Below are 141235 nucleotides of genomic sequence, written 5' to 3' on the forward strand. Positions count from 1 at the left end.
TGGGCAGCCTGGGCCAGGCTCTGCCACCCTCACCGGGAACAAGTTTCTTCTCAAATTTAAGTGGAACCTTTTGTGTTCCAGTTTGTACCCATTACCCCTTGTCCTACCATTGGTTGTCAACGAGAAGAGCCTGGCTCCATCCTCCTGACACTCACCCTTTATATGTTTATAACCATTAATGAGTCCCCCCTCATTCTCCTCCAAGCTCCAGAGCCCCAGCTCCCTCAGCCTTTCCTCACACAGGAGATGCTCCACTCCCTCCAGCATCTTGGTGCCTGCGCTGGACTCTCTCCAGCAGTTCCCTGTCCTGCTGGAACTCAGGGGCCACAACTGGACACAATATTCCAGGTGTGGTCTCTGTCCCCTCACATGTCCCCATGCCATCCCCTCAGACACCCACGGCCCCCACAGACACCTCACATGTCCCCATGCTGTCCACTCACAGCCCCACAGCCCCACGCCATTCCTTCACATGTCCCCACACCGCTCCCTCACACATCCTGATGCCATCCCTTCATAGACCCACAGCCCCAGTGTCCCCTCACATGTCCCCATGCTCTACCCTCACATGTCCCCACGCCATCCCCTCACAGCCCCATGGCCCCACACCATCCCCTCACAGACAGGTGGCCCCACGCCATTCCCTCATGTCTCCACGCTGTCCCTTCACATGTCCCCACATTGTCCCCTCACACATCCTCACACCATCCCCTCACAGATCTCTGCCTCCATGCCATCCTCTCACATGTCCCCATGGTCTCCTGTCACAGACCCACAGCCCCATGCTGTCCCCTCACATGTCCCCACACCAGCCTGTCACAGACCCATGTCCCCACACTGGACCCTCACAGACCACTGCTGCCATGTATGTCCTCGTGTTCTCCTCTCACCCACAGCCCCATGCCATCCCTCAAATGTCCCTACACCATTCCCCCACAGCCCCATGTCCCCACACTGTCCCATCACACATCCTCACGCCAATCCCACAGACTAATGGCCTCATGCCACCCTCTTAAATGTCTCCATGCCCTTCTCTCACAGCCCCGCAGCTCCAAGCTGTTCCCTCACATGCCCCCATGTTCTACCTTCACATGTCTCCATGCTGTCCCCTCACAGGCCCGTGTCCCCACGCTCTGCTCTCACTGACTCACAGCCCCATGCCATTCCCTCACATGTCCCCACATCATCCCCTCACGTCTCCACACTGTCCCTTCACATTCCCCCGCATTGTCCCCTCACATGTCCCCATGTTCTACCCTCACATGTCCCCATGCTGTCCCCTCACAGATCGCTGCCCCCATGCCATCCCCTCACTCGTCCCCATGCTCCTCTCACTGACCCACGGCCCCACGCCATTCCCTCACGTGTCCCCACATCATCCCCTCACAGACCCATGTCCCCATGCCCTCCTCTCATACATCTTCACCTTCATGCTGTTCCCTCACAGCCCCATATCCCCACACTGTCCCCTCACATGTCCCCATGCTGTCCCTTCACAGACCCACAGCCTTCCCTCCAATCCTTAATTCCAAATCCTTAATTCCCAATCCCATCCCATTTGCATCGTTTTTCTAATGCAGCTGAGGACTCCATTGATATATCTATATTGTTTTCTAATTACTTTTCCTCTATAAAGTTAATTTAAAATCTATTAGGTGTTTTTGAGAGTGATTTTTTTTCTTGTTTTCCTTCCAGTGTGGATTACACTAAATTTTATCTGCCATGTTTCTCATTTACCTGTCCTGGCTGGGTCCTTGCTGGGAATGGGATGTTGAGCATCTCCCACCCTTCCCAGACCTCATCAACCCAAATCCCTCTGTCTCCGGATGACTCGCTCCATTCTACTGGCAGTTAGGTAAAAGCAACACAAAATAAATACATTTTCTACATCTAACCCTGCCACAAAATCCGTTTCTGTAGGAGAGAACTGGTGCGTGTTTCCTCTGCTCTCTTCATTTTCAGGTGGGCTGCAGCGCTGAGCTGAAAAATGCTCTTGTAGGGTCAGAAGTGGGTTCCTCTGATGAAGAGATCACTGAAACATTACGTTTATGAGCGTATAGGTGTGTTCCCAATTTATGTATTGTCTCCAGGAGCAATGGCTTTGGGAAACTGAGATGTCCGTAAGCAGGGGCTGAACAACCTGTCAGGAGAATTTAAAGTGAAATTTGGGTGTATGAGATGAATGTGTTCACATATTGGTCCTGTAATGGAGAAGTGGAGAGACAGATTTTGCTGGTTTGCAAGGAAAGATCACAAAATGAGCTTTAATATCTCAAGGGATTGATCTTCTGGGTACCCAAGGTCATGACACCAGCCTTAACGTTAATGATACTGCGAATTACACATTTAATTAGCACGAGCCTTTCACTCCCTGAAGTCAGAGACGTTCTTTCTGGTTTCAAAAGGAGCAGAAGAAAGGTCAAAATCATTATCTGCATACCGCAATGATTCTTTTGCAGATTCTGGGACTTGCTGGTTGTTCTTGACGTCTCCGGTTCTACCTGCAGCTGGTGAAGAGTTGTCATGCAATTTCATCTTTGTGAAGCAAGTCCTTGGGCAAAACACGTTCCTGTCCAGCAGCACTTGAAATATAGTGGCTGATAAGTGAAAGAAATGAAAAATCAGCAGGAAAAAAAGGTGTATAATTATCCCTCCACCCCCGTGTGTCACTCCGGGCTAATTGCAAAATTAGAGTCTGGGGTCTCCCCATTCTTCATCCATCTCTTAATTTTCATCAGGTGGGCCACCAATTAAAGCTCTGACCTCCCGTCGCTGTTTTGCGCCTGCAACTGGAGAAAATAAGTTCTCGGCAAACAAAAATACCCCATTCTTGTTGGAGGCCGTTCTGTTCCTTTCCTTATCTCCAGGGATACAGCTCCCGTTATCTCCCAGCCTGAAGACTCTGAGGCCTTTTTCACTTAACAAAGTACTTACTTCACTTAACTTTATCTTAAAGAAGCAGAAAGTTCGAAGGTTCACAGCTTGCAGAAGTTACCCCAAGCAAACATTATTCTATACAAGCAGTTTCCAACCAAGTTCTATAAGAAGCAGGACACAACAAGCTCAGGCAGCCTATTCCCTGACACCTTCTCAGCAAGAATACGGACGTTTTAAATTAAATTTGAATAGAAGGAAAAACAGGAACAAGAGAAATAATCTCATTGTAATGCAGCAAACTGACAGACGCTGAAAAATACACATCTGGGATTTCTCTTGCACAACTGGAGATGTTTGAAGCGCTTCCAGGGGGCAGCTCTTTAAACCCATCTAGGACACCTCTTTTGATATGAATATTAACCCCTGGAGAAGCCTGTTTTTCTTCAATACCTAGAAAATTAGTGTAGCGCAATTATCTCAGATTTTTAGACATCTAACCTTGTACTTGCTTAAGGTACGGTATATGAATCTTAACACAGCAACTGAAAATACTGTGAGACAATTCCCTTAAAAGGTCTTATAATTCTCTTTCTTTTAGGATGTGCAGTACTCTCATATGTAGCTCTGAGAAACAGGACATTAAACCTCTGTTCCCCTTTGAAGAAGTAGAGAAATTATGTGATTTGTCCAAGAACCTTTCAATACTCCCAGGTGTAAAGCCCAAGTATCCTGACTCCAAAATGTTAATTTTTTTCAAAGCACTATAAAGGATTCGCTTGTTAGTGACAAAATGTCTTGCATTTAGAGCTGCCCGCAGCCAAAACCATCAGGACCAGCAGAAACTGAGCCAGAGCACTCATAATAATCACAGAATCCCAGAATGTCAGGGATTGGAAGGGACCTGGAAAGCTCATCCAGTGCAATCCCCCCATGGAGCAGGAACACCCAGATGAGGTTACACAGGAAGGTGTCCAGGCGGGTTGGAATGTCTGCAGAGAAGGAGACTCCACAACCTCCCTGGGCAGCCTGGGCCAGGCTCTGCCACCCTCACCCCCAACAAGTTTCTTCTCAAATTTAAGTGGAACCTCCTGTGTTCCAGTTTGAACCCATTACCCCTTGTCCTACCATTGGTTGTCACCAAGAAGAGCCTGGCTTCATCCTCCTGACACTCACCCTTTAGATATCTGTAAATATTAATGAGACCCCCCTCAGTGTCCTCTTGTCCAGCTCCAGAGCCCCAGCTCCCTCAGCCTTTCCTCACACGGGAGATGCTCCACTCCCTTCAGCATCTTGGTGGCTGCGCTGGACTCTCTCCAGCAGTTCCCTGTCCTGCTGGAACTCAGGGGCCACAACTGGACACAATATTCCAGGTGTGGTCTCCCCAGGGCAGAGCAGAGGGGCAGGAGAACCTCTCTGACCTACTGACCACCCCCTTCTCATCCACCCCAGGTACCATTGGCTTCCTGGCCACAAGGGCCCAGTGCTGGCTCATGGTCACCCTGCTGTCCCCAGGACCCCCAGGTCCCTTTCCCCTACTCTGCTCTCCAACAGGTCATTCCCCAACTTACACTGGAACCTGGGGTTGTTCCTGCCCAGATCCAAGACTCTACACTTGGCCCTTGTTCTAGTTCATTACATTTCTCCCCGCCCAGCTCTCCAGCCTGTCCAGGTCTCTGATGGCAGCACAGCCTCTGGCGTGTCAGCCACTCCTCCCAGCTTGGTGTCACCAGCAAACTTGCTGACAGTCACTCTATACCCTCGTCCAAATCACTGATGAATATATTGAATAACACCGGCCCAGCACTGCCCCCTGAGGCACTGCACTAGATCCAGGCCTCAACTGGACTCTGCCCCATTGACCACGACTCTCTGGCTTCTTCCCTTCAGCCAGTTCACAGTCACCTCACTACCCGATCGTCCAGCCCGCACTCCCTCAGTTCAGCTGTGAGGATGCTGTGGACACTGTGTCAAATGCCTCACTCAAGCCAAGGGAGATCACGTCCACCGCTCTGCCATCATCCATCCACCTCGTTATGTCCTCATAAAAGGCGATGAGGTTGGTGAAGCCACGTCAACTGCAATTCTGAATATCCAGGTTTTGAGCAGAAATGAATCCTGTCTGGGCAGAAGTGGAGGATTTCAGTTATGAAATGAAAGTCGTAAGACAGATATATAGATATAGATAGATATATATATATATATATATATATATATGGAGATACAGAGCCTCCCTCTTTGCCTTTCTGCCACCAAGACGAATTACAAATAACAAGGTGGAATTAGCGGCGTCTTTTCAGTAGGAAACTTGTCAAGGCAATGACTCCTTCCTTAATTATAGAAAATTAAAAAGCATAGCTGGAAGACCAAACACCATCAGAAAAACAGCGGGAATTAGAATAAGAGAATCATAGAATCATTTATGTTGGAAAAGCCCTTTAAAATCACTGAGGAAAGCTAAGAAGATAAATTTCCTTATAGGCTTGCAAGGGTCACACTCAGTACAAAGTCCATAAATTGTTATCATCCAGACAGCTGCATTTGAGACAGATGCATGTTTTTGCGTGGCTTAATTGGCTTTTCTATTATATTTTCTACGCGTGTTCACAATAAAAATATCTTGAGATGCTCAAGGAATGAGGCAGCAATAATGGCAACAAGGGAGAAGCATTTAAGAAACTACTAAGACAAGTTTCAGTTGGAAGAAGGATATATGAGCAGGAACACGTCTCCGCTTGACAACCAGTGTAGAACAGCAGCGTGACTGTTGACAGCCCGTTGCTGTTGGTTTTAATCACCCAAATCACCCCCGGCACTGCTGGTTGTGTCTCCACTGTGGACACAGAGAGTTTTAGACACCCAGCAAATGTGGAGACACCTGAATTTAATGTCTTGATGTGGAGCTGGTTCCCAGTCCGCTCACGTGGTTTGTGGTGTGTCACAGTGCAACGTGTCTTCATGACGGGAAATCATCGAACAGAATCATAGAATTAGTTTGGTTGGAAGAGACCCTCAAGATCATTGAGTCCAACCCACCCCTGGCACTACCCCCTGTATGGAACTTCATCTATGTGTATTTTCAACCCTCCAGGGATGGTGTCTCCAGCACTGCCCTGGGCAGCCTGTTCCAATGCCCCACAGCCCTTTGGGGAAGAAATTGTTCCCCACATCCAACCTCAACCTCCCCTGGCGCAACTTGAGGCCGTTTCCTCTGCTCCTGGCGCTTGTTCCTGGGGAGCAGAGCCCGACCCCCCCTGGCTCCAAGCTCCTTTCAGGCAGTTCAGAGATCAGAAGGTCTCCCCTCAGCTCCTGTTCTCCAGCTGAACCCCCCAGGTCCCTCAGCCGCTCCATCACACTTGTGCTCCAGCCCCTCACCAGCTCAGTTCCCTTCTCTCAACTCAGATAGATTCACTTTTATACCTTGCACGGTCCTTTCTGCCAAGATTCCTTGTACTTTTGTATCAAGAATCCATTCTCAAAAACAAAAATGCCAGGTTTAAGCAGTGTGTAATAATAGAAAAAGGCATGTGTAGCCATCTGGGAATGCAACAAGCCAGAAGAATTTAATCTCTGCTGCTCCCAATTACATGTTATCACATCCAAACAAAGATAACTGGCATGAACATCTTTGAAAGCGTCATGACAAATTTCCCGCATTGAGTCACTCTAGTTACTGACATTCCTGACTTCAGCTTATTAACTAACACCCACATCTCATATTCCGAGCATGTTCTCGGGGCTGTTTGCAGGGGGAGATTGATGGCATAATTCCCCTATGGACTCCTGTTCTTGATATCTTTTATTTCGCGATAATTAGTGTGCCTCAGTGTGGAGTATTTGACATTTATTCAACAGCAGGACGGGTACAGAAGGAGCTGAGGCAGAACAGCTTGTTTTCTAGCAGCTCTGTGGATCTGTTTCCACAAGCAGATGGGCTATTAAAGAAGATAAACAAGAGTAACCGCTAGGAAATAATGAAAATCCTCTGAAGAACGGCTACTGACAAAGTAGAGATGGGAATGTGCAGGAAAGCATCTCCCCAAAATCCAGGGCAGTGCAAGACTACAGCATCCCGGAAGCAAGACGGGAAGGAGATATTGGGAGCAAAATCCTCAGTGTCAGCTCAACCATGTTACATAGAGAGCCCAGGGGGAGAAAACGGGCCCGGAGGAGTGGCTGACACTGGAAGCTGTGCTGCCATCAGAGATCTGGACAGGCTGGAGAGTTGGGCAGGGAGAAATGTAATGAACTAGAACAAGGGCAAGTGTGGAGTCTTGAATCTGGGCAGGAACAACCCCAGGATCCAGTGTAAGTTGGGGAATGACCTGTTGGAGAGCAGTGTAGGGGAAAGGGACCTGGGGGTCCTGGGGAGAGCAGGGTGACCATGAGCCAGCACTGGGCCCTTGTGGCCAGGAAGCCAATGGTGCCTGGGGTGGGTTAGAAGGGGGTGGTCAGTAGGTCAGAGAGGTTCTCCTGCCCCTCTGCTCTGCCCTGGGGAGACCACACCTGGAATATTGTGTCCAGTTGTGGCCCCTCAGTTCCAGCAGGACAGGGAACTGCTGGAGAGAGTCCAGCGCAGCCACCAAGATGCTGAAGGGAGTGGAGCATCTCCCGTGTGAGGAAAGGCTGAGGGAGCTGGGGCTCTGGAGCTGGACAAGAGGACACTGAGGGGTAACTCACTCATGGGGATCAATATGGAAAGGGTGAGTGTCAGGAGGATGGAGCCAGGCTCTTCTCGGTGACAACCAGTGACAGGACAAGGGGTAATGGGTACAAATTGGAACACAGGAGGTTCCACTTAAATATGAGAAGAAACTTCTTCCTGGTGAAGGTGACAGAACAATGGACCAGGCTGCCCAGGGGGGTTGTGGAGTCTCCTTCTGTGCAGACATTCCAACCCGCCTGGACACCTTCCTGTGTAACCTCATCTGGGTGTTCCTGCTCCATGGGGGGATTGCACTGGATGAGCTTTCCAGGTCTCTTCCAATCCCTGACATTCTGGGATTCTGTGATTCTGTTCCTTCCCTCCTCCAAATCTTATAAAACGGTTGACAAATAATAAGGAAAGTCAAGCTATCTCTTGCACTACATGATCTGAGCTCTGGGAACAGGCTGAAGACGGGTTCTTTGATGTCTCCATACTCCTTTACTCAGCTGCTACTGAGATTCACCTTCCAAAAAAGGTTGGTTAGTAGATTTGGGGGAAAAAACCCATAACAGAGTTGAAAAAGAAACAGCAATTCTGAAAAAAAACCCATGACACTCGTGAGAGGGGTGATGTACGCCGACAGAGCTTGCAAATGGCCAAATATCGAGAGCCGATGCGGCTTGTGAGCATAACGACCGCCTATGGAGACGTGGGCACCGTATTGCCAAAATCCCCTTTTCTCATGCAATTCCCCGTCCGCGTCAGCAGGTGACAGTTGGGCACCGCGCTTGCCTGGCAGCCCTGGAGCTGCACAGCAAAACAAACCAGGTTCTGTTCCAGCCTGTGTCCCACTGCCCACCGACTCCTCCTCGCCGTCAGCGCCACCATTGGGGCAGCCACGCTGTGAACTGCATCCGGAAAACCAAACCACAGAATCATTTTGGTTGGAAAAGACCATCAAGATCATCGAGTTCAGCTGTTCCCCCACCCCTGTCCCTGCCCCATGTCCTGAGAACCTCATGTCCGTCTGTCCAGCCCTCCAGGGATGGTGACTCCAGCACTGCCCTGGGCAGCCTGTTCCAATGCCCCACAGCCCTTTGGGGAAGAAATTGTTCCCCACATCCAACCTCAGCCTCCCCTGGCGCAACTCGAGGCCGTTTCCTCTGCTCCTGGCGCTTGTTCCTGGGGAGCAGAGCCCGACCCCCCTGGCTCCAAGCTCCTTTCAGGCAGTTCAGAGATCAGAAGGTCTCCCCTCAGCTCCTGTTCTCCAGCTGAACCCCCCAGGTCCCTCAGCCGCTCCCATCACACTTGTGCTCCAGCCCCTCACCAGCTCCGTTCCCTTCTCTCAGCTCGCTCCAGCACCTCAAGGCCTTTCTTGTGAGGTGATCCCACCACCCCTCTGGCCGCCATTTTGTGTTTTGAGGTGATTTTGGTGCCCCTGGGGCTGCTGTTTTGAGTCTTGGATGAGGGTCCCAAAACTGCCCCCAGGATTGGTGGTTTGGCCTCCCCAGGTCCCAGCACAGGGACGGTCACTGCCCTGGTCCCGCTGGCCACCCCAGTGCTGGTACCAGCCAGGATGCTGGTGGCCTCTTGGCCACCTGGGCACACGCTGGCTCATGTTCAGCCGCTGGCACCAACACCCCCAGCTCCTTTTCCGCCGGGCACTTTCCAGCCGCTCTTCCCCGAGCCTGTAGCGCTGCCTGGGGTTGCTGTGACCCCAGGGCAGGACCCGGCACTTGGCCTTCGTGAACCTCAGACAGTTGAGCTGAGCAAGCTAAAAAATAACCAGTTGTGAAGAAATACCTGAGTTTTGGGTGGACAGATCTGTGTGATCCCAGAAGCAATTGCGCCCTTGCACAGCTCCAACAGGCGTAAAATCCCAAAGCAGAACTGCAGGCTGGGGAGGTCACACAGCGATGCCACCCAACAACAACCACATTTATCAGTTCACCTTCCTCCGGGCGAAATCACTCGCTGCATGAGAACTCCATGAGGATACAGATCCTCACTTAAATGCAACAGCTTTTTACCTGGCAAAGGTTGGGGAAGGAAACAAGTGTTAAAACAACTGCAGGTGACGCACGTGGCCGCGCGGGCTGCCGGAGTGTTCCCCACGCTCACAACAACGCGTCACTCAGCTAGCATGGGCTTTGTTTTGCTGGTAACAAAATCATACACATCCTCTTCCTCCTGCAGTTCCACACACTCTCTTGTCCTCTCTTTTTCTTCCTTTCACTGTAGCTGTTCTCACTCTGCCACTTTTTGCTCTCCCGGATTGACATTTGTGTTGGTTTTATGGAAGGAGTGTGTAGGTCTTAATCCATCACTCATAATTTTAAATTATTTTGAAAGGCTCTTTTCATCTTTTGTTTCTTCCTCCTTCAAGTTTCCTGCTTTGAGATTTCTGAATGATTTCCTGACCTGGTTTAACACGCCTGGTAACTGTAAAATTACACTTTCCACATTCAGGGTACAGTGTTTGTTTTGGTATCACAGATTGGCTTGAGGGTAAAAAAGAGATTATTGAAGTTCTTAGCCAAGGATTTATTTTCTGCTTATGAAAATGCCATGGGATCCGGTTCTGATCTCACCCAAACCTGCTTCGTATTCTGAGGGAACTAGATGGGCATAAATTAGAACAAGAGAGGTTTAGATGGGACATAAGGAGAAGCTTTTTGTCCATGTGGATGGTTGAGCAGCGGGAGGGAACCCCGGGCAGGTTGAGCATCGATGTTCTTGGAGGTTTCACAGAATCCCAGAATGTCAGGGGTTGGAAGGGACCTGGAAAGCTCATCCAGTGCAATCCCCCCATGGAGCAGGAACACCCAGATGAGGTTACACAGGAAGGTGTCCAGGCGGGTTGGAATGTCTGCAGAGAAGGAGACTCCACAACCTCCCTGGGCAGCCTGGGCCAGGCTCTGCCACCCTCACCAGGAACAAGTTTCTTCTCAAATTTAAGTGGAACCTCCTGTGTTCCGGTTTGAACCCATTACCCCTTGTCCTATCATTGGTTGTCACCAGAAGAGCCTGGCTCCATCCTCCTGACACTCACCCTTTAGATATCTGTAAACATGAATGAGGTCACCCCTCAGTCTCCTCTTGTCCAGCTCCAGAGCCCCAGCTCCCTCAGCCTTTCCTCACACGGGAGATGCTCCACTCCCTTCAGCATCTTGGTGGCTGCGCTGGACTCTCTCCAGCAGTTCCCTGTCCTGCTGGAACTCAGGGGCCACAACTGGACACAATATTCCAGGTGTGGTCTCCCCAGGGCAGAGTAGAGGGGCAGGAGAACCTCTCTGACCTACTGACCACCCCCTTCTAACCCACCCCAGGTACCATTGGCCTCCCTGGCCACAAGGGCCCAGTGCTGGCTCATGGTCACCCTGCTGTCCCCAGGACCCCCAGGTCCCTTTCCCCTACACTGCTCTCTATGCTGACCTCAGAGCTGCTGCTGCTTTGAGCAGGAGGTTGGACCCGAATCCTCCCAGTGTCCTTTCTAACCTGAATTATGACCCTACGAACCTCCGTGGTACTCGCTTTGCAGCACGGAAATGAGAGAAGCAGCAGGTCTCCGATATGGAAGAAAAGGATAGGACCCTCGTTAATGCCTGGACATTAATGCTTTTGAGTTTAAAAAGGCTTTAAAGATACCAAGCACTGATAAACAACGTTATTTCTGTTCGGAATCTAAAAGCATTTAACAAATAAACACAAGCACAATCATTCCCACCTCACACATGAATAAAGGAGACGCACAAAGCTTAATTAACGCCCAAAATCTGTGCAGCAAACGATGTGTAGGTCTAAGAAAATGACTCCTGCCTAATCTGGGTCTCAGATTGCCACAGCTCATACCTCTCCTGGCTACAACTGTCACAAACCAATGTGTGGCATTAAAAAAGGAGCGGATGTCTGAGATGTCATCTCAAACCGGGTTCCCTTATTGCGGCTGCAGCTCCTGGATGGACACATAACGGGTTCATCTCCTTGTCACCAAAAGCAAAAGCACCAGGTCTCATCCCTGACAGCGGGAATTAAAGATTTTCCCACTCTGGTGTCTGCAATAAGCCCTTTTAAAAGACATAATGGGTTCAAAGTAGAAATAGCTTCTCTTTGGAGATTAATCACTGAGAAACATTCTGAACTGGCAGGTTTTTGGCAGCAGAAAGAGAAGACAGAAGGAATAGCGATTTTTACCATCCCAACTGTCACTTTTCACATTTCTTTGCACAGAGCACGAAGAGAACAGGATCAAACCAAAGGCAGCTCAAAATTCATGTTGGATAAAGATAAAAATGAAGATGCTGGGAGTGGGGTGAGAAGAACTTCACCCATCAGGATGGAGGCACCGAGCTCTTCTGGGTGAGCCATGAGCACACTCTGTTTTCATAACTTCCATCCCTGTCCAGTTTGTGCTCATTTTCACACAATCACAGAATAGTTTGGGTTGGAAGGACCTTCCCAGCTCCCCCAGCGCCACCCCTGCCATGAGCAGGGACATCTTCACCAGCTCAGGTTGCTCAGAGCCCCGTCCAGCCTGGCCTGGGATGTCTCCAGGGATGGTTCATCCACCACCTCTCTGGCCAACCTGGGACAGGCTCTCACCACCCTCAGGGCCAACAATTTCTTCCTCACGTCCGGCCTGAATCTCCCTCCTTTAGTTTAAAACCATCACCCCTTGTCCTATCACAACAGGCCCTGCTCTAAAGTCTGTCCCCATCTTTCTTCTCGGCGCCTTTAAAGGCCGCACTAAGGTCTCCCCGGAGCTTCTGTTCTCCAGCTGAACACCCCAGCTCTCTCAGCCTGTCCCCCAGCAGAGCTGTTCCAGCCTTGGATCATTCCTGGGGCTCCTCTGGCCCCTCTCCAGCAGGTCCATGTGTGTCCTGTGCTGAGGGACCCCAGGATCCTTCTTAAAAACAAGCTGAGATGAGTGTTTAACCCAACCAGGATGGTTTTGGCAGGTCTGTGAATTTGGGCTGGTTGACCAGAGGACAGGGTGACCTCTGGCAGGGTGACTGGCCAGCAGTTGAGGACAAACCAGATACAAGAGCATCTTCAACACGGCCAGTGAAAGCCAAACGATGCACCCAAGCTTTGTGAGTGGAAACACCAGCTCCCAGCATCACAGGAAGCTCAGAGAAGCGGAGTTGCCCTCTACATCAACTCCGAGATGGGTCAAAAGATGACGACCAGCACCAAGAGAAGCAGAAACTCACACCAGCTCTGACCCCATGGCCTCACACGTGTGTCTCTTTGTTTTTCTTCGCCTTTGTCACAGACTTGGGAGGGTGTTTCTTGGGGTTGATGAAGAGATCAGGGGAGTCAGGAGCAGTTCTGGCTCTGGGTCTGAGATCCTGCCTGAATGAACTGGCGATCTCAACCCAACTCGTTCCCTCCCAGCGTCATCAGGGAAAGATTTATTATGGAATACGATGTCATGGAGATGTTTGCCCTTCCGAACAACTGCAGGACTGGCAGCTGCTGCTTGGACTGGGGGTCCTGGTGGACAACAGGATGACCATGAGCCAGCACTGGGCCCTTGTGGCCAGGAAGGCCAATGGTACCTGGGGTGGGTTAGAAGGGGGTGGTCAGTAGGTCAGAGAGGTTCTCCTGCCCCTCTGCTCTGCCCTGGGGAGACCACACCTGGAATATTGTGTCCAGTTGTGGCCCCTGAGTTCCAGCAGGACAGGGAACTGCTGGAGAGAGTCCAGCGTAGGACAACACAGATGCTGAAGGGAGTGGAGCATCTCCCTTATGAAGAAAGGCTGAGGGAGCTGGGTCTCTTTAGTTTGGAGAAGAGGAGACTGAGGGGTGACCTTATTAATGTTTATAAATATATAAAGGGTGAGTGCCACCAGAATGGAGCCAGGCTCTTCTCGGTGGCAAACAATGATAGGACAAGAGGTAATGGGATCAAGCTGGAACACAAGAGGTTCCACTTAGATTTTAGAAAAAACTTCTTCTCAGTGAGGGTGGCAGAGCCTGGCCCAGGCTGCCCAGGGAGGTTGTGGAGTCTCCTTCTCTGGAGACATTCAAAACCCACCTGGACATGTTCCTGTGCGACCTCACCTGGGCGTTCCTGCTCCAGCAGGGGGATTGGACCAGATGATCTTTTGAGGTTCCTTCCAATCCCAAACATACTGTGATACTGTGACACTGTGGCTTGGGCGATGCCGGTGTCTTGTGTGAAGAGGTTGGTTGCCCATTCCAAGGCATCGCACAGGAACCTGCAGAAAAAAATAACCAAGGAAAAATGAATCAATAACTTAAGGCTTTCCAGCACCACCCCCAGGGAAACCCACAGTACAGTTTGCTTGAATAAAAGAGAAATTACTTTGTCACCTCTCTGTGACACCCCAACCTTGCCAAAACCAACAGGAATTTTGTCCCGGACTTCCCTGCAGCCAAGATATTGCCCTTGGCATCCGTTTGTGGCTCTCTGAGAGCTGTGATGGTCCCTCTTGCCAGGCACCTGTTCCACGGCCGCCACCTTTGTCCTCCCCTCCCCTTCCTGCTATTAAAGCCCTGACTTGCTTCAGCTCTAAAGTTCCCCGAGGGAGCCTCTCGTGCCAGAAAAATGAGGTTTGCAATCAAAGGAATTGGTGAGAATTCAAGAAACTCAGCTAACGTTGAAGGTACCGAAAGGAAAAGGTACGAGCGAACAGCAAATTATCCTACCACGCAGAAAAATAACAACAAAAAGGATATTTAAACACCAACAGAAGGATAAAACATGAGCCATCCGTGGCTTCCGTCCATACAAATTTCCTCCCTGCTTCAAAAGCAGGATATCGACAGTAAATACCCCGACGACGCAACCGCGCTGGTCTCTGCCGTCTTATTGACGAGGATCCCGGGCCTGTTACACACAGCTCTCCCCATCTTACGCAGGCAGCGCCGCCGCCAGCCAAAAAGGAAGAGCGTTTGGCTTTGATCTCCAGCAAGAAGTTGATGTTTAATCATAAAAAAAAAGAAAGGAAATAACTTGATATACATACAAAATGTTGGTGCAAAATATAAGTCTCTCCTGCCAAGGGCAGAGACCCCGAGCAGCTTTTCTGGAATGGGTGGTCGAGGTGATGATCGCACCCAAAGTGAGATGGTCCTGCTCCAAATACACCATGACCTGGTGAAGTTTAGGGTGGTTTTTCCCCATTTGTTTTTTTCCCAGGTTGTTATTAATTTTATAAACCATCACAGTACTCGTTCCTGTATATCAAGAAAATCAGTAAACACAGGGAAGCACTTCCCCTCCTTGCAAATACCCGCACAGAGGTCCAAGCCATTGAACGACAGCGGAATGACCTGCAGCGACCGAGGGTAGATTACCAGCGAGCCGTATTTTGGCTAAAAACAAGTTTATTAACACAGTCGATTGCCCTATAAAATCAAAACCTACTTTCACACGCTTAATCCGGTCGCTAAGTCGGAAGGACCGCGGGTTGGGAACGGTTTGCTGCGGTTTTAATGGTTGACTCATTACTGGTGCGACCAGACTGGCGTATTTTTGACATTTGTAATAAAATGTTAAGGTGGGAATGTCTTATCGCTTTCAAAGCCGCAGGGTGACTAATTGCAGCACAGATCAGCGGTACAATAACTCTATTTACAATCCACGACCTTGAGGTGACACCCTGTGCCTTGCACCCCTCTCCAGGCCCTGTCCCCTATCTCTAACCTCTGTCCCCAGGCATGATCCCTTGTCCCCAACCTCCTGTCCCCTGTCTTTTATCTCCCACCACAGACCCCATCCCCGATACCCTGTCTCAGGCCATGTCCCATGTCCCCAGGCACTGTCCCCCATTCCCCGGCCACAAACAACCATCCCCTGTCCCCCTGTTCTCCATCTCTGTCCCCATCCCCTGTCCTCCATCTCTGTCCCCACTGTCCTCCAACCTCTGTATCTGTCACCTCTCCCCCTGTCCTCCATCTCTGTCCCTATCCCCTGTGCCTGTCCGTTGTTCTCAATCTCTGTCCCCTGCCCTCTACCCTCTGTCCCCATTCCCTATCCCCCCATCTCTGTCCCCTGTCCTCCACCCTCTGTCCCTATCCCTCATCCCTGTCCCCTATCCTCCATCTGTCCTTTGTCCCCATCCCTGTCCCCTCCATCCCTGTCCCCTCTCCCCCAACTCTGTCCCCATCCCCTCATCCCCATCCTGTCCTCCATCTCTGTCCCTTCTCCCCTAACCCTCATCCCTGTCCCCTGTCTGACATCCACCTGTCTCCTATGCCCCTATCCCTGTCTCCATCCCCTTGTCCCCATCCCCTATCCCCCCATCCATGTCCCCTGTTCTCCATCTGTCCCCTTTCCCCTGTCCCCATCCCGTCCTCCATCTCTGTCCCCTCTGTCTTCCATCCTCTGTTCCTGTCCCCTATCCTCAATCTCTGTCCCCTTTCCCCTGTCTCCTATCCCCATCCCCCAGCCCTGTCCCTTCTCCTCCATCTGGCCTGTCCCCTCTCCTCCATCTCTGTCCCCATCCCCACGCCTGTCCCCAGCCCCCCATCCCTGTCCCCTCTCTTCCATCTCTGTCCCCATCCCGTGCCTGTCCTGTCCTCCATGTCTGTCCCTTCTCCTCTATCCACATCCCCCCATCCCTGTCCCCTGTCCTCCAGCCCCCTGTCCCCATCCACCGTGCCTGCCCCTATCCCTCATCTCTGTCCCCACTACCCTGTCCCCTATCTCTATCCTCTGTCCCCCTCTCCCCATTCCTTATCCCCCACATCCCTGTCTCCTGTCCTACATCTCTGTCTCCATCCCCCTCTCCCCATCCTGTCTCCTCCATCCCTGTCCCTTGTCCCCCGTCTATGTGCCCAACCCATTTGTGTCCCCATTCCACATCCCTGTCCCCATCTCTGCCCCCATCCTTGTCCTCCATCTCTATCCTCTGTCCCCTATCTCTGTCTCCATCCCCCTCTCCCGATCCTCTGTCCCCATCCCTGTGCCTTGTCCCAATCTCTGTCCCCATCCCTGCCCCTTGTCCCCACCTCTGTCCCCTGTACCCCATCTCTGTCTCCATCCCCCTCTCCCCGTCCTCTGTCCCCTCCATCCCTGTCCCTTGTCCCCCATCTCTGTCCCAATTCCACATCCCTGTCCCCATCCTTGTCCCAATTCCACATCCCTGTCCCCTGTCCTGCATCTCTGTCCCAATTCCACATCCCTGTCCCCCATCTCTGTCCCCATTCCACATCCCTGTCCCCCATCTCTGTCCCCATTCCACATCCCTGTCCCCATCCCTGTCCCAATTCCACATCCCTGTCCCCATCTCTGTCCCCATCCCTGTCCCCTGTCCCCATCCCTGTCCCCTGTCCCCATCCCTGTCCCCTGTCCCCAGTCCCCATCTCTGTCCCATTCCACATCCCTGTCCCCATCCCTGTCCCCCATCCCTGCACCCTGTTCCCATCCCTGTCCCCTGTCCCCGTCTCTGTCCCCTGTCCCCATCTCTGTCCCATTCCACATCCCTGTCCCCATTCCTGTCCCCATCTCTGTCCCCTGTCCCCATCTCTGTCCCATTCCCCATCCCTGTCCCCCATCCCTGTACCCTGTCCCCATCCCTGTCCCCTGTCCCCGTCTCTGTCCCCAGTCCCCATCTCTGTCCCATTCCACATCCCTGTCCCCATTCCTGTCCCCATCTCTGTCCCCTGTCCCCATCTCTGTCCCATTCCCCATCCCTGTCCCCCATCCCTGTACCCTGTCCCCATCCCTGTCCCCTGTCCCCATCCCTGTCCCCTGTCCCCATCTCTGTCCCATTCCCCATCCCTGTCCCCATCCCTGTCCCCCATCCCTGTACCCTGTCCCCATCCCTGTCCCCTGTCCCCGTCTCTGTCCCCTGTCCCCAGTCCCCATCTCTGTCCCATTCCACATCCCTGTCCCCTGTCCCCTCTCCTCCATCCTGTCTCCCCGTACGCGTCCCCTTTTCCCCGTTCCCGCCGCCCCCCCCGCGCCGATCTCCGCCCCGCCCGCTCCCTCCCGGCGGCCCCGGCGGCCGCGGCCTAACCCGCTCCCTTCCCCCTCGTCCCGGTCCCGGCGCCCCGTTCCCCGCCGCCATGTCCCGGGCCCCGGTGCGGGTGCTGCGCCTGGGGCTGTGTCCGTACCCCGAGGCGCTGCGGGTGCAGGAGCGCTGCGTGGCGGCGGCGCGGGCGGCGCGGCCCGGGCCCGTCCCCGCTCCCACCCCCGCTCCCACCGCCGGGGAGAGCGTGGTGCTGAGCGAACCGGCGGCGCCCGTGTACGTGTGGGGGCTGCGGGGCGCCCCGGAGGCGGAGGCGGCGGCGCGGCTGCGGGCGCGGGGCGCGGGGCTGCTGGCGGCGCGGCGGGGCGGCCACATCACGTTCCACGGGCCCGGGCAGCTCCTCGCCTTCCCGGTTCTCGACCTGCGGCGCCGCCGCCTCCCGTTGCGGGGCTACGTGGCGGCGCTGGAGGCGCTGGTGGTGCGGATGTGCCGCCGCTTCGGCCTGGCCGCCGCCCGCGCCCTCCCGCCGCCCTTCACCGGCGTCTGGATGGGCGACAGCAAAGTGTGCGCCATCGGTGAGCGGGCGGGGGGACGCGCACCGGGGGGACGCGCACCGGGGGGACGCGCACCGGGGGGACGCGCACCGGGGGGACGCGCACCGGGGGGACGCGCACCGGGGGGACGCGCACCGGGGGGACGCGCACCGGGGGGACGCGCACCGGGGGGACGCGCACCGGGGGGACGCGCACCGGGTGGGTGACATGAACCGGCGGGACATGGACCGGGTGGGTGACATGGACCGGGGGGACACGCACCGGGTGTGTGACATGGACCGGGGGGACACGCACCGGACGGGGGGCACATGCACCAGGGGTGTGCACTGGGGGGTGATACACCGCGTGGGTCACATGGACCGGGTGGGCATGCACCGGGTGGGTGACATGGACCGGCGGGAACATGCACCGAACGCGGTGGGGGGGGACATGCACCAGGGGTGTGCACTGGGGGGTCGTGCACCGGGTGGGAGGGGTGCACCGGGGGGAACATGCACCGGAGGGGGCAATGCACGGGGCGGCATGGATGGGGGGATGTACCGGGGGAGGGACATGCACTAGGGGTGTGCACTGGGGGTCATGCACTGGGGGGGTGACATGTACCAGGGGTGTGCACTGGGGGTCATGCACTGGGGGGGAGTGACATTTACCAGGGGTGTGCACTGGGGGTCATGCACTGGGGGGGGTGACATGTACCAGGGGTGTGCACTGGGGGTCATGCACTGGGGGGGTGACATGTACCAGGGTGGGGGGCATGCACTGGGGGGAGGACACACACCGGGGATGTGCACTGGGGGGGTCATGCACTGGGGGGGTGACATGTACCAGGGGTGTGCACTGGGGGTCATGCACTGGGGGGGTGACATGTACCAGGGTGGGGGGCATGCACTGGGGGGAGGACACACACCGGGGATGTGCACTGGGGGTCATGCGCTGGGGGGGTGACATGTACCAGGGTGGGGGGCATGCACTGGGGGGAGGACACACACCGGGGATGTGCACTGGGGGGGTCATGCACCATGGAGGTGACATGTACCAGAGTGGGGGGCATGCATTGGGGAAGGAATGCAGTGGGGGGACATGCACCAGGGGTGTGCACTGGGGGTCATGCACTGCAGGGTGACGTGTACCAGGGGGAGAGGGAGACATGCACAGGGGGAAATGCAAGTGGGTGGGAGGGGGGTGCACGGGGGTAACATGCAGCGGAGGGGGGTGACATGCAGCAGCGATATGCACTGGGGGTCATGCACTGGGGTGATATGCACCAGGGGTGACATTCATGGGAGGGACATGCACCGGAGTGGGAATAGCATGCAGCGGGGGGGCATGCAGTGAGGGAGGGCATGCACCGGGGGAAAAGCACCAGGGGATGCTGTGCGCTGGGGGGGGCCATGCACTGGGAAAGGTGACACAGTGGTAAGGGGCATGCAGCAGGGGTAGCATGGCATGCATGAGGGGGACATGCACTGGGGACACATGCACTGGGGGAGAGCACGCACCGGGGGGGAAAATGCACTGAGGAAGGATGCACCAGCTGGGGAGATGCACTGGGACACGTGCAGCATGGGGAAGATGGGCACCGGGGTGGGTACACACGTCAGGGGGTGTGCAGGGAGGAGTATGAGGGCCAGCACAATTTTGGACCCTCGCACCCCAAACCAGGGCACTGCACCTTCTGCAGCTTGGCCCTTGCACCCAGAACTCGGTGCCTGCAACCTGGTCCTCAGCGCTGTCCCCTGCCCCCTTGTCCCCAGTCTTGTCCCCAGCCCCTGAGCTGTTCCCCTGTACCACAGCCCCACATCCTGCACCCCATCCTGGATCCCAGCACCCCCAGTTGGGCTCTGTTGCCTCGTCTCGGGGCCCTGCAGCCCAGACTCCCCTTTTCAACACAGCCCCCTGTCCAAGCCCACCCGAAACCCCGACAGTGGGATGCGGGGATGGGGTGGAGTGAGCCATCACTAAATATAATAAACTAATAAAACAAACTGGCGCTGCCGGGTGGGTGCTTGGGCCCCCGCAGGGGTGCACTGCGGGAACCACATCACCTCGCACGGGCTGGCGCTGAACTGCTGCACCGACCTCACCTGGTTCGACCACATCGTCCCCTGCGGGCTGGAGGGAAAAGGCGTCACGTCGCTGAGCCGCGAGCTGGGCCGGCCCGTCACCGTCGACCACGTCCTCCAGCCTTTCCTCGACTCCTTCCAGGAGGTGTTCGACTGCACCTTGGTGTTTTCAGATCCTGGGGAGCGGGAGAACCGCGGCGCCGCGGCTGAGTGTTCCGGCAAACCCTCGGTGCAGCCGCCTGGTGCTTGATTGCAGGACAAGTTCTGGTGCCTTCACCTGCAGACAGCACGTGAACGGCGACACAGAGGTCCAGGTTGTCGCTTAAACAGCCAAAACTCCATCAGGGCTGCTCTCTCCAGCTCCACGGGTCTCTGTCCCTCAGCTCAGACCTCCGAGGGTGTCACGTCCCCGTCGCCCGCTGGGGAAATGCCCAAACAAGCACTTTTGTGTGTTTTTTCTGCCTGTCTCCCCACAAAATTCCAAAATTTGGGTGAACGCTCACGAGCCCTTTGGACAAGAGGAGGAGGGACTGGTTGACTGAGCATTTTTCCCTCGCTGCTGCATAAAAAGAGGGAGATTTTCTATGAGAAGACTTGCTGGGAACTTCGGCTGCTGATCCTTTGTTTATTTACCCCAAGATAGAATAACGACCTTTTTCTTGCACTGTGCCCAGAGAAATCCTCACTGGGGGGTTGGGGCGGGTGGAAAAGTCACTGATAAGACGCTGTAAATGGTTAATTATGGAGTGATGCTGATGTGATGGGAGAGCGGGAGGAGGATCTAGGAGAGGGTCTGCGGCCGTTCTGGATCATGTGGGGCCACACAGTGTGGGATCGAGTGCTGGGGATGTCACTGTGGTCCGTGCAGGTGGTGTTGGCTCCTCCGAAATCGCCGCCCCGGCTGCAGGATCCGCGTGTGCTCGCAGGAGCCGTCCCAGCGAAGCGGTGCAGCCACCCTGAGGTCCTGCCTATGGATGCAAACCTATAGGTAGACACAGATAAAACTGATTTTAATAACTTTTCGTTCAGGAGAAATGGAAAATGGTTAATAAAGTTCCCGCACGCCGCTCAGAGAGGGAGCTGAGCCCCCCCTGCAGCCCCTCACCGCTGCTCCAGGCCTTTGTTCTGCCCCATGAGCTTTGGGGTTTCTCTGCCCCCACCCTGCAGCCCCCCCGGGATTTTGGGTGGGCAAAAGGGACCAGTGGGGCTGGGAGGCGCAAGGGGGAGGAAAACCCCATTTTATGGAGGCAGAGGATGGTGAGCGGGGATGAACGTGCCCCGGGCAGGCTCGGTGCCCAGTGCGAGGGCTTGGGGACGGCGATGACACACAGAGGAGGGACAGGAAAGCGTGACCGGCAGCGTGTGCCGGGAGGGAAACGCAGGGTCTGGCTCTCCCAGCCCTATAAAAGCCTCCGGTATCCGGCTGGGGTGAGAGGGCCGTGGCGGGACCTGCGGGTTGGGGACAGGCTGGTGGCCCGCTGGGGCTGGGTGGCTTTGGCAGGTGGCTCTGCCCCGGGAAGGGGAGGAGGCTGCGCGGCACTCCCAGCCTGGCCGGCATCCCTGCCCGCGATGCTCCAGTCCCGGCGCAGCCTGGCAGCAGCGAGGGCACCGCGGGTGAGTGCGAACCCCCTTCCCACCCCTCCGGTCCCCCCTTTGTCCCCCCAGCCCCTACATCCCTCCCTAATATGGGGTCCCCCCATGCTGCGCCTCCCCTCCTGGGATAAACCCCAATATTGCCCTAAATCTCCCAAATTCAGCCTTGAAGACACTTGGGGCTGAGCCCATCCCTGTGGGCTCGTGGCTGCTCGGCCCCTTCCTCCTCCTCACTGCCTGCAAGCTGCACCCTGAGTTTTGGGGTGACCCTTTATTTTGGGGGGGGGTTAATCTGCCTGTGCACGGGGCAGAGCTGCTGGGGTGCTCGGGAGTTTGGGGGAAAGACTCTGGGTGTGCTGTGCCCCAGGGGACAATGGCAGTTTGTGGGGCTGGTGGGTCCCGAAGGATGGCACACATGGGAGAAAGAGCCTGTGTCCCCAAGTCCCTTCCCGTGCGCCCCAACTCAGAGGCTCCAGCCAGGTGTGAAGGTGCATGAGGACACAGAGGGCACATGGGGCTCCAGGGTGGGCTGGCAGTGGGGACCCTGGGGGGTCAATGGGGGTCTGGGACCTACGGGAAGTCCCCGGGGGGGTTTGGGGCAGCGACCCCTTGGGATGGGTCCACTGGGGCACGTGGGGAGCTGTGTCCCCCTGCCGGGGCGATTGTCATTCCTGGCCCTGGGTGGGGACCAATGGGGAAAAAATGGGGGTCTCTGCTCACCCTGGGGGTGAGTGGGGTCAATGCATGGCAGGATCGGTTATTTAGGATTGGGGACCCCAGACATCACGCCCCCGGGGTCACTTGGGTGCCAGCTCTGCACCCTGCAAGCCCACTGTCCCCCCACTTCTCTGGGGGACGCAGGCTTTGAACTCAACCATCCCCTAGGACAGCTGTGTCCCTGACTGTCCCCAGCTCTGGGGAGGAGAGGGGGGCAGGCAAGCGCCCCAAAGCTCTTGGTGGAAGGAGTGAAATGTGGGGAGGGAACTGCTGCAAATACAAAGCCCCCAGTCCTACTGTTGCTGTGTGGCAGAGAATGTGCTTCAAGGACCATTTGGGGGTCATTGTTGGGTCCAGCAGGACATCCCTGCTATTGTCCCAGGGTCACTGACACCACAGGGACAGCCCTGGCTGAGCCTCCCTGTCCTTCCCCGCAGCCTGGAGGAGGACATGGAGGAGAACAACCAGACGGAGACCTGGCACCAAAGCCTCCAGATGGTGCTTGATGCCTTGAACCAGACGCTGCAAGGGGTTGTCCTCTGTCCCACCGACCGCCCGGCCACCACCGCCGCTGCCGCACGCAACGCCAGCACCCGCGCCGCCCGCCCGGGCCGCAACGACAACGCCTACATGTACATCCTCTTCGTCATGACGCTCTTCGCCGCCACGGTGGGGAGTCTCATCCTGGGCTACACCCGCTCCCGCAAAGTGGACAAGCGCAGCGACCCGTACCACATCTACATCAAGAACAGGGTCTCCATGATCTGAGCCCGGCCCTGACGCCTTGTCCCCTGCGAGCTGGTGGCTTCGAGGGTCACGTCGCTGCTGCGATGGGGCAGCGCTGCCGGCCAGCCTGGCCCCAAAGCTGCTGGAAACCCCCCCCGGTGTCCCCATGGAGTTGCTGAGCCCTGGTGTGAGCAGCGTGGGGACATCCTGGCCAGGCTACGGCTCCTGTCTGGCAGGAGGTGACAGGGTATGACCCACGGGCAGGTCCCGGTCCCGCAGACCCACCTCGGCTGAGCCCCGTGGGGACGGGGAGGGCAGGAGCAGCTCCTTTCTCATCGTGGCCCGCTGAGGCTCGCAGTGTCTTCAAAGAGAAAATTTTACCATTTCCCCACTTGGATCAGCCAATGTTGACCTCCGTGGGTGGCTAGCAGCTTCGTGACATGGGCTAGTGGGTTTTTCTGGTGCTAAAACCCTGTAATTTTTGAGTCGGGCTGGGTGCTGCTTTTCTGGTGGGGAATTAAAGGAGGTGGCGGTTTCCAACGCGGTTGCGTTTGCTTTTTCTCCGAGTGAAGTCGGTGTCGGGGGGATCTGTGGGACACCTCTCCATGCTGGTGCGTTGCCCTGGCTGCCCAGGGGGTGCTGTATGGGCTAAACCTGCTCCCTGTGTGCTGCCGAGGGGACACCAAGGTCAAACCCTTGGTGGCATCGAAGCCCCAGGACATGAGATGCTTCCTCCCCGCCGCGGAGCATCGCTGGAACTGCGGGCACACGTTGCGGTCGTGGCCCGAGCCCGGCCAGAGGCATCCGGCTTCACACGTTCCCGAAAGTCTCCCCGGGCTCCGGACAGTGATGCTGAAGTTTTTCCTGCTTCCTTCCTGCTGTCGGCTGTAGCTTTGGCCTTTTGTACCGCAGGTCCCAAATGTGTTTTCCACAGGGCGAGGGCGCAGCGGTGGATGGGAAGGGGATGTTCTTGGGTCCTGCTGGGCTCCTTGGCTTTGTCTCTGCTTTTTAAACTGGCCAGGTTTGGGACTGGCCTGTGGAGTGGCCAGTGGCCAGGACGGTAAATGTCCTCATCCTTCAAAACAGGCTGTGGTGCAGCACAGGTGACCCGGTCTCTTGCATGTCTTAACCTGTTAATAATGGCATAATTAATGTCTTTAATTGCAGCGAGATTAGCTGGCCCAAAGGGGCCTTTCTGCATTCAGAGGTTAAACACGGCTGCGATGCCTGAGCCCAGACAGTGACGCCAAGCCCCAATCCCCAAAATAAAGCTTGGGGTAGAGCTGGAAATCTTGGCACTGGCAGCACTGGGACGGCAGCGGCTCCACGACCAATTCCTGATCTCCCACACCCTCGTTTTGTGCACAAAACCCAAGGCAGAGGGTTTGGGGGAGCCCTGGGGGGGCTGCTGGCTTTGGGGCTGAGCCCACTGTGAATTCTGAGCCGGGTCTGTGGTGCCGATGGGGTTTTCCAGGGGCGCAGGGACAAATGCCACCAACGCCCCCCGGCACCTGGCCCGAGCGGGAAGTAGCTCAAGAGGCTTTGCTGTGTTTGTCTTGCGGTTGCAGTGCTGGGAAAGGAAAATAAACCCTTTATCTGCAAATAAATCAAGGGAATCGGGCCAGGCGGGGACAGCCGAGACAACAAACCCTCCGCTGGGTTGGTTTGTGCCACACACACTGCGTGGGGGTTTTCTCCACCTCCATGGAGGTCCCTGTGCTGGGACTGATGACAAAACCCCCAGTGATGTGGTCTGCTTGCCTCTCCTGGTGGCCACTGGCCCTCCTGGGCGAAGGGGGTGGCTGGGATGGATCTGGTGACCGCAGAGTCCCTTCTGCTGCTGTACCTGTGGGGGACAACCCTGTTACAGGGTGGCATGTCATAAAAAATGGAAAAAAAAAGCTGCTTTTCCCTCGTCCAGAAGATCCTAAGGGAGAAAAGCCTTCCTGCAAGAGGGCTCATGTGGTGATCATTATTCACCCGATTTCTGGTCCTCCCTTCCATCCCCGCAATTAAATTCAGACCAGAGCCTGCAGCAGGGCTGGGGGATGCCCTGGGTGTCCCCATTCAGGCCTGGGGCTGGAGGCCAGCGGGCTGGGTGACAAGGTGCCAGTGCCACCTTGTGGCAGCTGCTTCAGGGTCCCTGCGCCACGGGCACCTGCTCCTTCCCAGAGAACCCTGTGGACTCCATGGGGCTAGAGCAGCAGGGCTAGTCCTCATGGGCCCCATGGCTCTGGGTTGGCTGGTGTCCCCATGGGACCCACCAGGCTGACTGGTGTCCCCATGGGACCCACTGCTCTGGGTTGGCTGGTGTCTCCTTGAGACCCACAGCTCCAGGCTGGCTGGTATCCCCATGGGACCCACAGCTCTGGGCTGGCTGGTGTCTCCTTGAGACCCACAGCTCCAGGCTGGCTGGTATCCCCATGGGACCCACAGCTCTGGGCTGGCTGGTGTCTCCTTGAGACCCACAGCTCCAGGCTGGCTGGTATCCCCATGGGACCCACAGCTCTGGGCTGGCTGGTGTCTCCTTGGGACCCACAGCTTCGAATTGGGTGGTGTCCCATTGGGACCCATGGCTCTGGGTTGGTTGGTGTCCCCATGGGACCCACTGCTTTGGGTTGGCTGGTGTCTCCTTGAGACCCACAGCTCCAGGCTGGCTGGTATCCCCATGGGACCCACAGCTCTGGGCTGGCTGGTGTCTCCTTGGGACCCACAGCTTCGGACTGGCTGGTGTCCCCTTGGGACCCATGGCTCTGGGTTGGCTGGTGTCCCCATGGAACCCACGGCTGTGCTGTCCCTTGGGACCCACAGCTCCAGGCTGGCTGGTGTCCCCTTGGGACCCACCAGGCTGGGTGGTGTCCCCATGAGACCCACAGCTCCAGGCTGGCTGGTGTCCCCATGGGATGCTCAGAGGGGTACAGAAACATGAGGATACAGGGGGTGTGGATGGATTTAGGAGCCTCATGAAATGGGTTTGCTTCAGCTGGCGGAGGAAGGATTTTGGGACTAATTAGGTGCTCAACCCAAAGCTCAAGAGATTCCTCGTCAAAGCCAATTGGGCTCTGGCCTCACTCCCTGTGCTGCAGCCCCAGGAGCAGATTTCGGGGTAACACTCATGCAGTTTGTTTTAACAGCACGGAGATGCACTCAGGTGCACAGAGGGGAGAGCTGGGGCAGCGCTGGCCTTGCCTGAATCACTAAATCCAACCATACAAATCCTAGCTGCCTACATTTTAAGCAATGCAGCTAGGAAAAAAAATAATAGGGCTCATGGGAGGCCAATTTATTTAAGATTTTTTCCCTCAGCACACAGCAATGAATCACGGATGAGGCGATGTCTGTAGTGGTTTGCCAGGTACTTAGAAAAGGATATCGAAATGTTGTGTGTCTGGGAAATTCAGGCTGACCTTGCATTAGCGAAGCGATGGTGGGATTGTTGGAGCGCCGGGAATTGCAGAGGCCTGTTCCTGGGACTGCTTTGATGCTGGGCATTTCGATAAGAAGAGTGTAAGGTGAAATGATAGCGGCGCAGGGGCTGATAGCGATGGTATCACCAAGCGGCGGCAGCGGGTATCGGTGAACGATTAGCTAACAGCACAAGGTGCCTCCAGCAGTTTGTGTTACACTGGTTTTGGCTGGTGAATACATGGCACAGAGGCACTGAGGTGTGGGAAACATTAAAGAAAATAAAGGGAGGGAAAGGAAAAGTGCTTCATGGAAAACAGTTTGTGTTGAAGGGACCTTCCCAGCTCCCCCAGTGCCCCCCCTGCCATGAGCAGGGACATCTTCACCAGCTCAGGTTGCTCAGAGCCCCGTCCAGCCTGGCCTGGGATGTCTCCAGGGATGGTTCAGCCACCACCTCTCTGGCCAACCTGGGCCAGGCTCTCACCACCCTCAGGGCAACAATTTCTTCCTCATGTGCAGCCTGAATCTCCCTCCTTTAGTTTCAAACCATCACCCCTTGTCCTATCACAACAGGCCCTGCTCTAAAGTCTGTCCCCATCTTTCTTCTCGGCCCCTTTAAGTATGGAAAGGCTGCAATAAGGTGATGTTTATCTGCTAATTCAATAAGTGCTCGCTACTAAGGAGTCCTAACGAGCTCTGTTTGTCCCATGCAACGGGCTACAATTAAATGCTAAGAAGTAGGGATGGAAAAGCTGAGGAGGGGACTAATGGCCATTCATACATCAGTGGCAATCACTGCCCATGCAAAATGGGACATGAAGCTTTAATGGTGTCCTGGCCACACAGGTACAATGACATGGGGCTCAGTGCTGCAGGTGTCGGGTGAAAGCCCCGCGGCACAGCTCCGTCTCCTATGGAAACATGAGTGGTTTCAAGCAGTGACATTAACTATTCATTATCTGCTACCTTCCTCTGGAGGGACAGCAGAGGTGATGTCCTCCCACAAGGTAACTCCACCAGCCCTGCTCCGAGATGAGGGTGACCATTGCCTGTGGTGCCTTAAAAGGATTTTCTGGGAGGTGACAAGGTCATTATAATGGGAAAGGGGCTGCTTCCAGACACACAGGCTCTTCCTTCATGTCAGAAACCCTCAGTACCCAAAACACATCCATTTCTTCTAAAGATATCATTTCCTCTCACCAAAGACATAGCCTGTTCCTTGCTGACAGCCCTGTAGCATCACAGCTGGAGTGACACCCTTGTTCATAGAATCCCAGAATGTGAGGGGTTGGAAGGGACCTGGAAAGCTCATCCAGTGCAATCCCCCCATGGAGCAGGAACACCCAGATGAGGTTACACAGGAAGGTGTCCAGGCGGGTTGGAATGTCTGCACAGAAGGAGACTCCACAACCCCCCTGGGCAGCCTGGGCCAGGCTCTGACACCCTCACCAGGAACAAGTTTCTTCTCATATTTAAGTGGAACCTTTTGTGTTCCAGTTTGTACCCATTGCCCCTTGTCGTGTCACTGGTTGTCACCAAGAAGAGCCTGGCTCCATCCTCCTGACACTCACCCTTTCCATATTGATCCCCGTGAATGAGTCCCCCCTCAGTATCATTTTCTCCAGCTCCAGAGCCCCAGCTCCCTCAGCCTTTCCTCACACGGGAGATGCTCCACTCCCTTCAGCATCTTGGTGGCTGCGCTGGACTCTCTCCAGCAGTTCCCTGTCCTGCTGGAACTCAGGGGCCACAACTGGACAAAATATTCCAGGTGTGGTCTCCCCAGGGCAGAGTAGAGGGGCAGGAGAACCTCTCTGACCTACTGACCACCCCCTTCTAACCCACCCCAGGTCCCATTGGCTTCCTGGCCACAAGGGCCCAGTGCTGGCTCATGGTCACCCTGCTGTCCCCAGGACCCCCGGGTCCCTTTCCCCTACACTGCTCTCTAATAGGTCGTTCCCCAACTTACACTGGAACCTGGGGTTGTTCCTGCCCAGATTCAAGACTCTACTCTTGCCCTTGTTATATTTCATTAAATTCTTCCCTGCCCAACTCTCAGCCTGTCCAGGTCTCTGACATGTCCCTAAAGCAGCTCTGACGTTCGCTCATGCAGCGTTTTTCACTCACAGCCCTTCACTGAGCGGTGCTGGGTGCAGCATCCTCTCTCGCCTAAGCCAGATAAGTCATTTTACAATCATTTTTTTTTATTTATTAAAGCACACGATGGAAAAATGCAGCATTCAGGAGACTTTGGCTCTCTGAACCTCTGGGTACCATCTCCCTTCCCCGGCATCTGGTACCGCGGTGGCCCAGCTGCCTGTGTGCGCTCCCAAATTGACTCTGAGAGGTACTAAATTAATTAGTGGAGGAGCCCTCAGCAGGCAGAGCCAGAATGTGCAGGCTACATCGGGCCCTCTCTACATGACATGTTGCACTCAGATCCTGTCCTCCTTTGCACTGTGGCTGTTCCAACAGCGCAGGTCTGTCTCTCTCCCCTTTCTCTGCTCTTTTTTTTCCCCTTTTCCTCCTCTGTTCTCATGCAGGAGAGGGGAAAGGGAGACCTGGGGTCAGACCAGCTGAAGGATGATATATAGCAGTGTTATCAAAAGTCTGGTCATAAAACTAACTGCTGGGATTGTGCAATAACGGGGCAGTTCAGTTCAGCTTGGCTGCCCTATGGGTACCTATAAAACCTGCACCACATGGTAAGAAAAAGCAGAATTTCTTAATAAAGATCAAGGCATCACTTATTTTATTGACAATCAGGAAATCCCAGACACTCAGGATCTCATGTAGAATGTTTTCGGCGCAAATTTTCACATTTCTACGCAACTTACCCTGTGCTTTGGGACTGAGAGGATAAATTTGGATGAAAAGCCTGATCCATTCTCCTTTCTTGTTCTCTCCAACAAGCCCATCCCGTCTCCTTCCTGCACATGGATGCGGCTGGTGGACAACTGCTCAGCAGAGCACGCGCCGCGGCTATTAATACCTAGAGGGGAGGATTAAAAATAACCAGGTCTGCGTTCGGTTGCTGGTTTGGAAAGGACACGCATTGATATACAAGGGGCCTGGTGATCAAAGCGGCTTCTCTGGGGTGCTGAAGCCAGAGTGAGCGGGAGGCACTGAAATTTTCCCCCAAAATAACAACCCTGAAAGGAATCTGTGAACCGGGGAGATGATATTGCGGCAGCGGCGAGGAGAGCAGCTCCATGCCCTCCGTTAGGGCTGAGCAGTGGATTTTCCAGCTGCACATTCAATACTTCATTTAAAGTGTGGGTATTTAGGGTGTTATGCTCCCGAGGAAGCCAATGAGTGTGTTGTCAGTGCCAGAGGGTGCAGGATCAGGCCTTCCCAAGGCTGACAACATGAAGCACAAGGGACAGCTGCAGAATTTAAAAGCCATTTCTTAATCTCAGCAGTCCCTGTTTCATCCTTCTCACCTGCCTCTCCACTCCCTTTCTTCGTGCTCTGCTTGCAGGCTGCCTGCGCTTCTTCAGGACAAAGCACTTTGGCTGCTTTGAGCCCAGATAGGATTAAAAACAGTATTCAGGCCCAAAAAACCACCCGCCCCTCCTGGTGCAGCGTGCGGGGATGTCATTACTGCCCACATTTAGAGCTGTGCTGCCTTTCTGTTGATACTGAGAGAAATGAAAGGATGGGACTTGCTGTGTTATTAGCAGGTAACCCGAGAAGCAGAGGAGAACAAGGGGTTCAGGATGCATAAATAATAAAACAAAAGATGTTCAGCGGAGCGAGGGTGCGCACGGTGCCCGCTGAGAGGCTCAGAAGGATGCGCTGGGTTTATCCCGCATGACCCCGGCTAGCTGTGGAAACTGGGGGCAGAAAACCAACCTGGGATATGATGAGAGACCTGGGATGTTTGCAGGCGATCTGGAATAAACAACATGCGGCAAAATTGCCACGGAAACACTGCTGGGTTCAGCCCTGAGGCTCTCGGCACTGGGCTGGCAGAGCTGCGCGATCGACAGAGCTAATCCGGTTTGTTGTGGGCGAGGATTTGGTCTGCGGTACCAGATCGCTGATGATGCTAACGTGACTGTACAGATGGTTTTTGTTTCTGATACTCGGTGACATCGCTGTGTGCTTAACCAATTTTCTGTGGAAAAAACCAAAACGAAACACGTTGGGAAGAAAAAAACATGTGCATCATTGTTTAGGGGTATGATACAGATGCTGGAAACCCAACCCTGCCAGGAAGACGGATACATTTAATCATATAAGCAAGAACAGATACGCTCTTTACCCCTGCATTGCATATCTGGAAATTCCAAACAGGAGCTATATGTTATCAACGGGTCTTTATTAACTTCCATTATTTTATTTATATTAGAAAAAAGTCTAAATTTGGGGGCACAGACTGTTGCAATTTGGGAACTCTGGGTTTCGTAACAGCGGCGCAGAGAGCAGGGACCTTCCCCAAAAGCATGACTGATGCACGCCCACAGTCATATATATGCATATGTGGATGCACACACTCATTTTGGCCAGGAATAAGTTTTACCCAACCCAGCTGAGCCCCGGCACGGTCCCCGCTGGCTCTGGCAGCTCCCAGCACACAAGCAGGCGGCTGTCAGCAGCCTGTCAACCCTTCTCCTCCCCGCCTGCCTTGTACTCATCGCTGGCAATGTGTCCCCTCCTGCGTTTTTTAGCCCCTCGACTGTTTGCTGCTGCTCAGTTTGGTCTGAGCACATTGTGCACCAATCGGGCAAAATGATACGTGAGGGTGAAGCATTAAAAATGTTGCCCTTCCTTCACTCGCCAATAATTTCCTATTTTCTGGCTTTTCCCTACGCTGTAAGGACTGGAAGTTTTGTTGCTAGTAATAGGTGAAAATGGGGATTTCTGCTGGCAATGTGCACAGACAGTGAGTGCGGGGGGCTGGGAAATCATGTCAAAGTGCCCGTGAGAACGGCAAAATACCAGCCCCAGCGCAGTGCAGTCCGGAGTTGTGCCGGCTTCTTCGTTATCGCTCTCTGTGGCAGCACGAAAACAGATGGGACTCAGTTTAACCCTCCTGTAGCGACGTAATCAGCTTTAAAAATTCTTCTGGTGGCTGGTTAACCCTCAAATACATCGGACTTAAGTTGTCATCTCCCATGAGGTCGGTGTTTTCTCCAGGCCGACATAACAAATCTCCATAAGCACGATCTAAGCTGTATCGCCTGTAATCTTTTTAGATGATTTTTGTATGGGCTGGAGCTTTTAAGGCTGCCCAGCATTTGCTAAACACATGGTGGATTCTTGGAGCTGCTAACCAAACTTTCCCATAATATTTGGAAGCCAGATCGTCCCTCTCTGATTTTGGATGCATTTGTGAGATCCTGAGAAGTTTCAAATCCCGCTAAAGAAATAACAGGTGAAGACTTTCATCTTCTATGAGACTGTTTTATCTGCTTTCCAGGGAAATAATCATGGAGGCGCGTTGACATCTGAGAGAATGATAATTATTCTATCTAGATATCTGAAGGGAAAATCCTGCTTTTAATTACAGCTAAATAAACGAGCACTGATAATAGAAAGTGTAGGCCTGGCTGCCACTGTCCTGTGCGAAACCACTTGATAAGGTTCAAGGTTTCATGTGCAGAAAGAATCTGCCTGCAAAATATCATCATTCAGAACAATTTAAAACTCTCATTAAGCACATAGGGAAAAAAAATGAGGCAAGAATTTAAGCATTTGAAGTATGAAGTCTCATTTTAACAACATTTCTTCCTGCCTTTGCGAATAGTTACAGGGTTTTTGTAAGAAACGCTCTTTGGAGAGGTATTTAATATGGCCATTGTCCTTTTTTGGGGGAAGAAAACAAAGGTTTTATGGGCTGGAGCTCCTGTTATGCTGGGCTCTGGGCTTCTTTCCTTGACGACAAAATACAAAGGAGGAAAAAAGAGCAGGTAAGGTATGAAAAGCAGGTGCTTCACCTCATGCTGACTCTCAGGTGCAAATTCACCACAGGAACCACCCTGAGATCTGGAGAAAAATGTGCCAGCATCTGGCTGTTTGGGACATGGTTTTAAATGGACTGCCAAGCTCAGGATGGCTTCAACACTGCTACAGATGCTGCCTCTTTGTGCAGAGACGTGGGAGAAAGGGAAAAAAACCCCACAAAAATAGGAGAGGAACCAACATGGGGGGTGGGTGGCCATCTATTATCCTGATTTCCTCACCCTAACTTCACCAGTGTCCAAACTCTTCTCCTTTTATGCCAGAAACAACCTCAGGAGAGTCCTTTAGTGATAACAGAACACTTACGTTGCCTTCCTTATTTCTCCTATCTTCGTCTTCTGTTGACTTCGAACAGTAATTGACTGTAATAGCCCTATTTAAAGGTTCACCTCCCCACAGTCGAGTCAGACCTCTGGAATGGAGGATTTGTTTGTGTTTGCAGCCAAGAGGTCTCTTCAGGACACTGACTTGAGAGCTTTGAAGGGAGGAGATTTTAAATTGAGATTTCCAGGCTTTCTTAGGTTGGATCGTTTCCTGCTATATTCAGTTTTCACCAACATCTTTTGCTGTGCTGCTTGGGTACCCCAAACCACCTCCCCACCTCTTTGCCGCCCCTCTGTTGTGTCATCTTCTTCCTCCAGTTCCTCTATGCACCTCCTCCAGGAGCCTGGGCCGCTCCCAACCCAGCGTTTTGTACCTCCCTTCACACCCAGCATCCCCTGGCCACCAGTCCCGCTGCCCTCTGCCCATCTTCCTGAAGCTTCGCATCCCTCTGCAGTGCCCGCTGTCACTATGGCAACCTCTGAGAGGATGCTCTGCGGGATGAAGAAATGCTGCAGGTTGAGGATGCTCTGTGGGATGAAGATGTTCTGTAGGATGAGGATGCTCTGCGGCATGAGGACACGCTGTGGGATGAAGATACACTGCAGAATGAGGATGCGCTGCAGGATGAGGATGCTCTGTGGGATGAGGACATGCTGTGGAATGAAGATATGCTGTGGGATGAGGATGCTCTGCGGGGTGAGGATGCTCTGCGGGATGAGGATGCTCTGCGGGACGAAGATGCTCTGTGGGATGAGGATGCTCTGCGGGATGAAGACGCTCTGCGGGATGAGGATGCTCTGAGGGATGAGGATGCTCTGTGGGATGAAGATGCTCTGAGGGATGAGGATGCTCTGTGGGATGAGGATGCTCTGAGGGATGAGGATGCTCTGCGGGATGAAGATGCTCTGCGGGATGAGGATGCTCTGCGGGATGAGGATGCTCTGCGGGATGAAGACGCTCTGCGGGATGAGGATGCTCTGCGGGATGAAGACGCTCTGCGGGATGAGGATGCTCTGCGGGATGAAGATGCTCTGCGGGATGAGGATGCTCTGTGGGATGAGGATGCTCTGAGGGATGAGGATGCTCTGCGGGATGAGGATGCTCTGTGGGATGAGGATGCTCTGAGGGATGAGGATGCTCTGCGGGATGAAGATGCTCTGTGGGATGAGGATGCTCTGCGGGATGAGAATGCTTGTGGGATGAGGATGCTCTGCGGGATGAGGATGCTCTGCGGGATGGAGATGCTCTGTGGCATGAGGAAGCTCTGTGGGATGAGGATGCTTGTGGGATGAGGATGCTCTGAGGAATGAGGATGCTCTGCGGGATGAAGATGCTCTGCGGGATGAGGATGCTTGTGGGATGAGGATGCTCTCTGGGATGAGGATGCTCTGTGGGATGTGGTCACTGCTGTGGCCTTCTGCTTAGGGACAGGCAATTCAATTAGAACTGAAGAGGCCTGGAAGGCGAAGCAGGGATTATGGTTTTCCTCCTAATGGCAGTTTAATTGCTGCTTCTGCAGCCTGTCTGGAAATGATCTGAGCAATGGGCTTGTCCTCCAGGGTAGCACTGTTTCCATTATCCCTTCAGAGGGAAGAGATGATGCACTTGATAGTGCTGAATTCTGCCTCAGAGGCTGAAGGAGAAGCACAGCCAGGGAGGTTTTTAGCTTTTCATAGAACCACACAATGGTTTGGTTTGGGACCTTCAAAAGACACCCAGTGCCCCCCCTGCCATGAGCAGGGACATCTTCACCAGCTCAGGTTGCTCAGAGCCCCGTCCAGCCTGGCCTGGGATGTCTCCAGGGATGGTTCATCCACCACCTCTCTGGCCAACCTGGGCCAGGCTCTCACCACCCTCAGGGCCAACAATTTCTTCCTCATGTCTGGCCTGAATCTCCCTCCTTTAGTTTAAAACTGTGTCCTATCACAACAGGCCCTGCTCAGAAGTCTGTCCCCATCTTTCTTCTTGGCCTCTTTTCAATACGGAAATGCCGCACTAAGGTCTCCCCGGAGCTTCTCTTCTCCAGCTGAACACCCCAACTCTCTCAGCCTGTCCCCCAGCAAAGCTGTTCCAGCCTCGCATCATTGCTGTGGCTCCTCTGGCCCCTCTCCAGCAGGTCCATGTGTGTCCTGTGCTGAGGACCCAGAGTTGGACCAGCACTGCAGGGGGGTCTCATGAAGATCACCCAGGAGGCAGAGAGCACAGGTTCGGTGGTGTGGTAAGAGATATACTGTACATTTTTTTGTTTTCATCAAGCAAAAGCAGGAAGCCTCCCCCCGGCCCTTCCCGCCTCCCCCCTAACCCTGCACAAGCCTCCTGAGGGCCAAGCGCTCTGTGACACTGGTCGCCAATGCTCGTTATTACCACACTGAGCAGCCCCGGGGGGGGACAGGATGGAGCCGAGGCCACTGAAGGGAGGGACACGGCTACCAGAAGCGGTACGGGACGGGAGAAGCCGGGACCCCGTCACCTCGGCCGGCTGAAGGCAGCGAAGCCGCTGCCCCTCAGCCCTGTCCGCTTCCCCTCACCCTCTGGCAAACCGGGCGCGCCGCGGGGGCTGCCGGGAGTTGTAGTTTCTTCCCGGCCGCCCGCCCCTCCCTTTGCGGCGCTCGGACTACATTTCCCGTCATGCATTGCCGCACGGCCAGGGAAGCTGACGAGGCGGGATTGGCGGGGCCGCGGCGCGGGGGGCGTGGCCTCGGTTGTTGTCGAGCGGCGGGCGGTGCGTGGGGCGCGCGCCGCTACCGTTACCGGCTGAGGCGGCGAGCGCCGTCGGGAGCGTTGGGTTGAGGTAAATAGCGGCCGCCTCCGGGAGCCCCCGGCTCTCCCCGCTTTCCTCGCGTACTGGGGTGCCGGCACCGCCTCCCTCCGCTCTTCCCCTCCCTCAAGCGATGCGCGGTGCCGCGGCGGAGTGAAGAAGCGAAGCAGCGAAGCCTCCGTCGTCCCCTCATCATCCACTCCCCGCAGACATGGGCGAGTGTGGAGCCGCCGGGGACGTCAACTCCAACGTGCTGATCTCCTGCAGCACCGGCGATGAGCAGCTGGATAAGGCGGTGTGGCAGTGGCTGAGCTGGGACAAGGTGGGTGTGTGGCTCCGCTTGGGGGGTCGTCCACCCTCCCGGGGTTGTTTTGTCATCGGTCCCATCGCGGGTGGTGTCACCTCATCCCGCCCGGTGCTCTGTTCGGTCCCTTCTCCCTCCGCCCTCCCTCAGGAGGGCCCTTTCCCCCGGGTTTGGGGGTGCCAGGTGCCTTTTAAAAATAAAAACCCCAACTCTGAGCATCCGGCCAAATAAAAAAAATGCTCTTTGTGACTAAAATTCTGTGAGGGGGGGGAAAAGTGAGGTCATCGAGGGCTGTACCTGAGGAAGGGATGCGATGATGTCATTTTACTGGCACATGGAACGTGGCACCTGCTTCGTTAAGGCAGAAACGTGCGTCTTGTGAAATCGGGTTGAAGGTTTGTTGCGTGGCTTAAAAATGCAGCTACGAGTCGAGTGGCATAATTTTGGTTTTCTTAGCTTCCTGAATTTAATGCCCTCCCCAGGAAAGAAACAGCTCCAGAGATCTAAGTTCTCCCATGCTCCTTCCTTTTCTGCTCCAGCAAGGTTTGTTCTGATTAAAACCATCCAAAGCAAATGTGAGGCCGTAATAATATGGTATTGGATGTTATTTTGCTTAAATCGTTGTTGAAAGGGTTAGTTTTGTTTTTTTTTTTTCAGCTGATTTATCAAAACAACATGGCCTGTGCTTTAAAAAATACCTTGAAGATGGGGGAGGGTAAACTACCAGTTCACCAGTGCTTTAGGTTTCTGTCTGTGGCTTTTTTCTTTGTTTTCCTTTTTAATGAGAGTGGTTGTCGATGTGTTTATGCCGTTTCCTCTAATTGTGTCCTGTCAGGATCAAAGCAGAAGGGCTCCAATTCTACATGACAGCCCTTAGATGAGCTTTCTGCTACTTGGAAATATCCCCTCTTCTTTCGTTTTTGCAGGAATTAACGCTCGCCATCTGCGCATTCCGCGCTCGGAGCTGCTGTTGTGAAAATATCTGTGAATTGTGGCATGGGGGAGGGAAGGAGTGGAAAAGGGAAATAACATTCCTGATAATACACTTGATAACCCAGACTGAACTCTAGTAAATAGGGCTTTTTTTTGTTAGAACTTTTGGTTAGTGTATCGGAAGGTTTTTTAAAAAACAGATTAGTATATGTTTATCTGAAAAATGTGTGAAGTAGGAGAACTTACACTTTTAATGTTAAGATTACTGAGGAAGAATATTTTGATTAAAACCAGCAATAGTGAAATATTCTATAGCTCCTTCTAAAGCCAAAATTAACCAGTAAAATACAAACTGAAGAGTCAGTTTGATTGTTCCTGTTTACCCTTCCTTCCCTAGGTGATAATCATGACCTTTCCTACGACTCGAACTCATTACTCGGAGAGATTTCAAAGAGAGTTCCTGTGAATTTTGAGAACTCAAAATCACCTGGAGAAGGAGGACTTGGCCACGGGGCTGGAGCCATAGGTGGTTCAGAAGCGCTTCCAGTTGCTCTGTAAAGGGTGTAAAAGAAAGAGATGAAGGGATTGTGGGATGGGAAGGCGAAGAGAAACCAGCAAGTACAGGATTATTTGCCCAATACCCTCGTATTTCACCGTAAACCCAAGAAATGAGGTCTCTAGGTTTGCTGCTTGCCAAGCAGCTTGATGAAGAGCTGTCTGTGTCTCACCCCTTCCCTGCTCACAGTTTCCTTGGTCATAGGGACTTTTGCTGCCTCTGATCAAGGAAAAATCTATGTGCTATGTTCGCAGCTGTATTTAGCTGTGGGGAGCTTTTGTCCTCTAACTTAATTGAAAATTACTTGCTGTAATTAATTCTTAGAGCGGTGCTCTTCATCCGTTTTCATTTGGGTATACGTGCTAACCTCTTCTATAATAAAACTGTGATTACAGACTGAGATGTGGGTGGATGGAGGAAACCTGACTGTATGATGGTCCTTCTGCTTTCCTCCTTTCTCTCCATCTTCATTAATGCTTCTAGCAACTGGCTTAGAGTAACTCACTAACAAAATCTCTCTCCATTCTCACTCCTTAATTGCTGCGTGTTTACTTTTTTTGCTTTGAGACAGGTTTAGATGCATGAGGCACCCACCTCCTTGGTAAACTATCTGAGCAAATATTGTTCTATACTTTTTCCATTTGATTCCTCTTCATCCACTTTCTAGCTTTCCTGTTGTACTTCCATGTCTGTCTTACGTCTCCTAAAGGAGTCTGGCTTGCGTAGAAAGCTGTGTCAGAGCAGTTGTCTCCAAGAAGATCGCTTCTCTTTAGAACAGGTGTTTGAATTTTGGACTGTGGTTGTAGTAATGATTTTATGTGCTTGTCTTAGGTGGCTTTATAGACTGGCAAGAATGTGGCACACGCAGAGTGGCACGAAGATGAGGTGTTCTCAGTACAGTAGCTGAGCGTTTGTTGTACGTAGCAGCAGAGGAGGTTTTGGTGTAAGTCTGAGGTTCAGATATTGGCTCAGCAGCTGATGGGAGAGAACAGTATGATTAAGATCCTGATCTACTTCATCAAAAACACGATCCCAAAGAAAAGAAAGAGTCACAGCTTTGCCTGCGAGGCAGATAACAGGTAACCTCTTCCTTTCCTTCAGTAAGTCCTCACACTGTAAAAATAAGCCTAAGCTCAAGCTGTTGGCTGATGGTTTATTAATTAGCCCTGTAGGATTGCAGACAAGACTCGTGTTTCCTGGGCATGCTCAGTGTCATGTGGCTTTTCTCATTTTCAATCAAGATATGGAGGAGTATTTGTACACAAACTGTTCCCAGGCTGTGGTGAGGCCTGTGTGGGAGAATGGGATGTTTTGTGGTTGTTACAAGGGCACTGTTAGAACATCACATGGTGGAAAAACTTAAATTAATTCTCCTGGAGCTGTTTGTGCAGACCTTTCTCATTTCATTTTACTAATTCATGGACTTATTGTCAGTGAACAAATGTAGTGTGGATAGCTTCCTACTTGCTAACAAGGTGGCTTGGTTGGTTTTAGGGGTTTTTTTGGAATGCCTCTTGATGTTATTTTAGTTTTTGTGACTTTTAAGATGCTTTTGAAGAGGAAATGGACTTGGTAGTTGTAGATCAAGAACCTGCTCCTGCCGTTCAACTTGCAATATTTTTTATTATAAAGACTTCTAGGTGTATTTTTAAGAGTAAAAATGGGAAAATAAAGTCTAGGAATTTGCCACAAACAAGAAGAGGACTTATTTAAATTTACTTGCATGCGTTGCAAGCTCTAACATTGAAACACAGCAGATAAAATTGTGGATTATTCAAATAGTTGATTCTGGGTAGGCTGGGGCACAAACCCTATTTTGGTACAACCAAGACTACTGAGAGGGTGTAAACAACTCAGCGAAATGGGGGAAAGCTCAGAAATAAGTACTGTGCTTTAGTGCCTGTTCTAAGACATGAAACTATATGAATTCCCTCAGGATACTCTTGAAGCTTATACTTCATGGCATTGCTGTCTGTATTGATAAATAAATCATATTTCTGTCTGTGGTGTCGTCATGGAGGAAAGGATATTGCTGTTTTGTGTTTACACAATTTAACTTCCAAACATCAGAAATAAGATTAGAGCATTAAGATTTGATTGGTATTGTTTGGAACTTGCCTGTGTCAGGCACCTCTGAGTACATAAATGTAAGTATTCTGTATGATGTAAGATCTTTTGTGGTTTTTTCTTTTTTTAACAGCTGGTCTACATGTATTTGGGTGGTTTAATGATTTTACAATGTTCTTCATCAGATCATAATGAGAGAATTGCAGAAAGAAGGTAATCTCGCCCTTCCTTGTTGCTATACTTTCCCCCTCCATACCTGCCTGAGCTGGCACAATATTCATGCAGCTCTTCAGGCTGGCGGGGGGGGAAGGGAGTGGGTTTGTTATTGATCCGAGTTGCTGCAGCTGCATAAATGTTTTTCCTGACACAAGAAAAAGGAGCCAGCACATTAGTGGGAGCAGCCTGGGAAGGTGAGAACCGCCTCCTTCAGCAGCAGTGAGCTATAAAGCATTACTACAATAGATTTCAATCCAGTTTATTTAAAAAAGAACATGCGGAAATAGCTGTTAAAAAAAAAAGCAGTTATGTAAGGGTTTTTGTTTCTTGTTTTCTATTGGACTGATAGAAAAGAGGTGGGTTTTCTGCTGGCCTGTACTGCTGGCTCCTGGGGAGCCCCACAGCACCCACATTCCTCTGTGCAGCTCTGATTTATTCATAGCTACACTTTATATATGTATATTTATATATGTGTGCATCTCATCTATATATATATGCACATACATATTAATTAATAGGTTCATGATGGGGTATGAAGATGGTTGATGGTGCGCTGCTCCCTTTTTCCTTGACTCTTATGGGCTTCTAGCTGCCTGTAGGACCGCAATGGGTTGTGGAGCTGGAAGGTGGTGTGGAGAAACCTTTATATATGGCTCTGGGGAGCTTCCACATGTCTGTAGGCCCGTAATTGGGTGTGAAAATGGGGGAATGGGGCAGAAATCCTTTTGTCCTTGGCTGTGGGGAGCTTCCTGCTGCACGTATGTCTGTTATGGGGTATACAGATGATGGTGCAGTGCTGCCTTTGCCCTTGACTTGGAATTATAGAATCAAAGAATAGTTTGGGTTGAAGGGACCTTCCCAGCTCCCCCAGAGCCACCCCTGCCATGAGCAGGGACATCTTCAGCAGCTCAGGTTGCTCAGAGCCCCGTCCAGCCTGGCCTGGGATGTCTCCAGGGATGGTTCATCCACCACCTCTCTGGCCAACCTGGGCCAGGCTCTCAGCACCCTCAGGGCAACAATTTCTTCCTCATGTCTGGCCTGAATCTCCCTCCTTTAATTTAAAACTGTCACCCCTTGTCCTGTTGCAACAGGCCTGGCTCTAAAGTCTGTCCCTGTCTTTCTCATGGGCATCTTACAGTACTGAAAAAGTAAAAAAAGAAAAGGTACAGAAAAAATACTTAACTACTGAAAAGCCACAACAAGGTCTCCCCAGAGCCTTGTCTTCTACAGCTGAACACCCCAACTCTCTCAGCCTGTCCCCCAGCAGAGCTGTTCCAGCCCCGGATCATTCCTGTGGCTCCTCTGGCCCCTCTCCAGCAGGTCCATGTGTGTCCTGTGCTGAGGACCCAGAGCTGGACCAGCACTGCAGGGGGGTCTCACCAGAGCGGAGCAGAGGGGCAGAATCCCCTCCCTGCACCTGCTGCTCACGCTGCTGGGGATGCAGCCCAGGACACGGGTGGATTTCTGGGCTGCAAGCGCACGTTGCCGGATCATGGCCAATCTTTCACCCCCAGCACCCCAGAGTCCTTCTCCTGGGGGCTGCTCTCCATCCCTCCATCCCCAGCCTGGATTGACATTGGGGGTTGCCCCGACCCAGGTGCAGGACCTTGCACTTGGCCTTGCTGAACCTCATGAGGTTTGCATAGACTTGTTGAGCCTGTCCAGGTCCCTCTGGATGGATCCTGTCCCTCAGGTGTGTCACCTGCACCACGCAGCTTGGGGTCATCTGCAAATTTGCTGGGTGTTCGCTCGATCCCACTGTCATATGCAGGGACAGGATTTGGACTCAATGATCCTTGTGGATGGGTCCCTTCCAACTCACGACATTCTATGATTCTATCATCTATGGCTATTGGGAGCTTCCAGCTGCCTGTAGGTCCCTGTTGGAGTCCAGAGAAGGTGACTGGTGTGGAGAAGCCTTTGTCCTTAGCTGTGGAGAGCTTCCAGCTGCCTGTAGGCCCATGATGGGGTACACACCATCTCAGTGCCCTAGCAGAAAGGTGCAGTGCTCTACAGCTGAGTAGTGGAGGCTTTGGTCTGGTTATGTGCATATCCAGGGCTGCAGCTGCCAAAATGGGAGAATCAACAACCAAAGCTGTCGCATTCCATCACCTTGGACCTCTCCTGCCTCCTTGCTTGGGAGCTCTCCCAGTCTGCTGCCAAAGCTGTCCATCCCATGTCTCCCTGATGGCCAGGAGACACCTGTCCTGGGCCAACTGTGCCACCCACCTCCCAGTGACATGGACTACCACCAGCGTTCTGGCGATTGCATCACTAGTGATGGTGCCAGGAGCTCATGTGGGGCCCAGCCCAGAATCACAGGATGGTAGGGGTTGGAAGTGATCTCTGGAGATTATCCAGTCCAACCCACCTGCTAACGCAAGGTCACCAGAGCAGATCACACAGGATCCTAGGGGGTTTGAATGTCTGAGAGAAGGAGACTCCACACCTGCTCTGGGCAGGCTGGGCCAGGCTCTGGCGCCTCCCAGCAAAGAAGTTTCTCCTCATGTTCAGATGGAGCCTCCTGTGTTTCAGTCTGTGCCCGTTGCCCCTCCCCCTGGCACTGGGCACCACTGAACAGAGTCTGGTCCATCCTCTGACACCCACCCTGAGATATCGATCTCATTGATCACATCCTTCTCAGCTTCTCTTCTTCAGCTCAACAGCCCCAGCTCTCCCAGTCTCTCCTCATAACAGAGATGCTCCAGACCCCTAATCATTTTCATAGCCCGCCACTGGACTCCCTCCAGTAGTTCCTTGTCCTTAAACTGGGGAGCCTGTGGCTGTCCAGGGTAAAGGATGGGGAGCTCCCTCTGCTCGTTGATGTGAGGAACTTCCAGCTCCCTGCATGACTGTGATGGGACACAGGCAGGATATTTGGGTACTTATCTCTGGAGGGAGAGGACAGGAGCATGCTATGGTCCAGTCCCATCCCTCTCTGGGTGTCCAGTGATGCACAGGAGAAGCAACAAAGGAGGAACAGCCACCCTGCACTCCCCTGCCTTCCACAGCCCTTGGTGTGCCCATCTGTGGCTGCCTGTGTCCCCAACTCCCCTGTGACACTGGCCACCACCAGTGTTCTGCCTGCTGTGACATGGCTACTGCATCACCGGGGTAATGCCAAGAGCTGGTGGCTTCTTGCTGTGGTGTGGCCCTGACATCACTGTGACATGGCTCTCTTCCACCATTCAAGCAAGAAGAAACAAATATTAATAGAATTATAATAACAACTGATAATGCTGGGATGGGAAACTCAGTAGCTGGAGCAGTAATTTAAAGAACCTCAGCAAAGATTAAAATAGGCCTTGCTGCTTTTAATTCTCTCTACTGCCCAGTTTTAAAGACTTGTGTTGCTGAGATTTGTGGATTTGCATGTTAAATTGTGGAAGAAAAATGCTTGTCAAGTTGATCAAAGGTAATATTTCACACATTTAAGATTAAAGTCATGTCTGGTGCTAAGCCCTGCATCCACAACTTGCTGGGGGCACTGAGGACATCTCAGTGTGAACCACAGGACTCGTGTCTTGCTCTACCTGACATGAACCAGAGATTTTACCAGGGACTGTCCTGTGTTACACACTTCAGTTGGGCACTGGACCAAAATGATTCAATTAGAAGGTCCCTCTGAACACCAGAAAACACTTTTTAATGATGAGGGTTGCCCAGGGAGGTGGTGGAGTCTCCATCCTTGGAGATATTCAGTAGTTGTCTGGACAGGGTCCTGGGCAAATGGCTTTCTGTGTCCCTGCTTGAGCAGGAGGGTTGGTGAACTTCACCTCTGGAGGTCCTATTCTGTGAAACAAAAGACTCCTTAAATTTGTTTAGATAAAATGTACAAAATCTTCCACTAAAACAGAAGTAGTGAAATAAATGTCAACAGAAATATGGTTTCTCGTTTCCTGGATGCAATCCTGCCTTGACCCTTGGGAGAAGCAGAGAAGCAAGTGAAATCCGCGTGCTGTGAACTATTTCAGGTGGTTGAACAGCCATGGCAATGGCAATGATGTGACCTGCTTTGCCTGTGACTTTGTGTTTTGTACGCTGAGCCACAGAATTAAATTAAAGGCCTTGGAGCTCTACTTCTGTTTGCTCCTCTTGCCATTAGCGTTTGATCTTGTGTTGTCTGTTTTTCTGAAACATGGTTGTGGGCCTCTAATGAGAGGATTGCTATAATAGTTTGGATGTTTTTTACAATGCTTGCAGGTTTCCAGGTTTTAGTGTTCTTGAAAATACATTATGATGTGACTGTCCTTCTCAGAGGGCCGTAGCACGTCAGTGGTACAGTCTGTGGATGGACACTCTTCTTAATAATTCTATATGGTGTGTGGCTGAGGATTGTCTTCTATGGTATGTGCGGCCTCCGTGCCTCAGGAAAACCTTGATCTTGTTAGTCCAAAGTGCCGGTGGGGTGGTGGTTTTGGTAACGGGAAGACTTGAGTCCCATGTACATGGGTTGTATGACATATGGGGGAGGTATAGGGCCTTTGGGGACAGTATTGGAAGACTGATTTTGATGCATGGAGCAAAACTCTTCCACAGTTCACTCCAGACAGGCAGAATGGCTGTAGACTGTACCTAAAATGTTCTTTCATCGTGGCTTCCTCCACCCTTCTGGGCTACCAGACAGAGCAGACTGTTCCGGAGGTGTCGTCGCTCACTGAGGCACCAAATATGGGAACAAAATGGAACAAGACAAACTCACAATGTAAATGTACCCCAGTGGGTTGGCAGATACAAGTGATGTTCTGTATGGAACCTTCTGCCTCTCAATACAGTTCCTACAGCAATGTATAGAGGCCGTGATTTGCTCTACCATCCCCTTCCCCTTCCACTGCAGTAACTGGCCTGAGGAACTGCCAGCCTGCAGTTACCCAACTGATTTTCACAGAAGAATGTTGGTGTGGTTGCTGACTAGAAAACTAACATTTCTTGCTTAACAAGAGGAAACAAACCCTACAATTTCCAAGAGAAATTGTAAACAAGAATTTCATGCAAGGGCCACTGCCAGTCTTAAGTTGCTTGGATGTATAAGGTGATTAGCTATAATACAAGCAAAGCTCTGTTTCTCTTTGTTAGGAGTTCCTACAAATAGATGCTCTGGTGTGTTTGGATCTTAGGGACTGACCCTGATTTAATTTGGGGAAAAGCTTAAAACAATTGCTGGTTAAAAACGAAAGGTATAGCTTGATGCGCTTAATTTCTGGCTGTCAAATTTGCTGAATTATAAGCGAATTTGAGATCTTTCCTCTCCCCCTCTTTCTTCCAGGCTACTTATTTAAAGAGTGTCTGAAAAACAAAGCACAATTGCTATGGGAGTTGTAAACTGCCATTTATTTTGACAGGATATTAGCTTTGAAACCTACCTCTGGCAATAAGTACACATTATTAACCTGATTGGGAGTGAAAGAACCAGTAAGAAATACTCAGCTAATGCCCTGGTACTTTAATTCTCCAGTTGTTTCAGGTTATGTATCCTGATGAGCTACAAAAAAGTGTGATTCTGTCTCAGTAAGGAATTGTGCAGTACACCGAAAACTGAACGTGAAGAAGCGTAACACTGAATTCAGGAGAGAATATATTGGTTTTGTTTAATAAAACTTCAGGCCTTTCTTAGAAGTGTTAATGTTGCAGAGTCTGGACTCTTACCCATGCAGTGCCCTGTCTGTCTCTGGTCCAAATGTTTTTTGTTTCCATTTCTTTGTGATAATGAACCTGAGAGGACTCCCTGAATGTTCTTGGTAGAGTCTCCGTGAAATGGGATAGGAAAACATCGCCTGACCTCTGGTTGCTCTTCACTTCCCACGTATCAAATGGCGAGCCTCAAAGCTATTTAAAAATTCAGAATGCTTCACGAATTTCCATTTTAAAATGGTAGATTAATGTCTCCGAGGGCTTTCACATCGCGTTTGTAGGTGCTGCTGGATTCTGAGTAGACGGTTGAGGGCAGAGCTGCTGTTCAGGGAGAAGCAGATGGGCCAGGGGAATGGAGCAGTGGGGACGTTCAGTGACATTCCCCGAGGACAGGCGGGAATGCGGAACATGCTGCGGGAAGGGATTATCTCCCTTTACTCAGCGCTTGTTACCCTGCATCCAGATACCGCGTCTGGTTTTGGGCCCCCCAGTACAAGAGAGATATGCACAAACTGGTGCGAGTTCAGCAGAGGGACTGGGTGATGGTTGGAGGCTGGAACACTTGCCCTGTGGGGTGACACTGAGGGAACTGGTGCTGTTTTTCTTATTTATCTTCTCCTTTATGAACCAAGTGGAGAGCCACAGTCAGAAACCCAACTCTAGCCCAGAGGCACTTCCTTCCTTCCCTGTCCCTTTTCTGTCCCCAACAATGTACGTTCAGGTAGCACCAGCCTCTCCTTCCAGGGCCCTCCTGGCTGCTGTCACCTTATCTGCCGCCCAGAACACGAGCAACAGCATCTGTTGCTTCTTGATTGCTGCTTTGTCCTGCCTCCTGACCTATATGTATATATGTGGCTGTAAGGGGTGGGCCCCTATGACGTGGTGGCTGCTTGTCTGTTAGATGCATGGAAAACTGTTTGGCTGACAGCAGCAGCTTCTCCATGGGATGTAGGTCTTGCCCCCCTCCCCAGTGCTGCCCTCTTCCCTGCTCTCTTTGCTTTTTGGAAGTTGATCCCCGTGGGTTTAAAGACCCCTCCTCTCTGCCAGATGCCTTTTCCACCAGTAACTAATCCTCTGAAAACCAGTAGCAGCGTGGGGCTCAGAGGCTTCGATGGGTCTGGCTCTCCCCTGTTTTTTGGGGGGAGAGTCAGTGCTGCTTCTGCCAGACATCCTACCTGGTGCTGAGCTCGGGCCTGTGCACATGAATTCCTATCAAATCGGACCTCACCACAACCACAGCGCTGAAATGGACTCACCCTCTGCTTTTCCCCCATTCCTAAGCACTTCCTAGTGTGGGATATCCTAGTTACTGGGATATTCAATGTGCCCTGTGGCCAAGAGGCCAATGGTACCTGGGGTGTGTGAGGAAGAGTGACCAGGAGGCCGAGGGAGGTTGTTGTCCCCCTCTGCTCTGCCCTGGTGAGGCCACATCTGCAGAACTGGGTCCAGTTTAAGGACAAGGAATCACTGTTGAGAGTCCAGGGAGGGACACAAAGGAGCTGAGGGGTCTGGAGCATCTTTGTGATGAGGAGACACTGGGAGAGCTGGGGCTGTTGAGCTGGAGAAGAGAAGCTGAGAGGGATGTGATCAATGGATCAATATCTCAGGGTGATTTTATACTGTTGATGTCCACATACTGCTTGACTTCAGAAGCAGCATGAAATTCTGTGCGCTCTTCAAATCACTAAATCCATGAGAAGAATTCGAATTGCGTTGTTAGAGCCATTTTGGACACAAGGCTATCTTAGAGTGTTGCTTTTACTAAGGAATGACTATTTTTGTATGAAACAGCCTAGTTTTCTCCTGCTTGAGACAAGAAGCTTTAGGGAATCTTGTGGTTTTTCTTTATTTCTCTTGTTTTTCTCTTTTAAAAAAATTTTTATTTCCTCTCTCCCTCCTTTCTCCCTCCTTTCTCCCTCCTTTCTCCCTCCTTTCTCCCTCCTTTCTCCCTCCTTTCTCCCTCCTTTCTCCCTCCTTTCTCCCTCCTTTCTCCCTCCTTTCTCCCTCCTTTCTCCCTCCTTTCTCCCTCCTTTCTCCCTCCTTTCTCCCTCCTTTCTCCCTCCTTTCTCCCTCCTTTCTCCCTCCTTTCTCCCTCCTTTCTCCCTCCTTTCTCCCTCCTTTCTCCCTCCTTTCTCCCTCCTTTCTCCCTCCTTTCTCCCTCCTTTCTCCCTCCTTTCTCCCTCCTTTCTCCCTCCTTTCTCCCTCCTTTCTCCCTCCTTTCTCCCTCCTTTCTCCCTCCTTTCTCCCTCCTTTCTCCCTCCTTTCTCCCTCCTTTCTCCCTCCTTTCTCCCTCCTTTCTCCCTCCTTTCTCCCTCCTTTCTCCCTCCTTTCTCCCTCCTTTCTCCCTCCTTTCTCCCTCCTTTCTCCCTCCTTTCTCCCTCCTTTCTCCCTCCTTTCTCCCTCCTTTCTCCCTCCTTTCTCCCTCCTTTCTCCCTCCTTCTCGTTCTTTCTTCTTCTTTCCTTCCTCCCTCCTTCTGCCTTTTCTATTTTATTTTATTTTTAAGAGATATTAAAAATACTCTCCAAACACTGTAGCTGATAATCCCTGGGGAACCTCTCCTTTGCTTTGCCAGGCTTCTGCACCGCGATTAACCGAGCTCACTGCCCTACTAATCCAGGCAACAGTTGAGAGCAGGCACTTCAGTGGCTCTGAGTTTGTGTTTCCAAGCTAATTGAGTTTGGTGCTCACACTGCGCTTGGCTTCAGAAGCCTGAGAAATGCTTTTCTAACCAGTGATCGCTTATAGTTATTTTGGAATATATCGATGAACTACTTCAAGCTGCTCACCTCAATGTCACATCATTGCATCCATAGGTGGGTGTGTTGATATTTTCTTGGAAATTAAGGATATAATGGGATGCTGCATAGCACTCTGTTTTTTTGAGAGTTTGCAATAGGGTTAAACGTCAAGAGTGGAACCTGTCGTTATCTTTTAGCCCCACCTGACTGCAGCGCCTCTTGAAATTCTCGGTTTAGTACCCACACTGCAAGAAGCTAAACTGGTCCATAGGCTTTGAAGCTCCAAATTGGAAAAAGGAAAAGCAGGAAACAATGAAAAGTGAGAAGGAACGTGCCACGGAGGGTTGTGATAACAGCTGTCTTGAAATCAGCCTCTACTGCTATAGAATGTGTAACCCAGAGCGTGAGACCACGTCTTAATTTATACCAAGTCTTGTAAAACTCCTTCTCTCTGTTGCTCCAGGAGTTTCAGGTCGTCTGTGAGAACGTTGAGATTTTCTTCTTTACCTTGTCACTTATTTTTTTTGCTCCTTTTCTAATAGCAGGAAATTTTAGCTGAGTGCAACCTGAGCAAATTAAAATGTTGACTGCCTCATTTTGTCTTCCCTAAGAAATAGATAAGGTAGCTTCAATTAAAAATGCAGGTTAATCAATTTCCAAAATTGCTTCAGGAAGGTCTTGCCTCAGTTTTGCAAAACTCCTTCCCATAAACTACATAATGTACTACACATTATTCTTGCAGGCAAGCAATACAGCGTGTCCTAAAAAGCTATTAAAGACACTATGTAATTTACCAACCTTATTTTAAAATAAAACTATCCATTGAATTATGATAGTGTGAAATGAGGTTTTCGTGCACTCTTGCCTCAGACTCTGCTCACATTAGTCATTTGTTTTCCAGCTGGCTGCCTGTGAACAGCTAAAAGAGAAGCATTCACTTCTGGGATTTAATATTTGTTGCGCCCCGTTGTTTTTGGTTTATTTTTAGGCCTTTTTTGAGCTGTGTTGTGAGGAATGGCTCACTTCGCTCGCTGAGCCATGGGAGAGCTTCAACAATAACGCTTTGCCATTTTAAGGCACAAAGAAATGAGGATTTCTTTGAAATGCATGTGTCTCGTGTTCAAGATCTGTCAGCAAGCAGCGGGAATAATTTCAGATTTTGAAAAGTTTTATTGAATGTTTTTTTTTCTCTAATGACAGTTTGTACAGCTCATTATTGTGCTTTTCCCAGCATTTTTCAAATCCTCCCAAAGACCATTTCTGTCTGCAGAACGTGTTTCCCTCCGCGACAGGAGCTGGAGCTGGCTGACCTCTGTTTTAAATGTCAGGGGTGCTTCACCTTTGCCTTTCAGATTCCATTTGCCTTTATTTTTAACCCTTTCTTGGGACTCCCCTTGAAGCAGCAGCGTGTTTGAGAAGCTCTTGTGCTTCCAGGAGTCGTGGCTTTTTACAGCTGGACTCGAGGATCTTCAAGATCTTTTCCAACCAACGTGATTCTATGTGTCTATAGGAGCTGTGAAGTGGATGTCAGTGCACCGGCCGAGTTTTTTGATGACCAAATGAATTTATAAAGCCTTCAAAATCCCCGTGTTATAAAATAATGGTTCTTACTCATCCCCTTCTTTCAAAGCAGCATCCTATGGGTAAATTGCTCCATGTTAGTACATTTTGTAAATACAGACACGATATTCTTATATCTTTTGTCTTTGGCAAACAAGACTCATCATCTCGCACTTTGTCCCAGGTCTCCCCAGGCATTTCCAGGATAGTGTGGTTGGTATTACTATAACTATCTAATTCTAATCATAGGTAATTAATACGCAAGCTTCCCTCTTTTGTCCCATTGTTTCCTAGCCTCAGTATTAGTTGAGGGCGCAGAATAACTACGAAAAGAACTAATGGCGTGTATATACATGTGTTTTGTACACATGGAAGCTCACAGCTTTGACAGTTACGCAAGTTTAGGAATATACTGAATGAAAAGAGGGAGACTTAAATAATCAGTGTCTATTATCCACCTTCTATGCAACATACTGTGCGCTACAGAGGATTGACTCAGAAACATTCATAGCATCGTAGGTTTTCCCACCTTAAGGTAAATACTTGAATTAAGCTGCTCAGAGATTTATAAAATCACTTCCTCAGCTCAGCTGTGAACGTGAGTAAATGTATTCTCCATACGTGCAGATGACAAACACATTTTGCCCATTTAGGGGCAAATCATAAAGCAAACTGCTACTTTTGTGTTCTCTAAGACCAACAATACAATTACGTTTCACTGATACCAGCACTGCTTTTGGGAGCAGGTTTTATCTTTGCTTTTGAAAGATATTAGCGCTTAAAGATGCATTCAGTGACTTTGGAGAATTCTTTCTTTACTGACTTTATCACGTACTGTGTGTGAAGTGCATTATTGCCGAACTGGTAAGTAATTGAGGAAATTAGTGTTTAATTCTCCGTGTTTTACTGGCAAGATTTCTGAGACTCTCTTAAATAAAGTTAAAAATCTACGTTTGGAGAATAGCGTAAAGCGGCTGAAATAATCATGCGTGTGATACTTACCTCCAGGAGTAGGGTGGTTGTTTTTCTTTCCAACCCATTCATATCCAGTGACAATGACAAGGGAAAGCATCAAAAACGACTGAGATTTTCTGACACAAATACCTGCCTTTATTTGAGGGTTTGCGGTAAATAGGGGTTTGACTCTCTTGTACCTCACTAATGCTTAATGTAATTTGAAAAGAAAACCTTTATTTTTTGTTTTACCATCTGAGCTTTATTTATTGTACCTGTTTGCAGACCTTTCCTGTGGCTGGAGAGGAATGAACTAGTTCTTTGAAGTGAGTTGTTTTGGTCTGTTTTCCAGCAGATTGAGAAATAATTGGGGCTACCTGCCCCAAAAACCTGTTCTAAAGTCTGTGCTTCTCACTCACAAGTTTTATGTAGCTGGAAGGTGTATTAATGACTGGGCAGACACTTCAGTGTATTGATGGCAGTAAGAGCTCTTGAATCTTGTATAAGTAAGGATGCAAGAGCTCGTGAATCTGGTATAAATAAGGATGATACAGAAAACAGAATACAATAGAAATGAGAGCTACAATGGGGGTTTGTACAGATGGGCATTGTATAAGACAAGAACTTGTTGCACAACAGAACTAGGAATGATTTACAAACAACGAACATATAGTTCAGCTCCTGATTTCAAGCACTTAATGAAGACCTTGTTCTTCTTTTGCAGAACCAGAAAACGAAAGAACAGATTGAAAACTTGTTGCAGAATGGAAAGCATAAGGAGTTACGGGATCGGCTCTGCTGCAGGCTGACCTTTGGGACCGCCGGGCTTCGCTCTGCTATGGGAGCGGGTTTTTGCTACATTAACGATCTCACGGTGATCCAGTCAACACAGGTAAGCTGATTAATTCCAGAGGAGACAAGTGAGTGGTTTCCCGGTGAATATTTGGGTCATATGTTGTACCACTGAAATACAAACTGAGCAGGGAAGCAATCGAGCGGTACCATGAAGTGTTCAGTACTGGAGGAAAATCAAGTCGTTTGAACAGGTTGAACTGGGCGTCCTAGGAGGCAGAATAGAATCGCCGCCCTGGAATTTGGCCAGTCAAGTCTATTAGTCAATGATACTGTTCTCAAGTTGGAAATCATTAGCTGTCCTAAGAACTTTTAGTATTTGTCAAACTGAACAAACCCCAAAAAACCCCAAACCCAACCAAACAACAACGAAAACCAAACCCCGACAAACAAACAAGAAACCAAACCAAAATGAAAGCAAACCCATCCCCAACCAAATAAGCCACCTCTTTCATTTTGGGCCAAAATTGTGAATAACTGTACAAAAATAGCAGGTTTTACTAAGAAAATGAACAGGGAGTGAGATGAAAAATCAAATGTAAACTGGTAGTGGAGAACACCTGTAAATTGTTGAGCTTCTGGGGAACCCTTCCAGTAACACTGGTTGAGTTACCTGCAATCGGGCTGGGTAGAAAATATCATGGTTAAGTGCAGTTCTGTAGCTCTCGGCTCTTTTTAAAGTAAAGATGCGAGAAGGTAATTTGAGATACAAACTTAAACTCTCAAGCCGCAAATCTTACGTTATGTATTGTATCAGGTCGATGAGTCGTGGTTTATCAATATATTAATTTTTGTGTATTTGGGTTAGAGTTGGTTTAGGTTGTTTTTAGTTGTTTTAGGTTCTTTTGACTAGCTGTGTGATTAACAACCAGAAATACCATTTTCTGGCCTTGTTTCTTCAGTATCTTTTACCCTCTTTTTTTCCTCGGTTGATTTTGGTCTTGCATGCAAGAAGAGGGTGGAAAATGATCAGACTCAGTTTCCCTCCCTGCTTCTCTTTAAAGCAGTGTTAATGAGTTGTATGCATGGTGATTGTTCAAATAAACCAACCCATTAATTAATATAAGCCTTAATCATCTCTGCTTTTCTTTGAAGTGCGATTTTGCTCAAGGGCAGACGATACATTTTTTCTCAAAGAACCTGGTCCTCATTTGTCTCATCTCTTTCCCCACCTTTTCAATAAACACCTTTGAAGGACCAGTTGATGTTGATTTAGTTGTTGATCAAAAGCGCTCCATGCTCCTTTTCTATAGTTCTGTCTCATAGCGGCTTTCTTCTTAAATTTGCTTATTGTACAGCACCAGGGTGCTTTGCAGCTGATGTGTTCCTCTATCAGTAGATTAAATATCATCTCTTCACAACCAAACTTCACAAGAAATTAATTCAGAGTACGTTTGAAATTCATCTGATATTATGCAGATGTTGAACACGTGGAAGAAGTGTTTGAATTTGAACATTTGTCTTCTTAAACTACCATTCCTGCCATCCATAGTCATTCTTGCACATACTTCATTAAGCAAAAAGCAATTGGATTTTTAATCTGCAAAATCCAGCATTTCTCATCCCAGTGGGGGACAAGGAAAGAGAGTTGTTGAATCCTTTTGAAAACGAATAGCATGGGTCAGAAAATGGATGTTGAATATTTCCTTCCCTTAGGAAGATATACAATGCAAATGGGGTCAAGCTGCACATATTCAATATATTTAAACATCTTATCTTTTCCTACCTTTAGTCTTTATTAATGAAAAAATAATGAGCTGATATATTTGTAACCGTTGGACTTGGAACATCAATAAAAAGTTTTTGTTCTGATAAATGTATTGAATCTTATCTACTTTGTCAAGTACCTCTTTAGAAATGGAGCTTCAGCATGTGATTAAAGGTGTTTTATTACATGATTGACAAAGGGTTGATTAAAACCTCTCATTTATTCCTGCGTACTTAAACATTTTACAACAGTTGTCTCTCTGCAGGTTAATTCTCTGATACGAGTCCCTCAGCAGACAGCAGTGAAATCATTTATTGAAGTGTTGCTAATGACTGACTTGTACAACTGGAGCTGAAACCGAGTTCCAATAGCTGTCTTTGAAAAAAGAGAATGAACATGTTGCAGGGTTGGAAACCCAGCTGTATATCTCACTATTGCTTCTCTTCTGGATCATCTTGGGTCTAACAAAGAGTTTTCTTCAGGTTTCTACCCTCTAAACTGGGCATATCTTAGAGTGACGCTTCCTTTACTGATCTGAGGATGCCAAACTCATCTCCTACAAATACCATCATGGTAGGAACAAAATTTACTGATACAAACTGAAGAGAACAAGAAAAAATCGTCTAAAATCAAGTAGTTTGCCAGTGATGGAATTGTTAAGAGCAGTGAAGTTGCTTCACCCGAGTCCAGTTCCCTTCGAAGCAGAGTAAACACCTCCACAATGCGCTGGAAGAAGCCGATACCAGTCGTTTTACTTTGTGGCCTGTGCCATGTGTTGATTTTGGAGCTGCTCACGCTCCCGGCGCCTGAGTGTTGCGTGTTGCCTTTGTTTCAGCGCCGTGCGAGCGTGACCCATGGGGAGCGTTCGCCCATGTGCATTCTTGGCAAAAAGTGAGGAAATTCCTTTTTGCTCAGCAGGGAACGTGTTTGCGAGCTCAGTTTCACTGGCTTCCAAAAGTAAGAAACTGGCTTGTATTCATTCCCTTCTATTTTTAGTTGTTTATTAATGCCATATATCAATGTAGAGAAAGCAATCTCTGGGAAGCTGATTAAAACTTGTTTCTGAAGTAAACGACAGCAGATTTAATTACTCTGAGTACTTTTGTTTCGGAAGCTCATGACAATGACATGAGCAGTTTTGCTGAACCAAATGTGAAAATGGGAAACCCCGTCTTTCTATACTTGTTCTTACCTGCTACAGGAATAAATGGCCATTCAAAACCAGACATTTCAGTGTAATTAAAATACTTCTTTCCGTTAAAATAAACCTAATGAAGTGGATGCTGTGTTCTTTGTTTGCGTTATTATATTGATATCATGAAAAGCCAGATCTGGAAAGGTTTAGAATATCCAGAAGTTGCTTTTGTCTCTTGTGAATATTCTAGATTCGTAGATTTGCCCTCCTGAACCAGTTGCTTTTATTAATAGGCAAATAATCCATCTCTGATCTCCGCAATGACAATAACCACTCATCTTTACATCGTTGCTGCGAGGTCCCTGTTGCTATATAAGCAAATCTTATAACAATAGGTGAAAGATGTAAATAGTGAACTTCATAAAGCTGTTAAAAAGATCTTTCCATCCCATTCTTGATACCATCGCTTTCCCCTTACTTTGGTTCATGCTGCTTCTAACTAGTTTAGTACCAGTCAGGAGCAGGAAATAGTTTGTCTGAGATGCTCCTGTTGCTTCTGTAAATCTTGTCTTTTTTATGGTTTCTTGATGTTTGAGAAACTAGTTCAGATAAAACACTGCAATGTCCTCCAGCCTCATGATACCGCTCACCTAAATAAGGGATCCGTTGTCAGAAATCTGCAGTTCATTTCTTTAAATGTTATTCAGTCCTGTCTAATCAAGCTCGAGCGAGTTTTCCCCATTTTTTCCATCTCATATCTCTCTACCAACTGTGAATAAAAGTCGCCAGGGTGGTGCAAACTTGTTTGTGTATCAACACATCTCAGTCCAGCGTGCAGGTGACTTCAGCAGAGATCCCACCATGGCAAAGCTTCCACTTCTCTCACTATTCAAAGATTTGTATTGATTTGAAAGTTTTCCTCCCTCTCTGAATCCCCCTGCAGCTGAAATCCTTCTCCAAAGAGATGCCGGTACCCACTTGTTCACGTTCAAAGCACATTATTTGGTGGAAAGGGCAATAATCATTATTAAAAAGGCTATGGTAAGATCATGGAGATGTGTTTCTGTTAGAGAAAGCTGCTTTTCGGAGCGAACTGTAGCCTTTGCAATCTTCTAGCAACAATAGCGTTTCCACCTCTTTGTCTAAAGCTGGTGATCCATCCTGAGTTGATGGATCTCCAGAGACAAGTGAATGGAGAAGCTGGAGCACCATGTAATGCACTTTGTCAAAGAACACCCATCTCCTGATTCAAAAAGAAGGGGCAGCCGAAAGGCTGTTGGTTTTATCTCATCTATACATTTACACACATATTTCTCTTCACCCTCACTGTCTTTCAAATATCTACTTTCTTTTCTCTGCATGGGAATATCTTGCCATTGGAAATGTTCTACCTTGATCTATAGAAGACAGCTTGATTTCTGCTGTTATATCTGCATAGTATATAAATCAAGGGCTTTAAAGTGTCCACCTGGAGCAGGTCACTAGTAACAAACTTTCTTTTGAAAAAGTTGGTAAGGATGAAGCTTCCTTTAAATGCAAATTTAGAACTAACGCTTTGGAAACGGTGCTGAAAAGGTGTCGCACTGTGAGCACAAGGATTGATTAGCATAGACTGATACCAGACTTATCTTGGGCATTCAAAAAATGGATTTTTCTCAATGAGATGCTTAAGAAGATGGTTTGGATCCCTAAAAGCACAGTACGGGTTGAAAACAAGCATTGGGGGTTGAGACCATCATCAGCAGATTTGCTGATGACACCAAGTTGGGAGGGAGTGTGGAGCTGCTGGAAGGCAGGAGGGCTCTGCAGAGGGATCTGGATAGACTGGAAAAATGGGCTGATTCCAATGGGATGAAGTTCAACAAGGCCAAGTGGCGGGTCCTGCACTTTGGCCACAACAACCCCCTGCAGCGCTCCAGGCTGGGCACAGAGTGGCTGGAGAGCAGTCAGGCAGAAAGGGACCTGGGGGACTAATGGACAGGAAGCTCAACATGAGCCAACAGTGTGCCCAGGTGGCCAAGAAGGCCAATGGTGTCCTGTCCTGTATCCAAACCAGCGTGGTCAGCAGGACAAGGGCAGTCATCCTTCCCCTGTGCTCTGCATTGGGGAGGCCACACCTGGAGTGTTGTGTTCAGTTCTGGGCCCCTCAGCTCAGGAAAGAGATTGAAGTGCTGGAGCGGGTCCAGAGAAGAGCAACAAGACTGGGGAAGGGACTGGAACACAAGCCCTATGGGGAGAGGCTGAGGGAGCTGGGCTTGTTTAGTCTGGAGAAGAGGAGGCTTAGAGGTGAGCTCAGCACTCTCTAGAACTACCTGAAGGGCAGTTCTAGCCAGGTGGGGATTGGGCTCTTCTCCCAGGCATCAGCAATAGGACAAGGGGCCATGGGCTTCACCTCTGCCAGGGGAAATTGAGGCTGGAGATTAGAAAGCAATTCTGTGCAGAGAGAGTGGTCAGGATTGGAATGGCTGCCCAGGGAGGTGCTGGACTCACCGGCCCTGGAGGTTTTTAAGCTGAGATTGGACATGGCACTTAGTGCCATGATCTAGTCAATGGGCTGGAGTTGGACCAAGGCTTGGACTGGATGATCTCTGAGGTCTTTTCCAACCCAGTCCATTCTGTGATTCTGTTTGCTGCTTGAGGATTTTGCTGCCTCAAACTTTGCTTATGCTGTTTGGTCACTTATTATTGTACTGCTTTTATTTCCTGTAGTTATTGTTCTGTTTGCTTTCATTCTTTCAATGAAAAAAGATGAGGATGCTTTTGTGGGCATCATTATTGATATTTTTGCTCAGCTGTATTTTGACTAGTGACATTATGTCCTATAGAACAGATCATTTTTAAAGCTTGTGTGTGCTGCACTAAAACTAATCTTTTTTTAATCTTTATATTATTTTTTCCTTCCAGGGGATCTACAAGTATCTGGAGAGGTGTTTTTCAGACTTTAAGCAGAGAGGCTTTGTTGTTGGATATGACACACGAGGTCAGGTCACCAGCAACTGCAGCAGTAAGAAGTATGAGTATTGATCACATTTACCAGCCTAGAAATCAAATTGTGTCTTTCAATGCATCACATTTGAATATTTTGTCGTGAACTGCACTGTGTTCTTTCCCCTCCCTTTACCATCTAAATTATAATTAAGAGAGGCATGGACTAAAGCTTTTATAATACCAGTTGCCAGAAAATGGGGCATATGAGGCTAGTTGCTTCACCAAAAGAATTTACAAAGAGAAACTGGAATGCGAAGGTAAATTCAGAATAGCTTGAAATCCCTAAATGTTCACGCATTATTGTTAACACCATTGTTACTTTGTATAATCCATCTGATTTAAGCTTGTTTGGGGAGAAGAATTCTACCTGCAGCCCACTGGAACCTGGAATTATGATACCCGTGCTCTTGATGTGTTTCCATATTGGGAATATTTTACCTGGAATGCTTAAAATGGGAAGTTCTAGTGGTGTCAAGCTGCTCTTTGCAAGGGAAGGGGAGTGAGGATCTGTAAAAGAACCGCTTTCCGATTTCATGAGAAATCCTAATCCCTGGTCATTGGGGGAGCAAAACATCTTGGGAAAAAATAAAGGGAGGGTTATGCACAGCTTAGAAATGTGCAAGTATAAGAAAATGTTCCTTTTCAGCCACGTAAAGCTTGGAATTTGGACTTGACGGCTGAGTTTAACATATCAAAGGAGCAAATCAGTTCTCAGCAACATGTTTCGTTTGTCCCCTTGGCTGACGCGCAGTTACAATAGTGCTAAAATGGAATTATACCTCCCCAAAAGAGTGGGTTTGGTTCTATGGGAGATGGTCTATGTCCCGTAATTAAATTGGTGTAAAACATCGTGATACTCCAAGCAAAATTTCAGGTGTTTCAGCTACAAGCTGAGCTCTCAAACTCTTTTAAGTGGTTTTGGATTATAGAGAAATTCTGAGGAACTGAAACTTAAGCTTCCAATACACTCATCGTGGGAGATAAACAAATATTAATGCTTGTTTGTAAAAATGAGCAGAACAAACTTACCCTATTTAATCTCTCATCTGTTTTGACTCTCAGACTTCCCAATAACTGCTTCCCAAGACCTGACTTGAAAAGAACAGTTTAATATCAGTTACCTGAAAGAGAGTTTCCCTGCTACTTGAAAGGAAGCATTTATAATAAAGGCAAAGTTTAAAAACACAGTTTCTAATCTTTCTAGAATAAGCCCGTGCTTGTTTTCAGAAGTATATTTTAGGACTAGATCTGCTTCATGGATATTTCTGAAGCTGGTGCACGGCTTTGCTGTGTGGGATGCTGAATCCTTTCCCAGACCTGCTGGTGCTGACATCTGGTGCTTGAAACTTTCTGGGAGATCAGTTCTGTCCTTGAATGAAGGACAAGCATCCCACCAATAGGTTCTGTATCTTTGGGTTTGATATCACTGGTTTATTTAGGGGGTTGACCGAAGCGCCTTGTGCTCTTCGAGCCACAAATTAAAACACCGTCTTGGATGCTGTAACATGGAAACTCTTCCATTCAGTGTGTAAGCTGCAGGATCCTACTTTTAGTGTAATTAAAAAAAAAAGGATTTAAGAAACAAGAAAATGAAAGTTATGGTAACATAAATGGCTATTGGTTTGTCCTCTGCTGACTAAATGCTTTCATTTTGGTGTTGTTAGGCTTGCAAAGCTCACTGCTGCTGTCCTGCTGGCTAAAGATGTACCTGTCTACTTCTTTTCCACCTATGTCCCTACACCGTTTGTGGTGAGTCATCTTCTCTTTACTTTTCATTGTTGAACCGCACAGCTAAGGGGTGATTGGAAAGTTTGCTAAAAATGGCAACTAGCAATTTCCTTCTCAGAAAAATAAGGGCTGGTTGGTATGCTTGGCTCTTCGGGGCTGTAAAAAGAACGTCGCTGAATTTTTGTGTGTGCAGATGGGCAACAGAATCCCATTTCGCTCTGGGCTGCTATGTGAGGGCAATAGTGATTGCAGTCCAGGCTTTGCTTTGTTAGTTACAGGTGAAACATTCCTTTATCCTGTGCTTAAAGATCTGTGTGTAATAAGGGTCAAAGATGATATTTAAGTGTGTGTGATTATACACACTGTATATTTTTGGATATAAGACCCCTACTGCTTAGAGTGGAAGAAATGAAGGGTTTCCTCTGCTTTTAATTTCCAAAAAAATAGAGCTTTCTGTACTCCAGGAGCTTTTTCTTGCAGCATTTTAAATCCCTATTCTGCAAGTTTTTCTAGTGTGCTGTGGATATGGTTTGGAGGGGATGACTAGAATGCTCTTTAGCTAGAAATAAGGGCAAGTGTAGAGTTCTGCATCTGGGCAGGAACAACCCCAGGTTCCAGTGTAAGTTGGGGAACGAGTTGTTGGAGAGCAGTGTAGGGGAAAGGGACCTGGGGGTCCTGGGGACAGCAGGGTGACCATGAGCCAGCACTGGGCCCTTGTGGCCAGGAAGCCAATGGTACCTGGGGTGGGTTAGAAGGGGGTGGTCAGTAGGTCAGAGAGGTTCTCCTGCCCCTCTGCTCTGCCCTGGGGAGACCACACCTGGAATATTGTGTCCAGTTGTGGCCCCTCAGTTCCAGCAGGACAGGGAACTGCTGGAGAGAGTCCAGCGCAGGCACCAAGATGCTGAAGGGAGTGGAGCATCTCCCGTGTGAGGAAAGGCTGAGGGAGCTGGGGCTCTGGAGCTGGAGGAGACTGAGGGGTGACCTCATTCTTGTTTACAGATATCTAAAGGGTGAGTGTCAGGAGGATGGAGCCAGGCTCTTCTCGGTGACAACCAGTGGTAGGACAAGAGGCAATGGGTACAAACTGGAACACAAGAGGTTCTGCTTAAACATGAGAAGAAACATCTTCCTGGTGAGGGTGGCAGAGCCTGGCCCAGGCTGCCCAGGGGGGTTGTGGAGTCTCCTTCTGTGCAGACATTCCAACCCGCCTGGACACCTTCCTGTGTAACCTCATCTGGGTGTTCCTGCTCCATGGGGGGATTGCACTGGATGAGCTTTCCAGGTCCCTTCCAACCCCTCACATTCTGGGATTCTGTGAAATACCTGTAGCTTGTTTTTCCAAAAGCCTTTTGGTGAATTCATTCTGTTCCCACCTGTTTTCTGTTCCTCAAATGCTCGTGTAGACTTTCTTTACTTGGCCAGTTAGCAATTTTGTTTATGTAATTGGGAAACAGAATCATCTTCCTATGCAACAGAACAAAACAAGCTTTTCCTCTATTATTAGCTACAGGGAAGGGAATGTTACACATTCATGTATACAATTTGCAAATTAACTAGCAAAACATTAGAGACGCTTCTCCTGCGGCATCCTCTTGCATAACTGTCCTAATAATATAATGTTTTTTACGCCAGCTGCAGAACTCTTGGGTAAACTGATATTTCTGGGTTTCCTCCGTAGCCCTACGCTGTCCAGCAGCTCAAAGCTGTGGCTGGTGTGATGATCACCGCATCCCACAACCGCAAGGAGGACAACGGATACAAGGTAAAGCTTGAACTTGTCTTATGTATTGAGCACAAGTCTTGTTTTGACATTCCGTAGAATCTAATCAGCAGCTGAAGAAATGCTTAAGCGATTATGCCACAATTAGACTTAAAAATGAGTTTAAAACTAAGCTAGAGCTTAGGGAAATCAGTCAACGTAGTACGTAACTGCAGAAGATGGTGATGATGTTATAGTTGATTAATAAAACTGTGTTTGTTGCTCCCTTTAAGGTTGTTTTTCTGGGCATTGGGAAAGAGGCGGGCGGCTTCATTTTGAACACTTGGAGCAGCGTAACCATCTATAATAGCAAACGTGGCCTATGTATTATTGTAACACAGTTTTTCCTTTCTAAACTTGGGAAGAATCTGAACTAAACTCTAAACTTTAAATGTAGCGTTCTATAAGCTTAGTAAGAGGTGAGTAATGGCAACTATAGGAAAACCAGTCTGACTCTGCACAGAGATAACTCAGAGAGGTGATTGTACTGCGCTCGTCTTCAGCGGAACAAGCTGTAAAGTACTTCACCAGCCTTTACTTCTGCTTTGCTATTGCAATGAATAAGAAAATAAGTCACATCCGTTTTCCAGGTGCTTCATTTATCAAGAAGCTATTACGTTTGTGTCTTCTGATACAAAACATTTTACTTTTGTTAAGATCTTGGGTTCTTTTCTAATCTTTCAGAAGAATTCAGAAGATAAATCTTTCACTGTTTCCCCTGCAAATTCAGCAGCTTCGGAAGGTTTTGTCCAATTCTGACCACACTTGACAAACAGTTATGAAGACTCTGAGTACCCATGGGTTTTGTAATAGCCAGAAGAAAAGAGAGACGGATGGGTCTGAGTAGAAAGTCGGTGCTGTGAATTCAACCATCCTGATGGAAACAAACATCTAAATAATTTCTTAACAAAACCTTTTTATAGTTTGACAGTGTTTCTTGCTGAAAGATTATAGTTGTTCAGTTACGGAAAAACATGTACCTTGGCACACTGCTTATCTGGTTTGCTTCCATTTCAAAAGCAAGTTGTGCTTCTTTATCAAAAGGGATGCCAGACTATGTAGAAGGTGTTTTTCTTCTGTTGCTGTTTGCACAACACTGAGTTTAAGTGCCCAGTTCCTGCTTCTCATGTCTGGGTGATTTCAGACACAATAGTTGAACACCAGCTTTCTTGAAAAAAGGTTGTGTTGCTGAGTAACTATCATGACATACATAAAATCATAAACTATCTGATTCCACATGATTTTTGAGAGTTGAGCCGGTCCGATGCCAGGAAATACGCAGAATCCTATAGCTAAAGAATTTCTGAAGTTGATAATGTTTGTAGATAAACTCTGTCGTGTTTTCCTTCAACTTCCACCAGGTTTATTGGGAAAATGGAGCCCAGATCACCTCTCCTCACGATAAGGAGATCATCAAATGCATAGAAGAGTGTGTTGAACCGTGGAACGGCTCTTGGAATGAGAATCTAGTAGACACCAGTCCCCTTAGGCAGGATCCTCTGAAGAAAATCTGTGACTGCTACATGGAGGATCTGAAAAAGATCTGTTATCACAGGTTTTGTATAAAGCAAAGTGTACTTAAATGATGATTCTTAATTAAGTTCTAGATTACATGTGGAAAATTGAGAGGTGGGAATAATTTTTTGGCCATCTCTCCATTCTGTCTCACCCCATCCCTCTCTGACCTGTCATTAAATTAGATGGTCACCATCATTAGGGCTAAACTGACAGTGAAACAACCTGCCTTTGGATACTTGTCTGCAATAAAGCACCCTGGTGTGAACCATCTTATGCAAATAAATATGGTCCAAGAGTTCTGAATAAAAGGCAGAAATTCAGGGTAAAGCTAAGGTGTGAATGCATGGAATAAAGTGGGGAGATTAAAGGTTAAGGGGGGCAGACGACAAGGATAAAAGGAGGAGGATGAATAATGTAGGTAGAGCCAGAGTAAGATCTTCAGGGTGATAGAAGAGCTTGAGTTTGCAGAAATTAATGGTTCGTTCTTGGGAGACTTTCAGGTGATTCAACAGAAGGTAAAGGTTTCATTTTCCAGGAGAAGCAGCTTTAAACCAGCAATTTAATGAAATAGAACAAGAGCAAGTGTAGAGTCTTGTATCTGGGCAGGAACAACCCCAGGTTCCAGTATAAGTTGGGGAACGAGCTGTTGGAGAGCAGTGTAGGGGAAAGGGACCTGGGGGTCCTGGGGACAGCAGGGTGAGCATGAGCCAGCACTGGGCCCTTGTGGCCAGGAAGCCAATGGTACCTGGGGTGGGTTAGAAGGGGGGTGGTCAGTAGGTCAGAGAGGTTCTCCTGCCCCTCTGCTCTGCCCTGGGGAGACCACACCTGGAATATTGTGTCCAGTTGTGGCCCCTGAGTTCCAGCAGGACAGGGAACTGCTGGAGAGAGTCCAGCGCAGCCACCAAGATGCTGAAGGGAGTGGAGCATCTCCCGTGTGAGGAAAGGCTGAGGGAGCTGGGGCTCTGGAGCTGGACAAGAGGAGACTGAGGGGGGACTCATTCCTGGGGATCAATATGGAAAGGGGGAGTGTCAGGAGGATGGAGCCAGGCGCTTCTTGGTGACAACCAATGACAGGACAAGGGGTAATGGGTTCAAACTGGAACACAAGAGGTTCCACTTAAATTTGAGAAGAAACTTCTTTGTGGTGAGGGTGGCAGAGCCTGGCCCAGGCTGCCCAGGGAGGTTGTGGAGTCTCCTTCTGTGCAGACATTCCAACCCACCTGGACACCTTCCTGTGTAACCTCATCTGGGTGTTCCTGCTCCATGGGGGGATTGCACTGGATGAGCTTTCCAGGTCCCTTCCAACCCCTGACATTCTGTGATTCTGTAATTTCCAGTGAAAGTCCAAATGATAAATTTTCCCTGGTTCCTTCTTTGAAATCAATGTAGAACTCAGCAGAATAGTACAAAGTGTAACTGCATTTTCTTTTGCTTTTGCTTTCCCACATGAAAGCAGTCTTGTGAAATATCTAAAATCTTACCGAACTTCTTTTTTTCCTTCTCAGGGAGCTAAACGAGCAAACCAATTTGAAGTTTGTTCATACCTCTTTTCATGGAGTCGGACACGACTACGTGCAGGCGGCTTTCAAAGCGTTTGGCTTTCAACCCCCCATTCCGGTACCTGAACAAAAAGATCCAGATCCAGATTTCTCGACTGTCAAATGCCCAAATCCTGAAGAAGGAGAATCTGTGCTGGTATTTTTATTTCTACTTCATCATATTTTTATGACTTTTCCTCTGTTTGGATAGGAAGAAAACAGGGGGTACGTGGTTTTTAGCTGTGGGCAATTGTCCTGACCCACCAGGTGGGATGAGGAATGAGTTAACTCTGAATGCAACATGTGCCCTGTCCCAACATTTGAGGCAGATGTGAGTTAACTCTGAGTATTTCTGCGCAGTAACACAAAGTGAATAACTGACAGAGGTCTAATTCAGTTAGGAATTTACTAAAAGCATGTGGTGGGATACAAATTACAGCGATTAGTGACTTGGCAAAGGTATATTAATATAGCACAAAACTTAACAAAGCTTTAGCAGCAGAATTTATGATGGTGTTACCTTTATATGTTTGAGAAGGAAAACTAAGATATCAGAGAGAGACAAAGATATCAAAGATAGCAACAAGACTGGTGAAGGGACTTGAACACAAGCCCTATGGGGAGAGGCTGAGGGAGCTGGGCTTGTTTAGTCTGGAGAAGAGGAGGCTTAGAGCTGAGCTCAGCACTCTCTAGAGCTACCTGAAGGGCAGTTCTAGCCAGGGGGGGATTGGGCTCTTCTCCCAGGCATCAGCAATAGGACAAGGGGCCATGGGCTTCAACTCTGCCAGGGGAAATTGAGGCTGGAGATTAGAAAGCAATTCTGTGCAGAGAGAGTGGTCAGGCATTGGAATGGCTGCCCAGGGAGGTGCTGGACTCACCGGCCCTGGAGGTTTTTAAACTGAGATTGGCCATGGCACTTAGTGCCATGATCTAGTCAATGGACTGGAGTTGGACCAAGGCTTGGACTTGATCTCTGAGGTCTTTGCCAACCCAGTCCATTCTGTCATTTTGTGATATTGTTGATCGATCCCATGATGTCCTCTGGAGCGGGGTTGTCACAAGAGAGTTATTTAGGGTTCCGCTTACTGCAGAACAATGTTTAGATTTCTTAGAGAGAAGAGCGACTTAAAAGAGTTCGGTGGCGCGTTCACTCTATTACTTACTGCCTGGGGGAAATACACCAAACCGAATGCTGCTGAACTTCGCTCCAGGTGTCTGTCCATTCACCAAGCAAACTGTCAGGATTCTTCTCTCCCTGATAACCGTTTGCTCTGGACTCTATGTTTAAAGCTCCAGGGGCAAATGTTCCGGCGAGGCCTGATAACCATATGCAGAGCAGACTTTCAGGAGACAAAGTGCATAGGGAAAAGAAAGAAATGAATGGAGTAGACTAGCACGAGGGCTGGATCCAGCTGGGAACCTGCACAGAGGCCCAACCGAGCATAGGAAACCATAGACCTTGATATATTTTTATACTTTATATCTTTATGTATAACCATTCACACCATGATTCAGTCCAATAGCAAAATTTCACTTTGGGGTCCTCTCTTCTTGTTGGATCTTTTTCTCTGATTCCACGTGGGCCTTTGTTTTGTTCAGCTGTTGACATCTGGTCCATGGCCTTGCAGGTGCTGTTTTGTCTGGATAAATCCTTTCTCAGCGAAGTGCAAAATAGGCCTTATCTTATAAGTGTTCAGTGTAATTTGTAGTTGCTTTCGGTAAATACGAGCAGACCTTTACACCTTAAAATTTTAGCAAATCCAGCTTAGCAAGTAACATGAAGCAAAGAGTATATTAAAAATCATACAACCTTATATCTCTAAATAATTCATTGTATTTAGTGTGCATCTACTTAAGCTAAATGATTAATATTAAACTTAAATTGGGCTCATCCATTGGGCTGTGAGTAGTAAAACCATCGCCATGCAGCTCCCTTATTTAGCAGGGAGAGCTCGAAGTGGCTCATCCAGGCTGTCGTATTTGTAGAATGAAATGGTTGACTCGTAGTTAAATCACACACAGGTGGTTCATCTCCTCCCTCCGTTTGTTCTTCATGCCAATTAGGAAGACTCATCTGGAAGTGGGTTTGGGGTCTTCAAACAAGGGGAAATTTCACAGTACTGACCAGAAGTGAGTTGTTTCACCTGTAGCTGTTGGTGCGTGGTTTCTTCTGGTAGTTGGTTTTCCGACAGATGGTTCATCTCCATCATCCCAATTAGGCCTTGAGGCCTTCACAGCAACACTGTTAATTGCTTCTGTCTTAAAAATCCATGTGTTGTATCAAAAAACCTTGGGAAAGATAAAACAAGGTGTTTGGCTCCACAGCCAGCTATTTTTTCCACCCAAAGCATCAAAAACTAGATGTTTAAGGCATAACATCATCCTTTGTTTCGATTGGGATGGGGGGAGCGCATCGAGGTTGTCACAACAATCCATATGAGCTTTTATATCACTGCATGTTACAGGTAAGTAGGAAGACTGGGGTTTTGCCCTTGTGACTTTTATATTTTATATTGTCTCTCTTCCTCTTCCCCCTTCCTCCTTCCTCTTCTCCTTCCCCTTCCCCTTTCTTCCCCTTCCCCTTTCTTCCCCTTCCCCTTTCTTTCCCCTTCCCCTTTCTTTCCCCTTCCCCTTTCTTTCCCCTTCCCCTTTCTTTCCCCTTCCCCTTCCTTTCCCCTTCCCCTTCCTTTCCCCTTCCCCTTCCTTTCCCCTTCCCCTTCCTTTCCCCTTCCCCTTCCTTTCCCTCTTCCTTTCCCCTTCCCTCTTCCTTTCCCCTTCCCCTTCCCTCTTCCTTCCTTTCCCCTTCCCTCTTCCTTCCTTTCCCTTTCCCCTTTCCTCTTACTTTCTTCCCCTTCCTTCCCCCTTTCCTTTTCCTTCCTTTCCCCTTCCCCTTTCCTCTTCCTTTCTTCCCCTTTCCTCTTCCCTTCCCAGGAGTTGTCACTGAGGCTCGCAGAGAAAGAAAGCGCTAAAGTAGTGGTGGCCACTGACCCAGACGCAGACAGACTCGCGGTGGCAGAACAGCAGGAGAAGTAAGCGACGGGACCTTTTCTTTTACCTCTTTGTGCAGAAGAGTTAGTGACAATTGCCGAATATCCCCAAAGCTTTGACAGTCCCGCACCTTTAACCCACTCTTCCCCATCGTGATTTAGTTATTTGGGTTATTTTCCTTACTGGCTTCACCTTTGGGTATAGTTTCACCTAAAATAATGTATTTTAAATAAAATCAGTTAATAACTGATTAATATGATTAAATACTTAGTGTTACAGTAAACGGCCAAATAAAATTGAACTGAAAAGTTACTAAAGACAGTAAAATCTTGTTGTTATCGTGTTTTCGCTTCTATTAAGCAAACCAGTTCTGCCTTGGGACAGTCAGCTGTTGGGGGCTATTATATTGTTTTCCTGGCTTATTCATATTGAATGTAAATTGTTTTTCTCCCACTAACAGGCCAAAAATCTGATCGCTGTGTAAGTAACCGTCTATAACACACAGTTGTGCAGGCATTGCCTGTCTGCAATGTATAGACTCATATAGACTCCTTCTGTTTGAGAAATTAAAAAGACCTAAGCTATTTTAAAGCGAGACGGTAAAGATACTTGGTATCTTTGCTTGCAAATAGAACGCACTGGGCTTGTAAATCATCCAGACGTGATAAATGTGCTGTCCTGTTAGTACGGTGGCTTTGTCTAGAGCAGCTTGTTGTGCTCGGATCCCAGTTGTTCCAGCGACTGCAGAAAATACCTCCCCTTGAGATGGCAAACATGACAATACTCTGTTTTCTCTCCTGTCGGCAGCGGGCGCTGGAAGGTGTTCACCGGCAACGAACTGGCGGCTTTGTTTGGCTGGTGGATGTTTTCTTGCTGGAAGGAAAACCGCTCCGAAGACGCGGATGTGAAGAACGTTTACATGTTGGCGACCACAGTCTCCTCGAAGATTTTGCGGGCGATTGCTCTTAAGGAGGGATTTCACTTCGAAGTGAGTGTTGGTGGGGCAGAATAAATGATCGCTGTGTTCTTCGTCTTGCCCCCCAACTTAGGGCTTTATGAAATGAAAACCACAGTATCACAGTATCACAGTATCACAATATGTTTGGGATTGGAAGGGACCTCAAAAGATCATCTAGTCCAATCCCCTGCTGGAGCAGGAACACCCAGGTGAGGTCGCACAGGAACATGTCCAGGTGGGTTGGAATGTCTCCAGAGAAGGAGACTCCACAACCTCCCTGGGCAGCCTGTTCCAGTGCTCTGGCACCCTTACTGAGAAGAAGTTTCTTCTCAAATTTAAGTGGAACCTCTTGTGTTCCAGCTTGATCCCATTACCCCTTGTCCTATCATTGTTTGCCACCGAGAAGAGCCTGGCTCCATCCTCATGGCACTCACCCTTTATATATTTATAAACATTAATAAGGTCCCCCCTTAGTCTCCTCTTCTCCAAACTAAAGAGACCCAGCTCCCTCAGCCTTTCTTCATAAGGGAGATGCTCCACTCCCTTAATCATCTTCATTGCCCTACGCTGGACTCTCTCCAGCAGTTCCCTGTCCTTCTGGAACTGAGAGGCCCAGAACTGGACACAATATTCCAGGTGTGGTCTCACCAGGGCGGAGTAGAGGGGAAGGAGAACCTCTCTCGATCCACTAACCACCCCCCTTCTAACCCACCCCAGGATGCCATTGGCCTTCCTGGCCACAAGGGCCCAGTGCTGGCTCATGCTCATCCTGTTGTCCACCAGGACCCCCAGGTCCCTTTCCCCTACACTGCTCTCTAATATGTAATCTCCCAACCTATACTGGAACCTGGGGTTGTTCCTGCCCAGGTGCAGGACTCTACACTTGCCCTTGTTAAATTTCATTAGGTTATTCCCCGCCCAGCTCTCCAGCCTGTCCAGGTCTCTGATGGCAGCACAGCCTCTGGCGTGTCAGCCACTCCTCCCAGCTTGGTGTCATCAGCAAACTTGCTGATAGTACACTCAATTCCCTCGTCCAAATTGTTAATGAATATATTGAATAATATAACCAGATGATTTCCAGTCTTTTGGCTGGGAGTTTTGATGGGTTCCAACTTGAGAATGCTGTTTGTATCTAGGCAGGCCTGATTTCAGCATCTTGCAGCCAATGCAGATGGTGAAATCAGCTTATGCAAAGCTGCAAGGAGGCTGTGACTAGCAGGTGACACAGATTAAAACCTAAATTACGTGTAAGAGAAATGGCTTTGTCTTGGTTATTTTCCTAGAGATAAACCCTTCTGTGTGAGGGAATGAAAGCGTGTGCAACTTGGTGTGTTTGCTGCAAAAATTGGGTGGTTTTGGATGGATTTGTAGCAAACAGAGGTTGCACAATATTCCTTCACTAGTAGGTTTTAAATTTGGTTTTGCTTCAAATTGTGACCGACAAGGCAACTCTTATGTTCACATCCTTAATGCCGTTTCATTGAGGACTTGCTGAAAAAGAAAACTGGGAGCGCCCCTGCAGATGGGCAATTGTTCTTTTAACTTTGGCATTCAGATTAAGTAGTTGCTGTGATTTCTGTTGGATCTTAACCCTGAGAGATACAAGTGCTCTAAAGCTCAGCACAAACACACAGAATTCCAGGTCTTGTTTCATATGCCTCTTAATTAAAGCCACGTGCAGTGGGAAAAGATATTTTACCGAATGGTGACAAGTTAAAAAGTTAAATTGAAAGCAGCTCTGTAAACAATTTTTAGATATGCTTAATCAGGTTGAATCTCACTGCCTTGTAGTGAATTTTGTTAACTCACTAAATACCGTTCATATATTTTATTTCTGGAAGGGGACACATTTGGCTGGAAAACCCCCAGGAATTTACAGAACCCCTTGATCTCCTTGAAAAGCTTCACCTCTTTGTACCTTCCAAATAACGACCATTTTCTTTTGACTGCTTTTGTATGATTTGAAGGAATCGGGCAGCGCTCTTCCCTCCCAGCACCCAAAGTTGCTTTTTATATCTCTGTAACAACAAGGCCAAGTGCCGGGTCGTGCACTTTGGCCACAACAACCCCCTGCAGCGCTCCAGGCTGGCACAGAGTGGCTGGAGAGCAGCCAGGCAGAAAGGGACCTGGGGGACTAATGGACAGGAAGCTCAACATGAGCCAACAGTGTGCCCAGGTGGCCAAGAAGGCCAATGGTGTCCTGTCCTGTATCCAAACCAGCGTGGTCAGCAGGACAAGGGCAGTGATCCTTCCCCTGTGCTCTGCATTGGGGAGGCCACCCCTGGAGTATTGTGTTCAGTTCTGGGCCCCTCAGCTCAGGAAAGACATTGAAGTGCTGGAGGGTCCAGAGAAGAACAACAAGACTGGGGAAGGGACTGGAACACAAGCCCTATGGGGAGAGGCTGAGGGAGCTGGGCTTGTTTAGTCTGGAGAAGAGGAGGCTTAGAGGTGAGCTCAGCACTCTCTAGAACTACCTGAAGGGCAGTTCTAGCCAGGTGGGGATTGGGCTCTTCCCCCAGGCATCAGCAATAGGACAAGGGGCCATGGGCTTCAACTCTGCCAGGGGAAATTGAGGCTGGAGATTAGAAAGCAATTCTGTGCAGAGAGAGTGGTCAGGCATTGGAATGGCTGCCCAGGGAGGTGCTGGACTCACCGGCCCTGGAGGTTTTTAAGCTGAGATTGGACATGGCACTTAGTGCCATGATCTAGTCAATGGACTGGAGTTGGACCAAGGGTTGGACTGGATGATCTCTGAGGTCTTTTCCAACCCAGTCGATTCTGTGATTTTGTGGTTCTGTAACTTTTCTTCTTGACTAACTTTGTCCTGTTGTCTCATCTGATAAGCACCATGGAACATCGTATCTAATCAGTGAGAGCACTACAGTCTCTCACTCCTTGATTTTGATGTTCGTATCCTAGTTGAGTATTCCCTAGTAAAATGCTGCCCAGTGATGCTTTGCCTTAGTTTCATAATCTGTATAGAAGATACAACTTGTCCAATGTTTGTCTTTACTGTCCCTGTTCTATTGGTCGATTGATTAGATGTAAATTCAAGTAAATTATTTGAATAAGAAAAATGTCCTTAAGCTTTGGTGTTTAGATCCTGACGCAATCTCTCCCATTGACCCTAAAATTTCGAATGCGTCATCTTTATTTTTTCCTTTCTTTTTTTTTCTTTTAGTTAATTTTGTTTTCCTGAACTTCTACACCTGAAACGACACAGAAAATGTGTATTTAATGCATATTTTTTTTCTGTTTCAGGAAACGCTCCCCGGTTTTAAATGGATTGGAAGCAGAGTGAAAGATCTCCTGGATAATGGAAAAGAAGTTCTCTTTGCATTCGAAGAGTCTATTGGTATGTGTGTTAATATCCCTTTATAATACTGAGAATTGTGGGGGAAAAATGCACCTAAAAAGGAGAGGTCTTAGTTATGAAAAGAAACACAAAGGTACTTTATTCTTATTCTTTATTGTTGTAGTAGTTTGCTTTCATCAAATCAACTTGCCAACTACCATCATCAATGCTATATATTGAATAACAACTTGTTAGTACTTTGTCTACAATTCTTTCATTCCCATTTCCCCATCACTCATCTTTTCCTTTACATTTATTTTCATTTTCCTCTTCCTGCTTCTCTCTTCCATTCTTGTCTTCCCTTTATGCACTATCTGGCTTCTCGTTTTTAATCTGCATCGTTCTGGATTTTATTGCTGTTGATTAATAGACCACCATGAATTTTCCTCCCTGTCAAACACCACCACGATTCTTTTGAATTCTCTTGTGGCAGAGCTCGACACCCCCCTCTGGATCACTCGACACTTTTCACCCTTCCTAGAGCACGCTCCACAATTCAGGAGAGTATTAATGTGTGATTGTGGGATGGCGTTTGTGGCAGAATGCAAACCCCCCTCTCTCCCCCTCCCTCCTTCGATATGGAAGGAGTAGACACATCTCCCTCTCTCTCTGCTGCTTGAGGCCAACAGCTTCTTTTGTTTGGCCCCAGAGCCCCCTGGCCAGGGCCGTTAAGAGAAAGGAGAAGGGAGTGTTGAGGTGCCAGGGAGCCGCTGGGCGCCTGCGGCCAGTGTGGGGGATGTTTGGAGGCTTCAGGGGCACCCACAGCCAGGCTGGGGGTGCAGAGGAGCTTCTGGAATGCCTACAGTCAGATCTCATCAGGCTATAAAAACAGGATTCTCGTCGAGGCTTCGCCCCTTGTGCGATCCTCTTGTAGTTACAAGCTGAGCTGCTGCCAGGAGGAGCAGAGACTCCGCTTGCCTTGCTGCCATGTGTGTGAGTAAAATTAACCCTCGCAGGATTGCGAGTGTATCTACTTTCCGTGCACGTTTGCACGTGTATTTATACATTCCGTGCACATTTGCACGCGTACTTTCCGTGCTCAATATGAGCATGTGTATAAATTAACCCTCGCAGAATCGTGAGTGTATTTTCCTCCCGTGCTTCCACATAAGCACATGTAATAATCCGTGCACATTTGCATGTGTATTTCTCCTCGCAGGATTGTGAGTGTATTATAAATTTACCCTCGCAAAATCACGAGTGTACACTTTCCATACTCACTACGAGTACGTGTATCCCTTTAAAATAATCCCACACCGTGTTCAGGCAAGTGTGGACTTTTCCTGGACTCAGGGACGGCTCCGGCATTGTTTTTAGTGAAGCCACATGCATGCACTCTGTGGACCTCCTGTTGTATTAGTTGCTGCCACTTAATAATTTCCTCAACTGGTATCCGAACCTGTATTCAAGTCACTTTTGGAGAGCTAAAACCCTTTTTCTCACCGATTTAATACAAGTTGTTTTGGACCCTGTTGTCCCTTAAACTAACCTCGGGGTGCCTCCGTGACAGCGTTTTGTGTCATTATTTTGGCGTTTGGGGATTGAATGAAACAGCAGTTGATGGATAATGACTCCCACCTGCTTGGATGTGGAAATGGCAGAAGGAATGTGGAAGCTACTACAGGGTGTTACAAACCCCAAACCAGTTCCCCTCTTCCCTCTTGCTGCTCTGAATTAATGACATGGGAAAACCACTCGTATTTATGGTTGGTTCATTGTGTCCCGTTGGAGTCGTGTTCCCCAGGGCAGGTAAAAAGTGTCACGTACTTTGAGAGCTGAGGTTGGCACTCGCCTGCATGTGGAAGATTTCTTACATGCGGCAACGGGTGGATTATATCTGCATTAAACCAGAGAAAAGTGGATAATTGAGGATGAATCAGCCCTTTGTATTCCTTTTTAAAGAGCTCTTCCTATCATCTTGCATGACCAGGATACATTGTTTTTCAGATGACTGAGTCTGCATTGTTTAGGGGCTGTACACACACAGAAAAAGACTCTCCCAACAGCTCATATACACCCCATGAGTGTATTTCAAGATAGCAACAGGTTCCTTGGTGGAAAATGTAGTCAAAGAGTTGAATTACTTGCCCGAGGTGGCAGAGTGGGTATGTGTTGAGGTTGAGACCTGTTCTCCAGTGTCTTAAAGTTGTATTCCAAGCATTTTCCTCCAGGGGTTTTTCTTTCCCTGCCAAACATTGTCGTTCCCACAATGAAATGGTGTGAATTGTGGGGTTGTCATATGCACGGACAGGAGTTGCACTTTATGATCATTGTGGGTCCCTTCCTGCTCAGGAAATTCGATGATTCTATGAATATTTATGATCCACTCATATCTGATCCTGATCCTCTGCAGCTTCATGATACAAACCTGTTCTTATACAGATTGAAAGTCCTGAGATGCTGGAGCCAAACTGTTGTTGCTTTGTGGCCTTTTAGCCAAAATTAAGCACAGGATCTGTTTTTAAGCACTTTCATTTCTTACAGGTCTCATTTGTTCTATGTAATTGGGAAGTGGTTCGCTCCAGTTGTGCAATCCAACACTGCAGCTCCTCCAGGACCTGTGCATGGTCCCTTCTGAAAAAATATCAGTTTATTTCATGCTTTGGAACAATATGTGAGGAATCCAGACATGTGTAGGACTGGCATTAAATGGAAATAGCTGAATATTCCTGTTGACCTTGCCTTGAGCACTCTATCTTGGTCATCTTACCCACACAACTTACCTGCGGAGAGCTGCATAGCGAACGTTTCGGCTGTAGGAATTCTCTACTTTTTAGGATAAACGGCAGCTTTCTGGGACAGCATATTCACATATAATACAACATTTGAAAATGAGGGATGCACCAAAGTGGGTGTGTTGCCTGTGTGCTGGTTTCAGGCTGGAGAGTTGAAATAGAACAAGGGCAAGTGTAGAGTCTTGAATCTGGGCAGGAACAACCCCAGGTTCCAGTATAAGTTGGGGAATGACCTGTTGGGGAGCAGTGTAGGGGAAAGGGACCTGGGGGTCCTGGGGACAGCAGGGTGACCATGAGCCAGCACTGGGCCCTTGTGGCCAGGAAGCCAATGGTACCTGGGGTGGGTTAGAAGGGGGTGGTCAGTAGGTCAGAGAGGTTCTCCTGCCCCTCTGCTCTGCCCTGGGGAGACCACACCTGGAATATTGTGTCCAGTTGTGGCCCCTCAGTTCCAGCAGGACAGGGAACTGCTGGAGAGAGTCCAGCGCAGGCACCAAGATGCTGAAGGGAGTGGAGCATCTCCCGTGTGAGGAAAGGCTGAGGGAGCTGGGGCTCTGGAGCTGGACAAGAGGAGACTGAGGGGGGACTCATTCATGTTTACAGATATCTAAAGGGGGAGTGTCAGGAGGATGGAGCCAGGCTCTTCTTGGTGACAACCAATGGTAAGACAAGGGGCAACGGGTACAAGCTGGAACACAAAAGGTTCCACTTAAATTTGAGAAGCAACTTGTTCCTGGTGAGGGTATCAGAGCCTGGCCCAGGCTGCCCAGGGAGGTTGTGGAGTCTCCTTCTGTGCAGACATTCCAACCCGCCTGGACACCTTCCTGTGTAACCTCATCTGGGTGTTCCTGCTCCATGGGGGGATTGCACTGGATGAGCTTTCCAGGTCCCTTCCAACCCCTGACATTCTGGGATTCTGTGAATTAATAAGATCTTGCACATATAATCCTTTGGAAAGAAGGCAGCTTGGCCACACTGTGTGTTTAGCACTGGACTATGTGAGATTCCCCTCAGAGAGCAAATGTTACCAATTAATTGATTATAACACGTATCTTTCCAGCCCTATGACCCCTAACTTTGATTTCACACCAAATAGGAATGCACATGCAGTAATAAAACCAGCTTACATGTATTAACCAAGTTTCTTTTCCAGGAAAAAGGTTAAAACTTTGAAGTACATCACTTTAACAGTATGTCAGCTTATATTTCCATGATCAATTCTTTTCTTTTTAGGCTTCATGTGTGGCACATCAGTGTTGGATAAAGACGGTGTGAGCGCAGCTGTGGTCATAGCAGAAATGGCGACGTACCTAGAGCACAAGAACCTCACGCTAGCGCAGAAACTCATTGAGATCTACGAAACGTAAGTTGTATTTTTCATGACTATGAAACCTGTAGAACTATTTTGAACTATTTTGGAGCTGACAATAATGTAGGAAGTATTTTTCATACGTCCCTCAGATGTTTTATCACTCTCAGTTCTTTTTTCTGATGCTGCAGTGTTCAGAATTACAGATACCACTTCAATGCCACATTTCCCAAAAGACTAAAGAGACTCTTTTTATCATGTTTCTGCAATAAATTATGGAAAAAGTAGAATTTTGCATATGGATCCCCCAAGGCAAACTTTTCTCTTGTATTTAATTCACACTGTGTTACTTATCTTTTCCTGGGTAGCTATATCTTAGTGTGCCTCTCTTTAAACACTTAATATTTTCACCGAAACACTGTCTGGGGATTGTTAGAAGATCACATGATGATGGCAGAGCAGTGGACATGATCTACCTTGACTTGAGTAAGGCATTTGACACAGTGTCCCACAGCATCCTCACAGCTGAACTGAGGGAGTGCGGGCTGGACGATCGGGTAGTGAGGTGACTGTGAACTGGCTGAAGGGAAGAAGCCAGAGAGTCGTGGTCAATGGGGCAGAGTCCAGTTGAGGCCTGGATCTAGTGCAGTGCCTCAGGGGGCAGTGCTGGGGCCGCTGTTATTCAATATATTCATCAATGACTTGGATGAGGGAATAGAGTGACTGTCAGCAAGTTTGCTGGTGACACCAAGCTGGGAGCAGTGGTGACACTAGAAGCTGTGCTGCCATCAGAGACCTGGACAGGCTGAGAGTTGGGCGGGGAGAAATGTAATGAAATAGAACAAGGGCAAGTGTGGAGTCTTGGATCTGGGCAGGAACAACCCCAGGTTCCAGTGTAAGTTGGGGAACGACCTGTTGGAGAGCAGTGTAGGGGAAAGGGACCTGGGGGTCCTGGGGACAGCAGGGTGAGCATGAGCCAGCACTGGGCCCTTGTGGCCAGGAAGCCAATGGTACCTGGGGTGGGTTAGAAGGGGGTGGTCAGTAGGTCAGAGAGGTTCTCCTGCCCCTCTGCTCTGCCCTGGGAGACCACACCTGGAATATTGTGTCCAGTTGTGGCCCCTCAGTTCCAGCAGGACAGGGAACTGCTGGAGAGAGTCCAGCGCAGCCACCAAGATGCTGAAGGGAGTGGAGCATCTCCCGTGTGAGGAAAGGCTGAGGGAGCTGGGGCTCTGGAGCTGGACAAGAGGAGACTGAGGGGTGACTCATTCCTGGGGATCAATATGGAAAGGGGGAGTGTCAGGAGGATGGAGCCAGGCTCTTCTTGGTGACAACCAATGATAGGACAAGGGGCAATGGGTGCAAACTGGAACACAAAAGGTTCCGCTTAAGTATTAGAAGAAACTTGTTCCTGGTGAGGGTGGCAGAGCCTGGCCCAGGCTGCCCAGGGAGGTTGTGGAGTCTCCTTCTGTGCAGACATTCCAACCCGCCTGGACACCTTCCTGTGTAACCTCATCTGGGTGTTCCTGCTCCATGGGGGGATTGCACTGGATGAGCTTTCCAGGTCCCTTCAACCCCTGACATTCTGGGATTCTGTGATTCTGGCAGAGATTTGTAACAGAACAGAGGTTAAAGGAGCAGCCTGTTTTCGATAGACAGCAATAAAACGAGGAACACGTCTATGTCAGAATGAAAAGTCATACTGTGATAAGCCCAGTTTATAGGGAGAAGTTCCTCGGCTTTAATGGGATTATTAGCACAATTACAGCAAATCATAGATGCCATTGATTTTCCTGCCAGCCCAGCAGAAAGACCAATTGTGGAACCTGGAACGAGGAAGCGCAAACGCTGATGGGCGTTTGTCTCTTTGTGGCACTTGGGAGTTCGCTGTGTCACAAGCGAACTGCAGCAGAAACAATTCTGCACAACTGGATTAAAAAGCTGTCAGCGATCATGATAACAGAAGGATTCATCTTCTAGTCACGATGCAGAGAATGGCCTCTGTAGAACAAGGAATAAGTGGAATATAGTGAAGGACAGCTTATATTTCAACGTGGTGTAGGAATGATACTGTATATTAATTTACAGAGGGCAACTGAGGCTGCACTTGCCCAAATGGTTGGTTTTTATTTCTTTGGTTCTGAAACTTTTGCTTGAATTTACAAATAGCTTAAGATGATCTGAGGAATGCTGTGAAATCGGCTTCAGAGCCCAGACATTTCCCTATAAATATCTATTTCCACGGCTGTGAGAGCTGCATTCTGGTTCTGTTATTGCTTTTCCAAACCGGGACTTTTCTTTACATACCAAATGTGCAGAAAACTTCTGAATCTTATAGCTGAAAATGTCAATCTGCTTGTAGGTACGGATATCACATATCCAAGACTTCCTATTTCTTGTGCTACGATCCTCCTACGATCAAAAGGATATTTGAGAAACTTCGGAACTTCGATACCCCTCAGTGTTATCCAAGCTTTTGTGGGATTTACAATATTTTACATGTACGAGATGTTACCACCGGCTACGACAGCAGCCAGCCAAATAAGAAATCGGTGAGTTGCAGAGTATTATTGCAGGAGGGGTTCTCTTTTTGAGGAAATTAAAAGGTAAATGGACCAAGAACTGCGCAGAAAGATGTTCTTTGTCAGCTAAGATGCCAGTATAATTACCACCCTATATTAAGAACACTCAGCAACATTTACTGGGAAGAAAACTGCTTAAATGTTAAATGGCTTCACGGTAGTGTTGACTATTTTGATATAACAATGACTAAACTTTTTAAATTAAATAGTTTGAGGCTCCTGCAATTCTTAAGCTGTCTATCGGGCTTCCAGGTGTTGGAATTGCAGTGGGAAGCAGTGCCATTATCCTGAAATATTGAGTCTGATCCAGGCGATAGGCAGCAGGTTTCAGCACATTTATTTAGCTTTCTATGTGCTGAATGTTGTATTAAAATAAAAATAAGAAACCCCACCGCATTTGTGTTCATTGGGGTGGTCTGTAACAAAATATTATTGTTATTACAGGTGCTGCCGGTGAGTAAAAGCAGCCAGATGATCACTTTTACGTTTCAAAACGGTTGCGTTGCCACCCTTCGGACCAGCGGGACAGAACCAAAGATCAAGTACTACGCGGAGATATGCGCGCTGCCTGAACAGAGGTCGGTGGCAGGTCTGCTGCAATGTGCTTTTGGGCTGAAAAATGAAATTTGAGGTCTGTTCCCTGTGTGGAGGGGGATTCTTCTGCCTTCTTGTAGACCTGAGCCTCAGCTGACTGTTCCAGCCTGTTAAACTGGCCAGCGATGCACATTCCTGCTCATAAGAGACCCCCCTCTCCAGTGAATAAGACAAAAAAGAACTGAATTTTCAGCATCTGGTACTGTAGGAGACTTCTTTAATTAACTTAATTCCCCAAGTTCCAGTATAAGTTGGGGAGCGACCTGTTGGAGAGCAGTGTAGGGGAAAGGGACCTGGGGGTCCTGGGGACAGCAGGGTGACCATGAGCCAGCACTGGGCCCTTGTGGCCAGGAAGCCAATGGTACCTGGGGTGGGTTAGAAGGGGGTGGTCAGTAGGTCAGAGAGGTTCTCCTGCCCCTCTGCTCTGCCCTGGGGAGACCACACCTGGAATATTGTGTCCAGTTGTGGCCCCTGAGTTCCAGCAGGACAGGGAACTGCTGGAGAGAGTCCAGCGCAGCCACCAAGATGCTGAAGGGAGTGGAGCATCTCCCGTGGGAGGAAAGGCTGAGGGAGCTGGGGCTCTGGAGCTGGAGAAGAGGAGACTGAGGGGGGACTCATTCCTGGGGATCAATATGGAAAGGGGGGAGTGTCAGGAGGATGGAGCCAGGCTCTTCTCGGTGACAACCAGTGATAGGACAAGGGGCCATGGGTTCAAATTGGAACACAGGAGGTTCCACTTAAATTTGAGAAGAAACTTCTTTGTAGTGATGGTGGCAGAGCCTGGCCCAGGCTGCCCAGGGGGGTTGTGGAGTCTCCTTCTGTGCAGACATTCCAACCCGCCTGGACACCTTCCTGTGTAACCTCATCTAGGTGTTCCTGCTCCATGGGGGGATTGCACTGGATGAGCTTTCCAGGTCCCTTCCAGTCCCTCACATTCTGTGATTGTGTGATTATTCTCTTGCAATTATAAAGTCATGAAGTTGTGCAAATATCCTTAAACCTAGGTGGATTCCTGTTGTATTTGCGAATTTGCTGTGTTGCTCTGAGTTTCTGGATAGCAACTAGAGGTCTCTCCCCTTCTGACAGCTGCCTGGATTCAGCTTCTTCCAGTTGAAAAGGGGAGATAAAAGCATAGAGTGTGTTTACACCACTGAAATCTTTTGAATCATGTTTTTAAACTGTTCTGAACTGACTGTGGAGTAACAGCAGGTCAGAGAAGTGGTAGAAGTTCTGCACCCCACTTTTCGGAGTGGCAGCTCTTACCAGAAAATTGTATTTATTTGGTCAGAGAACTTTCTGATTGTCTGGTAGATGAAAGCACTTCTTAGTTTATGTGGGAATGGAAGAGTTGTGGTGAATGGAGCCAAATGCAGTTGTTGGACCGTCACGAGTGGTGTCCCCAGGGCTCCGTGTTGGGGCCAGTTCTGTTTAATCTCTTCATCACTGATTTGGATAAAGGGATCAAGTGCACCCTCAGTGAGTTTGCAGACAACACCAAGTTGTGTGGAGTGTTGATGTGCTGGAGGGTGGGAAGGCCATACAGAGGGGTCTGGCCCAGCTGGATGCATGGGCTGAGGCCAATTGTCTGAGGTTCACCAAGGCCAAGTGCCGGGTCCTGCCCTGGGGTCACAGCAACCCCAGGCAGCGCTACAGGCTCGGGGAAGAGCGGCTGGAAAGTGCCCGGCGGAAAAGGAGCTGGGGGTGTTGGTGCCAGCGGCTGAACATGAGCCAGCGTGTGCCCAGGTGGCCAAGAGGCCACCAGCATCCTGGCTGGTACCAGCACTGGTGTGGCCAGCAGGCCCAGGGCAGTGACTGTCCCTGTGCTGGGACCTGGGGAGGCCAAACTGCCAATCCTGGGGGCAGTTTTGGGCCCCTCAGCTCAAGGCTCAAAATGGTGGACCCAGGGGCACCAGAATCACCTCAGAACACAGAAATGGTGTCCCCAGGGGCACTATAGACCACCTCATGGCTCTAAATGGCAGCCAGAGGGGTGATGAGATCACCTCAGCACACAAAATGGCAGCATCAGGGGCACCAGAACCACCTCAGGCCTCAAAATGGTGGCCAGAGCGGGGGTGGGATCACTGCACAAGAAAGCCCTTGAGGTGCTGGAGCGAGTGGAGAGAAGGGAACGGAGCTGGTGAGGGGCTGGAGCACAAGTGTGATGGGAGCGGCTGAGGGACCTGGGGGGTTCAGCTGGAGAACAGGAGCTGAGGGGAGACCTTCTGATCTCTGAACTGCCTGAAAGGAGCTTGGAGCCAGGGGGGTCGGGCTCTGCTCCCCAGGAACAAGCGCCAGGAGCAGAGGAAACGGCCTCAAGTTGCCCAGGGGAGGTTGAGGTTGGATGTGGGGAACAATTTCTTCCCCAAAGGGCTGTGGGGCACTGGAACAGGCTGCCCAGGGCAGTGCTGGAGTCACCATCCCTGGAGGGGTTTAAAAGGCATTTAGATGAGGTTCTCAGCGACACGGGTTAGTGCCAGAGTTAGGTTAGGGCTGGACTTGATGATCCTGAGGGTCTTTTCCATCCAAAATGATTCTGTGCTTCCATAAACCGGAGAGTGGACATGGTACCATTTGATGTAGACGCTGAAGAAAAGGAAAGACACAGTGGAGCCAAACAGCTGCACCAACGAGGAAGAAATAAATGCTAGAAAAATTGCCCTTAACCTAATTTTAACACAAGTCAAGGCCAGATGCTTTGATGCTTCATTTGGGCTTCTGCTGTTGTTCATTCTGGCAAGTCAGAAAAATACATCGACCTTGAATTTTAGTAATACCTACGGTTAACAACAATTATTATCTGGAACAGAAAATTGAAAAGCTTTCAAGCTTCCCTGGTTCGAGGCATCAAATGGTCTGTAGGAACCTCAAAATACACTGTTCTCTGTAATAGCTTTGCGAATAGTTTTATGAGTTGCTGTTTATTGATTATTCTTAAAAGCTGAGCGTCAGGAAACTCAGTTTTATGGCAGCGTTTTTAGGTATTTTCTTTCAAAGGAAGTGGTGGCCTGAAGGGCAGCGATATATTCATTATTGCCAGTTCCACAAATGAACACAGCAAATGTAAAGAAGCCTGGTTTGTATTTTCTCCTTTAAAAACAGCCTGAGTTCCTCTCCCTCCAGTGAGACATTGCGGGTAGGAGAGGGATTATGGAGTTTTAGAGGAGTGCTGCAATATCTTAGTGTTTGTGCGTGTGGATGTTGCCTTTTTACTCGAATAAATGACTGCGTGTTTAAATAAGGAAAGGATCAGTATGTTACAGTGTCCCCTTGTGAGCCGTGACACTTTGCCTGATTACTCAATCCCCCTAAATTGCACCTTAGTCAAAATAGAATCAGATACAGAACGCCACGGAGAGAAAAATATGGGGTATCGATATTTGCTATTAGAAGCTCATTCTGACTTTTTAATCCATTTACAGCCTGTGTCTGACCGGTCGTGCATTGGTTTTGCAGTCCTTAGTTCTTGTGTCCCCTCTGGAGCGCAGAGCCCTCTTGTGGCCGTTCTTTTTTAAAAAAATTAAATTAAAATTGCGATAGTCACTACCACAAAGTAGCTTGTTAGAGCAAATGGATGGAGTACATGGTCTACTTTGACTTGAGTGAGGCATTTGACACAGTGTCCACAGCATCCTCACAGCTGAACTGAGGGAGTGCGGTCTGGATGAGCGGGTAGTGAGGTGACTGTGAACTGGCTGAAGGGAAGAAGCCAGAGAGTCGTGGTCAATGGGGCAGAGTCCAGTTGAGGCCTGTATCCAGTGCAGTGCCTCAGGGGGCAGTGCTGGGGCCGGTGTTATTCAATATATTCATCAATGACTTGGATGAGGGAATAGAGTGACTGTCAGCAAGTTTGCTGGTGACACCAAGCTGGGAGGAGTGGCTGACACGCCAGAGGCTGTGCTGCCATCAGAGACCTGGACAGGCTGAGAGTTGGGCGGGGAGAAATGTAATGAACTAGAACAAGGGCAAGTGTAGAGTCTTGTATCTGGGCAGGAGCAACCCCAGGTTCCAGTGTAAGTTGGGGAATGACCCGTTGGAGAGCAGTGTAGGGGAAAGGGACCTGGGGGTCCTGGGGACAGCAGGGTGAGCATGAGCCAGCACTGGGCCCTTGTGGCCAGGAAGCCAATGGTACCTGGGGTGGGTTAGAAGGGGGTGGTCAGTAGGTCAGAGAGGTTCTCCTGCCCCTCTGCTCTGCCCTGGGGAGACCACACCTGGAATATTGTGTCCAGTTGTGGCCCCTGAGTTCCAGCAGGACAGGGAACTGCTGGAGAGAGTCCAGCACAGCCACCAAGATGCTGAAGGGAGTGGAGCATCTCCCGTGTGAGGAAAGGCTGAAGGAGCTGGGGCTCTGGAGCTGGACAAGAGGAGACTGGGGGGTGACTCATTCATGTTTACAGATATCTAAAGGGGGAGTGTCAGGAGGATGGAGCCAGGCTCTTCTCGCTGACAACCAATGATAGGACAAGGGGCAATGGGTTCAAACTGGAACACAAAAGGTTCCACTTAAATATGAGGAGAAACTTCTTTGTGGTGAGGGTGGCAGAGCCTGGCCCAGGCTGCCCAGGGAGGTTGTGGAGTCTCCTTCTGTGCAGACATTCCAACCCGCCTGGACACCTTCCTGTGTAACCTCATCTGGGTGTTCCTGCTCCATGGGGGGGATTGCACTGGATGAGCTTTCCAGGTCCCTTCCAATCCCTGACATTCTGGGATTCTGTGAGTCTCTGCATGCTGATGCTGGTAGGAAACATAGAGCTACTCCATCACCATCAGATCTTGGTTTGATTTTATTTTTAAATAGAATCTTGGCATTTATCAACCCCCTGACGTGATATTATTCTCTTTCTAGTGACAGAACCGTGCTGGAAGAAGAACTTCAGCAGCTTATTGAAGCTTTGATTGCGAATTTTCTGGAGCCGGATAAGAACGGACTGATCTGGCGCTCTGCTTAGGTCTCCCATCACTTCTGTTCAAAGGAGCGACCGCCGGCCCGCGGCGTGTGAAACCGAGGACCCAAGAACAGAATTCAGTTTAATACGTGTGTGTATGTGTGTTAAACAAACAGCTCCAGTTGTATTCTCTAAAGAAGAAGCATTCTTTTGTCAGGCTTTTCACCAAAGTCTGGGCTAGAAAATTGAGGTAAGGAGAGGACATGAGAGAAAAGAACAGGATTTATTATTATATTAATATTAAATTCTATTTATTGTTACAATTTCCTGTCCTTTTGACCAAATTAACCCGCACCAATGCTAATGAACTGCCGTTTAAGACAGGTGATCTTAGCCAGGAGATCTTGTCTTAAGCTCATTTCAGGTATCAATACCTTTTGTGTGAAAAAGTTGGAAATTTGGGCAGCGTTTGAAGGAAACAATCGCTCCAAACTGACAAAAAAAAGCCTGCTTCTTCCTAGCTGTGTGCGTGAGTGCTGCTATCATCGTTACAGGTCTTAATTTCCAAAGTAATGCTGAAGTGGAGCTCAGCGCTTGGCATTTCTCATTTAGGCGACTTGTTCGATATGACATTTTCCAGCTATTTAAGTATCTTCTGTTGGTCAACGTGCTCTTGGTGCAGTGTGTCTTTCCTGTGCGTATCTTCAGATATCAATGGCGAAACAATAGCGGCAACACGCAGGTCCATGTTTTGAATTACATTGTGTATTTCCGAGGCTTCCAAAGGAGGAAAAACATACTTATTCCTCAGTTAAACGGCCCATTTTAACTCCTACAGGCCTTGTAACCATTTTTTGTCTTTAAAGGGACTGTTTTGGTTTTGTTGGCTTGAATTCATACTGTATATTAAAAAAAGGAAGAAAGTGGAGGTGAGACACTGACATCCTTGATTTGATTTTTCTTGTCACTAAATCATTATTAATTTTTTTGTCACATCTTACAAACAAATTTGTTAGAACAGCGGTTTGCAGACGCTGTTATTCATCATCTTTTAGGGCAAATTATTAACAATTTCCCATTAGCTGTTTCCTACCTTTGCTTGAGCAGAAAGTGATAAACTGAGAGTAATAGTCGCTACTAAATTTCTAATACATGCCTTCAGAATAAAGTCAATGATGTTCTGGGCATCTCCCGCTATCACTTTGCAGTAGTTACATAAATAGATAAAAACGAACATTTAACCTCTGTATCGAAGGTTAAATTCAAGCCGTTGTTTTGCCGCTATTGTTAAACACATTTGTCCTTATTCCACCCTTGCAGCTTGATGCCGTAGGATGGCGCCGCGTGTTTTGTTTGTACGTGTCGCATCTCGATGGCTTCAAAGAGCACCGAGGTTTCCGTGGCCGCGCGGATATCGGGTATTTCATGCTGACAGCAGCTTTGCACTATAACCGCGGAGAAGTATTTTTGCTGTATATGAATGTACGTGTCCTGCAGAAGCTCCGTGTGTTGCACAAATTCTCCTTTACCGCCCGTATTTATTTATTTTTTATTTGGAGAGAAGGTCTTTCCGAATGGTTCTGCAGCCGAGTGAAATGCATCGAACGCCAAAAAGCTTGTTTGTTATCGATTGTACATTTTACTGATGCGGCGGGGAAGAGAAGCCGAAAGCATTTACGCTTAAGATTATCCTCATGTTATTGTGCAGCACTCGGAAGGCGTGAAGACATTTCTGGCTGCCGCTTCGTCTTCAGGTTCACAAAAAGGTGCGAATCGTCATGAATTCGACAGAGGCTTCGCCATTTGTTCCACCGACATCAGCTTTAAGCTTTTAGGCGTTTGGGATTTTTGCTTTTTAAGTTGCTTTCTTAATAGTTCAGAAGAGAACGAGCGACTCGGAACAGAAGTTTGAACAAAGGTGAACACTGTAAAAAGCGTGTGGTGTATATCGTAGCCATTAGCATTAGGAGTGACGTCTTGTGAGTTATTTTTGTGCTCCTACAAAGAGCAGGAATCCGCAATTTCCCAGCGAGATCTGCTTTATATCAGTAGGCGAGAGTTAGAAACGCAGGATGGAAGAAAATGGTGATTACGTTCGCAATCGCCGTTCGTAGACGTCGGGAACTGTTTGATATCTTTAATTAAAAACACAGGGTTTAAGTATTTGGGATTCTTCTCGTCGATAGATTTGAGCAGTAAGTTCTAGGCGGAGCGGCGCTTTTGGAATGACAGCAACAGGCACAACGTGTTGAATGTATTTTAAGGGTTAGAATAACTATTGCTGTTTTTAAAGCGCTGCTACCGTTGTTTTCCTACCGTATTGGAACCGTTTGATATATTTATACTGTTCCATTTCTGGAACTCTTTATCTCCTCCCTCCCATCTCGCTTCCCTGACTTCTGTTACTGTGAAGGACTCTAATTCTTTGGTTTTCATTGCCCTGGAACTTTGTTATATGTTGTGTTAAGAGTTTGTTGGGCTTGTGCACAACCTTGTTTTCAGTTGTCAGCTGCTCTTTACTACTTTACAGATAAGAACAAAAGCTTTGCAGACCCGAGTAGGAAGCAGATACCAGATCAAAGTCCACTGCGGATTTGTTTAATAGGCGCTTCCAGTTCAAATACACCTTTTGAAAGGTTGGTCTACAGCAAGTCATTGCCTTAAACTCTTAATTAGCCAGTCAATGATTTGGTTTTAGCGTTTGATAAAATGAGGAGGGCTTGGTTTTTTTGGCTTTTCCCGTTTTGATGTGACAGGTTTCATCTCCGTCCCTCTCAGATACGTGGTAAACTTGTTTCCGCCAGCCTGGGATGGGACCTTTGTAAGGAGAAGTGGGATCTGCCCCAAGTAGATCTCCCGATTTCCTTCATTTTAACTACTATTTGATTTAAGTAGGGGAGATGCTTCTTCGTGTCACCCGCAGCCTAAATTCAGAATTCAAATTCAATGTATTTCTATTCAGACGTTGAGGTGAGTTACAACACGCAGCACACGCTGCCTGGGGCTCCTCCACCCCAATTCGCACCTGATTTCAAGCTGTTGCTGTATCTTTAGTTGGAGGATGTTGACATTTCCAGTGGTATTCCCCGATTTACAGGTACTCAGCACTTTGTGTCCCCTCCTTGGCTTCAGGATTTCAGCTCCTGTTTTATTAAAGGGAGCGCGTTATGGGACACTCAGAGAAGCCGCCAGGTGGGACGATGGTTTCTGTCGTTCGGAGCGGGGTGGAATGCGTGTTCTGCTAGAAAAAGCACTTGGATATTCCCTTTAATTTTAAAACTATTATTGTTACCGCTTCATTTTGTCTTCTCCCCCTTTTTTTGCCACATTTTCTCCCCAGGTAAGATGCGGGGGGGGGGGACTCTTTGTGTGGTGACACCTGGATGGTTCAAGTCCAGCTTGATACCCATTTTCCATCCTTCTCCACCCTTTGTGTGCTCAAGAGAAACTTTGTACGAGGTGATTGAAGTACCTGAAGTTGCTTCATTCTCCTCATCCGGAATCCTGGCGAGTTCTGGATCTGTTCTCCTGTTCACGCGGTGGCTGTTCTGTAAAACTCGGGCATATTACAAATACAGAGTGAGAATTTGCACTTTTCGGAAGTATTTCTGTGTGTATTGCTATGTGGATTTAGCTGAATGAAGTGTTAGAACTAATAAAATATTCTCTTCGTAGTTGCAATCCTTCGCGTTTCTTTGGTCTTTGTTCAAACGCTATTGCCTCAAAAACTGAGCTGGGACACAATTGTTCCTGAATTGGTGTAGGAGGAGTATTGACCGTGTGTTGCTTGGACACCTAAAACCCCCAGAACATCAGTGTTTCCTGAAGAAGATGATGATGATGCTAAATGTCACCTATCAAATGGTGACATCGTTTCCAAGAGTCTCGGCACTGAAGTTGGCCCAGGGCAGAGCACCAAGGTTGTGACCCCAAGTCACCGCTGATGCCACCAGGTGGGAAGAGTCGGATGTTTGGGGCCGTAGAACAAGCCAAATTTGAGGAGAATTTCGTGTTTTGGGGGTGAAATCGCTTTGGGAAAAGCAACAGCCTAGAAAGGAGCTGGTGGAGGCTGGGGACAAGAGGACCGGGGGAGAGGAGCAGCGACCATCTAGGGTGGGCACTGCAGGGGAGAGATTCACCCAAAGGGGTGGAATTCACCCCAATAAAAGAGGTTTCAGCTCCATAAAAATCCTACCAGGAAAGCTGGTGAAGACGAGGGACCATCCTTCACTGCTCCCCCTCTTCTCAGATCACCCCGTGCTGGGGATTTTCGGGGTGGTTCTGGTTCTGAGACACAAGCTGATTTCAACCCCAGCTCGGCTTTAATATTTTGAAGCAAATTTAAAGCATCGCAGAGGTTGACATCAATGATATCGGGGTGCAGCAGTGAGTCCAGGAGGGTTCCCGCATCCCTCGGTGATGGCTTTGGGCTTCATCCCAAGGGGATCTGCGTGTTAATTATTATGTTTTAATTTATTTTTACATTTTCTCCTTGCTAAGGCTGAAGAGCCTCCCTGCTCCGCATCGGGGCCGCTCTCCTGCCAGCTCGCCAGAATTCGCTCCCAATTTTATCCCATGCTACGGTGACAATGTAACAGACGGAGAGACTGAACTGTACCCCCGAATCAGGTTTTTAAATGCAAATTGCTGCGGGATGCAGAGGTAGAGGGATTTATTTGGGCTGGGGGTAAGGGGAGCAGCAGTGTCACCCCCTGACACAGCCAGGTGGGGACCGGGGGGGACAGGACAGGGACAGGTCAGCGATGGTTGAGCCTCCACGGGCTCCACCGCTCTGTAATTGCAGGAGCTGGCGCTGGATGTCACCGTGAGCCCGTGCAGAGGGACAGAACCCTGGTGGGTACTGCAGGTGTGGGGACAAGCAAGGGACAGGCTGGGGACAAGCAAGGGACAGGCTGGGCCACCCCTGGGGTTTGGGGCTGGGGGGCAGAGCAGCAGTTTGTGCTTCAGGACCCCGGGACAGGGTTTTGCTGTCCTTGTCCCTGTGGAACGGGGACATCTCTTCCAGGAGCCACCACGGGGCACGTGGGAGCGGTTTGGGGGACGAGAGTGTCACAATGGAGGTCCCAGTGTCCATCCTGGCCAAGCACCAGGGCTTGGGGACAGTCACCAGAGGCTGGTGAGTCCTAGCAGGTGCTGGTGTCTGGCTTCACATTCCAGTCTTGTCAATTTAAATGTTCATTTAGGAACTAAATTAATTACCAACATGCCAAGCCCAGCCTATGTGGCCTGTCTCTTGGGTTCAGCATTCCGGGGGTTCTCGAGTCAACTCTGGAGCCCATGGCTCATGGTTTAGTCCTGCTGGTTGGGTCCATCTTGCCAACGGAGGACATGGCTGGTGCCTCAGGTGCTCGTGGGGACCACTTCAGCAGCAAGAAGCGATGAGGGTTTCTTCCTCCCATCACTAATTAGTTCTTTTTGTGTGCACAGAGCACCTGGAGCTCATTCGAAGGGCTCGGAGTAAGGCTAACAGCTCCCAAAACTGCTCCTTGGGGCCAAGGGGAGGCCCTCAACTGTTCTGCTACCCAAAAGGGAAACTGAGGCACAGAGCACAGGAGAAACCACCACCCAAAAGCCCAATGCTACAGCCAAATTCATCCCACATCCCCCAGCTCTGGTCCATGGGTGATGGACCTTGCTGGTGAGGCACCAGTCAGTGGGACACAGGGTCCTTGGCAAGGAGGTGACAGCGACGCTGACCCCTCGGTGTCACTGCTGTAGACGTGGGCAGCCTGGCCAGTTCTTGCTCCTTCAAGAGGTAAAGGGCAGGAGGTGAATCCCCCAGATCATGGCTGCACCCTTGGGTCCCCCCAGCCTGGAAATGGGTCCCATGGGGATGGAAAGGGGTTAATTCTGTGCATGCAGAGCAGCATCTCCATGGGCTGATTGCTCAGGGGTCCATCCTGCCCATGCAGAGCAGCATCTCCATGGGTTGGGAGCTCAGGGGTCCATTATGCTCATGAAGAACAGCATTTCCATGGCTTTGGAAGTTCATCAAGGCCACACAGAGCAGCATCTCCAATGGGTTTGGGACTCATTGTACCCATGCAAAGCAGCATCTCCATGGGTTGGGAGCTCAGGTGTCCATGGTGCCCCAGAAGAACAGCATCTCCATGGCTTTGGGAGCTCATCCTGCCCATGCAAAGCAGCATCTCCATGGGTTGGGAGCTCAGGGATCCATGGTGCCCATGAAGAACAGCATCTCCATGGCTTTCAAGGCTCATTCTGCCCATGGAGAGGAGCATCCCTAGGGGTTTGCGGCTCATTCTGCCCATGCAGAGGAGCATCTCCATGGCTTTGGGGGCTCATCCTGCCCATGCAGAACAGCATCTCCATGGGTTTGGAACACAGGTTCTCTCCACTTGCATGTTACAGAGATGATCCTGGCTCCTCTTTGTGAGGAAGATGGAGACCTCCCTAAAAGGACTTCACAGAAAGGTCCTTTCCAGAGACTTCATCTGAAGCAGGAAGGTATGTGCAAATTGTACCATGGTGGGGAGGGAATGGAGCTGGGAGCATTGCTGGGACCAGTCCCACCAGTGCAAACCATGGGAGGGGGAAGGACCCGCAGGGAGGGAACTGGCTTTGTCTCCGTCCAAGCTGAGGATGTGTCCTCGGAGGAGTCTGAACAATTAGAAGTGATGAAGATCATCTAAAAATAGGTATTTGTAAATGTCAGGCTGGTGAGTGCTTGAGAAACGTGCTGGGAGGGTGGAGAAGCTCTGCGGGTTTGGCTGGTGCATCCTTCTGCAGGATGAGGGACCAAAACCCATCTGCCCTGGGTTGATCCTGCTCATCCTGGCTCTCCAAGATACCCCCACACCCCCAGAAACTGGTTGTCATGAATCATCCTGGATATAAGAATAGTGTGGCCAGCAGGCCCAGGGCAGTGACCGTCCCTGTGCTGGGACCTGGGGAGGCCAAACCGCCAATCCTGGGGGCAGTTTTGGGCCCCTCACAACAAGAAAGGCCTTGAGGTGCTGGAGCGAGTGGAGAGAAGGGAACGGAGCTGGTGAGGGGCTGGAGCACAAGGGTGATGGGAGCGGCTGAGGGACCTGGGGGGTTCAGCTGGAGAACAGGAGCTGAGGGGAGACCTTCTGATCTCTGAACTGCCTGAAAGGAGCTTGGAGCCAGGGGGGTCGGGCTCTGCTCCCCAGGAACAAGCGCCAGGAGCAGAGGAAACGGCCTCAAGTTGCGCCAGGGGAGGTTGAGGTTGGATGTGGGGAACAATTTCTTGCCCAAAGGGCTGTGGGGCATTGGAACAGGCTGCCCAGGGCAGTGCTGGAGTCACCATCCCTGGAGGTTGGACAGACGGACATGAGGTTCTCAGGACATGGGGCAGGGACAGGGGTGGGGAACGGTTGGACTCCATGATCTTGAGGGTCTCTTCCAACCAAAATGATTCTGTGATTCTCCATGGCCAGAGGCTGTTTCTGTGCCACGTTACCTCAACACGAGCTGCAGAAGATCCCAGCTCTGCTTTGGGTGGGAGATGGGGTGGGGAGGGATGGGCTTTGGGGCTGACACCGGTCCCTCAACCTATATTATTTCTCAGTGAATTTTGATAGGGGTTGACTTCAGCAAAGCCATGACAAGCACCACGGGATGATCCCAGCCCTGCCACTTGGGTGTTATGCTGCCAAAATCCCCCCACAGCTGCTCTGCTCCCCACTTTCCAAGCAAACAACGGGACCCTGGTGACACGGGGACACCCAGCAGCCACATTATCCCCTCTATCGCCTCCAGCCCTACCAGCTTCTCCCTCATCCCCAGAACCCCGCCTGTCCCCAACGTGCCCAAAACTTGTTTAAAACAGCTGCAAAACAGGGTTTATTTGGAAAAATAATCCAGATTGGGGCAGATTAGTAGAAACGTGTCCTTCCCCATCTGCCTGGGCTGTGCTGTGCCAGGTCCTGCAGGGCTGCCCAGAGCCAGACTTGGGTGAAAAACGGAGGATGAGGTGGCCCCATATTGGGGACCCGTGTGACAGGGAGGACATGAGGCCATGGGGGTGTCCTGGGGGGTGAGGGGAGCTGCTGGGGTTCAGATTTGGGGCGTGGGGTTCAGATTTGGGGTGTGGGGAGCTGCCTCCCCCCAGCCCAGCTCTGATCATCCTGTGTGTCCTGCTGGGCAGCCCTGCCTGTGCCTGTCACCCCAGGGGGGTCACATCACTGCTCGTGCCGGGACCCCCCCATCCCTCAGCATTATCCCAACTGGGCTAATTAGAATCACAAATAAATAAGCAGGATCCTATTTAATCCTAATTTCTTTGGCAGGACACTTGGGCCACCCCTGAGCCGGAGGAAGGACAAACAGAGCGGGGACCATCCTGGGCTTGGACGTCCCCAAACTGCCCAGAGTTTTAAGTGAACCTGCTGAGGTTTGAAATCCATTTCTGTGGGTTTTCTGCCCAAACCCTTCCCTGCTATCAGCAACTTGGCCCTGCTTTGCTTGTGCCTCAGTTTCCCCAATGGGTGAGGGTAACAGCTCCTACTCGCTTTTCCTAAGGGAATAAATGAAAAGCAGAGGGTTTTCTTCCCTTTGTTTCTCCCTCGGTAGGTTTGGGTTAACCTCTGCGAACAGAGGATGGGGATGAAGGAACCTGGTGTGAAGCTGCTCGGGGAGAATGAATTGTTATTAACTCTGCGTATTTTAGGAAGAGGGACGCGGCTGTACCTGATTTTCTCCGCTGCCCAAGTGCTGGGTCATTGCATCTCCATGGTCAGTGGGGAAGAGGATGATGCTCCAGCCCAGTTATTTCCACTCGATAAATTAGGCAGCAATCGAAACGCCGGCATTTTTGGCCTCTCCTGCACTAAATGAAACCACGCTCAGTTTGTCTCTTATGGCTCCGAACACCACGGAGCAAAAATCCTTCTTGAAACGCTCTTGGGCTGCCCTGGTCCGGCAACACGAGCACTTAAACCCCACAAGGATCTGTGTAGGGGGAGGATGGATGCTGCCCCCATGTCCACCTCCTCAGCTAAATCTTGACCCAAGAAATGGCTGAGAACTTTGGGAAATAAGGGTTGAAAAGCAAATCCGAAAGACCACGCTGGGTTGCAAAGCAGCGACAGCTTATAACCATTTCTACACAGCCCTTTTTGGGTTTTCCCCCTGTTTTTTGGTGATGAGCCACTGCGGAGGGATCTGAGCATCCTTTGCTTGATTCATATCGCAAATGCTGTTTATATCCTGCAATTTGTTCGGCTTGAGGAGAAGTCGGGGTAACCTTTGTGGAGAGAGACCACACGGAAACGCGACAGCAACCGCGTCGCTCTGAACACACAGCTGTCCTTGGGAACCCAAAAAGCACATTTTGGAGTCTCAATTTGCTGACAAGTCTTGGTTTCACTAACCCAGAGGTTCCCAACCCCTGCTGATTTGTCATGCGTGGGGTATGCGCTGCGCAGGATAATATTGACATTAACAAGCCGCAAGAATGACGCTCCTGCAGCTGGTTTTCCACCCAAACACTCGTGTCCGCACGTCACTTTTGCCGGGCTGATGGGGCTTTGCCTCCCCGGAGACGGTCGGTGCACCCAGCGAGGATGGGGAGCGATGCTTCGAACTTCCCAGTGCTGAAAGAGGAGCATCCTCATCCCTGGGGACCAAAAGCCACCGCATCCCTCTCTTTGAGCTCAGGGAAAGCTGGAGCAACACCGGCCACCCTCTTCGGCAAAGGGTTTCGGAACTGGGATGTGTTTGGCCAGTTTGTTATCTGCCTGGAGGTGATTTCCTTCCTGTTATCTATCGCCAGGCACTGGCAGCATCCTCCCCACTGCCAGATGTTAAATCTCAGCAGGACTTCCCAGCATCATCCCAAAAAATTGATGGTGCTCCGGTGGAACCGTGAGCCGGGATAACCCGCGATGCTCAGCACTGTCTGCTCCTGGTGCAGGGTGTGAAATCCCCCCTTGGCCCTTTCTCTTGCTCTGGGGATGCGTTTTGGATGCACCGGGGTGGAAAATGGAGGGAGGAGGTGGGAATGTGGATGAGGGTGAGGGACAGGCTGAGATTTGTCCCCCATAAGCCTGCCCGCTAACTTATTGCACGGGGTGGCAAGGTGGGACCGGAGCCCACAAGCTCCTGGGATAGCGAGGAAACCTCAGGGAAAGGTCCCCAAAATGCGACAAGTTTCTGCTGGAACAACTCGTCTCCAACGAGCTGAGCTCTGGGGGTCTCTGGGGCTTCCTTGGGGACTGAGAAGCAGCTCCCTCCTCAGCAGGACCGGCCCAGAGCACCCAGGAAAATCATTTGACTCCCGGTGCCGTATCCCTACCCGAACACAGCTCAGACGAGCGGCTCCGCGCACATCCCAGCCCCTTTTCCCTACCGGCTTGGCCACCGCCACCCTGGGCTTGCAAGGGGAGGAAAAGCAAAGGGGGAAAACGCAAAGGACCCTGCACCAGGTGCCTCCAGGGGATGGAAATGTTAATGATAACTGTGCTTCCCCCCCCCCCGCAGAGCTTTCTGCCCAGCGCATGGGCTGAGCACACACACACACACGCTCAGGGGACCGTAAATCCCCCAAACTCTTATTTATAAACCCAACACGCCGGGTACCCGCTGCCCCCGCATCAAAGATCCCAAAGCATCGGCAAACACCGGCGCCGGCTGTGAGGATGCAGCCCCATCCTCACCCGTATCAGCTTCCCGGTCCGGAGAAAGGCAAATGCAGACGTATCAAAACGCAACGCTTAATTTTTCAGCCCGGTACCGAAACTCAGCGTTTTAAGATGCAAGATCTTAAGATGCAAGATCATTGCAAGATCTACAGCTTCACTTTGGGAAACGCTGCGAGTTGCAGCCCCGCGCTGCCTCTCCCTGCATCTGTAGATGCTCCGCGCTCCGATACCTCACAAATTAGGTACCAAAACACCCAGGAGATACAAGACACTTTAGAAACTTATTACCTGGACAGTTTTCCCAAGTCCCTGCTCTGTTTCCAGGACTGAGCTCTGCACGAGCCGTGCAAAACCTCTTTGCATCCCCGGCCACCTACCAGCTCAGGAGCAAAAGTTTCTAAGCACAATTAGGAGCCCAGAGCTGCTTTACCCAGCAAACCGACCGCAACAACGTCATCTCAGCCAGGGGGATATTCAGAAACCATCACAAGCAGCTGTATAGAAAATAGACGATAAGAGCGGATGCAGCTTTCGATATATTTGCTCTAGGATATAGTAACAGGCACGGTTCTAAAGCAAACACGGGCGGATAAACTAGGTCGAGAGCTTTTGCTCGGCTCGTTTTAAATGACAAAGTGCTGAGACAGCCTAGTCTAGGATATATTTTAGAGGCAGAAAAGGGCTGCCCCCGCATGCCCTGGGGAACATGCAGGCTGCCGGCGGGGGCGTTTCCTACACAGCTGCATCGTTTTGTGCCTGGAAAGAGCTGGAAATGGCATCAAACTAAACCAAATGGATTAAACGGGCTCGGAAAAGCACGTCGCTTCTCCGGGGGAGCGGCTGGACGGTGTGTTTTACTCTGTGTTTGGAGCAAAAGGGAAAAAAGAAAAGAAATCGCATTAAGTTTCGCATCCGTCAAATAGAAATCTAATAGGAAAGAGAGCTGTACATGGTCAAAGTCAAGTCCAGGCTCCAGGAACATCCAGGAGGACAGTTTCGGGTATTGCTCGCTGCGTCCTGGGATGTGCCAAGCAAACACAGCATCCCACAGCCACCGAAAAACCCGCCGCTGGAGAGGAGACATGAGAAGCAGCTCATCGTCCTCCCGGCAGCACCGGCTGAGCGTTACGGCACCCGGGGGACGAGCCGGATGCGCATCCCCTGCCCGCGGGTGCTGGGATGGGGAAGTGGATCCAGCCTGCGGGAATCAGTGCAACGGGGTTGATTCTGGCATGGTCCAGAGCCCCCAGGGGAGGGTGCACCCCATTCTCATGCACACCAGCACCCATCCCCGAGGCCGGCGTGTCCTCAGAAACTGATTTTCGGCGGTGCCGTAGCAAGGGGACGGGGATGTGGATGCCGGGAGCGGAGGCGTCGAGGGGCGGCATGGTGGGTGGATGCCGGGGGTGCCGTCAGAGGCCGGGGGTGTCGATGGCGCTGGCGCGGCGGGGGTCGGCGTCCTGCTCATAGCGGTAGTGGTAACCCTCCATCTGGTCGCGGCAAGCCTCGCGCAGGTTGTGGAGCCAGCGCTTGATACCGCGGCGGTTCAGGTAGAGCACCATGAGGAAGACGATGCCGATGAGGGCCAGCACGATGCTGAAGAAGACGTACGAGGCCGTTTCCAGCTGGCCGGGCTCGCCGTCCTCCTCGCCCGTGCACGCCAGCCCCTCGGGCCGCAGCCGCAGCAGGACGGCCCCGCGCAGCGCCGGGGGCCCGCTGCAGCGCAGGCTGCGGGCGTCGGGCACGCGGGCGGTGGCGGCGCGGAGCCAGGCGAGGAACGGGCGCAGGGCGCAGTCACAACTCAACGGGTTGTTCCCCAACGTCAGCCGTAGCCCCCGCAACCCCGGCGCGTCCAGGAGCCGCAGCTCGGGGGCCGCCAGCCGCTGCAGCGAGTTGTTGTGCAGGTCCAGCTCCTCCAGGCCGGCGGGCAGCAGGGCGGTCGGCAGCGCCCGCAGCGCGTTGCCCGCCAGCTCCAAGCGCCGCAAGCTGAGGTTGCGCAGGGCCAAGGCGAGCTGGTCCTCCAACGGGGCGGCCAGCAGCGCCTGGTTGAGCTGCAGCGTGCGCAGCAGCGGCACGCCGGCGAAAGCACCGGCGGCCACCGATTGCAACGGGTTGTGGCTCAGGTCGAGGGTACGTAGGGCGGGCAACCCTTGCAGAGCCATGTCCTCGACGGTTTGGATGTTGTCGTGGTGCAAGCGGAGCAAGCGAAGGTCCGGCAGCGGGCGGGCGGCGAAGGCGGCGCGATGCAACACGCTCAGGTTGCTCCCGACGATGCTGAGGTTGTGCACGGTGAGCGGCAGCTCGCCCGGGGGTTCCTCCAGCCTCTCGTACCGACACTGCACCAGCTCCGGGGTGGCCACGCAGTAACAGGCGGACGGGCAGCTCCCGGGGGGGGCGCCGGGGGTCACGGCCAAAGGCAGCAAAGCGAACCCCAGCCAGGGCAACCAGCCCCCGCTGCCCGCTGCCCGCACCTGCCTGCGGGCCATGCTCGCTGCCCGGGCATGCAGGGGTGGGGGGGGTGATGCAGAGGGGGGGTGATGGAGGGGTTGGGGAGTGGGGGGGACGGACCTGCCTCCCTTCAGCCCCCCCCCGGGGCTGAGCTGCCTCCGGCGCGGCGCCCGCACACGGTGGCTCTGCGGGAAGCGGCGGCCGCGCCGCTGCCCAAATCGGGCTGGGGGGGGGGAGAGGGGGGAGGAGGAAAAGGAGGAGGAGGAGGTGGAGGAGGAGGAGGAGGAGGAGGAGGAGGTGGAAGAGAGCGAAGGGGGATGGGTTGGGGCTGCCTGGCGCTGCGGGCTGGGCGGAGGAGCGCGGTGGGCAAGCTGCCGTCGGGGGAGAGGCGCGGCTCGCCGGGCTCGGCTTGGCCGGGCTCGGCTTCTCACGGTTCGGCTTGCCTGGGCTCGGCTCTGCTGGACTCGGCTCGGTTCGGTGTGTCGCGGCTCGGCTCGGCTCGGCTCTACTGGACTCGGCTCGGTTCGACTTGTCACTGCGCGGCTGGGCTCGTCTCGGTTCGACTCGGCTCGACTGGACTCGGCGCGTCTTGGCCGGGCTCGGCTCGGCTTGGCTCTGCTGGGCTCGGCTTGGCTCCGCTTGGCTTGGCTCGGTTCAGCTCGATTCGGCACCGCTCACAAGCGCCGGTCCCCGCCGCTGCGGGGGGGGGGGCGCTGACGCGGTCCCTTCCATCCCAGGGAGGGGTTGGGGGAAGTCGCGGTCCCCATCGCGCCCGGGGAAGCTTTGAGGGGTGTCCCCGTCTCCTTCCAGCCCGGGGAGGGGTTGGGGGCTCTCCCGGTCCCTTTTCAACACGGGGAGGATTTGGGAGCTGTCCTGGTCCCCTTCCAACCCGGCGGGGTCAGAGGATGTCCCAGTCCCCCTCCAGCCCTGGAGAAGATCTGGGTGGTGTCCCCGTTCTTTCCCACCATGCGGGGAGCTGGGGGCTGTTGCGGTGCCCCCTACCCCAGCCCTGGGGAGGGAATGGGGGCCGTCCCGGTCTTTTCCCAGCCCATGCAGTATTTGGGGGTTGTCCCGGTCCCCTTCCAGCCCTGGTCCCTATTGCCCAAAAAGCCGGACATCCCACAACATCCCTGAGGGATGCAGTGTGGGGAGAGGCACAGGCAGGTTTTTCATCGCTGCCTCCAAGTTATCACTGCTTTGGCTTTTCGGAACTCGCTTGCATCATCCCTCGTGGGTCCCCATCCCCTCCCAGCTTCGTGGGGAGCCGTGGGGTCCATCCACCGACACGGTCCGTGCTCCTGGGAGAGGGCAATGCCGAGGATGGAGAGGTCATCGCTTTTATTAGACTGGCTTGGAAATAAATAACCTGACCGGCACGGGGCATGCGGCGCTGGCCCCTTGTGCCCTCCCGGCTTTATTTTCTCTTTATTGTATCCGCCAGGCTAATAAAAGTTATTACCTCTGCTGCAAAGCCTGACTTGGTCTCGCCACCATCCTGGGGGGCTGTGGAGGGCTGGGGGGGCACAGGCTGCTGTGACTCTGTGGTCACAAGCCCCTGGCCATGGGGGACGGTGTTTGGGTGGGTGTGAGATTTTTGGATGCACAACTGGGGGCTGGGTGCGCTGTGTTCATTCCGCAGCAGGATTTGGGTGCTGGACCTTCTTTGGGTGCCTAAATACATCTATGAACCTGAGCTGGGGGTTGCATTAAATAAACTCTGTCCTGTGTACATTGTCTCCTGGATCTTGATGTTTCGCCTCCTCCCCACCATTGTCTCTCATCCCGACCTTTTTCCCAAAGGATTTCCCCCCCACACACACCTTGAGGTTCCCCCTCCCTGAAGCTCTCCTGAATTTTGCAGGGACTGGGTGAATTTTGGATGCTGGTGTGATTATTTGGCTTGAGCTTGTGGGAGGTACAGGGGGAAAAGAACAAACTTGGGAATATATCAACTAATTGGGTGCTGTTCAATATTTAAGCACGGGGCAGCATCAACTCTTGCTCCCAAGGAGGAGGAGTGGGGAAAGCCCATGGGTCGTGCACTGCAACACTCATGGACAGAGCCTCTTTTCCCCCCAAATAGCACTTTGGGGCCCATTTATCACATTTAATTGCTACATTTAATGAATCAATAGCACTGTTGAAAACAAGACGGTCGGTGGGCCAGGTGGAGGTCCTGGCAACCTCTTATCTGCTGGGCTGCAAATGTCCCAGCACCTTTTAGTTCTCCTCTGCGGCTCCTTGAAGAAGAAGCACCTGCTGTAAAAAGAATGAGGTTGAGGCAGGGTGTCTTCTCTCCCTCTCCAAAAGCCATAAAACATGCTCAGTGAGTGACGTTAGAGGTTACAGGAGAGCAGAAGCCTGGCTGCAGCTGAAAGGGAGCTGAACCCTTTGACTTTGAAGGGTGGAGATGCTCCAAGGTTTGGAGAAGACGTGTGCTGTGGTGCCGTACTGCGCACAGACCCACAGGATCCCAGAATGTCAGGGGTTGGAAGGGACCTGGAAAGCTCATCCAGTGCAATCCCCCCATGGAGCAGGAACACCCAGATGAGGTTACACAGGAAGGTGTCCAGGCGGGTTGGAATGTCTGCACAGAAGGAGACTCCACAACCTCCCTGGGCAGCCTGGGCCAGGCTCTGCCACCCTCACTGGGAAGAAGTTCCTTCTCATATTTAAGTGGAACCTTTTGTGTTCCAGTTTGTACCCATTGCCCCTTGTCCTATCATTGGTTGTCACCGAGAAGAGCCTGGCTCCATCCTCCTGACACTCACCCCTTCCATATTGATCCCTATGACTGAATCACCCCTCAGTCTCCTCTTGTCCAGCTCCAGCGCCCCAGCTCCCTCAGCCTTTCCCCACACGGGAGATGCTCCACTCGCTTCCTGCATCTCGGTGGCTCTTTGCAGCAGGGTGGCTTTGGGGATGTGGGGGCTCTCACCTGGTGGCACCATGGTGCCTTTCTTGCCTGCTGCAAACACCCCAGACTTCCCCAGGGATGGCTGGTGTGGGGTCTGAGGAGGGGGTTGATGAAGTCCCAGAATGGGAGATGGATGTCACCATCATCTCAGCAAAGCTGTGAACCTTCAGGGAGCTGCAGCTCTGCTCCCCGATTCAGTGTGGTTCAGCCCAGAACCATCTCAGGACCTCCATCCTTTCAGATGCAGGTGTGGAGGACAGAGCTTTTCCCCACTTTCTCCTCACAGCCACTGTTTTCTGGCCTCTCTCCAGTTGGGTCATCACTCTCTTGAAGTGTAGAGCCCTAAACTGAGCCTCCAGTCACCCCACAGAGCAGATGGACACCCCAGTCTTCCTCCATCCTCTAAAGGATGGGTCACTTCTGGGTTTACGGTCTCCTCTTCCCATCCATCCTGTTGGTCCTGCCTGTTCGTATCCTCTCTAGCAACATCCCCGTGTCATTGCTGGTTGGCTCTGGATCTGTTTTCCAGTTCTGACATCTCGACATAGACCCCCAGGTTGATGCTCTTCATTCCCAGTCATTAATTGTCACACTAGATTGTGGATCCCTTCAAACACAGGCTCCCCATTGAGCCCTTGTTGGACTTGGATCGGTTTGGGATCCTCCTACACCATCTCCCCCAAACCATAATTCTACCTTTGAAATGATGTTGAAGATTTTTTGCTGTTAAAGGTGAGGAGATCCACATTGCTCCAATACCACGAGTCCATCACCACGTCACAGGACGAGATTAGGTTGGGTTGATGCGATTCGTCCCTACAAATCCGTACAGACCGTTACTCACCACCTCGTTATCTTCTTGAGGCTTTCAAAGGCAATCGATTAATTGCACCATGTCTTCAGTAACTGGTGGAAAGCCACCTGCTCTGTGACAATGCTTCTCCTTCCCCCTCTTTGATGCTGCTCCGTGGTATTTCTGGTTTTTCAGCCCAGGGACGTGCAAACACATCTCTGGTTCAGAGCTGGAGCCTTTTGGTCTTCCCAGCTCCTCTCCCACTGCTTCCCACCCCGGCTTTTTGCCACTAAAGCCATGACCCTTTGTCTCACCTGTCACACAGGAATGGTGAGAAGGGAAGATCTGAAGACATAATCAAAGAATCAAAAAATCATTTTGGTTGGAAAAGCCCCTCAGGATCATGGAGTCCAACCGTAACCCACCCCTGGCACTACCCCATGTCCTGAGAACCTCATGTCCGTCTGTCCAACCCTCCAGGGATGGTGACTCCAGCACTGCCCTGGGCAGCCTGTTCCAATGCCCCACAGCCCTTTGGGGAAGAAATTGTTCCTAAATCCAACCTCAACCTCCCCTGGCGCAACTTGAGGCCGTTTCCTCTGCTCCTGGTGCTTGTTCCTGGGGAGCAGAGCCCGACCCCCCTGGCTCCAAGCTCCTTTCAGGCAGTTCAGAGATCAAAAATAGGTGATTTAAAAACAATAGGTGGTTTAAAAAGCAGATAAAAACATTTTTCTGGCTTTTACACTTCTCCCGGGCACATTTTCAAGTCTTGCTCCACAAATGTAAAGACCGAATTGCTTTTGTAGGACGATGCTCTTGCACAACCTTGAGTCCTTTTTAGCATCGGTGGTGGGGAAGAGTTGATGTGCCGGTTGCGATATCATCCTGAGATGTGTCGGGACGAAGGGGGAAGGAGCAGAGGAGTGCAGAGCTCATCACATACAGTGTCTCTCTGCCTCCTCTGCCCTCTTGGATGGGGCATTTCTTCTCCTTCTGGCCTGTCTTTTCCTTTATTTTTCTTTTCCTAAGGGTCCCTTTCAAGTGGTGGTTTTCTGCCCCAGCCATGTGCTTTGGATTGTGTAAGAGTATCCCTTTTGCTGCTAAGAAATCCTATAATCTGTAAATAGTAGCATTTGAACCCAACAATTAACCTTTGCTCAGCAAATGCCGGTGGCAGCCAAGTGCAGCACCCCTTTAAAACTCATGCCTGTGACACTGGAATTGCTCGTTTCTTTGTGGGAGAATCCTTGGAAAAACGCTGGAAAATGAGGAATATTTTCTTCTGACATTTTCCACGTGAAACTGTTGGAAACGACAGCTTTTCCTCTTAGAAATACCCTCCCACCTGTATTTGCAAGTGGTTTGGCACTGAAGTGACAGGTCCTGTTTCAGGTTTTGCTTTGTCCCAGGTGGCTTCTTCTCCCTCCCTTGCATGTACCCACTCAGGTTTTGTAAAAATCTGCTTTTATCCCAACATGGGACAGTCCCCTGGATGCTGGAGAATGGGAGAATAAGTCCTGGATTTGGTGTGTTGCTCCAGGGATGGCACAAAGATGCGATGGGCAGTGGGGCTGCGAGTCAGGCTGGGACTCCCTGGTCCCATGGCCAAGCTGGTTCCCCATGACCTGACAGAAACCACCTTCTCCTCTGCTGTTTGCTCAGCACGAGCAGATAAGAAGTGGAAAATAAGAGGCAAGCCAGGATGGGCAGACAAAACAAGGTGGGGACACCACGTCCCTGCAGGCTGTGTCTGGTCCGGTTATCACTGCTGTCATGAGTTCACCCCTGCGATCAGTGGCCACCAGCAGCGACCAGCCAGCTGGGTGCTTCATGTCACCCCCTTTTCTTAGAACCATAGAATCATGTCAGGCATTGGAACAGGCTGCCCAGGGCAGTGCTGGAGTCACCATCCCTGGAGGGTTGGACAGACGGACAGGAGGTTCTCAGGACATGGGGCAGTGCCAGGGATGGGGGAACGGTTGGATTCTTGATCTTGAGGGGCTTTTCCAACCAAAATGATTCTATGATTTTGGCTGGAATAGACCATTAAGATCGTTGACTCCAACCATTAACCCAACACTGTCAAGTTCACCATGTCCCTAAGAACCTCATCTATGCATGGAGCATTTCTTGCTCCACAGCTCCTCTGTCCATTTGTCCCAGCTGGTAGCACCCAGATCACAAATGCCACTTGGTCAGAGGATGGTGAGGGCCACTTTGTAGTGCAGCCACCATCCATCCCACTGGGTCCAAGCTTGACACAGTTCTGCTAATTGATTCATTGACATCCAGAAAACCAAGTGGAATTGGTCCTAACTGGTGCATATTTAAAGATGGTATCAAAGATTCTACATTTAAACATTATGGACTTGCAAATGCAGCTGTGGGTGGGCAAGTCTGTTTGGGCTGGTTGTGTTCACCTGGAGCACTGCGTTCAGCTCTGGGTCCTCAGCACAGGACACACATGGAGCTGCTGGAGAGGGGTCAGAGGAGCCACAGGAATGATGTGAGGCTGGAACAGCTCTGCTGGGAGGACAGGCTGAGAGAGCTGGGGTGTTCAGCTGGAGAACAGAAGCTCCAGAGAGACCTTAGTGCGGCCTTTCCGGATTAAAAGGGGTCAAGAAGAAAGATGAGGACAGACTTTTGAGCAGGGCCTGTTGTGATAGGACAAGGGGTGATGGTTTTAAACTAAAGGAGAGGAGACCTAGATTACATATAAGGAAGAAATTGTTGCCCTGAGGGTGGTGAGAGCCTGTCCCAGGTTGGCCAGAGAGGTGGTGGATGAACCATCCCTGGAGACATCCCAGGCCAGGCTGGACGGGGCTCTGAGCAACCTGAGCTGGTGAAGATGTCCCTGCTCATGGCAGGGGGGGCACTGGGGGAGCTTTAAGGTCCCTTCAACCCAAACCATTCTGTGATTCTATGTGGTCACTGTGGTACGTGTTGGGTTGCAGAGTTGATTCCTGATGAACTGTGAGGGAAGATGCAGGGACAAGTGAAGGCACTGAGTCAGGACCCCCGGCCACGGGACCTGAAGTCATCAGGATGATTTTTCACCCCAAATAAATGAAACCCTCCAGCACTGGACTGTGATGTCCAGTTTCCTTTGTTGTGTTGCAGTCCCCGGGTTGAGAACAAGGGTGCAGATTAATGTGTGTCAGGGAGCGGGTGCTTTAGGTGCCCACAGACAGGCTTGTCTTTGCTGTGTATCCCGGACCAAACAGATGCACAGAGCAAATGCTACAGGAAAAGAAAACACCCATGGAGAAGCAACAAGACCCAGGAGGGGAGAGATGGACCCTCCATCTCATCAGAGCTCGGGTACAAAGGCAAAGGTTCAGCAGAGCCCGTGTTGTGTTAAACCACTCTATTTATACCACGATATCCAAAGGAGAGAGGACCTTTTCCCCAAACGTCTGCAAAGCACCGTGCGTGCTAGTAATGCGCTATAAATACATTAGCAATAAATAATGAATAACCTGGATGGGCATTAAAGTGTAAACAGGAGGTGAAGGGCTCTCTCCCATTACCAGTCCCCCGAGACCCATGTGCAACCCTCTCTGCAACTCTGGTTTGATGCAATTCCAACTACAGAGTCACAGCAATGACAATATCATAGATCAGTGGCTCCATAGTTAAGAAAAACAAGCCAAAAATAGTCCAGAGGGCACAGCCTTCCTCCCGATGGATTTGCTTGCATCAGCGTTTTTGCCTGCGGTGCTCCTCTGCCCGCATAGGTTGTCCCTTCCCAAGGAGTCGGAGTCCTCTCCATGGCATTCTCCATCCCAGAAAAGCATGGGAGACCCCTACTCTGGGAGGTTTTATCCCTCTTGGATGTAGGAGAAGCAAGGAGCTGAGCCAGGTGGACCTCGTCCCCAAAAGTCACTGCCCTGTGACTCAGGGTGGTCCCACCCCCAGCATGGTGGGGGACGTGTCCCCATCGTGATGGGGTTGAATGGGATCATTCCTGCAGCAGTGGTACAGACACCTACCCAAAAAAAGAGAAAAGGAGGGTAAATGAGTTGATGGATGGGACATGGGGTCATTTGGGGAGGGGACACTTGTGCTATTGTGGTTACAGGGTGATCATGGGCTGGGGCTGATCAGAGGCATCCAGCCTGTGTTTGCACATGAGGGGGTCCCATGCTTCTTCAAAAGGGTCCTCGCAACCCAAATAAAAGCAAAACCTCTTGCTACCAGCTACAAATGATTCATCACGACAATGAAGCCCTTGAGGTGCTGGAGCAAGTTGAGAGAAGGGAACAGAGCTGGTGAGGGGCTGGAGCACAAGTGTGATGGGAGCGGCTGAGGGACCTGGGGGGTTCAGCTGGAGAACAGGAGCTGAGGGGAGACCTTCTGATCTCTGAACTGCCTGAAAGGAGCTTGGAGCCAGGGGGGTCGGGCTCTGCTCCCCAGGAACAAGCGCCAGGAGCAGAGGAATCTACATCGCACTTGTGCTCCAGCCCCTTCACCAGCTCCACTGTCCTTCTCTGAACTCTCTGGGCAGCCTGTTCCAAGGCTCTGTCACCCTCAGTTTCTCCTCATATTCAGACGGAACCTCCTGTGTTTCAGTCTGTGCTCGTTGCCCCTCACCCTGGCATTGGGCACCACTGAACAGGGTCTGGTCTATCCTCTGACACCCACCCTGAGATATTGATCCACTGATCACAGCCCTCTGAGCTTCTCTTCTCCAGCTCAACAGCCCCAGCTCTCTCAGTGTCTCCTCATCACAAAGATGCTCCAGACCCCTCAGTATCTTCGTGTCCCTCCCTGGACTCTCTCCAGTGATTCCTTGTCCTTCTTCTACTGGGGAGCCCAGAACTGGACCCAGTTCTGCAGATGTGGCCTCACCAGGGCAGCAGAGGGGGACAACAACCTCCCTGACCTGCTGCTCACACTCTTCCTCACACACCCCAGGTACCATTGGCCTCTTGGCCACAAGGGCACCTTGTCAGACTAGGTGACCTCTAGAGGTCCCTTCCAACCCTAACCATTCTGTGAGTCTGTGAACTCACTCCAATAATAAATTGGATTTCTAGACTCCGTTCATCAGCAATTCCCCCTCTCCTGTTTAATTATCTGCCCGACACTTTCTGGCAGCTGCGGGGTGGGTAAGAAGTCAAAGGGCTCTGGTGTGATCTTCAGTTGTATGATCTCTCTTCTCATTGCAGAAACTCCTCCTGGAGCCCTTCAGGCCCGTTTATCTTCTTTTTCTGTTGCTTTGGAGAACGGTTATTTCATGCTTTTCAGGGTGTCAAATCCATCGCCAGAGTTTAATGAGTGGGTTCCAAACCACATTAATGACATGTTTTGCTGGCGAGGACGAGTGGGATGGTGATGGAGCAAACATCCCAACCTCCAGCCGACCCCGCGCCACACTGGGCTGAGCTTTATACCCAGGTAATGGCTGACATGAGGCTGCTTGTAGCATCCTGAATTATCAACTCCAGTGGAAGCCAAGGCAGCGATGCAATTAGAGAACAGGCAGCTGATGGTCCACTGAGCACTCCCTCCACTGCTCCAGCATATGCTTCTCCTGGATATTTTTCATTGCCAGCCGGTTGAGCTCTTGCTACTACACCAAGAAAGTAAAAAGCTATAAATTTTCCTCAGCGTGGGACTTGGTGGGGGGAGAGAAGGGGGAGGAGGGCACAATTACTCATATTTGAGCTGATAATTAATAATGGAGACATGACAAATTACACACTCACCCATGGTAGCGTACGGTACTTTGAGAATATTTAATTAAAGATCAGCACTGTGGCTCCTGCACACCCTGAACGTGGAGGCATGAAATCTGGGTTTTGATTCAGGCCAGACATGAGGGAAAAGTGTTTTACACTGAGGGAGGTGAGAGCCTGTCCCAGGTTGGGCAGAGAGGTGGTGGCTGAAGCATCCCTGGAGACATCCCAGGCCAGGCTGGACGGGGCTCTGAGCAACCTGAGCTGGTGAAGATGTCCCTGCTCATGGCAGGGGTGGCACTGGGGGAGCTGGGAAGGTCCTTCAACCCAAACCCTTCTGTGGTTCTATGATGCCTGACAGCAGAGCTGAGCTCAAAGATCCTCCTTTGGGCATGGCCAGGGCAGGAAAGAGGAACAAGGATCCTCGGGGACAGGGCTGTCACCTGGGGACACTGATGTGGGGACACCCACTTGGAGCAACCTACTCCAATACAACCTCAACCTCCCCTGGCGCAACTTGAGGCCGTTTCCTCTGCTCCTGGCGCTTGTTCCTGGGGAGCAGAGCCCGACCCCCCTGGCTCCAAGCTCCTTTCAGGCAGTTCAGAGATCAGAAGGTCTCCCCTCAGCTCCTGTTCTCCAGCTGAACCCCCCAGGTCCCTCAGCTGCTCCCATCACACTTGTGCTCCAGCACCTTCTCAAGCTCTGTTGCCCTTCTTGGAACTCAAGCATTTCCCTGTCTGTTCCATGTTGCATCCCACAGCACGGATGGGAATGTCAGTCCTACCTGGATCTGCCCTGAGGGGGATTAGCTCTAGGGGACCTCTTAGGGGAGGCCCATGGAGAAGGTTCTAGGGGCTTCTCCCATCCAGCAAGCTGGTGGCCAGCCCCAAAATTTAGTGCAATGAGTTGGGGAGGTCTCTGCCCCCTGCCACCTCAGGGTATTTCTGCCTTCCAGCTGCTGAAATGCTGTGATAGGACCTGGGTTTGCATTATTTAGAAGTGGTCTCCTGAGTCTAAATGAAAACGAAAGGCAGCATAAAAGTACTCAGGTGCCATGGCTATGCCACGACTTGCTCTTAGAGAAGCTGGCCAGGGGTCACCCTCACCAGTGACAGTCCTGCTCTGGAGGGGACCAGGCAAGTGTGGCCTCCTCAGAGACCTCTGCAAAGAAAAGCATGAGACCAAAGTGTCCTGTAGTCCCCAGAGACCCTAGAATGATATCACAGAATCACAGGGTGGTTGGGTTTTAAGGGACCTCTGGAGATCATCCAGTCCAACCCACCTGCTCACGCAGGGTCACAGAGCAGATCACACAGGATCCCAGGGGGTTTGAATGTCTCAGAGAAGGAGACTCCACACCCGCTCTGGGCAGCCTGGGCCAGGCTCTGGCACCTCCCAGCAAAGAAGTTGCTGCTCATGTTCACATGGAGCCTCCTGTGTTTCAGTCTGTGCCCGTTGCCCCTCACCCTGGCGTTGGGCACCACCGAACAGAGTCTGGTCCATCCTCTGACACCCACCCTGACATATTGATCCATTGATCACATCCCTCTCAGCTTCTCTTCTCCAGCTCAACAGCCCCAGCTCTCTCAGTGTCTCCTCATCACAAAGATGCTCCAGACCCCTCAGCATCTTTACATCTCAGACTTTGTTCCTCATCTCCCATGGGCAACCGTATTTTCATGGTATTTGGAGCTACTTTGAATCTGGGAGGGATGATGGGTGTGTAGCATCCAGCATCTCACCTGTGATGAACCTGGGCTCAGCCCACGAGTTTTATGGTGAATTCTTCCTAAGGGAGATGTGATGGTGATTTCTGAGTAAGGAGCGACAACAGAGATCCTTGCAATGTTTGTAACATCCTGCCTGCAGAGGGGATGCTCAGGGGGAAAAGCAGAGGCCAGCGATCAGCAGGGTTATAAATATCTTGCAGTGGGGACCTTCCACCTTCCCTCCTGTGGCACGGTCATAAATAGTTTGCTTTGGGAAGCACCGGTGCATTAGTGGAAGCCGTAAAACATCAAGGGCTTTGGCTTGGCGCTGCTGACTGAAACCCCAGCAAAAACCCGGGGAGAAAAACGAATCCCATTTTCTTTTATGAACCACAGTCATCTGCCAGCTTAAAATGCATTTTAAGAGACCCACAATGTAAAGCCCAGCAAGGAAAGAGCTATTCCTGAGTTTAACCCAGGGGATAAGTTGTTCGAGTGAAGGTCATGCAAAACGTGTCCCAGCAGAGCAGTCATAGAATCATAGAATGTCCTGAGCCGGAAGGACCCACAAGGATCATCGAGTCCAACTCCTGCCCTGCACAAGACAACCTTAAAATTCACCCTGTGTGTCTGAGGACGTTGTCCAATCTCTTGTTGAACACTGTCAGGTTGGGTCTGTGACACCTCCCTGGGGACCCTGTTCAGTGTCCAGCACCTCTGGGGGAAGAACCTTTTCCTCATGTCCCACTGACCCTCCCTGGCACATCTTCTGCCGTTCCCTCAGGTCCTATCACTGGTTGCCAGAGAGAAGATCGGTCCATGAAGCCACCCCAGGTGTTGTCCCATGTTGCAAGGTGACACAAGGAGGGACCTTCTGATGATGCTGTGGCCTTGGACACTCTGTCCTTGGCTGCATTGTGAGGAAGAGTTCAGAAAGGCAACGGGATGGTTTTGTGGATGCTATTGGGAAGCTCCTCCATGAGGGGAAACTTGGGAGAAAGGCGTGATGTGCAAGTGGAAAGAGATGTTGGACTTGCATGGTTGTGGGCAGGAGCCAGCCCAGCAATGCCAACTCTTTCAGGGGAAGAAATGCTGCCCCAAAAGGGTGGCTGAGGGCTGGGTGAGTCACCAAGTGGTTGCAGCACATCTCTGGGTGGGCGTGGGATGGACAAGTCACCCTGACACCCAGCATGGAAAGGTCTCATGGCACCATGCCTAGAGTAGGCAACACCTGCTAGAGGTCTGCAAGATGTGGGTGGTAGGGCTGGGGCTGTACGCCATCCACACTCGGAGAACTTTCCTACCTCTTCCCATCCATGGTGATGTCTCCAAGTCTCCTCCAAGTCTTTCCCTGACCTCCCTGCACCATCAGGGCCTGTTGCGATAGGACAAGAGGTGATGGTTTTAAACTAAAGGAGGAAGATTTGGGCCAGACATAAGGAAGAAATTGTCGTCCCTGAGGGCGGTGAGAGCCTGTGCCAGGTTGGCCAGAGAGGTGGTGGATGAACCATCCCTGGAGACATCCCAGGCCAGGCTGGACGGGGCTCTGAGCAACCTGAGCTGGTGAAGATGTCCCTGCTCATGGCAGGGGTGGCACTGGGGGAGCTGGGACGGTCCTTCAACACAAACCATTCTGTGATTCTGTGATTTTATGTATTCGTCCTTCAGACCAAATTGCACCAAGAGACAGCATTTATGAGGTCTTAAGGAAAGTGTGGTGGCATCTGGCAGGCTGGAGAGCCCTGACTGATCTGCTGGGCCTTTGATAGCTACCACCCTTGTCCATGTATAGTAAAAATCGGTGGGGTAGGAGGTGTTGTTGGACAGAGGGCTCCCAGCCAGGTGGGGAAGGTGTTTTCAGGGAGGTATCATTGTGGAGAGCAGCGGTGTGACTCAGCAGAGCCGACAACCAGATATTTCCCGTAGAAGCATCTCTAGCACCATGAATCAAAGTCGTGAACGACTCACAAGGAAACCGCTCTCCAAAGCTTCCCGAGCCTGGGCTGGGGCAGGTCCCTGGTTATTCTCTTTCTGCTGCTCCTCATGCCTTGGACCCAAGCAGGGTGGGCTTTTCTCTGCCACTAGAGAGACCTGTGCCACCACGGGCAGGTCAACAGAGGTGGTACTTGAGCAAAATGATACAGCCAGAATATTTTGCAGGAGAAAATGCAGACAAAGGAGGTGATAACATCTGGTAAATGATCCTCCTGTTATTGCTGTTTTATTGTTGTTTAATGGTTGGTGTATAAAAACCCGAAGAGCTTCATCAAGGTTGCGATGGAGCCTTCTGAGAATCAAAGCACAGGCTGTTCCGAAACTGCTGCGTGGGAGGAGGAGCATGGAGAGCCCCCATCTTTTGACTTCTCAAAGACATTTTCTGAGTCATCTCCCCGCAGGACCCCTCTGCTGCTGATGTGGGAGCTGGGGGAGATGTTACCTCTGCAGGGTCCCTACAGCAGGAAGGGCAGATACCTCTCAGCAGCCCCCAATAACTTTTATGCTGGGCTTAAAATAGAGATTTGTTTTGTTTTGTTTTAACCTGCGACATGGAGAAGATTTTAGGGATGAGCAAGCCCGATGTGATCACTCCAGAGTTATTATTAACTTCAGAGCTGTGAGAATTGTTCGACTCTGGTGATGCACCAAGGGCGTGGGACCAGCTGGCCTGGGAGCAGAGCCAGCTCCCATTGCCAGTGACTGTCCTCACCTGGAGGTTGGTGCACATGGGGAATGGGAGCAGGGAAGGGCTGTGCTGACCTTTAGGGACATGTGGCTGTCCCTGGTGGCTTGTTCTGGGCAGGGGGAATTATTTAGTCTTTGGCAGACCTGCTCCTCTCCCAGCCGTGATCAGCTGTCCAGAAATCACAGAATCACACAGAAACCCAGAATGTGAGGGGTTGGAAGGGACCTGGAAAGCTCATCCAGTGCAATCCCCCCATGGAGCAGGAACACCCAGATGAGGTTACACAGGAAGGTGTCCAGGCGGGTTGGAATGTCTGCACAGAAGGAGACTCCACAACCCCCCTGGGCAGCCTGGGCCAGGCTCTGCCACCCTCACCAGGAACAAGTTTCTTCTCATATTCAAGTGGAACCTCCTGTGTTCCAGTTTGCACTCATTGCCCCTTGTCCTATCATTGGTTGTCACCAAGAAGAGCCTGGCTCCATCCTCCTGACACTCACCCTTTAGATATCTGTAGACATTAATGAGGTCACCCCTCAGTCTCCTCTTGTCCAGCTCCAGAGCCCCAGCTCCCTCAGCCTTTCCTCACATGGGAGATGCTCCACTCCCTTCAGCATCTTGGTGGCTGCGCTGGACTCTCTCCAGCAGTTCCCTGTCCTGCTGGAACTCAGGGGCCACAACTGGACACAATATTCCAGGTGTGGTCTCCCCAGGGCAGAGCAGAGGGGCAGGAGAACCTCTCTGACCTACTGACCACCCCCTTCTAACCCACCCCAGGTACCATTGGCTTCCTGGCCACAAGGGCCCAGTGCTGGTCCATGCTCATCCTGCTGTCCCCAGGACCCCCAGGTCCCTTTCCCCTACACTGCTCTCCAACTTATATTGGAACCTGAGGTTGTTCCTGTCCAGATCCAAGACTCTACACTTGCCCTTGTTATACGCTCCTTGGCATCTTCTCCTTGGGATGCTGTAAGGAGGGATGTGTGAAACAGCTATTTCTGCAAGAGAAATCTGTCCATTCCTCTTTGTCTGGGGTTCTCCAATCCATCTACTCTTTAAGGATCTTTCTCCAGTTACCGTCAAGATAGAGTCCTGCTCAAAGCAACCACCTCCGTTGTCTCTGTTGAGAAAACATCTCCATTCTCTCCAGCAGTGATCCATGTTGGTCCTTGATGTCTCTCCAGAGCAACCCACCCGTACCTCCCCATGGTCACCTCTAACTCCAGGAGCAGAAGAAGCCATTCATCTAGACATGAGGAAGAAATTGTTGGCCCTGAGCGGGGTGAGAGCCTGGCCCAGGTTGGCCAGAGAGGTGATGGATGAACCATCCCTGGAGACATCCCAGGCCAGGCTGGACGGGGCTCTGAGCACCCTGAGCTGGTGAAGATGTCCCTGCTCATGGCAGGGGTGGCACTGGGGGAGCTGGGAAGGTCCTGTAACACAAACCCTTCTGTGGTTCTATGATTCTATGATCTCTGAAGACATCAGGACATGGGCCCTGGAGACAGCCCCCCTCAGAGAACTGGTGGGTGTGACTGACAGAAGTGATTGTCCAGCCGTGGTGGTTCTTGTTTGCTGATCTGAAGCCTGCAAAAGATTAGGAGAAAACAGATGGCTCCTAATTGGCAGCTCCAGCTTACTTCCTGCTCTCCAGATAAACCATTAAATTAAGGCTTAAATCAAACTTTGTACAAGTTAGGAGGCTGCTTGTAATTATTTAGAAATCTAGACAGACTTAAAGGCCTGGATTAAGGCTCTGTTTACTGTAAAGGATGAAAAACACCAGCTCTTTTCTGTAAGGCTGAAGGGGTTTACGTGCTGGAGATGGAACTAGCAAACTGCTCAGCCTCTGAGACCCAAGAGAGAAGAGCAAGAGGTCATGGACCTCGGCCATGCTTTTACGTGGTAATAGACATGTGGGACCACCTGTTATGTGGCTACTGGGGACCATGCAGCTTGCTATGGGACATGCCAACACAAGCGGTAGACTGGAGACCCATGGGGAGCAAGAACTTGGTGGCAGCAAGGGAGCGTTGCAGAGCTGATCAGAGATGTAGGATGTTTTTAACTGAAGCTGACTGCAATCATATGCAGCTCAATTAAGATAAACAAAAATAAATGAGCTACTCATCAGCTGAGGACGCTTAAATGGAACGATGCCTCTGGAGCATCCATGAGCGTCTCTCGTGGGAGCAGCACGTGTTTGCGGCTGGTCTGAGGATGTGCAAGTGCGTAATCCACATGTTTGAGAAGGACTTGTGTCGCTTATGTCCCTGTGCAAAGGCAGAGGCATTTCTACTGGCCCATTTCCACATTTCCAGCATTTCTACATTTCCAGGGTGCATGAAGGATGCTTCCTGGCCTGATTTCAGCTCACTGAAAAACACCAATCTTCAAAATAAGTCTCTAGGATGTGAGATTTTTGTTGTTTGTCCTAGAAAATCCAACATGCCTGCCACTCTGACCAAGCGATGTCTAAAACTTCTACTTTTCTCAGCCCACCAGAGCAGGGAAAATGCACTCAATTCTACCATAAATCCATTGAGGAGCTGCTATTTTTGCCTATGATTTTGTTTGGATGCCAAAATTTAACCTCTGCAGGAACTTTCTTGGCTTGTTACCACTACGAGCAAGACACAAACCTTGAAATACCTGGAGAACGTTGAGACTCATGAAGGATAAGGACCCATCCTTGAGGTGTTAAGGCAACCAGCTCACCCCAAGTCAATGTGATGCTTTTTAAGTCCTGGTTCCAAAAACCTTGTCCAGGATCACACTGGGAGTTTGTGGCTCAGCCTCTTATCCAGTGTCAGTGATAAAGCACAGGAGACATTGAGCACAGCAAGTTACGGGAAATAAACACTACCCCTTCCTTACTTTAAGTTCTGCAGCTTGTGGTTAAATGGCAAGATTAATCGGAGGCTTTTGCAAATGTAAAAGCTTTATTTTTTGGGGGGAAAATGTGGTTTGTTTGAGTACGGCATGAAATTTTAACCTCGTTTGTTACACGCTTGGCTACGTCTGTTACCCAACAGCATTAAAAAAGCTACAGATGCTGTGATTTGTGCACCGCAGCCTCCTCATCCCTCCGGCCGTGCAGGATTAGCCGCCTCTCCTGCCATGTGTTTTGCTGTCTGTAATGCCCATTAATAAAGTTTCCTCTAATCCCAGATATTTCACAGGCAGAGGGGAGATGCAAGGGGCAGAGAAGTGGAGATGGAGCCTCAAGCACAGCTGAGGTCAGTGTGGTGGCTCAAGAGGCGATGCACCCCAGGGCTGTTTTTCCTTTCCCCTTCACTGGGTTTAGGGAAATGCTAAACCTCATCTGAATCCATAATGCTGTGTAGTATGGGATGGAGAGAGGTTGGGATGATCCTGCACCAACCCCAGGAGAGGTTTCCCATGGGAGGTGGCACCATGGGCAAAGGCCACCCAACCCTGTGGCATCTCGCACCTCCCCTGCTCTTCTTAGCTGCTCCGTCCTTCCTCCCCTCTTGCTCCCTTGTGAACTTTCCTTTGCTGAGCCCTGTTTATTTGGCATCCCCGGCTGACAGCTTGCTGCAGCACTAATCACCACTCTGAAATGGCAATTAGATTTGTTGTTCACGCTCACGGTACAAGCAGCCAGATTTACCACCCTCTGCAGCTTCGCACGCAGACACTGCTGCTCTATTCAATCTTCATTACCAGCACCGTGTGCCACACAGTGTGGGGAAAAAAGTGCAATTACAACAAAATTTAAAGGTGTTTTCCCCAGGAAAGGTAAGACCCCCTGGGTTTTCTTGCAAAAGGATGTCCTTGGCTCCCCTCGTCTGCTGCATCCATCAGCTCGGGAGGAGGCAGAGAGCTCAGATGGGAATCTCAGGAGTGCTAGCCCAAAACCCAAGTGCTGATTTACTTTTTATGGGGCTACACAGTGAAAACAGGAATAATATAATAGGTGATGCTACGCTGTCACTTTGGTGCCTATCCATGATGTGATGGCAGCAGCGGGAGTTCCTGTGCCACCACCATAGAACTTGGATCCTATAGGTTCCTTTTCTTGTAGAAAGGGACACATTCGGTTTCTGTGTCCAGTGAGGTACCAGCTTTTCCTCCAGCAGTGAAAGGACACAATGCTGCATTTCCCTGGCTCGGGGGACCACCTGTTGTCAACTGCATTCCTGTCTGTGTACCTTGCTGAAGCTAGAGCAGGGTATTTTACCCTCAGCCTAGATCTGGCATCTCCCACCAAGGGCTGTAGGGGCTCACCAAGGGATGTAGAGCCTTACCAAGGGATGTAGGGACTTGCCAAGGGATGGAAGGGCTCACCAAGGGATGGAGGGGCTCAACAGGAGATGGAGAGACTCACCAAGGGCTGTAGGGGCTCACCAAGGGCTGTAGAGCCTTACCAAGGGATGTAGGGACTCACCAAGGGATGTAGGGTCTCACCAAGGGCTGTAGGGTCTCACCAAGGGTTGTAGGGACTCACCAGGAGATGCAGGGACTCATCAAGGGCTGTGGGGGCACACCAAAGGGTATAGGGACTCACCTAGGTCTGTAGGGGCTAACCAAGAGATGTAGGGGCTCACTAAGGGCTGTAGGGACTCACCAAAGGGTGTAGGGACTCATTGCAGCTCAGCACGGTGCTCTGGGTCTGGCCAAGAGACTCGTGGTGATACTAGTGCTGCAACGAGGCTTTGCAGCATTGGTGGCTGCTGCAGGGGGGATGCAAGGCTGCAGGGAGGATGGAAAGCTGCAGGAACCAGGTTGAGCTTGTTCTGATCTATCAGGATTGATCGCAGGGAAGGACAAAGACAGGGTGTTCCCATGATGCGCGTTGTCACCAAGACCTTTGCTTGTGCTTTGCTTTCAGTAACTGGAGTTGGGAGCTGGGTTTGGGGATTCCTTTGGGTCCAGGGATCCACTTGTGCCCATCTTGGGTTTTGAGACCCCACTTTTGAGTGGGTAAATGGGTTCATCACACAGTTTGGATCCAGCCATGGGGTTCAGAAACCAGAGGGCTTGTGGGGGGCCAGGGCTTTTGCTGGACCTTAGGTTCTCCATCAAAGTACAGCTTGCTCTTGACCAGAAGGGCTTGTGCCATTCCCCTGGACTGGGCACTGGTGAGGCTGCACCTTGAATCCTGGGGTCATTTTTGGGCCCCTCACGACAAGAAAGCCCTTGAGGTGCTGGAGTGAGTTGAGAGAAGGGAATGGAGCTGGGGAAGGGGCTGGAGCACAAGTGTGATGGGAGCGGCTGGAGAAAATGGGAATCATGGTAGTGCTCATCTGGGAGAGAGGATGCGGGACATGGGAATTGCCTGTGGAGAGGGATTGGAGTTTGGCTCGTGTCCTAAAGGCCATGTGTCCTTCAGGGGGCACAGAACAGGGGCTTCTTTGGCCATCACGAATTACTCTGAAGTCCTGTGCCACCCCTCGAACCATCCAGTCTCTCCAACCATCACTAATCTTAGCTCAGGCTGAGCTGAAAATAAAATTAAAAAAGAGAAGGTTTTGATGGAAGTGACTCTAAAATCTCATGAATAACCCATACAGGGACTATATTAACCTCTCAGCATGAACAATGACTATTGCTAATTAAATCTTTTTTTAGAGCAAATGGCTCCCTACAGGGCAAGTGCCACACCATGCACTCTGCCTCCTCTGAGGTGGTTTCCAAGACTCTCAGAGCCATGGCTAGCCAGCCGAGCATCCTTCGATGGACGTGGGAGGGAAAGATGTTGCAAGCCCCATACAGCAATTTATCAGTGATCATGGGTGTTGGTCTCTTCTCCCAAGGAATAAGTGCCAGAACAAGATGAAATGGCCTCAAGTTGCACAAGGTGAGGCTGAAGTTGGATCTTGGGAGGAATTTCTTCCTGGAAAGAGCTGTCGGGCATTGGAACAGGTTGCACAGGTGCGTCGTGGAGTCTCCTTCTGTGCAGACATTCCAACCTGCCTGGACACCTTCCTGTGTAAACTCATCTGGGTGTTCCTGCTCTAGCGGGGGGATTGGACTGGATGAGCTTTCAAGGTCCCTTCCAATCCCTAGCATTCTGTGATTCTCCTGCTATAACATATGCAAAGTCCTGGGTCTGGGTGAAGAACCCGCTCAGCTCCGAGGGACACCATGTGCTTAAAAGCCCTTCAGAGACATTAAGTTCTTGGGACAGTGGTTGTCAGGAGCTGGAGCATCCCTTGGTGATCCTAGCATCACAGAGTCACAAACTAGGTGAGGTTAGCAGGGATCTCTGATTATCGCTGATTATCTCAAATTTAAGTGGAACCTCCTATGTTCTAGATTGTATCCGTTACCCCTTGTCTTATCATTGGTTGTCACCGAGAAGAGATGCTCCACTCCTTTCAGCATCTTCATGGCTCTGCACTGGACTCTCTCCAGCAGTTCCCTGTCCTGCTGGAACTGAGGGGCCACAACTGGACACAGTATTCCAGGTGTGGTCTCCCCAGGGCAGAGCAGAGGGGCAGGAGAACCTCTCTGACCTACTGACCACCCCCTTCTAACCCACCGCAGGTACCATTGGCCTTCCTGGCCACAAGGAGCTTGCTCTGAGCTATGCTGTGCTGGGACTGATGTGATGGTTGCCATGGTGGTACATGTGATGGTGGCCATAGTGGTACAACTGGTGGGGCAGGTTCTGCTGCTGCCCTTGCCTCAAGAAGGGGGAGATTTGTCCCATACAGTTGGGGTTCCCTGGGGGTGCCTTACACAAACCTACCCTGTTTTGTTTTTGAGGTTTCCTAGACCTACAGAAGAGTGGGGCAGGCTGATCAGGGCTTGCTCTGCTCCACATGATATGGAGGAGTTGATGCTGCTGTGCAGGGTGGTAAAATATTGACCCAGGTTGGCCAGAGAGGTGGAGGATGTCCCATCCCTGGAGACATCCCAGGCCAGGCTGGACGGGGTTCTGGGTGAAGATGCCCCTGCTCATGGCAGGGGTTGGACTGCATGAGCTTGGAACCGTTCTATGACAGACTGACTCTATGATCAGCAGGTTCGGGGTCCTGGTGGAACCATTGTCCATGTCCGAGTGACAGCAGAAATGCCCTTGGGAAGCAGCTGCCCTCCTCCCCACCTCCCCCTGCATTGAAGTGCAACGTTGCAAACATCAAGGCCTCACTGAGATGGCTGCATTAATGATTCTTGTTGTTTTCTTTGTGCTGGGGGCTGTGGAGAGGGGAGTGTGTTCAAAGCAAGTTTTGATTTATTGCTGTGCTGAGGAAGGGGGGAGCCAGGAAAGCTCTGGTGGTGGCAAAACCAGAGCTGAGGCACCTCTAGTTGCAGGTGTTTGGGAGGATGCTGGTTGCAAGTTTAGCCTATTAGATCCATGTACTAATTAAATATATTCTTTTGTAACAGGATCTTTCCCCTTGGAACATTCCCTTTCCATATCGCAAATTTTCCTTTTTATTCTATTTCTCCCATTTATTATTTCTTCTCTTGTTTGTATTGACCCCTAGGCTTTAACTGCAAACCGAGGGAGTTCATAGAATCATAGAATGGTTTGGGTTGAAGGGACCTCCCCAGCTCCCCCAGTGCCCCCCCTGCCATGAGCAGGGACATCTTCACCAGCTCAGGTTGCTCAGAGCCCCGTCCAGCCTGGCCTGGGATGTCTCCAGGGTTGGTTCATCCACCACCTCTCTGGACAACCTGGGACAGGCTCTCACCACCCTCAGCGTAAAAAACTTCTTAGACATTCAAGATGGTCCCTTAAAAGGACCCTAAATCAGTGAGTTTTCAATGCCACAAGCAAATTAATATCACAGAAAATCCGTGTAATAAGTGGTATGAAACATTTGCGTATGATCCTTGTATAGAAACTGCAGGGAAGTGATGAATAAATGTAAGAAGAAGGAAAAGATGCTTTGAATTAATTGAAAATATTATTGCAAAGAGGCCTGACAAGGAGTTAGCCTACTAGGAAGTAAAATCTGGGCATCGAGTGGTGGGAGCCTCTGCTTGAACTCAGGCTCAGAGCTGCGGGAAGGCTAAATCCTCCTTTCTCCTAATCTCTATTATAATAATCCTAAATCTTATAGGGCAACCAGTTATCACTGTACATCCCATCTCCATCTCAGCAAATTAAAAATCATCCCTACTATGTGATCAACCTGCTTCTCTGACTGGCTGCCTCTCACTTAAAATGTTGCCCAGTTTCTTAATTTCCCATTAAGCTAATGAAAACTAATTTGACTGCAGTACATCTTGAGGGCACTTCTCTGGGAAGGACAAGAGTCTCGTTGGGGCTGGCGCAGCAAATGCAAAGATGTTGTTGCTGGTGTGGAGGTGTCCAATTTTATCCCCAGCCTGTTTCCCATGCTGAACCATGGGTGCTTTACCGCAGAGAAAGAGTTTATATAATATATTTCTGCATATGGTCCAGGAGAGGTGGCAATACCCCACACATGGGTTCTGTAGCCCCGACAATTTCCTAGCAATCTAGAAAAGTATTGATTGCACCAAACAGCATATTCATGCTTCGTCTCAGAGTGAAAAATTTGGTCCTGTCATGCAGTAAATTCAGCAAAGCATTCACAATTAATGCGCAGTTCCTGGCCGTGCCTTTTGGATCGGCTGCCACAGACTGATTGATAGTAGGAATTTTGCTAACTGCTTTAAGGAGTGAATTAAGGAACAAGTTAAAATATCTGTGCTTTGGGCACTGGAAAACAGCCTCAATAAGTAATCTTTAAGTCACATTAGTCTAGATGAGCCTTTCAGCTGTCCCCGTAGGATCTGCCTCTTCATCCATCCCTTGTCGGCCCCACTGAAAATGAACAACATCTATGGGAATGTGCAAAGGCAGGTTTAGGGCTCAGGTTTTGCTCCCACGGGAAGTTTTTCAATTCAAGCTCAGCTTATGTAAGCCTACACTGGCAGGTAAAGGTCCAAACTCAACGTGAGGTCTGAACTCACCCACTGAACCCCCTGTATCTTGCAGATCTATGCTTAGAGGTTGTCTCAGCTTGAGACGAGGAGCTCCAGGAGCTCCAGGAGCAGATGAGGTTCATCACCAACATTGGCTCAACCAGGACTGAAGGTTTTGTTTGAGCACGTTGGATGGAGATGTCATGGCATGGCAGAGCAGGCTGCAGCCCTGCCGATACCCCAGATATGTCTCTTCCTGACCCCAGTGCAGATGTTTTGGAGCTGGTTGCCACCAGGCTCATGAGCAACACGTGGAAGGCGACCACAGGCACCACAGTGCAAATTAACAGGGACATGGTGAAGGAGGGACCGATGCCCACATGTAGGGCTGCAGGTGTATTTACCATTGCAGGATAGATTCGAGCAGTGAAAAACCCAACAAAGTAATGATGAAAAGGACTCAAACGCTACCGCTTTTTTTTTTTTTAGCAGATGGATGTGAAATCTGGAGGTGCTCCAGAGCTTAGAGCAACAGCTAAATACCTTGGAAAGCAAACATCTCAAGGAAAGATTGCCTGTTAAGTAGAATAACAAATACCAGTATCAATATTCACTAGAGAGCTCGCGATCACATCTTCCTTGTCATCCAGGAAAGGAAGTCAGGCAGTACATCTGATATAAAGAAGAAGGGAAATGTAGAGGCTTAACAAACAAGATCCCTTCAGAAAACACCTGTGAGAGAAATAAGATGTACAGGACTTTGCACAGAACAGGCTTTTGCAAAGGGCTGGGCAGGAATAGAGGTGCCTTGTTTGCATCCAAATCATAGAATGCCCTGGGTTGGAAGGGACCCACAGGATGATTGAGTCCAACTCCTGTCCCTGCAGTGACAACCCTGCAGTTCACTCTGTGTCTCTGAGGATGTTGTCCAGTCTCTTGTTGAACACTGTCAGGTTGGGGCCATGACACCTCCCTGGGGAGCCTGTTCAGTGTCCAGCACCCTCTGGTTAAAGAACCTTTTCCTCATGTCCAACCTGAACTTGCCTTGGAACATCTTCCTGCCATTCCCTCGGGTTCTGTTCTTGGGTTGCATGGGAAGAGTTTGGGCACAGAGGACTTTGCAATCACGATCTCTTAAACCCAGCTCACAAATCCTCCATTCAGGAGATTGTTGGGATCTTTCCAATCAAAGACTGTTATTAACTGACCCTCATTGCCTCTGCTCGTGCCTACACCTTCCTGTTGAACATTGCATTGTAAAATCAAACAGCATTGAGCTGCACTGTGAAGTCGCTGGAAGGGGAAAGCAATTTAAGGCTGTTGAAGCAATGAATCATAGAACAGTTCGGGTTGAAGGGACCTTCCCAGCTCCCCCAGTGCCTCCTCTGCCACGAGCAGGGACATCTTCACCAGCTCAGGTTGCTCAGAGCCCCGTCCAGCCTGGCCTGGGATGTCTCCAGGGATGGTTCATCCACCACCTCTCTGGCCAACCTGGGACAGTATAATGGCTGATCTACTACCCAACCAACCAGCTTCACAAACACTGCAGACAGAGTCCCCCGTTGAGTCCTGATATAAATGCTTTTGTGCAGCAACCAGGAGGGGCTCAGCTCAGAGTGTTTATATATTCCAAAGACTTTGCTGATATTTTAGTTTCATTTTGAGAATAGGCACATTCAGCTGGATGATAATACCAACAGGACAAGCTGTGTAACTCTGGCATGGTCAGAAGTCTCTGCAGGAAAAGCAGGCAAAGACTGTTTAAAGAGTAAAGGAATGCTGAAAAGCCTAATAGCATTGCAGAGTATGCACAGAAAAGGGCTCGAAGAGCCCACTAAAAATCAAGTGCCATTAAGGTATGAATAAGCAGCTGAGGGAAGAATAAAGGTCTCTGCATTATAAAGAGGAATGAGGAAGAAGGGAGCAATTCACTGGAGGGAATGAAAGTGCTGCATCAGTCTGATGGCTCCATCAGCAGCCAGAGGGATTGATCTGTATGTATGCTGAGAAACTCCATTCCACAGGATGTCTTAGAATCTTAGAAACACTTTATCTGGAAAAGACCCCCCAGATCATCAGGTCCAACCATAACCCACCCCTGTCCCTGCCCCATGTCCTGAGAACCTCATGTCCGTCTGTCCAACCCTCCAGGGATGGTGACTCCAGCACTGCCCTGGGCAGCCTGTTCCAATGCCCCACAGCCCTTTGGGCAAGAAATTGTTCCCCACATCCAACCTCAACCTCCCCTGGCGCAACTTGAGGCCATTTCCTCTGCTCCTGGCGCTTGTTCCTGGGGAGCAGAGCCCGACCCCCCTGGCTCCAAGCTCCTTTCAGGCAGTTCAGAGATCAGAAGGTCTCCCCTCAGCTCCTGTTCTCCAGCTGAACCCCCCAGGTCCCTCAGCTGCTCCCATCACACTTGTGCTCCAGCCCCTCACCAGCTCCGTTCCCTTCTCTCAACTTGCTCCAGCACCTCAAGGCCTTTCTTGGTGTGAGGGGCCCAAAACTGCCCCCAGGATTGGCAGTTTGGCCTCCCCAGGTCCCAGCACAGGGACGGTCACTGCCCTGGGCCTGCTGGCCACACCAGTGCTGGTACCAGCCAGGATGCTGGTGGCCTCTTGGCCACCTGGGCACACGCTGGCTCATGTTCAGCCGCTGCCACCAACACCCCCAGCTCCTTTTCCGCCGGGCACTTTCCAGCCGCTCTTCCCCGAGCCTGTAGCGCTGCCTGGGGTTGCTGTGACCCCAGGGCAGGACCCAGCACTTGGCCTTGGTGAACCTCAGACAATTGGTCTCAGCCTATCGACCCAGCTGGGCCAGATCCCTCTGTATGGCCTTCCCACCCTCAAGCACATCAACCATCTCATCCTGCTTGGTGTCATCTGCAGACTTACTGAGAGTGCACTGGATTCAGATCTGATCTGGGAGATACCGAGGGCACAACTCACGGAGTGGATGAGCAACTGGGAAGGCAAAAGCAGGAGCAATGAGGCCACCTCATAATTGTGGTAACACAACCAATCCCTTTTTATTTCATTCAAGAGGTCCATGGGACTCCTTGCACCAGCCAACAGCCTGAAAGCAAAGAGGTTTATTCCATGAATGAGGATGACAATCTGCAGGTTGAAGTCGTAGAATCATAGAATAGTTTGGCTTAGAAGGGACCTTCCCAGCTCCCCCAGTGCCCCCCCTGCCATGAGCAGGGACATCTTCACCAGCTCAGGTTGCTCAGAGCCCCATCCAGCCTGGCCTGGGATGTCTCCAGGGATGGTTCCTCCACCACCTCTCTGGCCAACCTGGGACAGGCTCTCACCACCCTCAGGGCAACAATTCCTCCCTCATGTCCAACTTGAATCTCCCCTCTTTTAGTTTAAAACCATCACCCCTTGTCCTATCCTGCCTTAGCAAAACATCCCTTTAATGCAGAATTTTCTTCGGATGTTAACGCATGAGCAGACATAAGGAACTGTAGATTTAGTCATGACTCCTTCATTACCTTGGAGCAAAACCATCAGCAAGCTGCAGCAACTCAGGAGTTCAGCTGCTGAGCTCTAGAGGTAGGACTTGAAACAAATATTCAGACACTTGAAGGGAAGGTAATTGCAGGTAAAGTACTGCCTGGAGACTCCAGAAAAATGATTTAATTTCCAGCTTTTTGGGTGGAGAATGGTGTGATCAGAACTGTGCAATCTTTCTGAACTCAATTCCCAAACTGTAAAATGGGGATAATTCTGCTCTCTTATTTCTTGACCATCTTATGTAAACTGGAAACTCTTTGGGGTTGGCATCATAACAAATCCTCATTCATCGCGTTCCCTTATAGCACGAGCAGTGACGAAGGAGCATAGGGAGGACACATCTGCATTTAAGTGATCACTAAGCATCACCTTCTTGCTGATGTTCTTGTATAAATGTGCAGCACTGTGAATTTCATGGCATCCAGTTTAAGTTGGTTGTGATTCATCTCTTCCTGTCTTTCTCCGAATTATTCCTGTCCATCCCACTCGTGCTCTGTGCTGGCCATTTTCCCAGTGATTGTTGCTCTTTAAGAGGAGCCTGTCGGGCTCTGGAAATGGATGATGATGGTAAGGAGAGCATTTGTGTGCTGCGGGAGGGATGACACTGATGGGTGTCAGGGGAGGAGAGCCAGAAGTGCCAGCAGGTGATGGATGGCTGCGATGCGAGGGGCACGACTGGAAATGCGTCCTCCCCCAGAGCCTGGGTTACACAAGGGAGAGATAACGAAGGGGAAGAAGCAGCAGATAAGTGGATCAAAAGGATTTGCAGCTCCTGCACAAGAATGAGGGGAAAACTCTTCGGGGTCACAAGGGAAAAGGCAACGAGGATTGGACTTGGCTTCGCAGCTGGTGTTGTGGGAAGGTGACCTGCGCTGCAAAGTTAAACAACTTCCCTTACTTGTTGGTTTCCGACATAGAAATATGATTTATTTAGGGGAAAGCTGTGTTTTCACAGGCTTAACATAACGGAGTGACATTCTGGACCTTCAGTATTCCCCTAACAAAGTGCTGGGTAAATGCCATTGCTGGTAAAGTCTAATGACCTCTGGAAATTGAGGACCAGCTGTACAGTCTTCACTTGGAGAAGGATTTTAAGAGCCTAATCTATCCAGTAAAGGAAGAAATTTAGAGCATTACATGTCAAAGAGCAAATGTCCCACGTCCCAGCCAAGACCCCAGTGCTACCAGCCGAATGCTACAATCCCCTGAAGATGGTGGCTGGAGAACAGCAGGAAAGGAGCATGATCGTGGTCTGTTGCTGTATAGACAACTTATTGCAACAAGAAGCAGTTGGGAAGAATGTTTTAACATGGAAAAAAGAAAGCTAATAAAATTGATAAATGCCTAGTATGCGTGTAGAGAAGTACAGAGCATGCTCCAGGTGGTAGGAAAGTTATTTGTAAGCAGCCGTGACTTGTAAAATGAATTTCCCCACATTATCTGTCAGGAGTTGACTGCAGCTTCATCATCTTTGCTTATGCCATGGGATAATTGCCAAATTATTTCTTGCTCTGTTGATGGCTGCTGAGCTGTCAGAGCTTTCCTCACAAATGATGGCAAGTGCGGAGCTGGAAGATGTTTTCAGTTGAACCCTGGTTCTTCCCTGTGTAATTGGCAGGAAAAGGACCCAGCAGGGACAGTCACATAGCAGAGGGGATTACTGATGATGGACCTGAGTGAAGAGTATAATGAATTATTTTAGTACAGATTTCTTCCTGAGACAGATGCGTTAGAGATAGTTTGGGGTTATTGTGGAGGATGAAAAGATTTAACTACTTATCAGCAGAACAAAGTGATAGAAGGTTTGAAGGCATCTTTGGGTTTTCTTTATACCTTCAGGAGTTTAGGTGGTGGAAATGAGAGTAGCTAGGTGGGGACTCCATCCCAGGGACACTCCATGATATGGTGGCTCAGGGGCCAATAAGAAAGATGGGGACAGACATTTTAGCAGGGCCCGTTGCCATAGGACAAGGGGTGATGGTTCACTGCCTTTGCTGGAACTGGTGCCACCCTCCCAACCTCTTTGCACCTTGCAAAGCCTTCTTGTAGTTGGAGAAACAACCTTCTCTCCTGTATTAATTCATCTGTGCAGTTCTCATTAGCTCTAAAGACACTGTTTTACCTTCACATCTGTGACCCCTGATACTACAAAGTGCTGCAGAGAAACATCTGGGGACAGACTTTAGAGCAGGGCCTGTTGTGACAGGACAAGGGGTGATGGTTTTAAACTAAAGGAGGGAGATTCAGGCTGGACATGAGGAAGAAATTGTTGTCCCTGAGGGTGGTGAGAGCCTGGCCCAGGTTGGCCAGAGAGGTGGTGGATGAACCATCCCTGGAGACATCCCAGGCCAGGCTGGACGGGGCTCTGAGCAACCTGAGCTGGTGCAGATGTCCCTGCTCATGGCAGGGCTGGCACTGGGGGAGCTTTGAATGTCCCTTCAACCCAAACTATGAGTCTATGAATCTGCTTATTTCAATTGCTTGAAAATACTTATGTGTCCAGTCCCCAAATAAGTTGTTGCAGGGTCTCAGCTTCTCCTCCTAGGTCATTATGTCCACTTGGAGCTCCCCACCCTTCATTGCAAGCAGCCAGAGATGGTGCATGGAGCTGCTGCCTGCATCCCTCACCATGAGCTGTCCTGTTTTTTGGGAAGGAAGAAGCTACGTTCACCTATGCAGAGCTTGCACCTTTTCATTGCAGTCTTGCAGCTTTTGTCCCCTTGGTTCTGCTCTTCTTGAGTCCACGGCCATCATTAATCACACCCTGACCAGCTGCTGGAGGGTTTGTTTTAAATCTCCCCAGACGGCTCTGCAGAGAGTTCATTAAACACAAGTGCTCGCCATCCTGAGAGGGAATTAAATGGGAGTTAACACGTCTTAATGAGGAACTCAAATGCTGGGTAATAGAAATAACAGCTGAACGCTGCGGATTTCGATGCACAGATGGGACACAAGGGAGTCGTTGTGAAGTGCCCAGTGATCTTACCTCTTGCTGGCAGATGCCCTGATGGAAACTGTCCCAGAAATGGGGATGATGTGCCGTGTTCTGCACCTAAAGAGCTGCACCTTGGTGGCCCTTTTGGGAGAGAAATGTCCCTGGGATCCCACATCCAAAGGCAGTTTACTGCACAGTGAGGTGTGACAGGCAGTTGGGTGGAGGAGTTAACTGTGTTTGCAATGTGCTGCTAAAGAAAAAGATGGGGAGGGAGGAAGATCACAGAATCGCAGAATGTCAGGGGTTGGAAGGGACCTGGAAAGCTCACCCAGTGCAATCCCCCCATGGAGCAGGAACACCCAGATGAGGTTACACAGGAAGGTGTCCAGGCGGGTTGGAATGTCTGCACAGAAGGAGACTCCACAACCTCCCTGGGCAGCCTGGGCCAGGCTCTGCCACCCTCACCAGGAACAAGTTGCTTCTCATACTTAAGTGGAACCTCCTGTGTTCCAGTTTGTACCCATTACCCCTTGTCCTACCATTGTTTGTCACCGAGAAGAGCCTGGCTCCATCCTCCTGACACTCACCCTTTATATATCTGTAGACATTAATGAGGTCACCCCTCAGTCTCCTCCAAGCTCAAGAGCCCCAGCTCCCTCAGCCTTTCCTCATAAGCAAGATGCTCCACTCCCTTAATCATCTTTGTTGCCCTAGAAGATGGGCAAAGAGAAAGGTAAGGTGGTCAGGGACTGTAAAACCAAGCTGGAGGTGATGAGGAGAAGAAATGGATGGCCACAGAAACAGCATTGTTCCCTCAGAGGATAATAAATACTTGATATACTTTAATATTACTTTACTCCTGTATTTAATCTAAAGTTGACAAATCGTAGCAAGGAAGATGCTGGGCTGTTGGTACAGCTCAGACAGCTAATGGGGGAACCGGAGTTATAGCCCCCCTAAACAACTTTTGCACCTTGGTCATGAGGTTGGCCTCAAATGGCAACTCTCTGCTAGCAGATTGGTCCAGCTAATGAGTTAATTTGGCCCTTTGAAGTAAAAGTCCCCTCCAGGAAGGGTATTCCCAAAAGCTCCCTCCCTCTGGATGAGACCCCAGGGAACTAAGCTCAGGTCTGGGTACAATCAGACTTTCCTTTTGCTTTGCAGAAGCAGCACAGTTGTGTGAGAGAGCTGTTGCTCTCGGTTTATCAGAAAGGTGGCGTAAAAAAAAATAAGAGCTATGAAAAGAATCCTTAAAATGGTAATGTCTTATTTTTCTGATGTCTATATATCCAGGGGCTGATAAATATTTGCATTTCCCTTGTTAAAAGCCAGCGCTTTCAAACTGTAATAGGAAGTGGGTCTGCTTTGTGGTTGAGTACAGATCTCGATAAATTCTAATCAGCTGCTCACAAATAGACATAGGGGAGTGGGGAATTGATAGATAAAGCATCAGCTATTAAAAGAAACACCGTACAGCTTCTCCGGGCTGGATAAATCAAGAAGTCCTTTATATTCTCATTCACGTGTAACCACGGAAGGTAAATTGATGAGGGCTTGAGTTGTACTCTTGTGTCGGATTAAACTTTGATTTATGGCTTGGAAGATTCCATTTAAATGTACCTGCTGTGGAAAATTCTTGTCTTCATTTTTAGCCATGATTCTTCCCTATGAATTAGGTGGTTAGTCAAGAAAAAAAATAAATAAAACTTTTATAGCAAAGTCAAAGAGCCAAACACATATTTCAGCTGGACATGCAGGAGCTAAACTCTCTGTTATGTCCATGTGACTCGGCAAAGATCATTTTGGAAGCAACGCATGCTCAGACCAGAAGAGAGTGGCTTCTGGCCACTTTTCTCCTCTGATCCAAAGCTGGTGTGTTTGGTGCTCCCAGCCCTCCCTGACTCTTGGTGTTTGATGCCTGAGGATTCACAAGGTCCAGGAAAATGTTGGTGACGATGGAAACATCAGAGGCCTTTTCTCACCTGCATGTTGACTCATCTGTGATGGACCTGCTTGCAGTTGTCCTGTCTCAGGTGGACCGGGTCTATTCCAACAGCCACATACATTTTAAATATGAAAAAACAATTATACAGCTGTAGACCCTAGGGTTTTTTTCAACCTTCCCTTTCCTTCCCTTCCCTCCTCTCTTTCTTTCTCTTTCTTTCTTTCTTTCTTTCTTTCTTTCTTTCTTTCTCTCTTTCTCTCTTTCTCTCTTTCTCTCTTTCTCTCTTTCTCTCTTTCTCTCTTCTTTCTCTCTTTCTCTTTCTCTCTTTCTCTCTTTCTCTCTTTCTTTCTCTCTTTCTTTCTCTCTTTCTTTCTCTCTTTCTCTCTCTCTTTCTCTCTCTCTTTCTCTCTTTCTTTCTCTCTTTCTTTCTCTCTTTCTTTCTCTCTTTCTTTCTCTCTTTCTTTCTCTCTTTCTTTCTTTCTTTTCTCTCTTTCTTTCTTTCTTTCTCTCTCTCTTTCTCTCTTTCTTTCTTTCTCTTCTCTCTTTCTTTCTTTCTTTCTTTCTTTCTCTCTCTCTTTCTCTCTTTCTTTCTCTCTTTCTTTCTCTCTTTCTCTCTTTCTTTCTCTCTTTCTTTCTCTCTCTCTTTCTCTCTTCCTTCCTCTCTTCCTCTCTTCCTTTCTCTCTTCTTTTCTCTCTTATTTTCTCTCTTCCTTTCTCTCTTTCTCTCTCTCTCTTTCTCTCTCTCTCTCTTTCTCTCTCTCTCTCTTTCTCTCTCTCTCTCTTTCTCTCTCTCTCTCTTTCTCTCTCTCTCTCTTTCTCTCTCTCTCTTTCTTTCTTTTCTTTCTTTTCTTTCTTTCTTTTCTTCTTTCTTTTTCTTTTCCATGGAAAGTGTTGGTTTCTTCTCCCAAGTAGCAAGTGACAGGATGAGAAGAAACAGCCTCAAGTTGCTCCAGGGCAGGTTTAGATTGGATATTAGGAAAAATTTCTTCTTAGAAAGGGCTGTTGGGCATTGGAACAGGCTGCCCAGGGCAGTGCTGGAGTCACCATCCCTGGAGAGGTTTAAGAGTACATAAAGAACATTCTTAGGGACCTTCCCAGCTCCCCCAGTGCCCCCCCTGCCATGAGCAGGGACATCTTCACCAGCTCAGGTTGCTCAGAGCCCCGTCCAGCCTGGCCTGGGATGTCTCCAGGGATGGTTCAGCCACCATCTCTCTGCCATCCTGGGCCAGGCTCTCACCACCCTCAGGGCCAACAATTTCTTCCTCATGTCTGGCCCGGATCTCCCTCCTTTAGTTTAAAACCATCACCCCTTGTCCTATCACAACAGGCCCTGCTCAGAAGTCTGTCCCCATCTTTCTTCTCAACCCCTTTTAAGTCTGGAAAGGCCACACCAAGGTCTCCCTGGAGCTTCTCCAGCTGAACACCCCAACTCTCTCAGCCTGTCCTCCCAGCAGAGCTGTTCCAGCCTCGCATCATTCCTGGGGCTCCTCTGGCCCCTCTCCAGCAGGTTCATGTGTGTCCTGTGCTGAGGACCCCAGAGCTGAGCTCAGTACTCCAGATAATCAAGAAGGACAAAGCTAGGCAGGGTGACCATGGTGTTGGTCCCCCCGCTCTGGTGTGCCAGGGCCAGCATCAAGTGCTGTCCTTGCTCCCTTAGGACCAGCACACCTGGGCCCAGCAGGGTGCACACAAACCATGCCACAGCACGAGATTTTCAGAAGGGTTTCACTTGGCATAAAACCTGGCTCCCCTGCCAAAAATCAGTCCTTCTCACCTACACCTGAAATGCCTACAGCAGGTGAAGGTTTTGAATTGATTTGATGGGAGGAAGGTGTTGAGCCCAGCTGAACTGGGTTGGTTGGGTAGTGGCATTGCTTTTCTCTCCCTTTTTCTCTCCAGTTTTCATGAGTGGACCATGACATTAATTCACAGAGAGGAGCAAATAAATGCATAACTTGCCCTACACTCAGATATACAACTCACTGTGAACACTGGTGAGCTAAGCCCAGGTAACTACAAACACAGACCTTAATTTTGTTTGTTTTTATTGCTGAGCCTGGTTGAAAGCCTGGACAACCTCAACTGGCACGAGTAAACCCTGTTTGATCTCTCTGATGTCTAACTCTGCCAAGGCTTGTATCCATTCCCATAAACACTGTGGGACAGCCATGGTGGTACAAAGGGATGGAGGAAGATGGGGTCACCACTCCCTGTTTACCTGATGCTCTGCACATCCTGGTGAACACAGCATCATTTCCAGTGTTGAACTCATCAAGGCATCATGCAACAGCCTGGTCTGTCTTCTCCAGGCTGAATTTCCCCGGTTACCAGTCCCACCAGTTGGCTTTGCATCTGCGAGCAAGAGCAGGTGCTGGATGAGGCTGGTTTTCCTTCCCTGATCTTGTCCTGGGGTTTTCACCCTTTCCTGGACGTGGGGACACCGTCATCAAATAATGAGGTCTGTGAAGCATCCAGCTCACACGTGGTCCTTGGAAAAACCCCTGTGTCATTCCTAGTGCTGAGCAATCCTGGCACGTTCCTGAGGCAGCATGAGGGAGAACTCTTCAGAAGGTATTTGGAGTTATTGATAACCCAGACAGGAAATCCTCATTATCTGATGGAGTGCCAGCATCCTCCACAGAGCGATTCAGCAGAGCTTGACGTGCACGGACTGCACAAGCACTTGCTAGATCCCTCATTTCCCAGGGCAGATCAAACACTCCTGCTCTCCTCCATCCATGCCATGTGGTTGTGGTGGGGAGACCATGGGAGGTCATAGAATCATAGAACAGTTTGGGTGGGAAGGGACCTTCAAACCTCACTCACTCCAATCCTCTGCCATGAGCAGGGACATCTTCACCAGCTCAGGTTGCTCAGAGCCCCGTCCAGCCTGGCCTGGGATGTCTCCAGGGATGGTTCAGCCACCACCTCTCTGGCCAACCTGGGACAGGCTCTCACCACCCTCAGGGACAACAATTTCTTCCCCATGTCTGGCCTAAATTTCCCTCCTTTAGTTTAAAACCATCGCCCTTTGTTCTATCACAACAGACCCTGCTCAAAAGTCTGTCCCCATCTTTCTTCTCACCCCTTTTAAGCCTGGAAAGGCCACACTAAGGTCTCCCCAGAGCCTTCTCTTCTCCAGCTGAACACCCCAGCTCTCTCAGCCTGTCCTCCAGCAGAGCTGTTCCAGCCTCGCATCATTCCTGTGGCTCCTCTGGCCCCTCTCCAGCAGATCCATGTGTGTCCTGTGCTGAGGACCCAGAGCTGGACCAGCACTGCAGGGGGGTCTCACCAGAGCGGAGCAGAGGGGCAGAATCCCCTCCCTGCACCTGCTGCTCACGCTGCTGGGGATGCAGCCCAGGACACGGGTGGATTTCTGGGCTGCAAGCGCACGTTGCCGGCTCATGGCCAATCTTGCACCCCCAGCACCCCGAGTCCTTCTCCTGGGGCTGCTCTCCATCCCTCCATCCCCAGCCTGGATTGATACTGGGGGTTGCCCTGACCATGTGCAGCAGGATCAGGCTGGGACCAACCCCAACAAAGCCATTTCCAATTGTTGTCCTGACATTGCCAGGCGTTATCCTGGCTGCAGCCCGGGGCCAAGGAGAGAAAATCCTCTCTTCCAATTCTATGTTTCCCATTGAACTATTGAACTACTTGTTTTTAGCCTGAAGGCAGAGCTGACCTGACCATGCATGTCACCAAGCCCACAATTAACACAGGATGTTTCCCTCAGATCTCTTTTTTCGTTTTTTTTCCAAGAAGTTAGGTCAGCCCGTCCGGTTTCTAAATGACTTCCTCAGAAAACATAGCTTCAAGTCCCGGATTTGAGTGTTTCTTGCAGAAACACAAAACCATTGCTCAATGTGGTTTATGCGTTCTAAGTGGCTGAAGGACCAAAAATCACAGCACTGCAATGTTTATAGATATATATATCTGTCTGGAGAGTGAGAGTGTGTCATGAAAACTAGTTGCCACGTGTCAAAAGGCAACTGAGAGGCATAACTCAAAGCTGTCCTTATGGGACATCCCTGCATTCCCAGCCTGTGTTGGTACTGGGGGTGGCCGTGACCCGGGTGCCAGACCTTGCACTTGGCCTTGCTGAACCTCATGAGGTTCACATGGACCCCCTTCTCCAGCTTGTCACTGGCAAGTGGTTTGCAACCACAAACAAGATGGAGAGCTGACACAAGTGTTCAACGTGGCTAACAAGGCAGGGAGCAGTGAGGGAGAAGCATCAAGAAGGGAGTATGACAGCTGTGCAGATGTGCCCAGCAATAAACCCTGCATTGTGTTTACCAGTAGGGGGGTGCCCAAAGCATTCAGCTCCCCAAAACTTTGGTGTTCAAGTTCCTGCGTAAAGATTGAGAGTCACAACAGCTGTGTCCATGCAGAGGCAAGCCCAGCCAGCTCCTGGCCTGCCCAGGTCTGGGGCTGTGCCATCCCCACCACCTGCAGATGCTCAGGCCCCTGGATAAAGCCAGAACATGCCTTTGCACTGCCCAAGTGCACCCTGAGTGAAGTCAGCGGACGGGGAAAACATCACCCATTTGGTGTCATTTACTGCCAGTAATGGGAACCACCACCAAAGCCTCCAGTGCAAGCAGCACTCAGTTCTCACCCATCCCCTCAGTCCTCTTCTATGGGGGAAACTGGTCTGAGATGGGTCAGACCAGCCTCGGTAGGGAAATTACACCCACAGCACCAGCCTTGCTTAGAAATTAGGAGCATTTCGACCAAGCTGCTTGGCTGACTGCTGATGGAGAGATCTCATTTCCACCTCCATCAGTGTGCAAATAGCTATTTGCAAAGGGAACTGGCTCAGAGAAGGGACATTAACCATTCGCTTCCTCCCCCTCCTTTTCCTTCCAATGCCTGTAACTGATCCTTCCAGGCACCCACTGCATGCAAAATGCATTTTCTTGCTGGTTTCCAGGTCAAGACTTGCTGCGGTATCAGAAGGTTTTGTCTTTGCTCAGGTCCTGTGGGGAGGGAAGACAAAGCAAGACCAACATTTTATCCCTGAACCATGAGCTTTAAGTCACTTTGTATGTCAGCACAGGAAAGCAGTGCTGAGTGCTTGACCAGTGCTCACCTGAAGGGATGGAGGACACTGCTCCTGCATTCAAATAAGTCTTTTGAAAATTAAAAACACCACTGTTGTTCCCTGTCCCCCGTAACAGAACAATGCACTTAATCCAAGGCAGTTTCCACGGCTACATGAGATGAAGATACACTTGAACAGCTTGAGGTTGAGGATGTTGTAGAGCACATGTTGGTTCACCCCACTCCTGGTGGCTGTGCAAAATCAGGGGCATGATTTCACTTAAAAAAGAAACGTGTTCAGTTGCCTACAAAAAGCCCCAAAACAGCTGCAGGTAATCTACAACCCCATCCAGCACCAGGGAGAGGAAAGATCTCACAATGTTCTCAGGAGAAGATGGAAACCTGAAGGCACGTTCCACCCATCTCATGTGAACTTGGTTTGCTCTTCCCTCTGAATGTCTTCTCCAGGGGAAACCTACAGATGGCTGGAGCTGCAGTTTGCTGCAAACACTCAGGTGCCGTCTTCAGACCAGACCACTGGGCACCAACATCTTCTGTGAACCTGGCAGGGACTTCAGTAGAAATATCACAGAATCATTGAATAATTGTGGGCAAGGAAGGATCCAGCTGGTTCATGTTGCTCAGGACCTTGTGCTGCCCAGGTTTTAATACCTCCAGGCGTGGAGAGGACAACAGCTGTTTGCCCAGTGCAGCCTCCTCTGTCCTGTCCCCAGAACGTGCTTTTCTGGTGATCTGGGAGATGCAGCTCCCTCTTTATGAAAGTAAAAAAGTGCCATTGTTGGTTTGGTTTAAATTTGAATAATTAGAAGTAGTGTGGCCAGCAGGCCCAGGGCAGTGACTGTCCCTGTGCTGGGACCTGGGGAGGCCAAACCACCAATCCTGGGGGCAGTTTTGAGTCCCTCACACCAAGAAAGGCCTTGAGGTGCTGGAGCGAGGGGAGAGAAGGGAACGGAGCTGGTGAGGGGCTGGAGCACAATGTGATGGAGCGACTGAGGGACCTGGGGGTTCAGCTGGAGAACAGGAGCTGAGGGGAGACCTTCTGATCTCTGAACTGCCTGAAAGGAGCTTGGAGCCAGGGGGGTCGGGCTCTGCTCCCCAGGAACAAGCGCCAGGAGCAGAGGAAACGGCCTCAAGTTGCGCCAGGGGAGGTTGAGGTTGGATGTGGGGAACAATTTCTTCCCCAAGGGGCTGTGGGGCATTGGAACAGGCTGCCCAGGGCAGTGCTGGAGTCACCATCCCTGGAGGGCTGGACAGACGGACATGAGGTTCTCAGGACATGGGGCAGTGCCGGAGTGGGGAACGGTTGGACTCGATTTTCTTCAGGGTGTCTTCCAACCAAAGTGATTCTATGATTATCACCTGTAGACCTGCTGGCTGGAAGTGCAGCTCTCAGACAGCCCTACTGCTGGGGGGCACAGGAGAGCTCAGTGCTCTACCAGTGACAGTGGCAGACCTGAGAGCAAAACCCTAAATCCATCATTCCTCCTGTCTTTTTAACGACAAAATCACCTTTCCTTGAAAACAGTTCAAAAACATAAGATACACAATTTGCTCCATCAGTAGTTGGTTCCCTGGGACAACCCGCTCCCCCTCCTGCAGCCACTCAAGGAGGGGCAGGGGTGTCTCCAAATCTGAGGACACAGCAAGCGGGTGGGTTGGGGGCCTGCTTTGGCTTTAGCACATCTATACCATTTTGGGTCAGTTTTCTGGGGAGATCACTCTTCTTCTGATTTCCTCTCTCTTTTAGGGAGCTGATCAGGGAGTAAAATCTACCTTATAAATCCTCCTCAAATTCAATTAAAAGAAAAAAGTAAAAAAAAAAAAAAGCTGTGGTTTTCATCCTGAAGCTGCTCCAGGCCCCAAATATTCACTTAAAAGCTTGGCAAAAGAGGAGAGTTCAACTTTCAGCCTCATTAACTAACGAAGCTTCCCACAGCTCTGCTTTCCCTCACCAGTCACTGCTGCCCAAGAGGGACAGGTCCTCATCGGGGGGTCAGAAAAAGGCTATTTTTGAGCTGTGCTCCTTGTGCATGTTAATGAAGCTCAGCAGGGGATGTGATCTATTTAGTCTCTTCAATAGAAAGACAAGAAGAAATTTTTTACAATTAAGGTGGTGAGAGCCTGTCCCATGTTGGCCAGAGAGGTGGTGGATGAACCATCCCTGGAGACATCCCAGGCCAGGCTGGACGGGGCTCTGAGCAACCTGAGCTGGTGAAGATGTCCCTGCTCATGGCAGGGGGGGCACTGGGGGAGCTGGGAAGGTCCCTTCAACTCAAACCATTCTGTGATTCTACAATTCTATGAAATGCAACCATCCTGCAAACTCACTGCAGTTGTGTGGGTGAATACTGGAGAGTTGAATGGTTTCAACAGAGCTCATTTCTCTTCACCACCCCATGGAGAGAAAGCCACCAATGCTTCATCTGCCAACACACCACCATGGGGCTATCCTGGGTCCACCTTATGAGGAAAGGCTGAGGGAGCTTGGGCTCTTTAGTTTGGAGAAGGGGAGACTGAGGGGTGACCTCATTCATGGTTATTAATATATAAGGGTGAGTGTCAGGAGGATGGAGCCAGGCTCTTCTCAGTGACAACCAATGATAGGACAAGGGGCAATGGAACACAAGAAGTTCTACTTAAATTTGAGAAGAAACTTGTTCCTGGTGAGGGTGGCAGAGCCTGGCCCAGGCTGCCCAGGGAGGTTGTGGAGTCTCCTTCTGTGCAGACATTCCAACCCGCCTGGACACCTTCCTGTGTAACCTCATCTGGGTGTTCCTGCTCCATGGGGGGATTGCACTGGATGAGCTTTCCAGGTCCCTTCCAACCCCTGACATTCTATCCTGGGTCAACTGTCTTCCAGCTGGAAAGTCTCAGGACCACCTTTCAGGAAGAAGCCAAAAAGATGCATGTAGACATCATGACCTGTGGACACCAACAGCCCTGGAGATGCATGGCAGCTCAGGTTGTTGAGCCCCTTGGCCATGGTGCCACTGGAGATGCTTCTTATGGGAAACAGTGCATCCATCCCTGTGGAGTTTTGTGCAGAAATGCTTTCACTTATAGCACGGAAAGAGAAGTGAGGTTTTTCACTGCAGGCTGAGGTGACCCCAAACTGAGTCACTTTTGTCTGTTGAATCACAGTCCTTTGGGTTTGAGTCAGTTTGACGTTTATCGCTGTGAGGACGTTAGAGGAGATGAGGAGCTTGTTGCACCTCTCTACCTCATCCTGCAGACCAGGAGAGGGACCTGGCTGATCTGCAGCGAGCTCCATGTGTTGTGCTCTGAGAAATAGAGAAAAACCCAGAAAAGTTATGAAGCACCTGGATTTCTACTCCTGTGACTTGCTGGAGCAGTCGGACCAATTTTGTTCAGGACTAAATAAGAAAAAAAGCTGGAATTTCTGATATTGCTTAATGTTTTGTCCTTGTCCGTCTGCTTCATGGGGAGTTTCTCTATTTTGACAGTTCCATTAGGGATGAAGGTGGGTGTTGGAATTTCCCAAGGGACAGAAATTCTCGTTTTCCCAGCCAAAATAATAAAACTGCAACCAATTAAACCTCTCACTCATCCCTCTTCTACAAACCATGACCTCCTGGATGTTCATGATCCCAGCTGAGATGAAGCTCCTCCATTCCCCTCACTGCAAAGGCAGAAGCTGTTGCATCTAAGGGACCCATTTTCCTGTCTTTTGGTGATTTTATTCCAGGCATTTACCTCGTCTGCTTGTACCATCTTTCATTTTTAGCCCATGACTGCTCTGTTTTACCTTTAAAAGGCTGCCAGCAAGCATTCTGGATTATTCACACGTATTTTGCTTGTGAACGTTGGTTAGTTTGGTCACAGGCAGGCTCTTGCAATCATTATTCTTTCAAGGACCTGGAGCTTTTAGCCTGTTTAGTTTATTTTTTAAATGTCAGAATCAGTGAAGTTTGCAAACACTGAGAGGGAAAGGGTGAAACTAATGGCTCATCCTGATGTTAAAGTCAGGAACTAGAAGTAAATTTAGAGACTTAGAGGTTCAGAGAAGAGGACAAGAGAGAGGGTTAATAGTGGTAGTACATGATAGAGACATGGAGAAACAGAATACAGATAATTGCTCGGTGTGCCAGTAAATCCCCTGGCACTTTGGGGAGGATCGTTATGATCTTTGCACTTAATGAGGGATTTTCCTGTTAACGAGTTCTCGGCAAGTTTGCACTCAGGGGACAGCAGTGCTCTGCCGCTGGGAAACAACGAGGCGAGACCTGTGTCAAAAATGCCCCACAAGCATCAAGCGACTGAGCTGAAACATACATGCGTACACATGGATTGAAAATATAGATGCATAGTGCGTAGGTGATGAAGATTCTGCGTCACTTTGGACTCCCCAGTGTTAAAAAGGTGTCAGCAATTGGGATGGAGCTGATGGGAGAGCTACAGATAAAAGAAGTGGCACAAGTAAATGAAGAAATACTCCATGAAAAAGGGGCTGTAAGGTGCTATTGTTGAGCCTCTGAGACATGTAATGCCCTGTATTGGAAACTGATGGTTTGATGACATGTCTGTATCTATGTCCTATGAGGACAGGCTGAGAGAGCTGGGGTGTTCAGCTGGAGAAGACAAGCTCCGAGGAGACCTTAGTGTGGCCTTTCCAGACTTAAAAGGGGCTGAGAAGAAAGATGGAGACAGACTTCTGAGCAGGGCCTGTTGTGATAGGACAAGGGGTGATGGTTTTAAACTAAAGGAAGGAGATTCAGGCCGGACATGAGGAAGAAATTGTTGTCCCTGAGGGTGGTGAGAGCCTGGCCCAGGTTGTCCAGAGAGGTGGTGGATGAACCATCCCTGGAGACACCCCAGGCCAGGCTGGACGGGGCTCTGAGCAACCTGAGCTGGTGAAGATGTCCCTGCTCATGGCAGGGGGGGCACTGGGGGAGCTTTAAGATCCCTTCAACCCAAATTGGTCTATGATTCTATGAAATCCTGTTAGCAAATACCTCGACGTATGCATAGCGTCTGCAGGTAAACCTAAGAGACCCCTCTCAAGATTGAAGCAGCACCTGGGGATTATTCCGGGTTGATGTCTTGTCTTAGGGTCATCATCATCTAGAGGAGAAAAGCCATACCTCCTTCTTGCAGAGAATCACGAACTGAGATGCGTCCAAGCAGGGAACTGTCATTGTTCCTGGGATTGTGTCATCCCAGAGGGAGAACAGCAGCATGTGGCCATAGCCCTGTAGCAAGCGTGGGAGGAAGGAGATGAACCTGACTCATGATCTGCTGCTTCTGCTCCCAAATGGGAGCTCACTGAAGCTGCGCAGGAGCTAAAGGGATTCAGTGATGCTGCCAGCTTGGACCTGGGCTGTTAGAAAGATGGATGGGGACCATATGCTCTGTTAACATCGGGGACACAGATGAGCAGGTTTGAGGCAGTGGATGGCTGTCAGCTCTGCAATGATGTCAGGCAGTCTCGTGTCTGAAGGATTTCAAACCCGTCCTTTATTTCCAAGTGAACAGTAATGCCAGATGGGTTCCCTCACTGCCTAACCATCCACCTGCCCAGGTCCTCCTGGGTGTTCATGGACGTGCTGTACAAGCTGTCCCCTTCTCAGATGATTGCAGGTGACTTCAGACCTTTCTGATGCTTGGCTTGCACAGGGTGGTGATAGGAAAGGACCCCCAGGAATGATAAGGGCAAGAAAGAAATCTGGCAAGGGACTTGTTAGCAAACAACTGCAGGGACAGGAATCAGCCCATGAATACAGGAGATGAGAAGAACCTGGATTGCTTTAGAAATTTAGAAGGTGGTGAAGCGTTTAGAGGGGAATCTATATCAGGAGCAGCTAAAGTCACTTGGTTTGTTCACCCTAGAGAGGAGGGGACTGAGGGGAGACCTCATGGGGCTGCAGCTTCCTCACAAGGGGAGAAGGAGGAGCAGGCCCTGAGCTCTTCTCTCTGGTCACCAACAACAGAATCTGAGGGAATGGCAAGAAGATGTGATGGGGAGGGTCAGCTGGACATGAGGAAAATGCTCTTGACCCAGAGGGTTCTGGACACTGGAACAGGCTCCCCAGGGAGGCATCACAGCGCCAAGCTTGACAGTGTTCAAGAAGCATTTGGACAATGCCACCAGACACGTGGTGTGACCTGTGGGGTGTCCTGTGCAGGAACAGCAGTTGGACTCCATGATCCTTGTGGGTCCTTCCAGCTCAGGACATTCTGTGATTCTATGAAATGGGGAAAGGAGCTTTGCCTGTGCAGAAGGAGGGGAGCTGGGTGGGCTGGAGAAGCAGACAGAGATGCTGCACACCCATCTGTGGTCTGTGGTGGGAGAGGGACCAAATTCCACAGTGTGAGCTGTGCGGGACAGGTGAGAGCACTGCTTGCTTTTAAATCCATTTTTTTCCCCTTCGAAACTACATTCCTACTGTCAAAGGTCTCAAGGGAAATTGCTGCTGTGGCTTGAGTTCCCTTAGATTTCATGGACTTGCTATGCCCAGGGTGGGAAAACAGGAGACCTGGAGACCTCCAAGGCAGCTGAAGAGCGGAAAACGGTGCAGCTGGTCCTACTGGGAGAGGGAACCTGTCCAAGGGGACACACAGCTATGGACATGGGGACATCATCAGCACAATTCATTATGAGATGGCATTGGGTTACGGTGGGCTGCTGGATGAGGGACATCTTGGGTGGTTCTGTGAAGGACTTTGTCACCATACAGAAAGAAGAATATGTGTCTTTTGAATATACAACCAGTGTTGACCAACCACAAGCATCAGCAACCTCTGGGTTAAGTAACAACCGAGAAACCTCATTACCTCAAATACCATAGAATCACAGAGTGGGTTAAGGGGACCTTCCCAGCTCCCCCAGTGCCACCCCTGCCATGAGCAGGGACATCTTCACCAGCTCAGGTTGCTCAGAGCCCCGTCCAGCCTGGCCTGGGATGTCTCCAGGGATGGTTCATCCACCACCTCCCTGGGCAAATAAGTCTTCCCATTCAGACCCCATTAAACCACATTACAAAGTCTGGCCGCCTTGATTCCCAGCAGTGCCGCATGGTGGAAGGAGCTCTGCAGGGTCTCCTAGAGCTTCCTAACATTTGATTTATCAGCCCAAAATGCTGCATCACTGCGAGTGGCTTGCAGTTGATAACTGATGCAGCAGAGCACTTGGGGATGTGCAAGTAATAGATGCTACTAAAGTGCAAAATGGGACTTTGGCTCCAAGGTCAGGTCTAGGTAAGGATGTGAGATGTACTGGGGAGCTCAAGGGCAGAGGGACAACTCCTTTGACTTCTCTTTATTGCTTTTTGCAAGATGTGGGATTGAGCGTGACTATGCTCAGCACAGGCTGAGCCTAACCCACATCTCTAAGGGTGCAGCAGTGGTAGGAAACCTGCAAAACATCCCTTTGCAGAAACAGGGAAGATACAGCAGAGAGATGTGACAACTGATAAATCACAGGGAGCAGATCAGGACTCCAAGAGGGACACGATGGCTCTGAGACTTGTACAGGGTGCCCAACTCCCAACACACTTGAAACCAAGGTGACCCCCCGGGAGACACCTACCTTTAAGAGTAAGAACTCATTGCACCCCAAAAGTCACTAGTTCCAGGCTTGTTTACCCAGGCAGGACCCAAAGAAATAGATATAGGCCTCAGAAAATTGAAATTAAGGTTGTAGACTGTTATTTTCTTTTTTCTTTTCTTTTTTTTTTTTTAATAGCTTTTCTCTCCCAATCTTTAATCAAACATTTTTCCAGCTTTTTATATAGTTCCTATCAAAAAACCCCATCTGCAGAACAAAATTTCCCTCATTTCTAGTTTAATTTTTCTTTCTGCGAGTGGCAAAATGTTCTTGCCTGAAAAAAACGTTTAATGAATTTTCCACCGTCGCTTGCCTTTATTAGCCGTGATTTCCTATTCCTGGCGATGCGCTCTGTCATTCCCATGTTCCGGAGCCCACTAAATTATTCAACCCATTTATTTCTGACTTTGGGTATTGTTCTGATGAGCTCGTCAGATGGTAATGGGGAAGCTTTTCTTCATCGAGACGAGGAATCTGCATGGGCAGCAGCGGATGAGAGTGCATGGGGCCATTTTTTTTTAGCAGCTCCATGGCAAAATTCTCCACCATGCTCAAGTCCCTCTTGTGCAAGATGCTGTGGCCTTGGGTGCCAAAAAATGATCCTGGCCCCTCGCTGTCAGTGATCCCGCTACCCCATGGTCACAGAAAGCTTATTCTGTATTTGGGGACTTACCCAAGGGTTGGATACTGGTGGGAACGGGCTGGTTTTATGACCATCCTGTATGGAAAAATCTCCTCCAGGACATCTCTGCCTTGCACTATGGAGAAATCCACTCTGTCTCCAGTTTCCCATAAATACGATGTACCTGCTCCAAAACCAGATTGGGCTGTTAAGTATTTATGGGGTTCAAGGACAGGGGGTCTTAGCTGGGAAGGCAAAGCAGCCCACATGCAGGAAAACTATCTTTTCGCATGCTGCCTTTCTGATATTTGTTTGCCAGAAAATAAATACACCTCCAGGCTTGAAAGAAATTGGTCCTATTTATGTACCCTCCACCCATAAAGCAATAATTTGCTGCCTAAAAGCTCCGCGCTGTTGAAGAAAAGGACTTTGTTATTTTGGAAAGCAGGGCTTCAGGGAGGAGATCATTATCAGAATTTAAGAGCTGGGTAGAGACTTATCCGTTGCTAAAAGTCTGGTATTAAATGGGCTTCTGTTTACTGATATTGGTGCTTTCCACCTGGAAAAAAACAAACCGAACCGAACCGAACCGAACCGAACCAAACCAAACCAAACCAAACCAAACCAAACCAAACCAAACCAAACAACCACCTTGATTTAACAAAGGACGTTGGTACAAAGTGTAAAC

At 50.0% G+C, this 141235-nt stretch overlaps 6 protein-coding genes across 9 annotated transcripts; 3 read left to right on the plus strand and 3 right to left on the minus strand.

The window, feature by feature from the left end:
• Positions 1–2282: 2282 nt before the first annotated feature.
• Positions 2283–17841, minus strand: LOC309435347 (uncharacterized protein; the record flags this gene model as incomplete). The annotated part of the gene is made up of 4 exons (XM_082043488.1): positions 2283–2597; positions 6295–6348; positions 13589–13746; positions 17612–17841. The coding sequence occupies 4 exons, from the start codon at positions 17839–17841 to the stop codon at positions 2365–2367; spliced, it is 675 nt and encodes a 224-aa protein (XP_081899614.1). The 3' UTR covers positions 2283–2364.
• LIPT2 (lipoyl(octanoyl) transferase 2) lies at positions 17494–20747 on the plus strand. Its single transcript, XM_082056419.1, has 2 exons — positions 17494–18041; positions 20041–20747. Exons 1-2 carry the CDS (start codon positions 17564–17566, stop codon positions 20331–20333), a joined length of 771 nt encoding a protein of 256 aa, XP_081912545.1. The 5' UTR covers positions 17494–17563; the 3' UTR covers positions 20334–20747.
• Positions 20748–21526: 779 nt separating this feature from the next.
• Positions 21527–24098, plus strand: KCNE3 (potassium voltage-gated channel subfamily E regulatory subunit 3). The gene is made up of 2 exons (XM_082053499.1): positions 21527–21697; positions 22831–24098. The coding sequence occupies exon 2, from the start codon at positions 22844–22846 to the stop codon at positions 23159–23161; it is 318 nt and encodes a 105-aa protein (XP_081909625.1). The 5' UTR covers positions 21527–21697; positions 22831–22843; the 3' UTR covers positions 23162–24098.
• Positions 24099–24822: 724 nt separating this feature from the next.
• LOC309435351 (uncharacterized protein) lies at positions 24823–35442 on the minus strand (the record flags this gene model as incomplete). Its single annotated transcript, XM_082043501.1, has 5 exons — positions 24823–24965; positions 29359–29513; positions 30377–30641; positions 33090–33987; positions 35341–35442. The coding sequence occupies 4 exons, from the start codon at positions 35440–35442 to the stop codon at positions 29507–29509; spliced, it is 1272 nt and encodes a 423-aa protein (XP_081899627.1). The 3' UTR covers positions 24823–24965; positions 29359–29506.
• A 139-nt stretch (positions 35443–35581) lies between these two features.
• On the plus strand, positions 35582–86832 carry PGM2L1 (phosphoglucomutase 2 like 1). 4 transcript variants are annotated; one of them, XM_082043299.1, is made up of 15 exons: positions 35582–35892; positions 37205–38442; positions 51255–51422; positions 57130–57236; positions 58878–58962; positions 60620–60703; positions 62062–62255; positions 63724–63913; positions 66688–66785; positions 67552–67732; positions 70964–71057; positions 75023–75152; positions 77458–77647; positions 78122–78255; positions 83118–86832. In XM_082043299.1, exons 3-15 carry the CDS (start codon positions 51369–51371, stop codon positions 83218–83220), a joined length of 1644 nt encoding a protein of 547 aa, XP_081899425.1. In that variant the 5' UTR covers positions 35582–35892; positions 37205–38442; positions 51255–51368; the 3' UTR covers positions 83221–86832. The 4 variants fall into 4 exon arrangements, with proteins under 4 accessions (XP_081899425.1, XP_081899424.1, XP_081899426.1 ...); XM_082043300.1 differs by lacking the exon at positions 35582–35892 and adding an exon at positions 36397–36417; XM_082043298.1 differs by lacking the exon at positions 37205–38442.
• A 7169-nt stretch (positions 86833–94001) lies between these two features.
• On the minus strand, positions 94002–96316 carry TPBGL (trophoblast glycoprotein like). Its single transcript, XM_082060669.1, has one exon. It carries the CDS (start codon positions 96287–96289, stop codon positions 95216–95218), a length of 1074 nt encoding a protein of 357 aa, XP_081916795.1. The 5' UTR covers positions 96290–96316; the 3' UTR covers positions 94002–95215.
• Positions 96317–141235: the final 44919 nt, after the last annotated feature.

The sequence above is a fragment of the Streptopelia decaocto genome (assembly GCF_964273445.1).
Source record: "Streptopelia decaocto genome assembly, chromosome: 1".
Lineage (NCBI taxonomy): Eukaryota > Metazoa > Chordata > Aves > Columbiformes > Columbidae > Streptopelia > Streptopelia decaocto.

What these genes read in the sequence shown, in the direction of transcription:
- LIPT2 (XM_082056419.1), top strand. Translation starts at nt 17,564, where the DNA reads ATGTCCCGGGCCCCGGTGCGGGTGCTGCGCCTGGGGCTGTGTCCGTAC. An exon ending in CAGCAAAGTGTGCGCCATCG is followed by an intron (nt 18,042 to 20,040) that starts GTGAGCGGGCGG and finishes GGGCCCCCGCAG; the next exon opens with GGGTGCACTGCGGGAACCAC.
- KCNE3 (XM_082053499.1), top strand. Translation starts at nt 22,844, where the DNA reads ATGGAGGAGAACAACCAGACGGAGACCTGGCACCAAAGCCTCCAGATG.
- PGM2L1 (XM_082043298.1), top strand. Translation starts at nt 35,782, where the DNA reads ATGGGCGAGTGTGGAGCCGCCGGGGACGTCAACTCCAACGTGCTGATC. An exon ending in AGGAGGACAACGGATACAAG is followed by an intron (nt 60,704 to 62,061) that starts GTAAAGCTTGAA and finishes AACTTCCACCAG; the next exon opens with GTTTATTGGGAAAATGGAGC. An exon ending in TGCGCGCTGCCTGAACAGAG is followed by an intron (nt 78,256 to 83,117) that starts GTCGGTGGCAGG and finishes TTCTCTTTCTAG; the next exon opens with TGACAGAACCGTGCTGGAAG.
- TPBGL (XM_082060669.1), bottom strand. Translation starts at nt 96,289, where the DNA reads ATGGCCCGCAGGCAGGTGCGGGCAGCGGGCAGCGGGGGCTGGTTGCCC.